General features: G+C 38.4%; 11 protein-coding genes across 23 annotated transcripts; 1 reads left to right on the forward strand and 10 right to left on the reverse strand.

The window, feature by feature from the left end:
* Nucleotides 1-36,467: 36,467 nt before the first annotated feature.
* On the reverse strand, nt 36,468-40,536 carry LOC107222545 (UDP-glycosyltransferase UGT5). 3 transcript variants are annotated; one of them, XM_046744627.1, is made up of 7 exons: nt 39,498-40,536; nt 38,918-39,288; nt 38,596-38,818; nt 37,813-38,032; nt 37,492-37,723; nt 37,076-37,157; nt 36,468-36,907 (listed from the first exon to the last, which is right to left on the reverse strand). In XM_046744627.1, exons 1-6 carry the CDS (start codon nt 39,970-39,972, stop codon nt 37,122-37,124), a joined length of 1,557 nt encoding a protein of 518 aa, XP_046600583.1. In that variant the 5' UTR covers nt 39,973-40,536; the 3' UTR covers nt 36,468-36,907; nt 37,076-37,121. The 3 variants fall into 3 exon arrangements, with proteins under 3 accessions (XP_046600583.1, XP_046600582.1, XP_015517446.2); XM_046744626.1 differs by having other exon boundaries at nt 36,468-37,157; nt 39,498-40,535; XM_015661960.2 differs by having other exon boundaries at nt 36,468-37,723; nt 39,498-40,531.
* Nucleotides 40,537-41,608: 1,072 nt separating this feature from the next.
* Nucleotides 41,609-46,340, reverse strand: LOC107222544 (UDP-glycosyltransferase UGT5). Its single transcript, XM_015661959.2, has 5 exons — nt 45,566-46,340; nt 44,505-44,875; nt 44,194-44,416; nt 42,307-42,526; nt 41,609-42,217 (listed from the first exon to the last, which is right to left on the reverse strand). The coding sequence occupies exons 1-5, from the start codon at nt 46,038-46,040 to the stop codon at nt 41,917-41,919; spliced, it is 1,590 nt and encodes a 529-aa protein (XP_015517445.1). The 5' UTR covers nt 46,041-46,340; the 3' UTR covers nt 41,609-41,916.
* Nucleotides 46,341-46,495: 155 nt separating this feature from the next.
* Nucleotides 46,496-49,067, reverse strand: LOC107222541 (UDP-glycosyltransferase UGT5). Of its 2 annotated transcripts, none has more exons than XM_015661957.2 (5): nt 48,524-49,057; nt 48,000-48,370; nt 47,693-47,915; nt 47,080-47,299; nt 46,496-46,990 (listed from the first exon to the last, which is right to left on the reverse strand). In XM_015661957.2, the coding sequence occupies exons 1-5, from the start codon at nt 48,999-49,001 to the stop codon at nt 46,687-46,689; spliced, it is 1,596 nt and encodes a 531-aa protein (XP_015517443.1). In that variant the 5' UTR covers nt 49,002-49,057; the 3' UTR covers nt 46,496-46,686. The 2 variants fall into 2 exon arrangements, with proteins under 2 accessions (XP_015517443.1, XP_046600581.1); XM_046744625.1 differs by having other exon boundaries at nt 46,861-46,990; nt 47,059-47,299; nt 48,524-49,067.
* Nucleotides 49,068-49,651: 584 nt separating this feature from the next.
* On the reverse strand, nt 49,652-52,371 carry LOC107222535 (UDP-glycosyltransferase UGT5). The gene is made up of 5 exons (XM_015661950.2): nt 51,858-52,371; nt 51,235-51,605; nt 50,910-51,129; nt 50,088-50,307; nt 49,652-49,998 (listed from the first exon to the last, which is right to left on the reverse strand). Exons 1-5 carry the CDS (start codon nt 52,324-52,326, stop codon nt 49,698-49,700), a joined length of 1,581 nt encoding a protein of 526 aa, XP_015517436.1. The 5' UTR covers nt 52,327-52,371; the 3' UTR covers nt 49,652-49,697.
* A 256-nt stretch (nt 52,372-52,627) lies between these two features.
* Nucleotides 52,628-62,902, reverse strand: LOC107222534. Its single transcript, XM_015661949.2, has 13 exons — nt 62,762-62,902; nt 62,173-62,544; nt 61,358-61,582; nt 59,278-60,578; nt 58,689-59,059; nt 57,404-57,626; nt 56,820-57,039; nt 56,437-56,731; nt 54,825-55,350; nt 54,170-54,540; nt 53,850-54,072; nt 53,254-53,473; nt 52,628-53,164 (listed from the first exon to the last, which is right to left on the reverse strand). Exons 4-13 carry the CDS (start codon nt 59,750-59,752, stop codon nt 52,861-52,863), a joined length of 3,228 nt encoding a protein of 1,075 aa, XP_015517435.2. The 5' UTR covers nt 59,753-60,578; nt 61,358-61,582; nt 62,173-62,544; nt 62,762-62,902; the 3' UTR covers nt 52,628-52,860.
* Nucleotides 60,500-62,533, reverse strand: LOC107222533 (UDP-glucuronosyltransferase 2A3-like). Its single transcript, XM_046746027.1, has 3 exons — nt 62,290-62,533; nt 60,712-60,931; nt 60,500-60,578 (listed from the first exon to the last, which is right to left on the reverse strand). The coding sequence occupies exons 1-3, from the start codon at nt 62,531-62,533 to the stop codon at nt 60,500-60,502; spliced, it is 543 nt and encodes a 180-aa protein (XP_046601983.1).
* A 1,413-nt stretch (nt 62,903-64,315) lies between the features above and the next one.
* On the reverse strand, nt 64,316-67,547 carry LOC107222540 (UDP-glycosyltransferase UGT5). The gene is made up of 5 exons (XM_015661956.2): nt 66,836-67,547; nt 65,961-66,331; nt 65,633-65,855; nt 64,833-65,052; nt 64,316-64,750 (listed from the first exon to the last, which is right to left on the reverse strand). Exons 1-5 carry the CDS (start codon nt 67,302-67,304, stop codon nt 64,450-64,452), a joined length of 1,584 nt encoding a protein of 527 aa, XP_015517442.2. The 5' UTR covers nt 67,305-67,547; the 3' UTR covers nt 64,316-64,449.
* A 1,468-nt stretch (nt 67,548-69,015) lies between these two features.
* On the reverse strand, nt 69,016-71,742 carry LOC107222539 (UDP-glycosyltransferase UGT5). The gene is made up of 5 exons (XM_015661955.2): nt 71,102-71,742; nt 70,417-70,787; nt 70,095-70,317; nt 69,495-69,714; nt 69,016-69,405 (listed from the first exon to the last, which is right to left on the reverse strand). The coding sequence occupies exons 1-5, from the start codon at nt 71,574-71,576 to the stop codon at nt 69,105-69,107; spliced, it is 1,590 nt and encodes a 529-aa protein (XP_015517441.2). The 5' UTR covers nt 71,577-71,742; the 3' UTR covers nt 69,016-69,104.
* Nucleotides 71,743-89,709: 17,967 nt separating this feature from the next.
* Nucleotides 89,710-101,289, reverse strand: LOC107222538 (DNA damage-regulated autophagy modulator protein 2). 8 transcript variants are annotated; one of them, XM_046744629.1, is made up of 8 exons: nt 99,980-100,580; nt 99,350-99,480; nt 95,999-96,301; nt 93,158-93,279; nt 90,897-91,144; nt 90,635-90,773; nt 90,103-90,254; nt 89,710-89,847 (listed from the first exon to the last, which is right to left on the reverse strand). In XM_046744629.1, the coding sequence occupies exons 3-8, from the start codon at nt 96,079-96,081 to the stop codon at nt 89,749-89,751; spliced, it is 843 nt and encodes a 280-aa protein (XP_046600585.1). In that variant the 5' UTR covers nt 96,082-96,301; nt 99,350-99,480; nt 99,980-100,580; the 3' UTR covers nt 89,710-89,748. The 8 variants fall into 8 exon arrangements, with proteins under 8 accessions (XP_046600585.1, XP_046600586.1, XP_046600587.1 ...); XM_046744630.1 differs by lacking the exon at nt 99,980-100,580 and adding an exon at nt 99,647-99,809; XM_046744631.1 differs by lacking the exons at nt 99,350-99,480; nt 99,980-100,580 and adding an exon at nt 101,177-101,289.
* Nucleotides 97,264-114,066, forward strand: LOC107222537 (hemolymph lipopolysaccharide-binding protein-like). 2 transcript variants are annotated; one of them, XM_046744638.1, is made up of 4 exons: nt 97,264-97,487; nt 107,505-107,536; nt 113,219-113,288; nt 113,360-114,066. In XM_046744638.1, the coding sequence occupies exons 1-4, from the start codon at nt 97,282-97,284 to the stop codon at nt 113,739-113,741; spliced, it is 690 nt and encodes a 229-aa protein (XP_046600594.1). In that variant the 5' UTR covers nt 97,264-97,281; the 3' UTR covers nt 113,742-114,066. The 2 variants fall into 2 exon arrangements, with proteins under 2 accessions (XP_046600594.1, XP_015517439.1); XM_015661953.2 differs by lacking the exons at nt 97,264-97,487; nt 107,505-107,536 and adding an exon at nt 110,345-113,112.
* On the reverse strand, nt 103,449-108,592 carry LOC107222536 (DNA damage-regulated autophagy modulator protein 2). 2 transcript variants are annotated; one of them, XM_046744636.1, is made up of 7 exons: nt 107,779-108,592; nt 105,943-106,542; nt 105,112-105,233; nt 104,763-104,989; nt 104,540-104,678; nt 104,135-104,292; nt 103,449-104,063 (listed from the first exon to the last, which is right to left on the reverse strand). In XM_046744636.1, the coding sequence occupies exons 2-7, from the start codon at nt 106,011-106,013 to the stop codon at nt 103,989-103,991; spliced, it is 792 nt and encodes a 263-aa protein (XP_046600592.1). In that variant the 5' UTR covers nt 106,014-106,542; nt 107,779-108,592; the 3' UTR covers nt 103,449-103,988. The 2 variants fall into 2 exon arrangements, with proteins under 2 accessions (XP_046600592.1, XP_015517438.1); XM_015661952.2 differs by lacking the exon at nt 107,779-108,592 and having other exon boundaries at nt 105,943-106,943.
* Nucleotides 114,067-141,955: the final 27,889 nt, after the last annotated feature.

A 141,955-nucleotide genomic window follows, 5' to 3' on the forward strand; every position in this document is an offset into this window, starting at 1 on the left:
ATATTGTTAGTAAATAATTTTATCAATTTGAAAATTCTATAAAATTATTTCACACAGTGGTGACGATAATTATAACTGAACTTCTCAAGCAATATTGTGTTAATGAAATAATTTAATGAATAACGGGATCTTACGAATGATATAGACAAATTCACTCAACAATATTTTGTTACATCTCATCGTTGGACATTAATTTTTTTTTTCAAATTCCTATATCTTATCTTCAACGCATCCGATGTTCTTTCCCCGCAATTTTTCCTTGTTTCTCGGCGTATCTTCGACCAAAAAAACCCAAAAAAAAAACCCAAGGAAAGAGAATATAAATCTGAAATAAATTATTCTCCTTTATTTTAAAAGTGATATAACAGGCAGAGTAAATCAAGGATGTGATCAATTTATCACACAAAGAAAAAAAAAACAAAAAAAAAGGGAAGAAGAAGAAGAAGAAGAAGAAGAAAAAGAAAAAGAAGAAAAATCATCCGACGTTGGGAAATATTATTTTCACAGAATTGCGATCAAACGAAATTCTTTTAACATGTGGTGTAATCGGGCAATGATTTAAAAAAAGAAAAAGAAAAACACGCCTTGGGCGAGCATCGGGAAATGTTTTAAAACTTTTTTTTTCCGTATATTACTATTGTTATTGTTATCGTCTTAACCTTATCGTTATTGTTCTTTGTAGTTCTTTGTTGTTCTTTTATCGAAGTTTACCCCTCAGCTATTATTCGGTATATTTTTTTTTTTTTTTTTTTACTCTTCGTATTTCATACTTCGCGTTGATTCGCTCTCATCGTTTCAACCTTAATATACATTCCAACGGCAGCTGTGTAATAGATATAGATTTAATACGAGTAAGAACTTGTATTACTTACTTTACTCTTCTTCTTCTTCTTCTTCTTCTTCTTCTACTACTTCTTTTTTTTTTTTTTATCGGTATACATTTTAAGCACGCATGGGCGATTATATCGAGGGAAGTTCGTTGTACATATATATATATATGTAATATACGGGGCTCTTTACGCCAACTCAGTCAACCGTGACATTTTTTTAACACATCAATGATTTTTCCCATGTTATTACGACCTCTGAAAACGTTGCAAAGAAATTGCATTTTTCTTTTGATCACTCGTATTTACCCTATGAATTTTTAAATCCATCTGAAAAACACGCTGAGAATAATTTCATTTGTTATAGTAATTCGAAAAATCCGGTAAAACAGGTATCGTTAAAAAAAACTGTTTGAATATTGCTGGAATTACTATGATCCAAGATTTTCGGCTTGGTGAAATTTTACCACTTCGATCTTTCTTTGTTTTGGACTTTCGATATTTTTAGGCTCAAGATTCTGGTCATTCTGATTTTCGGTTTATCTCATTTTTGACACCAATTCGTCGAGTAAACTACGCTGTGCGAGTATATTTTAACTTTCGGAATTTTACCATATCGAAACGTTTACTTTTCCTAATTTTGCTCAATCGTAACTTGAATTTTCGAAACCTTGAGCCCGTCGGGTTTCCGACCATTCGAAACTTTGTTGTTTGTTCAAAGTTTGATTCCCTTACTTCAAGTCTCGTCACCGCACAATCCCGGAATTAGGTGTTTTCGCAATTTTTCAAATTCGGAACTTCAATACCGCCCCGGGTGAACACAGTGACGTGGTTGAAGGGAGTACGACGAAAGAGAGAAGAGGAGGAGAGGAAAAGAATATTTAACAACCAACCCCAACCACACAAACATCAGAGACACAGATGCGGACGGACAGAGGAAGGAACGTAAAGATGCGGTGTGCAAAGGTAACACGCCCCCAATTGCTGCCAATGAATAATTCAAGGGCCCGAAGCTAACGCGAGGATCGTCAAAGTAAGTGGAAGACGTCCGTATCTAGTCAGGCAACAGATGGAGACGCCCACGAATCGATACGTCGTCCTGGAATAAAGGGAAAAAAGAGACGTGTACGAATTACACGCCGGTATTTAATGCGATGAATCGAAACATTCGTGCCGCAGAGTTTAGATTTTTACATTTATTGGAGTAGAATCGATTCTACGGGAAATATTTTATTCGCGGTATATATTCTACAGATATAATTTTTCTACGGAATATTGTCATGCGGCAAGGAATTCGTGATTCGCAACAGAAATTAATCCTGCATGATTTATTATGCGGGAAAATTGTTCTACAGAATAGTTTTCTAGTTTCACGTATTCGGAAAAATAACCGTTCGACAAAATGGACATTTTACACAAACATAAATTCAACACAAATAGTTTCGATGAAATTGGATTAAATTAAATTCAATTTTACTAAAAATGTGTGAAATTGGTAATTAAACGTATGATTTTAACGTCTCGATGTTTGTTTCGTCGAATGAAATGTATGGAAAAATTTATGCTGAAAATATTCTGTAGAACAATTCTCCTCTGCGATAATTCACGCAGGATTATTTTTGACGTAGATTTTGAATTTCTGTCTGTAGAAAAATATTTCTATAGAAACGAGTCTGTAGAACATATTCTTTAGAATATTTACTCTGTAGAACCGCTTCAACTTATGATATCATTTGAGGATTGGATGATTGTGTATTTATCAAATTATTATGAATAAGTAAATTAAAAAAAAAAAAAAAAAAAAACTAATAAGCAATCACAGAAATAAACTTTACAAGGTTTGTTTCTCAAAATATAATCGCATCGTCAAAAATCCTTGCACGTCGGGCGATTCGTGTATTGTAGAATTAATTTACGAACAATCGATTGAACTGTTATTCGTTGAAGTTAGAGAAACTATACGAATTTGGTAATAAGAAAATGGCGCTCGACAAAGGTTCTGAAATTTTTTTCACACCCAAGGGATTGTTCTTTAAACTGAAGAAACTTGTCTCGACTCAATTTAGTTTTCAATTTTTAACCACTGTCTCTCGATTTTTCCGTTTCGAAACTTTTTTAACCGAGCTGTGGACCTGATACGTCTTCAACAGGGATTTTGGTCATTCTTTGAATACTTTTATACGCTTTCGAATGATAATATCTTACATATTTCGTTTATTGGAATTCGCTGACTTGCGTACGGGGATTTTCTTTCAGTTATTAAATTTTTAGCTACAATTTTTCAAATTAAATATAGATCAATATTCATTTGAAGATAAGAATACTTATATTGCAAAGAACAAAAACTCCCTGAGCGTTCATTTTTTCATCGTGAGATTCGTTCCAACTGTTCGGAATATGTCTTAAAACAAATTGATCCATCTCTTCTTTTCGCGAGAGAAAAGGATAAGTATTAACTAAATCATGAAATTGTAAATCAGCAGTTTTACTATGACTTTTCTTTTACAATTAGTAAGTGTGATTATTCAACAAACTCTTATAAACTAACGATTTTATATTCAAACGGTTCATACAAAGTTTCAAGTATAAGGTAAGGTCGAAAAGAATATTTATAGGACTATTCAGAATAGTGTTTAATTGTTTTTTTTTCTTTTTTTTGTTGTTTAGAGTAAATAAGTGATTCAATTTATCGTTAAAAAAAAAAAAAAAAAAATGAATGCCTTAACACCGTATTACAAATATGGGAATAGAAACGAAGATGAAAAGTTATGTTACCATTTTAAAAACAAGGATAAGAAGAAAGGACAACGATCTAAATCCCAAAATCGTCAAAGTGCCATTACGTACGACAGGGACCGAAAGGATTTTCACACAATCCATACAACGGTTAGCCTCAAACCCAACGCATCGATTTCTCTCCCATAACACGTACCATTCAATGCTTGGAAACATTTTCCAAGCGTGCGTCGTTCGATTTTCTATGATTTTTTACGTATCTAAAAAAAATTACTGCATCGAAAATAGACAAGTAAAAAAGCAAAATTTCTCGACGACGCTGAATTTTTTTTGCAATACGGAGTTTTCAAATTGAAAGGAGAAGAAACCCGTATTTTTGCAAAAAAAAAAAACCAGTTTCTATTGGGAATAATTATTGACTTTCTCTGTTTCTCAATTCCACGTTGAAGATGTTAAAATGTTACATATACTTTCTATTTAATGTAGACCTGATTTCAAGATTACAAAAGTTTTGAAAGATTTCAGAGGATTTTAAAAGGTTACACAGACTTCAGGGATTTCATTGGATTTTGAAAGATTATGAAAAAATGTCAGAAGTTTTGAAAACAGTTCGGAAGGTTTCATATATTTCGAAGATTTCAAGAATTGCAAACGATTTCAAAGGATTGTAAAAGATTTCAGTGGATTTTAAGAGATTTTGATTGTTTTCAAAGATTTCAAGAGGTTACAAGTGATTTCAGACGATTTCAGGAGATTTCTAATCAATTTCAGGAGACTTGATAAGATCTTACCAATTGCAAAGGATTTCATATGATTTTAAGAAACTCCAGAAGATTTTTGAAGGATTTCAAGAGATTTCTAAGGATTTCAGGTGATTTCAGGAGATATCAATGATTACAAAAGATTTCAAGAGACTTTACAAGATTCACGGAAAGTTGTACACCATATTTCAGAAATGATTAACCTCTCGGTAAACACATTGATACATAATTATTAGCGCGCGATAAATTTGTTGCCAAAAAGTAAAGATAATTGTAAATTCCTGATAGATTATACACGGACGATATGAATTTGGAGAAGAATTGATATGAAAAAGGGTGGAAAATTATTTCATTAATTTCGTTCAACGTCCGTTTCGTTCAATTATCCGTTTTTCGAATTGGGTCCCACACGGTTTGCCCTAAATAGAATTAACACGCTAGTTAGATTATACCGATGATCTGAAAAGTTTGAATTTACGGGCGTGCGGATTGTGTTGAAGGTTAAATGTTTTCGCCACGTGCGGTTTCGGTTTATCGCTGCTGCGAAGTAACAGGCGTGGGTTAAACCGCCTTCGCTTGGAATTGTAATTATCGTCGAGGGTGTACATAGCGTATAATAACTCAAGGAAGATAATTATTGCCGTAGCTGCAGCTATATAACAGAGCCGAGCCGAGCGTAATCAAGCCAAATTACAAAGTAAAGTATATCGCCGGCTCAACCGCGCGCATTACTCACTCTGCTCCCTGCCGCTAACTAAGTAACCCCTGATATAGTTGACGAAAGGGCCGGCAGCTGGGCTCGTCGTCGGCCAACTAATTGCAAGCGGTCGAATAAACTAGGTGTCGATTTTTCGAAACGCGAATAATCGAGTTTCGTTGTTTGGAAATTTACGATGAGAGTATGGAAAAATTGCAGCCCCTTGTGACGTTTCTGCAACAAACCAAATAAGATCCTACAACATCCGTACCGAAGGTATCAACGACGAGTCCTTAAATCCTGTTTGTTTTAAAATTTATGGTTTGGGCTACAAGGGGTTAAACGAAAATCGGTTCTTGGCAATCTGATTTTGGCGGAATCGAAAGTTACGGTTGGGTAGAAATTCAGATTTTTCAAGATCCCGAGATCGAGCTTATTACGCCAGTTATTTAGTTTTTTCGATCTATATATCCTGATTTCGAGATCTTTTATCAGTTTCTACGTTTAAAGATGACAATTTGAGCTTTTGTATTCCAGTGTTTTAGTCACCGATGAATCCACCGATTGCATAAACAGTTTTAAACCTCCACTTTCGCTAAGTTTCAGTTCCGTCAATGTGCGAATTTATCAGTTTCGATTTTAGCGATTCCGAGTTTATCCGATTTTCATTTCCCGGTAAAAAAAAAAAAAAAATACCAGCAAAACGGACCCTCTCCCATCTCAGATGGGGGGATTCGCGTCAGCCTGAAAATTTCTTCCAGCATCTCGGATAACTCGTCGAGAGAGTTAAGCTTCAGCAGCGACTGCGGGTTCCTCGGTTGAATTCAAGGCGAGATTCAGCGTTGCTGATTGTGAGCGCAAACCTCGTTGTCAATTAGTCGGGCATTCACGATGCATGCGCCGCGTGAATCATTTTGGAGCACACTCTCCGACATATCATGCATATGCAGATCGATCCGTGCGGCTATGCACCGCCGGGATACAACAACGTGAATCCATCGACCGTCCGCCTCGTCGCTCGTAATTAGCTCCTATAATTAGAAAGCCAATCGTAGCTGTATGTACTACACGTAGATTCGTGCGCACGTATGTGTGTGTGTGTGTGTGTGTATACATATATAATAATATTTGCATGCACACGCGTACACGCTTCACTAACGCCCGTTCCAGGATTATACGGAAAATAATTTGATCGGCCTTCCATGCCTGCGTTCATTGAATTATCACCGATCAACCGTGTCGATTATTTACTCGTTGATCGGTGCCGAACGCTGGTTAGCGATAAACACGCGTGTTCGAATAAGCAAACGGAAAAATCTAGCGAAAATTGGCTCAATCGGAGACTGCTGCGTTCTCTGTGCTTGTTTCGCAAGTTTTTTTTTTTTTTTTTTTTTTTTCTATTTTGTACTATTTCCGACTGTGAACCGGGTACGCTCTGCGGAAAGTTATCGCTGAAATTCATATCTTTTTTACAGAGTTTCAGCGGAATAGATTATTTTAAAAAACGGGGAAAGAAAGACATGAATTTTACTTTAATAAAATTTGGATAGAATGATTTTTTTCAGAATTTTCAATTCGTTTGGAATATTGTGAAAATCGATTTTACCTAGGGGGCGTCTGATGTCGAGAGTATCTCAAATTTTTATCGATTATTGTGTCTTTGTATGATGTTTGTCAGATTTCGTAAACATGCAAATTGTAAGTTTTTTTTTTTTTTTTTCGTCAATATCACGCATCATAAAAAGTCTTGGATGACACGTTGATGTAGATCAACCGACAATTTGAAAAATTTTCGAATCATTGCGAATAAACTAGTACAAATAGTTCAGCATTTCTAATTATTATTGAAATTTATTGCTTTTGGAATGAATGTGCATTTCAAAATTTACTGGTGTTGTTTGTACGAAAGATTACTAAAATGCGACTTGAACGAATGACAACAACAACATCATCGATGAATTATTCTTAGAGAGTGTCTCGAGTTATTCTATACTACCAAACATCAAAATCAGCAACGTTGTTTCAGATTTCCACTCTCATTGTCGGTACGTCACGGCAAGTGAATACCGTCACATAATGTGGGATTTGTTGTGCTTCGTTAATTGAACGGGATCAGAGAGGTTTGACCTGCGTTATCGTAACAAGGTTTGCCGGTGCAGGCGTTCCGTATAAAACAGGGTCGACCGCGTCATCATTTCCCGTTCTGAATCTCCGAAGGATCAAATTTCGTATTAGCTCGTCGGTCTCTTCAAGCTCCGAGGGTCCGATTTATTTGCGAGAATAACTATCAGGCGCGTCTGGTGCTGCCCATCTAGCGGTGGACGGTTAAAACGCTGCCAATGTCACTCACAGTTTTACCGCCGCCACTAAACGCCCAGCGGAACACGCTGAATGCCCCTTCTCCGATTCGAGAGAGAGAGAGAGAGAGAAAGAGAGAGAGAGAGAGAGAGAGAGAGGGAACGCGTGTGTCTGGGATGCCTGTCATCGTCGCTCTCACGATTCAATGGCTTTGGTGTGCTCTAGTGATGATTTTTGTATGAAATTTGATAAAAAATGTTGGAATTTAAAAAATTTTTTTTCAAAATCAATTCGTGAAACGTTTACTCGATCGGCACTTTTTAGAATTGTGATTCTGAAAGCATAGTATAAATCGTCAGACTTGTAATAACTCTGAATAGACTGTTTCAGGCTAGAGAAATTGTTTTTTTATTTTTCTTGCTGGAACAAGGTCTGAAGGTATTCTTTCTCTGGAAGTTCAGGATTTTTAGGTTAAATCCGAGACGTGTCTCAGTACACGTTAAAAGTATACGTTAATCTCAGTTTTTATTTTGAAAATTTTAATTTTCATACGTCTTTGAAGATTGGCTTTGCCCGTATTTTTTCAAATAAAAACTTAAAAAGACGAAAACAAAAATGTCGAAAATTGACAAATCTTCCTAATTATCGGATTTTTAGTTACTTCGACGTAGAAATAAGGCTGATAATTCAATTATCTACACGATTACATCCACATAAATTTTCAGACCTTGTGACAATAGCAAGCTAAGAATGCTATTTTTTTTTAGATTTCGAGGCGCCGCAGAACGAGTAAAATAAGTAGAGAAACTATCCGAATGTTTAACATGGAATCCATAAAGTTTTTAAAAAAAAGTCATACCTAATTTGTATATTTGTGTTCATTCATGAATTTTTTTTTTTGCGTCCTGTTACACATCGTTTTTCGAAATTAACAAAGTGAAACTTTTCCGCGTCAAGTTGTAGAAAATTTCGATGCAGTTTCTATTTGGAGCAATTCGTTTTCGAATTATTGGAAGAATTAGATTTTTTTATTTGTGTATGATAATTTAAAGTGAAAATATTTTCTAGTTTTTATAGTAATTGATGTAGAATTTCGACATGATGAAAACTCGTTTGTTGATGAAATTTATTGAGCGCAAAAAAGGAGCAAACAATCAGTAATGAACTAACCTTAACTGCGAATAAATTAGTGAAATTTGTTTTGAAAATAATTCGTAAAATTTTTTATTCAAAATTACGTTATATTTATGAACTTATGCATAGGAGTGGTAGTTAATAATACTGATAATAAATATAATCATTGTTCTTATTCGCAGAACGAACGGAGGCGTGCAGATTTTGACGGAGAACGAGATGTTCGCAAATTTCGGTGAGTACAGAAAATTTACTCCATTTTGTGTGTTGCAGGAAATCTGAAAAATCAAACGAATGATTTCAATTCCTTGACATTGGCTTTGAGTACTTTTCGTCGATTTCCAATGTTGACAATAATTTGCGGTGCTCTGTTTCAAATTGTCAAACGTTCCAGAAAATTTCCTAAACGCTGTAATCGTGTGATTTAAAGTGATTCGCAACGATTTCCGTTATCGCGATTGTTTCCTCGTTATTTCCACCAATATTTAAGCATCCAAGTTCCCCTGAATTTCCATAAATTTCAAATTTATGACTTTATTGAGGAAATGGCTGCTCGTTCTATCGCAGTGTTAGACACTCTCGAAATATTGAAAATAGATTCTCCATATAGTTCAGTCAAAATAGGCCTGAATTAAAAATATTCGGGATATGGCTGCATTTTTGCGTATAGGGAATTCCGACAATCAGAAACTTGAATCTGAAGTCATTTTTGAAGTGCATAGCCGGCGTTTCGAGAAAACAGGAAAGTTATCATGAAAAACTGCATATCGATAGATGAAAAATGACTTGACCATCGTGTAGATTGGAAAATTCTGCACCGAATTATGTCCTTATACGTCGGAAACGGAGTCGATTAACAAATTGATAAGAAAGAAATTTTACTTATCGACGGAATCTAGGGAATTTGGTGAAATAGTTTCTTTTTTCTTAATTCGCTAATCCGACTTCATTTCCGACACGTGAAGACGTAATTCGATGTAGAATTTTTCGGTCTGCACGATGGTCAAGTAATTTTTCATCAATCGATAGCAGTTTTTTTAGGAAAACGCAAAAACCGTCAAATTTTACTGTTTTCTGGAAACGCCGGCTCTGCAGCGTCAAAAGTGACTTGAGATTTGAGTCCCTTAGGGTCGAAATTCCCTATACACAAAAATGCAGCCATATCTTGGATATTTTTAACTCGGACCTTTGTTCTGACTGGACTAAAATTTCGGCCAGAAAAAATGTCGGGAAAAATTTTGGACTTTACGGAGCGAAAGAACGGGGTAAACTTGCTGCATTCACCGGAGTTTTGCGAGTGCGACAAGGACGCAGGAACCTCGAAGTGTGCCAGATCCCTGGCGACCGGTGAACCGAGTGAAACCTGCATCAACCATGAATTACACACGGTCGAGGGCGTCGCTCTGAAAAGAGACTTTGCGCCTACATGCCCGTGGCTATGTGTGTATATAATATAATACATAGGCGGTTCTATGTAAAATGTAGACTCGGACAGAGACCCACTGCATTATTTTCCTTCGTCGAGGCTGCGGTAAACTTTGAACCCTAGAACGAGAAAACACACTCGTATATATGTATTGTGGTATAGGCTCTGCAGGACGAATCTTTTTCTCACTTACAGTGGGAAAAGTGAAAATTGAGACGCACTGGCGTGGGTGATATGTATTTTTTTTTTTTTTCACCTGTCGGATTTTTTCTTCTTTAACAACCTTTGGAGTTTAGCTTTGAGAGCGGTTCATATTTGCGGGGTTTGCACGAGCAGAGTTAACTCAGCCCACAAAAGCAGCCTCTGAGCTTTGCCCGATTCTCGTGAACACTCGAAAAACCTTTGAAAAATTTACGGTGGAAAAAATGAACGTAGAAGTCTCGAACTTGTTTTTTTTTCGGAGACCAATTATGAGATCGGTATAAATCATAATACATCCAATTAAGGATAAATTTAGACTGCCAAACTGTCAAGGGGACATTAATACCGAGTTAGGAGTCGATTTTTATTTATTTCGAATAGTTTCAGAATGATAAAAAAACGTCATTAATTCATTCAGAAGTCTGTTTTCTAGAATTTCACTTCGATAGATTTTTTTTTCTTCAATCAATCGTTATTGTTATTTATTTACTTTTCTAAACTATATTCAAGCCGAGGTGGAGTGAAACGAATTACATATTGATTAGTTGACTACAGAATTTTTACGATTTAAATTTATTCAAAATCAAACATCGATATCTAAGCGTTTATTTGTAATTTTAGTATTTGTTTTTATTGCTTTTTTGCAGAAAAATTTTCGTAGCTTTCGGGTATGATAATTTGATGTATACAATAACAAAAAGTATTTTTTCATTATAATCTATCACGTCTTTTTTTCTGCTTCGAATTCGTTATCGATAATTTTATGTTATACGCATTTACTCATGCATTACTTCGACTAACTAAGAAGATTAACAAATAACACGAAAGAGAAAACAACTCCCAATTTATTGCCGTGATGTGTTTAACCTCAAAAGTTTTGAAAATCGTGAATTGAGCACGATTGCCACCGAAAACTTCCAACATTTTTGAGGTTATGCTCATCGCGGCGAACTGTTGTCTAAATTTACGACAGTTGGTCACCCTGGGAACCACACAACCACACTTTTGAATCGTAGTGCGTGCGTGAAAAATTTAAGCAGACGACGGAACGTGCAGTCGTTAGGAATTCACTCTGTAAATATGTAATTTCAAGTGTTCGTTAAAATTAGCTCGCTTCGTAGGAAACTTATCAGTAAAAATTGAAAGCGTTCTTAATCGGTCTTTTTTGGTCTCCCGAGGCTAGAATCCCTAAGATGTAGGTTATGTTAAGTTAGGTTAGGTTAGTAAGTCTGATAACTTTCTTCAAGTGCGCGTCTAGCTTAGTTCTTACGTACACATACGGTGCACACATTACACGTGACGTAAATTCACGGTTAAATTATTCAATTATGGGTATCGTGAGCAGGCTCTTTAAAGGAGAAACTCCCCCCTGTAACACTCAAAAGTACCTTGTGACGTTATACCTGTCGTGGAATAAGTGTTATGGGGTAAAATACGACGCGTAAAAGGGAAGGTGTTTCGGGGGTTGTGGGAAAGGCGCACCCCACTTCCATTCTCCATTTCGCCCCCATGGGACTCGTTGTCAACTCGCATCTTTATTTTCCCTCGACTTGGTATACATGGGTAGAAAATACAGAAAATACTCTTCGCTAGGCTCGCCGTCTCTCTTTTGTCGGAGAATAAGTCGAGGCATGAAAAAAAGAGACAGTCGGAAGCGAAGGAGATGTGAAAAAAGGATACATTTGTTTTTTTTTTTTTCTTCCGCTCAGGATATCACGGGCCTTGCGAAGGATTTTTGAAATTACACGACGCTTCTCAGTGAGAAGAAAATGTAAAAAAGAAAACGAAAGTGTAAGAAATTGCGACGCGTCACGAAATATTAAAAGAAATTGCTTGTATAAGATGCCGTATAAGAAATTGCTAAAGTTTTAAACTTTACAATGACATTGAAGGCGACGAGTTTTTTTTTTTTTTTTTTTTTCATCCAACCGATGTGCGACCGATCGACTGATTTTAGATTTCGGGTGATAGATTGATCAAAAGTGGAGATTGATTGAAAAAGCAACGAATCAAAGGTGCTGATTAATCGATTATTCGAAAGAAAAGAGTCATTGAAAACTTCGTTTGATCGAAAAATGGGTGAAATTTAACGGCTTAACGAGTTTCGGGCCATCCGAAATTTGTATGGCACCCGGGGGGTTAATCACTTACGAGTTTAGTGCACGTCTGATTACAAAGATTACAAAGACTTTCAAAGATTTCAATGATGATTACAAATGATTTCAGACTATTTCAGGAGATTACTGAGGATCTCAATAGATGGCAATTGATTTCGAGAAATTTCTGTTGATTTTAGGATATTTCACAAAATTTTAACAATTTCGAAGGATTTCACAAGATTTCAAAAGATTTGAAAATAATTTCAAGTAATTTCTTAGAATTTCAAATATTAGACAAAAAAAATTTTTTTTCAAAAGATTTCAATGATTGCAAAATAATTTTAAATGATTTCAAATCATTACAAAAGATTTCGATGATGGCAAATCATTTTAAATGATTTCAAAAGATTACAAAAGATTTCAATGTTTGCAAAACTTTTTAAATGACTTCAAAGGATTTCAGTGGATTATAAGAGATATCAGAAAATTTCGGATCTTGAGAGATTTCATAGACTACTAAATATTACGGAAGATTTTTCAAAATTCCAAGATACTTCAAAATATTTACGGAAAGGCGTTCACCGTATTTCAGGAGTTATTAACCCCTCGGTTGTTTAGTTTACGATTATTTTCCGGAAAATACATTTTCACGATCAGGTTGCGAACAATTCAACTTTAATGTTCGTACCTGTGCCTAATATAAACGCCGTTCTTCTCAGCTCATATTTCGAGAGCCGGTTTTACAATTTTTTTGTGTAACCTGTATACGTAATAGGAAAAGGCGTGAAAATTCCTACATGCCTGTAATTCCGCGCACGCACATCCAGCGCCCTAAACTTTCCTTTCGTGATGTCACAGTTGGAAATTTTCAGTCGTTACAGATGCCTGTAAAAAACCAAACATGTATTCCCGCGTGATAATTTGGTCATTCAAAGTGCAAATATTGTGAAAGACATTTTCCAACGTCACTTTGCGCCTCGCGAAACGGTATTTCGACTTCAATAATTCATAAAATCATTTTTCTTTGTTGACATTTTGAGGCCGATTACGGAGTCCGAGGAAGATGAAGATGAAATTGCCATGTCATTTGTCGATTTTTAATTCACTATGCATGTATAATGTATATTTTACCGCTCGAGGAATGAGGAGTATAAAATTTAACGACTTTTCGAAATTTATTCCGTACCTTCAAACCGCAATTTAAAACGTACGGTATTTTTTATCACAGGGTTTTACCGTCGATGTGTTTTTGAGTAGCAAATAAGACTCCAAATTTTTGATGTGAAAAAAGTATTCAACGTTAGAAAATACTGATTTAAAAATGGTTATATCTTTTCGTAAATAAAAAATCATGACTTTCGAAAAGTTTTTTTTTGTCCTCATTGTTCATTCTTTCGATCGTGTCGTTGGTTTGAATAAAAACTTGGCAATTAAAATTGCGTTAATATATTCCGTTGACAGAGAACGAGGCCAAGAGAAGTATGGAAACAAAAAAAAGTCTGCATTGATAATTTGTAAAACAAGAATGATCGAAGTAAAAATTTCCATCCACGAGTTCACAGAATTAAATTAACACGTGACGGAATTTTCGTTGGTTCAGTTCGAAACTATTTCCGGTTTTGGTTTGCGTAAAATTGTAAAAAGTTTTATAAAAAGTCGGGCAACCAAGATTTTAAAACTTGTCGACGTCCAAACTTTGTTTACGCAAATTCAAAATTGAATTATCCACATTTCGGCTTCCGAAGTTTCAAAATTCAACAAAACAGATTGTCACGATTATTAAAAATTCTACATTACGTGGGTATTCTACTTTTTGAAGCTTATCCAAAGTATGACGTAAGTAATTAAAAAAAAAATATATATATACACATAATACCAGAAGCAGGCAAATAACAGAGCGTTAATTTAGTTCGTCGTGTTGAATTTCGAGACGGTCGATTTGACGCGTTTTTTGCGAGTGCAATTGAACACGCAACGCCCCTTTATTCGTGTTTTTGTACACACTGACAATAAGGGATGCTCGGGCTGTCACTTTCATTGTACCTTTTCAGTTGCTTGCAGCTGTTTTCCCACACAATCTGTACCATTCCGATGAACAATGGACAAAAGTGTTTGCGAAATTCGCGCAGTCGTACTAAACAGCAAATGGTACGTAGTTTTTTCGCGCTTTTGTGAAAAATGCCGCGTTTTACACTCCGTGAAAACTCACGTTTTTAACGGCACAAGAAAAAAAAAAGAAACTCTTTTCTTACCAGCTGAAAATATTTCTTATCGACAGAATACAATTGAAGAGCGCAGGCGTTCAGAAAATTTATTCCAACCGTCGAGATGGAAATTTTTTCAGGAATTAGGAAACAAAAATCTTTTCTGTATTTTCCCCCTGATTTTCGATCTTAAGGATTCTACTCCATTTATTCGTTATCTTTACATTCTCGCGGTTTCAAAAAATTTTAGAAAACTTTAACGTAACGACACAGCAGTGCAAGAATGTGAAGATAGATTGATAATAAATTCCCTAGTACGATATTTCCAGGCTTTTCGGTAGCGTGAAAAATATACAACAATTTATTTACCCATTTATTTTATCACACGTTCGGTAAAAATTCTTTCATACGTATTGGTATTATTCGGATAAAAAAAAAAAAAACACGTCATTTCTTACCGACCCACGAAGTTGCATTTGATTAACTTTTTCAATCCTTTTTTGCCCCCATTCCTCATTCCCCTAACACGTAGCTTCGCTGAATCGAGATTACTTTGCAATTCAACAACGGTTCATATTTCTACATCGAAGGGTTTCTGCTTTAGCGTCTTTCACCACGCGGACTATAAATCGTTGAATTATACGCCAAGTTTTTTTTTTTTTTTTTTGTAAAAGACATACATCACGTATACAGTGTAATATATCTACAATTTGCGCGAAGAAAATTAATCTCGGTATAATTTAATGTTGGAATAATCAAATGAAGTAAAAAAAAAAAAAAAAAAAAATGGAAAAATTTATACCCCACAAATTCTTCTATACAGCGTTAAGTTTATAGGCTTTGTATATGAAAATTCATAGAGTCACTGAAGAAAATAATTTTATTAAAAGCTTGTCGACGATAGTTTTATGTTAACGAAAAAAATTTCAAAAATGTTACCCTGCAAACCGCCGAATTGAAAAACTGTTATGAATTAAATTTTGAACTATCGCTAATTTCGGTTTGTTAACAGCTAAAACCGCCCCCTCGGAAAAGTAAACAAAATAAAACTAGGCGTAAAAGAAATAAACAAACAACGGTGATCTAGAAATGTGAAGTTATAAATATTGAGACAGAATTTGTATGATTGCATGTAGTTTTTTCGTTTTTTTTTTTTTTTTTTTTTTTTTTCTACGTACTCACCCAAAATTACTCCACGTTCATTTGTACAAATTGCAGAGTGCCGCTGATTGGCCTCATGCTTATAAGAGTCGGAAGAATACCAAGTTTTAACTGTAAGAACGTGACTTGAATCATAATCGAGCAATTAGCTGCGCTAGAACGAGGTTTATAATTAATTACAACGCTGAGGATAAGATTCTGTGCCCAGGGATAAAACCCCGCCATCCAATCTGGACGTCGTGAGTCGACTAACGCGAAAAGGGTGAAAGTGAGGATTTAAAAAACGACCGAAAAAAAAAAAAAAAAAATGAACAAATACAAAATGAGGATGGATCAAAAAGTGAAAAGGAATCGGCAAGAAACACCACGGGAAATTAAAGTCCGAAAGAGGAAATTGAAGAACGAAGGAAATGAAAAAAAAATGAAAAAAATGAAAGAAAAGAAGAAAATGACGAGAAACCGAATGATATTGCAAAAAACGCGAAAAGAAAGAGTCGAAAAAATGCAGAAAAAAAAACAAAAGAATTATCAAAAGGCGAACAGTGTTGCGAAAAAAAAAAAAAAAAAAAAACAGGAAATTGAAGCACGAAAAAAGGAATTGAAGATTGAAAGAAAGGTGATGGAACGTTGAAAGACGAGTTGCAAAAAAAAAAAAAAAGAAAAAAAACAGGAAATTGAAGCACGAAAAAAGGAATTGAAGATTGAAAGAAAGGTGATGGAACGTTGAAAGACAAGTTGCAAAAAAAAAAAAAAACATAAAAAAAGAAAAAAGAAAAACACCCCACGAAATTGAATACCGCGTATCTGTTGCGTTTATATTCCGAATCGTTGCAGCACAGGTGAAAGCCGCCGGTTCGCGGTTTCATCGATTTTCTCAGCCCGGATTTCGGGGCTGCCGTTGCTGCTGCTGCTTGCAGCACGGGAGGCGGATTTGCGAAATACATTTTCGCGGGAATTACAACGACAGAGGTGGACGGTGTTCGGAGTATATTTTTTCCTGCCTGCTTTGACAACTTCCGGTCAACTGCATCGCCGCTTTTTTTTTTTTCTCTTTTTCTTTTTTTCTTCCCTTATCGTGACTCACCCTGCATCGCGGCCATATCGTGTATGAATTTAACCCGGCCATTTTCACAACGCGCACCAATTCAGTGCGGCCTCGATTTTCAAACGAATGACGTTTTTTCTTTCTTTCTTTTTTTTTTGTTTTTTTTTTGTTTTTTTTGTTTTGCGTATTTTACTTTTGCTACGAAAGCGAGCCTTCTGGTTCAAGGATTTTTTTCGGACCGGGTAAATTTTCGTCAGGACAATTGTGTGATCGATTTTTTGTTTTTTTTTTTCTTTTTCTTTGAGGCGGTTAAATTTGCGCGCAGCGTTTATCGTTCATTGTTATATTTTGTGCAATTTTGGAAAATTCGTATAATTTTGTGGGTTCATTGAATTATCGATCGTGCAGAATATAATATGGAAAGGAAATTTATTTCAGTGAATTTTGTAGGGATAGATAGGCGGGTAATTTTATTTATACTCGTGCAATGTTAAGTAAGGCATGCAAAGGCTAAGGATATAATGAAGGAAAAAAAAAATAAGTAGGAGTACGGATATTTATTGAAGGGGAGATACAAAGAAAAGTAAGTAAAGTGTAGGTTTAGTTGAAATTAGGTAAGGAGAGAAAGATAACAGAATTAAATAAAGAGAGAGAGAGAGAGAGAGGAAACTAAGTATTTTCATATATTTTCCAAATTTTATTGTCACTTCATTTTACTTTAGTCTATTTCTTATTTTATACATAACAATAAATTGTGGAAAGTAGAATAATGTACGGTGTTTTTTAAAAGTCAAACACGCAGCGAAAGAGATAAAATTGTTTCTTAAATTTTCATTTCGTACCGGCAAAAATCTTACACGGCTTCGAAAGAGCAGTAAAATTATTATACTGGAAATACGTCGAAAGGGAGCTAAAAGGTCGTTTTTCAACTTGTTCTTTTTTTGCGGTCATTTACATTATTTTCCCATTAGACCCTCGGGCAATTTTAGTTTATCCTCTGCGGGAGATAAATAAATTCACCGATAATCTGTAAAATTTGTTACTAGGACCAAATACCCCAGAAATAATAATCTGAACAAAAATGATCCACAGAAAAGTAACCAATGACAAAAATAACATTGGAAATTTAATTTCATTTAATGTAATTCAATATTTTGTCAATTTTTGCTCATGGATTATTTTTCGTCATGGATTATTTTGCTTAGGTTATTTTTATTGTAGGTTATTCTTATCTTGACATATTTTTGTTACGAGGCTAAAGCTAGAAGTCAGAATCAGCACCCAAACTTTCTAATGTTCATCCGAATAAGGTGGCGAAGTTCGAAAGTCAAAATTTTGTGCAATACCTCGAATCCCCAATACTTTCGAAAAATTATGAGAATAACACGAACTGCATTTTTCTAATTTCAAAAACCTTAAAGAGTTTGGCTGCTAGCTTCGGCTTAAAATTTTTGTTTCGCTTATTCATGATAGGTTATTATTATCTTTAGTTATTTTTGGTCATGGATTATTTGTAAAAGTTGATTTTTGCATGGCTTATTTTCAAACGGGATATTAATTCGGCTATCGTAAAATTTACTTGCTGTTTCGAAAAAATGCTCGATATATGTTTTCTCCGATGTATTCCCACCCCCGAAATCGATGCAGGAAAAGCAGTTTTATCCCATTCGCTGTAAGGCGTGATAGATTTGAATTTCGATATAGTGTACAGTATATGTAAATATTATACGGGTGCTGCGGGTAGTCTGAAAATGACAGGTTGTATTTGGGAGGTCTCTCTTGTCATTTTCAACGTATATTATTCTGACAGTTGGAAGTACGTGGATCGACGTTACAAGTATATATATATGTATATATATATCATGCGCAGATTCAACGAATCGCTGTGTTTCTACGTGGTTTGGACATCGTTTGTACATTTGAACGTCGAATTTTCTCACCGAACAAGAATATCTGTAAGTTCTGTTTTCCGGATAATTTTCCAACAGATGCAAGATGAAAAATAAAAAAATATAATTAAGAATAAATGGTTAACGGAAATTGAGACTCTAAAATTTTATTACAATTGAACGATGAATATCGCAGGGATAAAAGTAAAAATATTTCGACAAGCATTTGAAAAATAAGATTTGTAACGTTGGAAAAAATACAGAAAATTGATGAAAAATTTATCCATTGATGGAAAAATTCAGAAAATTGACGGAAAACTTGTTGTTACTTGTTTGACTGTTGGAATTTTTTTTTATAGCTATTGGTGAAACAATAAAAAACAGAAAACACAACGGGCTTAATTTCTATAGTTTGTGTTTAGAGAATTGAAAAATCAAAATCGCTGCGAAGACGGATTGAGATTGTTTTTTAATCTGTGAAGAAAAAGGGATTGAATTTTATAATCATCCAACATTCTAACGAGAGATTAAAAATTTGAACATCGTGAATTTGTTATTGAAAATATTCTGCGGTAATTGTTTCACAAAAATATCGTAACTGGCCGATTAGTCGTCTGCGACAAATCAAACTCCAACGAGTATATAGATTTTGCTAATCCTCGTGTCTTCCGGGAATCGCGATTATATTGTCAGGAGTAAATGTTAGTTAAAATGATTAACGCGTGCGCGGCAAACGCTCGAGGCCGAAAATTGATTGCTTATAAGGTAGAGTGGCTAAGCCTGCAGTGATTACTATTTCTTCGTCGTCGACTTGCCGTCAGGGAATAATTACGGTTGATTATAAAACAGAGCGGCGAATCGGGAAAAAAATAATTTTTCAATATTAATTGTTGTTTCGGAAATTATATTCGATTTTTTCAGCAGTGGGGAAAAAAAAATTCTTGAATTATTATACGTTTTCTTCTCATCACGCCTCCCGTTTACAATAATAATCAGCATTTTTACGACTATTGTTATTATCGTTGTATAATTGTACCTGGAATTATTTTTTTTCTCGAAGGAGAGAATTTCTGGCGAGTTTTTAATAATCCTCATTTACGGCGCGAGGAAAATCGACAAAAAACGACGCTTGATCCAACTTCATATCACAACCTTAATTATCAAGAGTACTGTGCTAATATTTGAACTGCAGCTTTGTTAGAGGATTACCGTTCTTTTCTTGCGCTTCATTCGGGGAGTCGCACCCCGATGAGCTTAATTGTTAAGAAACGTGTATAATTATCTTTTCAATTCTCAATTAGATGGAAACGAATAAATATTCATCGTACAATGAAGTGGGATAAGTGGATCTGGAAAAAATTTTAATACAACAAGAAAGTCCAGACTTTGAATCAATTAATTAGCCAATATTATGTTAAATTGAATTTAAATTTCTGAAATAAGCAGCTGGAAGTTTGGTAAAAAAAGCAAGATTAATGAATAATTTCAGTGCGATATAATTGAACAATGTTTATTTTACAGGGTGTTTCCGAGTAAACCCCGCAGTTTGTTGGTTTGCCTACCACTGAGGGCAAAGAATATCGGTAAAATAGATCTACCGAGTCAGAATCGCTTTAGTCAAGTCATGTTAAACAATCGCTTTAACGTGACTACGGAACGCGATCGCTGAATGCTTCAGAAAAGGTTGTAAATAACGAAACAACTGCTTGACTAAGTCCACACAATTTGGCAACAGTGGCAGCTGCAAATCACTCGCAAGGACTTTAAAATAAAACGCTACCTACCGATCATTCGGTAAGTCTGTATTATCGATAACTCGGTAAATCTGCATTACCGATAACTCGGTAAATCTGCATTACCGATATCTCGGTAAATCTGCATTACCGATATTTGTTCCCCTGAGTGGTAGGCAATACTGCTGCGTATTTTCGGAAACAGTCTGTATACTGCAAACTCCGCAGTAGAGCAGTAATATGTACATGTATATGTAGTTTAATATATTCCTAGGAATTTGGGCACAGAAGGGCGTTCAAAACACGCGTAGGTACGTCGTCGTAACGGCAGCTCACAAGTTAACGGATAACTAATCTCTAATTGAATATCTAATGTCATTAACCACCCCGCAGACACGCTACCTGCCCATTGCATATTCAAATTCATATCGTTTACATTGAAACTATATCATCCCCCTTTCGTGTTCTTCAGATGCGCACATTGATTGACACGCTCCTATTTGGATTCCGGTTTACTTTCTGCCGAGAACGGTGTGTCTAGAGAATTAACGGTCCTTGCCGTCTAAAACTAAAATTAGGAGAGTGTAAAAAACTGTTCAACCCTTTCATTTACACATTTTTCAACTTAATATTTTTGCCAGAATTTTGTTATACGGAGGTTTTTTGGGTCGCTGATCACGAATCTGAAGACAGAATTTGATGATTTTTAAATCCAAGATGGCGGACCCAATATGATGGAAGCAAGACGCTTTCTTCTCACGATGAGGACTAAAAGATGTATGAATATCTTAGGATAATAACGGTACGAAAAAGTTCAAATCGAAGGTAATTATAAATGTGAAAATCATTTCGACCAAGTAAAAATGATTATCAAAACAGTATCGCAGATATTACGTATCATTTTAACATATTTTCGTGCCAATTATCAATTTCATTTGTGGAATTATACATCGTTTATCAACATCGACGTTCATGACGTTGAGATTTTTGTTTTTTTGTTTGTATCAGTGGAGTTTCATTCATGATAAATTATTTCCTTCGATTTGTCTCAATAACATTTTTTACGTTTCACACTAATTGCCAGTCACTTCACAGTGTTTTTATTCTTGAAATCTTGCATTGACCAGACTCAATCAAATTATATACCGTACGTAAACTTTAACGAAGTGGAAAATATGTTACAGAGGAATTTTTCGTTTCCGTCAATTACGTGAATAAACCGAGTATTGAATTTGAAGAGGCAAAAAAAAAAAAAACAAAAAGAGAACAAAGAAATAGAAAACGACGCGGCAAAAGAGAGAAATCGAACTTGACACAGCTCCAAAAGTTAGTGAACATTCATATCAAGGGGCCGCCACGGTTGGTTATAACTTTTTGACAAATTGGAAAAATTTAGATCTTGTCACGTTCGTCAATTATTTGATCTAAAAAAAAAAAGTTACTCTTATAATTTCTTCTCTAGTAACGAGTTTTTTTTTCAATGTGTATAACGATTCAAGCTTTCTGAAGCTCTTATACTATATTATTCTCATCAGTTCAATTCATGCGACGAAATGATAAAGAATTATTCTGAAAGATGTGCAATTTTTTTATTTTAATAATTCAAACAAACAAAAATCCTCCAAAAGTGAAAAAAAAAGTTTGAGATCAGAAGAATCGTCAATTCGGAATAATTTTCGAATAATAATAGTTTTGTGTACGGATGTATCATGTAAAGCTTACGACGATTTTTGATCGATGATTATTTAAGAAACTAACAAAGGATTCGAGTGTGATTACCTTCTTGTTTTACGGGAGACACAGCTGATGCTTAATATATTTGTTTTGAAAACCTCATTTATCGAGAATTCATAGGCACACAAAGGCTCGTTACGGTGAATGTGCGTAGTTGTAACAACATGTGTGAATTATTTATGGGGGCTAACTATAACCCTTCAAGGATCTTAGGTGATTATTTTAGACGTAACTTAGAGCCACCTGAGACCTCACAAGTATTTTGGCGTCAAGCCAAGCCTCAACTTCAACCCTTTCGGGCTTGAGGAAAACTGAGGAGACGAGCTTTCCCTGAGCGACGCGACGTAAGTCACGGAGTTTGCGGTCTTGTCCTTTGTTCAAAACTTGATAAAATCCGGTAACTTTATCGTACCTTTTATCATCCGACAATGAGAAGAGTTTCAGAAATTCACGAATGAATTTAGGGAACCGTTCAGGTTCTTGCGACTCCCGATTTAATCCAGGATGAATACATTTTTATCATTGGATCAGTGATGTAATTATTCATAGTTTTATATTACCTATAATCAGGTTCAAAAAAGTTCTGAAACAAAGGTTTGAATGTATAGATAATAAAAAATTAGCGATATCTGTCGATAACTCGGTAAGTCTGTAATACCGATAATTTTTCCCCTGAGTGGTAGGCAACCAAACGTACTGTTGCGTTTTCTCAAAAAGACTTTGTATATTCGAAAGTCTTTGATAAAAACTCGATTAGCGGAAAAAAATTTTTTAAAAGAGATAATCAGCATCAGAGAATCACATGTTATTGTTTTTTACCTGACTCTAAGTGTCATAAATTCTTAAATCGATATGGCATGAAAGAAAAAACCTATTTCCAAAATCGATTTCCGGAAAGAAATTACGGTTTTCTAAAACTATGACGCATAATTTCTATCAGCTCATGTAAGGTTCGATCCCCCGTATTACGTGAGTTAATTAATTAATGCTCTCAGTCGGTGGAAGCTCTGCAAGTTACGCTGTCGCCGAAGATGATTCATCGTTATTAGATAAGTGATAAGGCTAATGCCGTCGCTTATACGTATGGTTATACACGTGCGGAGATCAGAAATTGATATCCCTTCAATTATCTCCTAATGACTCAAGTAGCCGAACTCTGTCAGCTGTGGCGTCGTATCAATGTCACGTCAAAATTTCGGATTTGACGAAACGATCTCCGAACAAGAAGCACGATCACGAAACAAGAGAAAAGAAAATCCAACGGGGTAAAATATATTTACAAAATTTCGGTGATGCGGTTTTCTTTCTTTTTTTTCTTTTTTTTTTTCAATATTATACGAATGATCGTGGATAACGTTGACAGAATTTTGGTTGTGTTTTTGAGAAAACGATACTCTGTGTAAAACGAGATCGGGATTTCAATAATAAGAGGATCATCGTACAATCAACGATTTATTGACAAAACGTATGATTGAATATGGTTGATTTAAATTTGAAGAAATATTTTGATTTTAAAAAATTTGATTATTGATCCTTGACAAAAAAATTTCTCAAATCGTTTCGAAAAGCATATGAAAATTACATACGATCAAAAAGAACCATGAAACATTGAGCCGAAATTATTTCATCGCACGGATTTCGCGATTGATTTTCGGTTTCGAAATAAATTTGACGAGTGATTGTGCTTGGAAGAAGAATTCTTGGACATTATTTCATTCGGGTGGGTTAATTTTCACCTCAAGAAACGGGGCCGAGCGTCTCTATAATTTCTTGTAGAATTTCACCACGGAGGGAAATTTAATCAAAAATTGTGGGTATAATTTAGCACAGTCGTTTAAACTGGCTCGGGGCTAATTTTCCTCGAGCTTTAAATCTGAATTCGGGGTGATGAATAAGTGCCGAGAGTGAAAGCTTTTTTTTTTTTTTATTTTTTGAGAATATAAATATGCGCATAAAACGCAAATTACCTCGAGCCCTAAGTCAAATCGTAAATTATTCAATTCACGTATCGTGATTATAATAATAATAACAGTAATAATAATAATATCAGCGAGCAGAGATTATAAATTTCTAAAAATTCACACGCACGATGGAAAGCGAGATGCAACCGTGCTGTAGGAATTGAATTCCAAACAATCGCACGGTTGACATTTCAATTTTTTAACCACGGAATCGAAATGCAGAGAATTATTAGCGAGAACGATAAGCGTTCGAGAACAAAGAGAAAGGATATAAAAAAATCCACGGTTAAACGGATCACCCCTCAAACTGCTGACGAGTTTTGTATTTTGCATATGACAACAATCGGCTTATTATATATATATATATATGTATGTATAACACAAAACTGGTAAATATACATATATATAATATTTAATATCTTCGCTTTGAAACAATATTTTTTTTTGTCCGTAAAATTCCGCAAAAGTCACCGAACGGTCATTTCATATTAAAAATAACAAGAGTAAGGGAATTGAAAATTTAGGATGCATTGAAACGAATTCACGAACTTTTGAAAGCATGCTGAACTTTGAGTCGGTGAAAAGTTTTCGGCATTCTCGTCAAACCGCACGTATAAACGAAACGTAATAAGTGAAAAGGGTTTGTTTCGAAAATCGCAGTAGAAGGTTGAGTAAATAAACATGAAAGGTTGGATTTTTTTTTTTTGAGAGTGAATACTCAAGATTTTTTGTATTTGTATATTTAAAAAATCAAGTAACTTGTGAACTGACGACGATGCTTATAACGTAGAAAAATCAGGAAATCGGAGGGTCACGATCTTATCGATTTTTCAAATACGCAAAAATCTATTTCAATACAGAGATTTTCAAAATTTAGAAATATCAAATTGCATATAAAATACCCAAAATATACAATCGTCGGAACTAAGCAGAACATAGCGCACAAAGTAAACAAAGACATAAAATAAGATCGTCAAAATTCAATCGAGAACGGGAAAATTTATTTTCATATAATATCAAAATTCTGAATGTCGAAAAAAGAAAATTCGAAATGTAAAAAAGGTCAAGTCTACAGGAAAACAAAACGCAGAATATATTTTCTCACATACTCAACCCTTCTACGTTTTGACTATTTCTAATACTATAAACTTCCTGATTTCCCGTTCTTGCATAAAATTCGGTATCATTGCAGACTCTTCTATTTCTCAATCTTTTTAAATTTTTACCACCTTTCACCATCAGCAAAAACCATAACAATGCATCGACGGAATCAAAAGGAAGAAAAAAAAAAAAAAAAATTAGAAAACTTTTATTTCAAACTTGCGTCCATTTCTGTTGATTTATATTATACTTAAGATAAGCAACAAATTTCTAACCAATACCAATTTTTTTCAACTTTACGCAAATCTCTTTGAAAACATACGTATACACCACGTTCGCATGCGTACAGTTACTCGAAGGTATCAAAGTTTTCGTCGCTTAAATAACAACGACGAGAAAAAGAAAAGACGAAACTAGATTGTCGCCAAAGCAAGGTCCAGAAAGGAAATGACGGAAGAAAAAGGAGAAACAAAAAGTTGAATGAAAATAGAAGAAAAGTTTGAAACTGGGGCGAAAAAAGAAAAATAAAATATCAAACGAGAGGAATAGAGTGAGAGAGAGAGAGAGATAGAGAGAGAGAGAGAGAGAGAGAGAGAGAGAGAGAGAGAGAGAGAGAGAGAGAGAGAGAGAGAGAGAGAGAGAGAGAGAGAGTAACTTACGATTGTTGCAGGAAAAAATTCGAGACATGCTACAACTACGTTTTTACATATTCGCAAAAATGTGCACCGTTATTATTATTATTGTTGTGTTACCGTTATTTTTACAGTCATTCCCTCATCGTTTTTTTATTTTTTATTTTTTTACAACAGACTAATGTGTTGGTACATTATATCCAGCTCCATTGTCTTTAACAAAGAAGTTAAAGCTGATGTTCCGAGGAAAATTTGTCCATTAAAAATATACAGACACATCGGAATTTTGACAGTCGAATGAAAAATCGACGTTAAGAATAAAAATTTCAAAGACTTGAAGCGATTGCACGGATAAATTTTTTAATAATACTCAATGAAAATCTCATGATTGAAGAATTTATTACATTTCAGCGGTACTTTTAAAGCTTCTTTTTTTACATATTGTATAAAGTACTTGTATTGAACACTTTTTCTCGCTTAGGTAGAAAATCGTACTTTTTATTTTCACATGCATGCAACCTGAAGACATTAAGTAGCTCTACAGTTCGAATGAAAGGAAATAGAATTTCTTTTACGACGCGAAGAGTTTTTATTATCGCGTTTGGTTATATTCGCAGTAACGGGTGTGATGAAAATCACGGGAAATAAGGAAAGTTTTCAAGAGAAATAACATTGAAATTTCCTTGGCATTTATTTTCTCAAAATAAACGCAATTTTCACCACCTTTTAACTCGCAATATTTTTTCCACAACTTTCGAATCGTTTCTCGAATTTTGTACACGGACAGAAAATTACGTAGTTAAAAAGTATAAAGATCAAATGATGTTGAACATGGTTGTGTTTTTTTTTTTTTTCTTTTTCACTTCGTGCGTTTTTCCTGCAAAGTGAGAACACAAAACTTTTTCTACCGTTTTTTTTGTTTCTTTTTTTTTCCACAGGATTTTTCTCGATCTCGTAGAATGTACGGCGAAATTTTTTCTCAGTATCATCAGGTCAGAAAGAAGTAAAACTAAATGTGAAATAACATTTCGGTTTTAATGGGAGGTTTAGTTTTTCTTTTTTTTTTTTTTTGGCTTGATAATATCGAGAAAAATTAGTACAGATATTTTTTCCCTAGAAACTCAAAAAGCGCAAGATCGGGCTTCAATTTTTCTTGTTTTTCACATTTTATTGCGAGGTATTTTTATTTTTGCAACGTTATTTATACAGGTAGTTGAATTTTTTGTTCAATATTTGGAACACGCGTCGATAATACGAGAACCATTGAAGGGGTTTAAAGCAAGATGTTAGGGGTAATAAAAAATGGTTGATTTTTTTCTTATTTTGAATCTGTGGAAATGTTTTCGGGACATTTTTTTTTCGTGACTATAAAATATTTATTATACCTATAATGTTATTCTATAACCTGAAAAATTTAACCCTCGTTATAGATACATCGTGTTTTACCGTTTTATTTCATTGTATATATATTTGTAAACCATTACAGTCACGCGATTGTTTTTCCACGGTACGTTCAAACTCACGATCAGTTGGGTTCATCGCTTCGGGTGTGTTTATACGGTCAGGTTAAACCTCCGAGGGTTAACCATGAAAATAAATTTCCACCCCAACACGGGACTGGTTGTATGTCATATAGAAGTTGAGAGTCGCGCAATCGTGATTTTATCCTGCTTCTAAATTGTCTGTACAAATCGAAATTGTTTATTTCATATTTCCTGGCCAAAAATCGATACGTTTTAATGATCTCATTGTTGATGAATATTTTTCGCATTATCTATAAATCTTTTAAGATTTACAAAAACTGCAAACGACGCTGAGATTATGAACAAAAGCGAGGGGTTAATCACTGATGGATTCAATTTACTCCTCGTTACAATATTACAAGGGTTTCAAAAGATTTCAGAGATTTCAAAAGATTACAGAGATTTCAAGAATTTCAAAACATTTCTGAAGATCAAAAAAAATAAAAAAATTTTTTTCAATTCACAAGTTTTCAAATATTCGTTAAGATTTCAGAAGATTTACAAAGATTTTAGAAGACTTCAAAATATTACATGAGACTTCAAATGATTTCAAATATTTCAAAAGATTTCAAACGATTTCAAAGGATTGCCAAAGATTTCACATGATTTTAATGGATATCATAAGATTTTGACAAATTTCAAAGAATACAAAGACGTTAAAAGATTTGAAGCTATTACATAAGGCTCCAGAAGATTTCAGGGGATTTCTAAGAATCTCAAAGGATTGCAAGTCATTTCAAGAGATTTCCAATAATTTTAGGGGATTGCGAAAGATTTCAAAAGTTACAAAACATTTCGAGAATTTCAAAGGATTTCAAAAGCTCCGGAAGTTTTATAAGGATTTCAAAAGATTTCCAAGACTACAAAATATTTCAGAAGATTTCAAAGATTTCAAGAGATTTTACAAGATTCACGGAAAGGTGTACAACACATTTTAGGAATGATTAATTCCTCGAATAAAAGTTTAAATGTCCATGATTTGTTTCAAAACGCTGTAACATTGTTAAAAGTCTTGTATAGTTTCATTTGAATTCTCTTTACAATTAGTTATTTTATTCCAGACGTGTTTTTTTTTTTTTTTTCTTACTGATACGGTTTTTTTTTCCTTACTTCCAAATAATTAAATTTTTTTTTACAATTGTTTTCGTGCTATATTCCTTATCTACATTTTTCTTCAATAGTGGATTATAACCGATTATAATCGTTGAATAAAATATTCACGAGGCATAAAAAGATCATGTATATGTATATTGTGTGTGAATGGAAAATGAGTAAAATCACCGTGCGCAAATGTCCCTGCATTAAAATTTCAGGTCATGAATGTTATTAAAATTCTACAAGATAAATTGTTAGGTTACAAATTTCTCATCGCATAATTTTAATCGCTGCAAGTATCGTCGAATTCTTTTAATTACGAACTTCTGGTATAACAAATCAATCAATTGTCGATTTCTTGTGATCAAATTTTAATTATTGTGGTAACTTCAATAATGATGATCCAAATGAACTTTGTTAACGTTTGCTAATTAAAAAATATGTTTGTTATTTTCTAACTCGTAAGTTTATCGTCTGTACATTAAAACGGTTATGCATTTTTGATTTTTTTTTTTTTTTACCCACTCACGAATTCAAGAAAAAATATGTATCATGCGATTTGTCAGGTTTCCATTTCCGCGTGAAATTACCTGGTTTTATTCGAATCGTACGGATCATGTGAATTTTTCATAAGAAAAAAACACAATAAATAAATCAATAAATAATAGTCCAATGTGATTTTTATGCTGTTTGTAATTGCAAAATGTTTAAGGTTTGAAATCGAAATTCAGTGATTTCAAATTCATTTCTAAATCGGAGAGAATTTTTCTCAACTTGACGCGGTTCGTGATTGCAGGTGCAAATGGAACGCAAACTCGGAAGCCTGGGTATTAAAGTTATCTCGAGAAATTCGTTATCCAAAGTCTATTGAATCAAGCCGATTGCTGATCACGGAGTAAATCTAGCCAGAATAAAGAAACCCAGAGAATTGGAGAGTCGCTGGATTTGCACAATTGTTTTTTTTTTTTTTTTATTATAGCGAAATTGGAAACTTTAGCAATGTGGTGAAAATGAGATTTTCGCGACACTTTTGCCTGAAGAAAAAAAAAAATTTGATAGATTCATCCTATAATGTCCGTATTACGGTTTTTGATGTCACTGGATTTGAATCTGAATCTTAGATTAAAATCCAGCGTTTTCAAAAACCATCAGAAGCTAAAATTCGTGGGAATAAAACTATACTTCGAATTCACATCGGCCGTTTTGAATTTGATCCTCATTGGAATTGCGTTTTCATCACAACGGCTAATCAGCTCATATTCAATTCGTCCATTATCTCAGCTGCTCCACGTATGATATGAAAATGCATGTGTGCGTTATGAATATGTATATTTGCCCGATGTGATCCGTTTATTTGCCATCCCAGGCCGCGATTTAACGGTTAGAGCTCCAATTGTTTGTTCACACGAATTCTGTGCTTTTTTCTTTCCTTTTGAAAAACGTTCCTTACAGATACATTATACATCGAATTAATAATGCTTCTCGTTAATCTCTTTTCAATCTTTTTTTTTTTTCCTCCCTCTTACTATTTAGTTCCAGTTCACGGGATTTTGAGAAATTCGAAAACTGCAGTAATAACGTTTCAAATCCTTGGATACAAAAGTGCCGGAAATTGGATCGCTCTATACTTTGTTGGTCAAATTTTTTATGCAATCTCGAAAATTGGTTGCCCGATTTGAAACAAGAGCAAATATTATGTTCAATTTCGATTTTTAAGAATTATTTATTAAATTTTGAGTTTTGAAAAATACCGTGTAATATTTATTCGACCGGTTTTTTAAATATAGATCAGTTCCTGCAGATTTTTCGCCAATTTTCACCTCTTTTCAATATTTCCTAACCACTTTCCGGGTAACAAACTTACAATCGAACATAGTTTCAATTCAAATCTCAGCCACTCTAGGAATTTTTCTGCGCATTTTTTGACGTCAATTTAAGTTCTCTTGGCACGTTTTCGAATTCATTAAGCCGTTCCGTTAATTTCGTTACAATTTTACCAATCAATGGGGGATGTATAATTTTTACGCTTAAATAAAATTCGTTGATAAAAGCGAGAAAGGAAAGAGAAGGTAAAAGCTGGCTCACGTTTTCGGGGGCGATTGAATTGGCGATAAAAGGCCGCGTGTCGGAATTACGGTCAGAATTGAAGCTCGCTCGGCTATCCAGGAATTATGATAACGAACCGAATCGGCTTGAATATCGTCGAAAACCGGTCCCATCCCCCCGCTTTGATTTGTATGGGTCATTCCGCGCCAAATCGTTCAGGGTCGAACTCTCGACCTCTTGGATTTTGTCCAAGATTTTTTATACCGCTTTTCGAACTATTAAAAGCACTTAAATTTTGAATCATATTTTTTTTTATCAAAATTACTCATGATTTTCGAAAAATAATCTGAAAGAATTCTTAAAAATCTTACGTCAGATGTGATATTTTTTTTCAGATACTTGCTACGATCGAAAACATGTTGGCTTTAGAAAATCGTAAGAAAAACAAATTTACTCAAAAAAAAATCCGCCAAATTTTGGGTTCTTTTTAGAGTTGGAACAGCAGTATAAAAAATCACTGACCAAATTTAAGAGGTCGCGGGTCAGACCCTGATGGATTTGACGTGGAATGCCCCATGTATATAAATAATTCGTTGAATTCGGGGCGTTTCAATTGAAGGATTTTATCACTTGCTTATTCAAATTTCAGAGCTGCAAGAAAAAACGTAAATAAATTCATCCCGCATTAGGTTAAACCAAATTTCAATTCGCTCTGTAAGCTTGGTGATTTATTTCGAACGAATTTTTATGCTCTTCGCACAATTTACCAACATTCAAAAATCTCCACTTTGTCAGATGAATAGATCTAGCTTTTAGAAATTGAATTTTTCGTTGTAAAATTGACTTTTACCCAAATATAAAACTATTGCACCCACATACGTCAGATAATTTAAGTGATCTTCGGATTGAGTGGAAAAATTTTATTTCATCACATTCAAATTTATTCATTGTCTATTTGAATTTCGTTCGAATAATCCTGGGGGGGGGGGGGGGGGGGGGGAATTCACAGATCATACATAAATTAAATCCAAATATTGTTTCTATTCATTCTTTTCAAGCTGATTGTTGAAATGAAATTCAAAGCGACGATGAATAAATTTTAACCTGATGAAATAAAACTTTTTCACTCGTCGAACTGAATATATTGTAATTGATTGAAATCCGTCTGTTTGAAAAAAAAAAACCATCTTCCTTTCGTAATTGTGATTTCTTATTATTATTATTCTTATTATTTTGAAACTGAGTGAAAGATTGAAAAATATTTTACTCCGTAAATGGAATCTGTTAGAAAATATGTTTATTTTATAATTTATGTTAATAAGTTAGTAATATGTGGTAATTTTTTTTTTTTATCCAGGAATGAAACGTTAATTATTTTTTAGTACTTTTCTTATTTTCTTTACTTCAACTTCATTTAAATAATCATTCAACCGTTGATTTGAAGATCTATAAATTCGTTGGACGAATACGTTACAGATGAAGTTACAGATTAATGATTTTTTCAAAAACTTTGTAACGCGGGAATAAATTTGATGGGGGATGTAAAAATGTCGAGAGATTAGAAAACGAAAGAGTCACGATGTCGAATTTTAAAATATTCGAGAAACTATTTCATACATTATTTAAGTATTTAAAATATAGAATGTCGAAATCTGAGATAAGACGAATTGCAGAATCGTAAAGTGTAAAAAATTCTCCTATATTCCTAGTTGTTCCGACGTTTTAATGACTTGGCTTTCTACACTGACCTATGCATTGTATTGTATTTTGAAAATTCTATAAAACAGAACTTCATGGTCTGATAATTCGGTATTGTGACCCTTCTATTTGCTGCTGTTTTTCTAAATTTTTACCCCCGCCCAATAAATTGCGATTAACTTAAATATAAAACGACTCCCTGTCTTGTGTGAAAGCTGTTTTTTTTTTTTAAAGCAAACCATTTCTCATAATTTTCACGTTATATTTATCGATATTTAAACAAACTTTGTACATATTTTTAAACCGAAATAGTAAATATAACCTAATCTACACCGCCCGATAGAAACGTATGTAAAAAAAAAAGTGTAGACATGATATTTCAAAAAGCACCAGACCGATCCTGCTGAAATTTTTACAGCATCTTTGTTATACTTATACCTATTGCACGAACTAGAATAATCACGATTGATCACGATTGGTAGTTTTTGTTTTACGAGCTAAACAAATGGAAAAAAATCCAAAATTGATATTGTTTTTTTCGTAAAACAAAAACTACCGAAGCGATCATGATTATCCTAGTTCCAGGATCGCTCTAGTGCCTTTTAAGATATCACGTCGACACTTTTTTGCTAAACATGTTCATATCGGGCTGTAAAAATTAGGTTATATTCACTGTTTCGTGTCAAAAAAATTTACAAAGTTTGTTCATACGTCAATATGTGTAATGTGATAATTGTAAGAAATTTTATTTCAATGGTTTGTCTTGAAAAAATACCCAGACAAAACCTTTGAAGTAACAGCCTTCACACTCGACTACCACCCTTAACAAGTCACCTCCTGTGGTCGGTACCATGCATGCAAAGCGTGGAACCGAGTAATTCCCCCCCCCCCCCCCCCCCCCCCTCAGGAAATTGCGTACCCCAGAAATAGCATGCGATTTTCGAGATAACAGACTTGTTAACCACCCTTGTAAACGAAAATCCGGAGCTTTGCCTTGGCATCTGCTGCGACAAATCGAGGTGAAGTATAATTTTTAATCGCGTAACAAATTCCGGCCAAGTAAAATATTCACGTACATAACGTTGTTGCACACGAATACAAAATTTTTACACCAAATTCTCGTGTTATTTTCTCTCCCTATTTTTGTTTTTTTTTTTTTTTTTTTATTTCTTTCCGTGTCGTCTCACTCGAACCTTGCTGATCAACGATTAATTGAACGGATACAAATAGTGGCGGTAAATTTCATCGTAAGCTCAAGCTTAAAGTTTAGTTCAACTGTTCAGACCTTTGTTTTTATCTGCGAATTTTTTTAATTTTTTTTTTTTTCTGTTGCGCAAATCTTCCTTTCGTCTTGGTTATTACACATACAGCTTAGAATCGCGTTAACGCAACTGTAATAAATGTTTACGTCTTTAACTCGCCCAAATTGGAAAGAAATTATATCTTATTTTTTTACCGCATGTTGTTATTACCGTTATTTTATCATGTCCGGTAAATTTTTTGCCAGAGGTAATTGAGTTAATTAATTTCATAACATCCGAGGCTGAAATTATTTTTAAATACAATGTCAATGTTTACTCGTCGCGTGGAAGAATCGATTCATTTTCTCCAGCGGCAAATAAAGTTTCTAAAGTTTTTTTGTTTTTTTTCTTGCTTAGCTCTTTGCACGAATTGGTTTTACGACCCTAAAGAGCGTTGAATGATCTTAGCTAAGTGAAAAAAAAAAGAAAAAATCGCAAGGTTACGTTTCGCTCTCTCTCAAATTTTGCTAATGTACACGGTGTATATTTTTCTAACAAAAAATTAATCAAGTCTTATTCAACGCTGATGCAGACAATTGTCGAAATTGAATTTACTGCATAATTTTTATGGATCATAAATGTTCTTTTAAAAATTCGTAATTTACAGCTGCAGCGTGATTTGATTTAAAGTTATTGCAATTTTATATAAAAAAATTCTGTACTCCAGGAATGTAAGCAAGCAGATTTTTTTTTTTTTTTTTGTTTTCAATCATTAAACAACGAACGACGGTTAATATACATTTTGATCGTATAAATTATCACAAAGTAATCGAACAAAGATGTTAATCAACTGTCGAATTAAACAATACGCGAGTAGAGCTTTGTGGTTGTAAAAAAATAGATCGTAAAAAAATTGAAAATATTTCAATTTGTCTACGTGTTTTCATATTCAATGCGCAACGCGAGAAGATGCAATTATAAACTCGGTGGACAATAATTGTTACGTATACAGCAATTATCAACTTTTCCTTTGTACCTATGATAATAATACAGGAACTCGACCTGCAGTCTTTGTCTTTGCGATGCGAGCTTTCACAGTGACAATTTATGGTTACGCAATTTGAGCGGTAAATTCTGTGTATAAACAAGTTTTCAGTAATTTTAGAACGATAATAACAAACAACAAAATATTAATATGGAGAAAACTTTACTCGAATGAAAAAATTCACTCGCCCGTAGAAATATCAGCGATAACGATGTTTGTAGTTGAAAAGTTTTCACACGTTGTGCTGCAAATCAAATTCAATCTTGTGAAACTTGAGCATTTTCCGTATAGCACGATATTTCGCACATTTATTAGTTCCCTGGAAACAAAGTTTTGCTACTATTGAAATCAAAACATTCAGATTCTTTTTTTTTTTTTTTAAATAACAGAAATTTTATGATGGTTCGAATCGATAAATCGTAATTTACGCCGATTTTAATTTAAGTTGATGAAAGTATTAATGATCGTATAAAATTTTTTTCCTGTCACATCAAAGATGAAATTTTACGAAGACAATTTCAAAAAGAAAATGGTGCGTTTTTTTTTTTTTTTTTTTTTTTTTTGAGTTCACAACAATTCGTTTTCAATTCAAGGGAAATCATACAGATTTTCACAAATTTGCTAAAAATATCGTATCGGTAATTGGAAAATATGTATAATTGTTGTAATACATGAATATATCTGTAGACTCCAAGAAACGTTCGTTCAAATTCAATAAAATTTCTCAAAATCCAGAAAATTTTAGGTTGCTGCACTGTTGAGTCTCGAGTTTTTTTTTTTTGTTCGTTAAGAAAAACAAAAATTTCGAGGGTCAGACTTTGGTCGGGTTCGCATGGAATTCCCCATATATACATCGCAGTCAACAAATTGTACCGAACTGGATACGGTGAAACCGTTTTTGTGGGCACATCTGCGGATTTCGACTCTCACACAGCGTTTGCATGACCTTTTGCCTCGCGGCGTGGCTTCCGGGGGTTGGGAATATACGTATTTTGGTCGACGAGGGTAACATCCGAAGTCGTATTTCATCCTTGGAAATAAGATCACCGAAGGACACGCAATTCGTTTTCAGGGGATTTTTCTCCACTGGGATTTTTTTCCCAACGCTTGCGTATAAGAAGTGGGAAGAAGTATCAGTCTTGAATCGTGGAAGGGCTGAAAGAGACGCGTTGCTGTACGAAGAACCGAGTTTGAATGAGCTTTATGAGCTTTTAAGTAATTACGCCAAATGGACACGGAGCGAGACGTTTGCTTGGGGGGGGGGGTAAAAGCTCGGGTTTTTATCCTTGCTAAATGCTTGCTCCCCGTACAATCTTTCGGCTTTTCGAGCTAAAGTCAAGACGAGGCTTTATTGTTCAATTCACTGGGTTTCTCTCTTTGAACACGTGTTTCTGCAGCTGAGGAATAAAATGACAAAAAAAAAAAAAAAACAATAAAAAATTGTTCCAATTGCCCAAGTGATGTGATGTGAGATATTTTTTTTTGTTGATCTCACTCGACGTACGTGGAATAGAACGTTATTGAAAGCCTGAGTTGCGACTAGCCGTTAACTACTAAACCCTAAGCTCCTTTCGAAGCTTGAGGAAAGAAAGGGCTAATGGTAAAAGTTGATTGAATAGGTTATAATTAATGAACTTTATATGTGAGCCTTTACACAGATAGAAAATAACGTTGTAATAATCGTATTATATTACTGAAAAAATGATGCGTCCAATCTTGTCAAATCGTTATCAACTGTTGATAACAAAAGCTACTACTTGTCATTTCTTCGTAAGTTAATTTCATTAGGTTTTTACGGTTGAAGTTGCAACCCGTATCAATTGATATTAATAACGAGTCGTAAGCGCAGTTGATATTTCGTTACAAACCATTTGGAAAACCTCGACTGGGGCGAATGAACTGTATTCATGATTAAACCTTGTCACAATTACCTAAAATAGACTAATGTGGGGTCCGTTTCAAGATCATCACCTTTTTCCAGTCAGCTGGAAAAAATATCATCTTCGAATGTCGAAATAACGATGTAGGGTAGTTTTGAAAACGTTGCTAGAAATTCTCTTCGTGTTTCGTTGTTCAACGTGACACATTTGACATTTGATCCAAGGCTCATGGATATGAAACCTTGGGTCGCTTCGTACAAAATTTTCTGAAGGTTCTCTACACCAAATAATAGAATTAGGTTTCAGCAGGATTGCATTTCATTTATTAATATTTTGGTATAGGAATTATAGAATAACATGTAAAAAATATTCTTGACATTTCGTTTATCACAAAGGGGTGTGAAATTATCGTTGAACCTTTGCACGATTAGTATCAAAATTCGAAACATCAGCTTCACAATAAGTGCCGAAGTAATTATTAGATATTCTGTACATGCGATGATTCGTCGACATTAAGCTGGTCCGTATTTTCAGTGATTGCCACCAAACTGTGAGAATGAAATTGCAGATGAAAATAGATTAGATTACGATAAAAATTACATGACTATAACCGGAACGTCGAAACGTTTGGTCAGAGGTAACAAACCCGGTCAGGAAATCATCTCAATTATCATAAAGTCAAACTTTTCTCCGCTATTCGATGCAAATAGTGTCTTTAGTTCTGAATTGCTGAGGAGAGGTTCGGTCATCGACATTAACCAAGGCATCATGCTCCGGATCAATCGAAGCGTTTGTTTCACCTCATTCTGTTCTGCTATCCAATTCACATCTCTACTCACTTCCTCCGTCCGAAATCGAAACATTCGCGCTATTCGGCGAGAATGTTTTTTTCAATATTGTGAAAATATTTGCACAAGAATAATTCGGCATCGTGCTTGTGAAACGTTATTATTGTTAGCGAGGCATCAGGTCTACGTGATATTTTATTAACTGTAAAAATAAAACAGTAAACACAACAGTTCCCAAAAATACAAAGTCTTGAGTTACAGAAGAGGTCAAATAAACTGTGCTATTTGCATAAAGGTGATGTGGAATGTGAGCTGATATTTCGAATATCATTTATTTGATAGACATGTGATTCCTATTGGGCCCTTTAACGGGTTTGATTTATTTCGTGATGATTTTTTCATACGTCCATTTCATAAAAATGTTTTTCGTAAAATACCAACTGCAATAAAATCTCCAGCATAAACTAACATAATTTTTCTTTCTTGCCAACTGACAGCTGATCACAGTTTAGCAAACGAACAGTGTAAACCAATACCTTGTACAGTACAACTAGTGCTATGATCAAAGCTGTCCAAATCGTGGTAGAAATAATGAAAACCAAGTCCATGTCCTGACGCTGATACCAGGGATCGTCGGCTGTCGTCGAATGGAGATGCGAAGCACCTTTGTGACGTATCACGTGTTCCGTCCACCAAACCGCGTTCTCCAACGAATCGTACGGCTTGTCTTTCATGAAGTCCCGCAGTTCGAGCATCCGTTTCTTGTAGCTGGAAGAGATCAAGGTCATTGATATCCGTACAACTGGCACTGCAGTCACGTGACGAATTGTGATGACTACGAAAAGTGTTTTGCCCACCTGCTATCGACCACAATTGACTGAATCGCTTTCACCAGGTCCACCCTGTTAACACTGAGGATTTCTAACTTCTTTCCAACACCAAGGGAAGCCAGTTTGTTCACGTGTGTGTCCTGATCGCTGTAAACAGGTAAACCGATCACAGGAACAGCGTGAGAAATCGCCTCCTCTGTGCTCTGAAGTCCTCCTTGGTATATGAATACTTTCAGATTCGGATGCGCTAAATGGACATCAGTTTTGGTATTGAATACATGTTTCGATCGTCATTAATTTACGATTACCTCGTTTCTGAGATTAGACTTGAACCGTTTCGTCCATTAATGTTGTGATTTAATGATTGTTGTACAAAACGAACAGGCGGAAGTTTTCCGAAAGGACACGGAAGTAAAAAATGGTTGGTTGAGTGTTGAATAACAATTTAGTCAAGGTAGTTACAAAAAAAAAAAAAAACGAAAACATTGAAGCAAGTTGTACTTTGTTCAAAGCAATTAATTTTCCACAAAACTTAGTTATAAAATACCCTTCTTTCAGTTAACGGGGTCACCTTTTTTGTGGGTTTACTCAGACTTTAACCACAACCAGCCAGAACTCGAATTTCTTCATTTCCCTTATTTCTTCAGTTCAATATTTTGGTTTTTGAAGAAAGTATTTGCAATTTGACTGACACGTTAAACAACACAAACACGAGCGATGTTTAGCGATTTGTTGATCTTGGTCACGCCAGTCAGGATCTTAAACTTCTACGGATGAGTAAAATCGGTAACGGGTTTCAGGCTTGGATACCTAGAATGGACTGTTGCGGGGCCCATTTCATGATTATCACGTTGTCCGGCCGGCCAGGAAGAACATCATCTTCGAATTTCCAAATAACGGTGTAGGGTAGCGACGAAAATGCGGCTATAAATTCTTCCCGCATTTCGTTACTCAACATGACGCTCTTGACGTTCGTTCCGAGGCTCATGTATATGAAGCCTTGCCTCGCGTCATCCAAAGTCTTCTGAAGGTTCTGCGCTCAAAAACCGTGTAACGTTATGATCTGATTGCGTTAGATTTATTGATATCTCATTGAAATCATTAAACGGTTCAAATATTTTTAAAACGATACCTGTGACAGCGGCTTGACTTTATCTGAGATGTGAAATCCACCGATGTCTATTATTTTAGGAATATTCGGTCTAACAAACGAAATTGGTGCTTGCTGATTGACGAAAATCAAACTAACGTTCTTTTCGATATCGGCAATGTCAGGAACGTCGCTTCCAAAATGTTCCTTCGCTATATACTGTTGCCTCGACAAATAATCCGTCCTGTAATAGTGTAAAAATCTCCAACTGTCCACGAAGTTCTGTAGCCTTTCCCAAAGTGAAGATTTTCCAAGGTCTTTTATTTTGGCGTCCCAATGCGCGGGATGAGAAGTTATTATGGGATTGCCAATTGCATATTGCGAATGAATCGGCAAACCAAAAGATGCTACACCTTTACAACAAATGACAGACAGTATCATAATAGGATCTACCACAAGACCTCGAGAATCGTTGTTGAATCGTTCCAAGTACAGCAGTTGCGATCTATTTCCGAAGTCTTGAAGTGAGTTCTACAATTGTTGCCGTAGTATTTACTAGAATTGCTGTATCTGTGACGATTCTAAGATAAGCAGCTGAACAAATGTAATGAAAATTACTTACCCACAACTGGAACGTCAAGTCGTTTGGCGAGAGGTAAAATAGCGGGCCAATACAGCATCTCGATTATCAGCAAGTCAAACTTTTCGCCACTGTTAGGTGAACAAAACTTTTTCACCTCCGGAATACTGAGAACGCGTTCGGTCATCGAAATGAACCTTGACATTACGCCTTGGAGCAATTCAAGCCATGACCCCTTTTTTCTAATCGTTATCCAATCTATATCCTCATTAAAACCGTCGTAGAGAAAATGTATGTCTATCTCCGTGTAGTTCTTCAGGTCTGGATCGTCGATCGGGTCCGTAGTGATAACGACGAGTTCATGACCTCGCTCTCTCAGCCCCAGAGTCAGTCCACGATATACGATTTGATGACTGATAGAAGGAAACGGAAATATTCCAAGTATTCTCGATGCAAATACGTGGTGAAAATCACTCGTGGATAGAATCAATACAGCCGATATCAAGATACGCGACATTTTCTTCACTTGAAATAACAACGGCTAAGCGTGTAGACTGGCGTTACGAAGTACGGAGACAACTATTATTATATCATGGTATCCAACAACACGACATCGTGTGACTTGCGCGAGATTGTGGTGTGGGTAAAACGAGTGACGACTATTTGTGTGTTTACTGAGTAGATTAAACGATGCATGTCTGCGGCTTGTCAGCCAACTCAAGATTGATTGTGAATCAAAACATAAATACCGGGTACTTTACCCAGTTGGTTCGGTGCTCCGTGGATCCCAGAGTTAGATACACAGGGAATCTCTGGTGAAAGAACCAACTCCGAGTTAACACATGCGCAAATTTTCATTAACAACATTTGTTGCTGCTGTTTTTGAAATTGTGCATGCGCACTGCGTGGCTCGGAGTTGGCTCCATGGAGATTACATAAGGAGACCGAACTCCATGTGAACAAATAACTGTCTGAAGGCAGTGGACAGTGGAAGAGGCTTGAAGTGGCAGTGAAAATTTTCTACGAATCACATTGCAAGATCATCGATTAGTCGATTTTGGACATTCCTGCAACCAATGAAACCTCGGTTCAAAAGGAACACTGGTGGCGCTAGTGGTACTAAAAGTTAACCTCATGTGTACGATTACTGTGACAAGTTTTTTCAATTCACCCATTTGAGTTCAGTCTCCTTATGTAGTTTTCATGCGCCTATCCTTTATTATCGATACACAATCATTTGCACTTAAATTTGCCTCACAAGAGCCTATGAGACAATGTGAGACAGCATTCGTATGGTATTACGTTATCTAATCCAATGGTCGAAAATACTAAGTTCGAGTGTAGATAACACTTGCAGAAGAAACGTTATTTAGTCCAGTTACCGGGGCCGTATAGGTCTACTTTACAAAGATTGCGGACATAACGAATCTTGATCAAAATGGTTCATTTGGGGGTGTAAACGAGAGTCTATTTGAAGTCCTAAAAATTTTACGCCGCGCCGTTTCGAAATTCCAGTTTTCGCGCGATAAGTGTAGAACGGTGATTGAAAAGACGAATTTGTTTAAAATTTCGTAAGCTTCCTAACTGACACACGTATCTTTTTCTCCAACAAACAATAACAATTTACCGTAAAATAATGAACATCTTTTTCAGCTCATTCGTGTTTCACTTCTACAAATTCGTCGCTAGGGTGACGACAGATTTATACCATACCGTTTCTTAATGCGCTCGTTAATGCACATTATTTCGCTGATAACTATCGAAAACTTACTCGCCTTTCTATGCCACAATTCGTCATATCAGTGTGAAAGACACTACTAATAAAGTATAACTGGAGGTTGCGGATAAATGGTGTTACCGAAAAGAGTGACCTGAATCTGGATATTGATGAAGATGAGCCAAAGACTTATAAAATAGAGAAGAGCAAACGGTTTCTCAAGTGTTGTCGCAAGTGCGTAGCGACGGGTAAGACTAGAGTCGAAGCATCCAGTAGTCTTGAATTGTCTCCTTATTTTTGTAGGCTGGACGAACTCACTTCCGATGACTTTTGCAACGTATACAATATGCCGCAGAATGGAAATCAATACCACATTCTCCTGGAATGCCATTATCTCTTGATTTTCCACATTCGATTAATGAAAACTTCTCCGCAATATTGTAAATATCATTTTACAATTGTATTTGTTCAGCGTAAGCCGCATGATCGTGATGTCACATGTTAAACTCATTTGTACAGGACATGATGGCCATAACGAGTTATTAACAAGTAAAAACAATTTAGTATTGACGTTTCTTGAACTCCTGAATATACCGAATCTATTAGCAAGCATGAAATTTGAAAGAAAAATGAGAACCTATTCATAACAAGAATAACATCTCGGACGATTTTAGTAGATATAGACGGAACACAAACCCATGGTACAAATTTCCACCGGTGTGTTCAGTGTGGCTCATCAAACTTTTAACATACCTTTTCCTTTTTGCTGACGAGCAGCTTATACTTTAGTACGTGAATACTGTAAAGTAATAACTTATATAGTACAATTAGTGATATGGTCAAAGTTGTCAAAATCGCAGCAGAAATTAAAAAAATCAAGTCCATATCTTGCCGCTGGTACCAGGGATCGTTGGCTGTCGTCGAATGGAGATGAGGAGCACCTTTGTGACGTATCACGTGTTCCGTCCACCAAACCGCATTCTCCAACGAATCGTACGGTTTGTCTCTCATCAAATCCCGCAGTTTCAACATTCGTTGCTTGTAGCTGGAAACGATATACAGGATTGAAATCCATACGACTATTTCCGCAGTTAAATGACAAATTTTAACGACTATGAAACACGTTGTGCTCACCTGCCGTCGAGCACAATGGTGTTAATCGCATCCACTAAATCCATCCTGTTGAGAGTAAGGATTTCCAACTTCTTTCCAACACCCAGAGACACCATTTTATTGACTTGTGTATCCTGATCGGCAAATACTGGCAACCCGATCACAGGAACAACGTGAGAAATCGCCTCTTCTGTACTCTGAAGTCCTCCTTGGTATATGAAGGCTTTTATATTGGGATGCGCTAAAGGGACATTCGTAGAGAACAATGAATGAAAATTTTGCAAGTTACTCTTGCCCATTGCTCTGTTCAGATTAAATTTATGATTTTAGCATCTATCGCAGTGGAATTTTAAGTTGTTCCTAGTATTCGTAGTAATTTGGGGCTTGGTAATACGTGAGCCAGTTAGTTGGAGAAACTCAGTATCAGTTACTTGTAACAGTCGAGTATATAATCCAAGGAATCATATACATTGAATTAGCACACCCACTTTCAAGATATTGAATTTCGTTTGATTGAGATTTAATCGCTCTTTGATTGCTGTTTCTTGCTTTATTCTCACTTTATTTTTTTTTTGTTCAACAATCACAATAGGCCACGCATGGTCGGGAACTCATCCTAACGGCTCCAGAGGGCTTTGAATCGCCTCAGACCCAACGTTTTATTCGGCCGTAGACAACATTACAGAGTTACTGTGTAATATAAACAAAAGGATAAACTTTGCAGTGGAAATAATAACAAGACAATTTCGAGTACCTGTAAACAGATTTAAAAAAAAGTGATGGAAAACTAAAACCTCGTGTGTACATGTCCGCAGTAATGGGGTGTAAATGATTTGTTTGAAGACATGAAATTCTGTTCAAGATTACAGAAAATTGATTGAAAATTGATGGAAAAGTTGATTTCACAAAAGAACTTTGTTTTGTAACGTTGTGATATTGTTTACTGCTGAAGAAAACGTTGGATCAAAAACGATCGCATCTGATTTGTAACACTACGAACAAATTCGTGGAACCAAATCCTTCACAGCCCTCCAGAACCGTTAGAATAAGTTTCCGACCGTGGGTGTCCTATCTCAAAATGCTAGCCGAGGCAGCCTCTACATACCTTAGAAATTTGTGCGGAAATGAAATATACACCCTGTATATACTTAAATTTACAACAGAGTCTCTCACTTAGATTCTCACAATGGACAGTAGAGTAATTTCTTTCTCTTTTAGATAAGCGATTATTGCACATACAAGGAAACATCCCTAGCGTATTGAGCGAAAAAAATCGGGTCCAGTTCGTTTTTCAAACATCATCGAATTACTTAAATTCTTGTCTCTGACCGTAGCAGGAGTGAGTTTTTTGAGTAGGAGTGTGAATAGAAAAATCAAACGGGTGTTATACGAAGGTGAATTGCCGAGAAATAAAATCCCGTGCATTGTGCATTTCCAAAATCACAATTCGAGGTTACGAGGGTGGATTTTTTTAAGATCGATTTGCGGCTGGTCATTGTTTTCTCGTCGGGGATGGATTTTACAAAGCAAGGGGGTAAACAAAAAAATTAGGATTGCCGGATTACTTGAGGAAATAAAAAAGAAAAATAATATGGTGTCTTTTTCTTATCGGTACCCGTTCTCAATTTATCACTGCGGCGCTGTTCACGTTTTTGATTGCTAGCAGCACCACAAATTAATATTTTGACAATGGGTGTACTAATTTAGTGGACCTCGAAGAATTTTGCAATTTTCGTCTTTCCGGGAATATATAATTATGACGTTGTTCGTGAACCTAAGTATTCCATTACGTGAAATATATATGCTAAGTCATAGAAATTTTGAAAAAGAATGAGAAATCAAGTGTTGGCTGGCCGAATTGACAAGCATTGATAAAACGAAATGTCAATGAGATCCAGACGTACTTACCTAAGATGGACTGTTGCGGAGCCCACTTCATGATTATCACGTTGTCTGGTCGGCCAGGAAGAACCTCATTTTCAAATTTCCAAATAACGATGTAGGGCAGTTTTGAAAACGCGGCAAGAAATTCTTCCCTGGTTTCGTTACTCAACATGACGCTCTTGACGTTCGTTCCAAGGCTCATGTATACGAAGCCTTGCGTCGCAGCGTCCAAAGTCTTCTGAAGGTTCTGTGCCCAAAAACGGGGTGATATTACGATCGATCAATTGATGTTTTATAAAAATGACGAAGCGTTTGAAATGTATTGAGAATTATACCTTTGACAGCGGTTCAATTTTCTTCGAGATATGAAATCCACCGATGTCTATGATTTTAGGAATGTTTGGCCTGACGAACGAAATCGCTGCCTGCTGATTGATAAAAATCAAACTAACATTTCTCTCAATATCAGCAATATCAGGAAGTTCAGTTCCAAAATATTTTCTAGAAATTTCCTGATGTCCCCGCAAATAAACGGTTCTGTAATAATACAAAAATCTCCAAGCGTACACGAAGTTTTGTAACCGTTGCCAAAGCGACAATTTTCCCAGCGCTTTTATCTCAGTGTCCCAATGCGCCGGATCAGATGGCATTATGGGGTTGCCGATGCCGTAATGCATTTGAAGAGGCAGCCCGAACGATGTCATACCTTCGTAACACGTGAAAAATAGTTTTACAATTTCATCTATCGTAACGGGTGTGTAATGATCGTTAAACCGTTGCATGTACCGTAATTCAAGAAATCGTTCCAACTCGCAAAGAAGGTATGCCAGGTCGATATCTCCGATTTGATTTCTTTCCTAATATGTCATAGTAGACTGAAAACTGAGCAACATGTATTTTTTTCTATCTTTCACTAAACGCCTTAAGGGGATCAAACCACCCTCCACAGTAAGGCATGTCAAGGGACGATTTGGCCGTTTTTTTTTGTTTTTTTTTGTTTTTATTGAGAAAATGACATTCTTTACTTCTAATTATGAGAAAACTTTTCCAGTTGGATTGGTTAAAAAATGTTATGTTCTTGTGGGTGAAACTGCCGAATCGCTCCTTGACATGTTTTACGTTGGAGGGTAGTTTCACTCCCTCAAAGTGTTCAATGGAAGATAAAAAAAATATATATATATATGTATCGCTCAGTTTTTAGTCCACTATAACATATTATAAAAGAAATGAAATCGGAGAGATCTACCCGTGATAACTTCCTTGTCAGAAAGTAAGTTTTACTTTAATCAGTGCGTAAATATTCACTAAAATCGTTGTACCTGCGCTGATTTGACAATAAGAAATTGACTTCGCTTTATCGCAGATGATAACCATTAACTTGATAGAAATCGCTCACCTATAACTGGAACATCGAAATATTTGGCGAAAGATAAAAAGCTTGGCCAATACAGCATCTCGATTATCAACAAGTCAAACTTCTCCCCACTGTTTGGTGAATACAACTTTTTCACATCCGGATGTTTGAGAACCCGTTCGGACATCGGTATAAACCTTGGCGCGACGGATTGGAACAATTCGTTCCAAGTCACCTTGTGCCGAGTGGCAATCCAATCAACATCCTTGGTAAAGTCAGCGTACAGAAAGTTTATATCTATCTCCGTGTAATTCTTGAGGGTTGGATCGTTGATTGGGTCCGTGGTGATAACGACCAGCTCGTGGCCTCGCTCCCTCAGAGCCATGGTAAGCCCTCGAAATACGACTTGATGACTTAACGACGGCATTGGAAATATGCAGAGTATTCTTGAGGCACGTCCCTGATGCAAAACACCCGCGACCAGGATCAGTGCAGCGAAAATTGAACAACGCGACATGCTCGTTGATTCGAAATATATTCAGCTTGGTTGTTTAACTTGTGGTTCGGAGTCAGATGTTCGCTATGTTCTATCGTGTCGACCACTATTGAGTTGGTTATAATCACTTTTATTTCCTACTCCAGTTTCCGAAGCATGAGACGTCATTATAAATTTACCGTCTGGCGTTTTATTCTGATAAGTATAATAATTTCACAATTATATACCAGACTACGTTTGCACAGATAGATAACAGGCAATTTGCAATGAACATGTCATTACTTACCATGAATCAGCATGATTAAATACAACCAAGATGATTACATAATTCAAGTAAGTATCGTATAACTGTGAGCTTTTTCAAATGATCAGCTCATTTCGGACAATTTTTTAAAGCTTGCACACAATAACTATTCGTTCGGTAATTGAAAAACTCGAAAAATTATTACTCACAGGTATTTGATAACTATTCCATCTTTCGACTTAAATCCTTTTATTAATGTAATTCTGAAGTTATGCGTATTGCAAATTACATTTCATCCTGACAATGATGAAAAATCACAACGCTTATTTACATAATAATCAACGTCGGTATTAGGAATTTCAATGGTCCATGATGAAAAATTTCGTCACAAACCTACTGCAGTGATACATTGCGATGAAGAAATCAACACGTCTTTTCTTTTTTGCTGATCATCTGCCAATTGTGGTTAAGCAAATGAATACAGTAAGCCATTAACTTATATACTACAACTGCTGATATACTTAGAGCCGTCAGAATCGCTGTGGTGATAATAAAAATTATATCCATATCTTGTCGCTGATACCAGGGATCGTCGGCTGTCGTAGAGTGCAGATGAGGGGCACCCTTGTGACGTATCACGTGTTCCGTCCACCAAACCGCGTTCTCCAACGAATCGTACGGCTTGTCTTCCATCAAATCCCGCAATTTCAACATTCGCTGCTTGTAGCTGAAAACGATTGACGGGATTAAAATCCGTACGACTACTTCCGCAGTTGAATGACAAATTTTACCGACTATGAAACACGTTGTGCTCACCTGCCGTCGAGCACAACGGATTGAATCGCTTCTAGTAAACCCGTCCTGTTCACAGTGAGGATTTCTAACTTTGTTCCAACGCCAAGGGACACCATTTTATTGACATGTGTATCCTGATCGGCAAATACTGGCAACCCGATCACAGGAACAACGTGAGAAATTGCCTCTTCTGTACTCTGAAGTCCTCCTTGGTATATGAAGGCTTTGATATTGGGATGCGCTGAACAGAGGTTCATAAAGACATTAAATGAAATTCATATCGAATTTATAAGAGATTTGGGCGTCTATTAGTAGTAAAATTGGAAGTCGCTTCTTTTTGAATTTTTTGACGGGAAAAGTCAGGGAATTTGATTGAAATTGTCGCTATCCTGGTATAGGAATACTGAATTCTGACGTTAGTCGTTATCCTACGTATTTTGTTATGTGGAATGAGACAGGTTTCTGTTTTTTTTTTGTTTTTTTTCTTCTTCAATATTTCCCAACGTCTTTTGTAGTCCATCTAAAATATTTTTCAAATCACAGAAATATTGAGAAAGAATTAGAAGTCAAGTTTGTTGTAAGAATTAATATGCGTGAAGAGAACAAAATGCCAATTAGATCCAGTCATCCTTACCTAAGATGGATTGCTGCGGAGCCCACTTCATGATTATTACGTTATCTGGCTGGCCGATGAGGATATCATCTTCGAATTTCCAAATGACGGTGTAGGGTAGTTTCGAAAAGGCTGCCAGAAATTCTTCCCTTGTTTCATCACTCAACATGACGCTCTTGACGTTCGTTCCAAGGCTCATGTATATGAAGCCTTGCGTCGCTTCATCCAATATTCTCTGAAGGTGCTACGCCGAAAAAATAGAATAAAGTTCCACTTGTCAATATTCTATTGGAATTATAGACCGGTTGAAATATCTTTGCAACGATACCTTCGACAGCGGCTCAATCTGCTTTGAGACGTGAAATCCACCGATGTCTATGATCTTGGGTATATTTGGTTTCACAAACGAAATCGGTGCTTGCTGATTGACGAAAACCAAACTAACGTTATTTTCCATGTCTGCAACATCAGGGATGCCACGTCCAAAATGTTTCTCCGCGATTGCCTGCTGCCTTGGCAAATAATCGGTTCTGTAAAAGTGCACGAATCTCCACGCGTGCACAAAGTTCTGCAGCCGTTGCCAAAACGATAATCTCCCGAGCTCTTTTATCTCGGCATCCCAATGAGCTGGATGAGATGGCATGATAGGATTGCCGATGCCATACTGCATTTGAAGAGGCAAACCTAAAGATGTCATGCCTGCAAAATATAATACAGACGGTTTTATTGTCGAATAGGTTAACCAGAAATCGTAGACAAGTATCGTTGAACCTTTTCGGGAACATCGATTACGGCGAATATCGGTAATTAGGACACGTTAAATTCAGTCAAATCTTAATAAAAATTACTTGCCTATGATCGGAACATCAAATTGTTTGGCGAGAGGTAGAAAGGCGGGCCATACAAGCATCTCAATTATTAACAAGTCAAACTTTTCCCCGCTTTCTGGTGAATATAACCTTTTAACTTCAGGGTGGTTAAGAACTCGTTCAGTCATTTGTATAAGTCTTGGAAATATGTCGTGGCACAATCCAAGCCATGTCCTCTTTTTTCGGGTTGCAATCCAGTCTACATCTTCATTAAAGTCCTCGTATAGAAAGTTCACATTAATCTCCGTGTAGTTCTTCAGGGTTGGATCGTTGATCGGGTCGGTAGTGATGACAACGAGTTCGTGACCTCGCTCTCTGAGAGCCACGGTCAGCCCTCGAAATACGATTTGATGACTGATCGAAGGGAACGGAAAGATTCCAAGTATTCTCGATGCATATCCCTGCTGCAAAACACCAGCGACTAGGATCAGCGTAACGGATATTAAACAACCCGACGTCATTGCCAATTCGAAATACCCAACAGAGTGGTTCACTGACTAAGCTTTCGGAGTAATAAGCTCGCTATTATATCGTGTTAACCAGCAAAACAATTTCCAATCACTGGAATTTCTTAACCAAGAAATTATGTGAAAGCATGAGACGGCATTTTCATCGTTTTATGTATCATCGTGTTACAGACATGTACGCGTTGTTATTCACAGCCGTTCCAAGGACCACGTTCTGGTCTAGATAACGTCGAGAAAAGAGGCGTTAGTGTAAGATGATTAAATGCCGTTGCATACTCATGACAACCTCGTACGAACACGCCATTTGCGAAGTTTGAATACATTTTCCCTAGTCACGTATTATGTTACTTCTTGCACTTTGAGATTGCTGGACATTCACAATGAGCGTGAAACTGTATACAAATTCGCATAATTTACTGAAATACAGTCGAATATATGACTTCGCATCGCACATTAAGTGGGGATATGACTTCAGTTACGGGTATTTGCACCTTTCGATATCCGAAGTTTAGATAATTGCGTAAACTTTTCGAGTGAACTAAATAGCAAAGTACGTGATATGATAATAACTATTGAAAACTTATAACCATTATTTATTGTATGTCAATGTATGTAGCTACTACGAGTTTTTATTTCAGAATAACAATTCACATGATCTTCTTAGCGCGACAATATCCGTAGAAGAATTTATCATGCTCTTTTTTTTTTGCTCATCAACTGCCGATTATCCTTGCTGCAGTTAATACTGTAGACCAATAACTTATACAAGACAAATAGTGTTATACTGAAGGCTATCCAAATCACGGTAGAAATAATGAAAATCAAGTCCATGTCCTGACGCTGATACCAGGGATCGTCGGCTGTCGTCGAATGGAGATGCGGAGCGCCCTTGTGACGTATCACGTGTTCCGTCCACCAAACCGCGTTCTTCAACGAATCGTACGGCTTGTCTTCCATCAAATCTCGTAATTTCAGCATTCGTTCCTTGTAGCTGCAAATGATGAAAATAACTGAAATTCGTACGACTGCCTCTGCAGTCACGTGATGAATTTTAACGACCGTTAAACATGTTGTGCATACTTGACGTCCGTTGTGACGGATCGAATCGCTTCCACCAAATCCATTCTGTTAAAAGTGAGAATCCCCAACTTTTTCCCAACACCTAGGGACACCATTTTGTTTACGTGAGTGTACTGATCTCCCAAAATTGGTAACCCGATTACTGGAACAGCGTAAGAAACTGCTTCCTCTGTGCTTTGGAGTCCTCCTTGGTATATGAAAGCTTTTATGTTCGGATGCGCTGAACAGACAGTAATAAAGATATCAAATCCAATGCCCGGACGTCATTCTTCTTCCTGCTTCATTCTAGTTATCGGTAATATGATGCGTAAAAAAATTTCTCACGGTATAATAGTTGGTAGATGTACCAGTTACAGTGTTATTAATATTTGTTAGTATAACCTGGAACCCAGTGTTATGGGAGTTGATGGGAGTAAGATACTTGAACAAGAAGGAAAATATGTGCATTGATCATGTGGTAATTATTTCTTGAAAAGGTTCAGTTGTCAACAATATTGAGAAGCAAAATTGGCACTATTAAAAATTAACGGCGTCATCATTGAGGATTTGAAATAAATTGACGCTTAACAATCGTGTCATGCTGCTGAAAGAGGTTGTCTCGTGACCTTTATTGTACCATTATCAGTTGCCGGTGACAAAAGCCAGAACCTGCATCGACGTCTTCACCATCCATTCAATTCGACAGTTTTCAAAGCAACAGTTGCAACGCGTCAACTAATACTAATAACGTATCTTGAGTTCAGTTGCGTTTCTAAGCATCTAGTTGGAACCATCGAGTTCTCCAAATGAAATCAAACAGCACTGGAACCTTGTCATAGTTACCCAAAATAGTCTGCTGTGGGGCCCACTTCATGGTTATCACGTTGTCCGGTCGGCCAGGAAGAATATCCTCAAATTTCCAAATTACGATGTAGGGCAGTTGTGAAAACGCGGCAAGAAACTCTCCTCGCGTTTTATTACTCAACATGGTGCTTTTAAAGTTCGATCCAAGGCTCATGTATATAAAGCCGTGCGTCGCTTCGTCCAAAGTCTTTTGAAGGTCCTAAGCCCAAGACAGAAAGGTTGAGCTTTTGCGATGATTACATTTTATTTTGTGATATCTTAGTATACGAATCGTTGGAAGGTTGAAATATCTCTACAACGATACCTGTGACAGAGTCTCAATATGCTTCGAGACATGAAATCCACCGATATTGATGATCTTGGGAACGTTTGGACTCACAAACGAAATCGGTGCTTGCTGATTGACGAAAACGAGGCTAATATTTTTTTCCATATCAGCAATATCAGGAATGTCATTTCCAAAATATTTCCTCGCAATCATTTGTTGCCTGGGCAAACAATCTGTTTCGATAAAATGCACTAATCTCCACGCGTACACAAGGTTCCACAACCTTTGCCAAAGAGACAATTTTCCCAGCACTTTTATCTCAGCGTCCCAGTGCACCGGATGAGAAGGCATTACTGGATTTCCAATTCGATGTTGTAAGTGAAGAGATAGACCGAAAGATGATACACCTTTGTGACATGTAATAGGTAAGTTTACATTTGGATCTATCACAAGCCATGGATAATTATCGCTAAACCGTTGCACGTACAGCAATTGCACCGTGTGTCAAGACTCGAAACATGAGTTTTGCAATTAGTGCAAACACAACTACTCGAATGGCTGTACGCACAATAATTCGACGACACTTGCTTTATTCGTTATTGTTTGACAATGATCTCCAGGTAACTATGAGAATGGAATTGCAGGTGAAAATTACTTACCAATAACTGGAACGTCGAATCGTTTGGCTAGAGGTAAAAGGGCTTGCCAAAAAAGCATCTCAATTATCAACAAATCAAACTTTTCTCCACTGTTCGGTGCATACACTTTTTTCACAACTGAATGACTTAGGATGCGTTGGCTCATCAGCATGAACTTCTCTGCTAAGTCCTGCACTTTTTCGAGCCACGTTGTCTTATTTGGAGGTGAAACGCAATTCACAATTTTATTTGCATCCTCATAAAGAAAATGTACATCTATTTCCGTGTAATTCTTAAGGGTTGGATCGTTGATTGGGTCCGGGGTGATAACGACGAGCTCGTGGCCTCGCTCCCTCAGAGCCAGAGTCAGTTGACGATATACGAATTGATGACTGATCGAAGTGGCAGGAAACACACCTAATATTCTCGACGCGAATCCTTGTTGACAAATTATTACGACTAGAATCACCGTAATTAAATGACGCGACATCTTTGTTCACTGTTAATTATACGAACGGTATGGCGCGGCGTACCGTTTGCACAACTCATCAGGTTCTAAGCAGCTTGTCGCTCATTTCAACTTTTTGTAGTGACAGAAACATTCGCACCACCTGACGAAAATATTTTCGAAATGTTGTAAAAATATTTGCACAAGAACACTTTGGCACTGTGCTTGTGAAACATTATTATCACTATCAAGGGATCAGGTCTACGTGATATTTTATTAGCTGCAAAAATAAAACAGAAAATACAACGCTTACAAAAACACAACTTCTTGCAGTACAGGAATGGTCAAATAAACTGTGTATTTCCATAAAGCCGGTGTCGAATGTGTGTTGATATTTCCAAAACCATTTATTTGGCAACTCTTTGAATTACGCGTATGTTCAATTATCGGATAGACATGAGATCCCTGTTAGACCCTTTCGAGTATTTGATTCACTTCGTGGTCGTCAGTTTTAATATCTATTTTATACAAATGTCTTTCGTCAACTACCTGCTGCAACAAAATCTTAGAAGTAATCTAACATACTTTGTCTTTTTGGTCAAACGGTAGATGATTGCGGTTTAGCAAACGGACACTGTGAACCAATACTTTGTACAGTACAACTAGTGCTGTAATCAGAGCTATCGAAATCACAGATGAAATGATAAAAATCAAGTCCATGTCTTGCTGCTGATACCAGGGATCGTCGGCTGTCGTCGAATGGAGATGCGGAGCGCCTTTGTGACGTATCACGTGTTCCGTCCACCAAACCGCGTTCTCCAACGAATCGTACGGCTTGTCTTCCATCAAATCTCGTAATTTCAACATTCGTTCCTTGTAACTGGAAATCATTAACGTAATTGAAATCCGTAAGACTGATTCTGCAGTTGTCTAATAAATTTTAACGACCGTAAAACAAATTTTAAATACCTGCTGTCGGTTACGACGGATTCAATTGTTTCCACCAGATTCACCCTGTTTACGGTGAGAATTTCTAACTGCTTTCCAACACCGAGGGACACCATTTTATCGACTTGTGTGTCCTGATCGGCAAACACTGGTAGCCCAATCACCGGAACAGCGTAAGAAACTGCTTCCTCTGTACTCTGAAGTCCTCCTTGGTATATGAAAGCTTTTATATTAGGATGCGCTAAAATGAAAATGAGATGCGTGTTCTCGAAAAAGTGATCCGACCCTCGTACTATCACAAGTTGAGTAAATTTTTAGTCTTTTATCGATTTTTAACGTGTTTCATCTCGTTCGGCAGGAAGGCTGTTGTTGTTAGGTGGCGGAAGTTGTGGTGGAAAATTGTCCAGAAAAGCCTTTCAAATTATAGCGAAAAATAGGCTATCCTCGAAGTGGTCGCAGTTCCTGAGGACTTGTGGCGTCGGAAAATATTTTGTCTGTCTTTTATCGCGGTCAAAATGAAAAAATTAATTCATTTCCAAAAATTCACAGTATCTGCAGATTGAAATTAGGCCATCAGTCAGCTCATGTTCTAGTTAATAAACGGATTGTGAAATCACCTAGAATAGATTGCTGCGGTGCCCACTTTACGGTAAAAACATTGTCCGGTTTGTCCGGGAGAAAGTCATTCTCAAATTTCCAAATAACGATGTACGGGAGTTTTGAAAACGCGGCTATGAATTCGCCCCGCGTTTCTTTACTCAACGTTGCGCTCTTGACGTTCGATCCAAGGCTCATGTATATGAAGCCTTGCGTTGCTTCGTCCAAGGTCCTCTGAAGGTCCTGCAATAAAAAAGAATACGGTAACAATAGAAGTTTATAAACACGTGCCGATAATTTGCTTGATCCTCTAATGATTCAAACATTCCGAAAACCATACCTTCGATAAAGGCTCGCTCTGATTTGACACGTGAAACCCACCGATACCTACAATATTGGGAATGTTTGGTCTCACGAATGTAATCGGTGTCTGTTGATTCACGAAAACTAGGCTGATGTTTTTTTCAACGTCACCGATATCAGGAATATCATTTCCAAAGTATTTCCTCGCAATCTCTTGCTGTTTCTGCATGTAATCTGTTCTATACCAGTATAGAAATCTCCACGTTCGTACGAAGTTTTTCAACCTTTGCCAAAATGTTAGGTCTCCCAAAACCGCCGCACCGCAATCCCAATTTGATGGATGAGAAGCCATTATGGGATTCCCGATTCCGTATTGCATATAAACTGAGAGACTCAGAGACGCCATACCTTCATGAAATATAATCGATTGTTTGAGATTATATTTATAAATAATCGCAAGTCGTAAATAAGCGTTTTCACATTGTTGCAGGTACATTAAATTGCAATACAATAAATGTCGTGACAAATTGTAACATAGTCATTATAATTTGAGTCCGTGACGTATTCAAGCTAGAATCATCGTACCTGAAATGATTTGATCATAAACTGACAAACCATACTGATTTCTAAATATTCCTACAGAATCTTGAAAGTAGGTCTAGTTAAAAATTATTTTTATAATCATCACTTGCCCACCACTGGAACGTCGAATCGTTTTGCTAGGGGTAAATAGGCTGGCCAGTAAAGCATCTCAATTAACATCAAGTCAAAATTTTCCCTACTGTTCGGCGCATGAAGCTTTTGTACTTCCGAATGGCCAAGAGCGCCTTCGGTCATCATCATGAAGATTGGTGTGATTCTCCTTAGGACCCCAAGCCACGTGTCTTCATTCCGACCAGCGATCCAATCCGTCTCTTTATTGAAGATATCATACAGAAAGCTCACATCCACCTCCGTGTAGTTCTTCAGGGTCGGATCATTGATCGGGTTCGGAGTGACTACAACGAGTTCGTGACCTCGCTCCCTTAGCGCCAAAGTCAATCCCCTAAATACGACCTGATGACTCAACGAGGGCATCGGAAATATGCCGAGAATTCTCGCTGCGTATACTTGATGCAGATCACCGATCGCCAGGATCAGTGTAACCGATATTAAATACCGCGACATTATCGTCCGCCCGAAATAATCACACCGTGATTTTCCAACTACTGTCTTGGACTGCGAACGTAACTCTGAAAGCAATTCGTTATTTGCGGCTCGTACGCCACTTTGCATTGATCAATAAGTACTTGTCCCTTGACCCCTTGATGAGCCCTTGCCACACAAGTAACCATTTTACTTCACAGATTAGGTTAGGTTATCGCATTTGCGTTCAGATATTTCCAGGGCAAGCTGATTGTTTAGAGTGTGATTGCGATTGGTCCAAATGTTACTCCGTATCAATGATGATAAATACGTGTTCAGAAACGTTCGTGAAATATTCGATATTAAAAAAAAAAATTCGTAAACATCGTTAATGGATCTACTCGTATCGTGCATACGTGTGAGACACTGATGGTCCATACGGCTGATAAATAATGAATATACAATTTATAAATCGAGAATAATTATGAATAATCTCAGTTGTATATTTCACCTACAAGCTACAAGTCGTATGCTATCTCTTTTGCAAGTGTTTGCATTCCATTTTACTGTATTGGTTGCATTTGACACAAAGTTTCAACGTTTGTGAAGCTGCTTCAAACTTGATATGCACACGTATACAGTTCATACAATACCAGTAATGCAAATCATACATTTTGTATAATCGGTGTCGAAAATTTGGATAATTCGACGCTTATCTATCGAAAAATGTCACGTTTCCATTGCGTGATGAAAATACCAAATTTGAAACGGCAGGTTACCAGATGTCACTGAGTGCTCAGCGTTATGCCAACACAAGAAATCATGAACTTGAATAAGTCCTAATTCCTCCCAACACCATTTCCGAATTGAATACTTTGCTATGTCAGGCACACCAGCATCAAATCAATCTTGTCTAACATAGTCTCGTTTTGATTCGAGGCGAAGTATCATTAGAACGAAGCACACATCAACGCCGAAATTATTTGCTTATAGTTCGATTGAACAACAATTCCACGATGCACTTTAATTTCGCTGAATTTTTATCGGAGTACTAACAGATATTTTCAGTGTCATATTGCAAAGGGTCGCCTACATAGTTTCGTAATAAAAATTCACCGAAACATTGTTTATTTACATAAAACATACAGGTGACAATATGCACAGATTGAATTATCGTACTTTTTTCTGCTTGCTAATGAACTGCCGATCGTGATTGAGCAAATGAATACTGTAAACCAAGAACTTGTATGAAACACATAGTGTTATAATCAAAGCTATGAAAGTCGCCGATGAAATAATGAAAATTAAGTCCATGTCTTGCCGCTGATACCATGGATCGTCGGCTATCGTCGAATGGAGATGCGGAGCGCCCTTGTGACGTATCACGTGTTCCGTCCACCAAACCGCATTCTCCAAAGAATCGTACGGCTTGTCTCTTATCAGATCCCGCAAGTTTATCATCCGTTGCTTGTAGCTAAAAAAGATCAATGTAACTGAAATCCATCCCACTGCCACACTGCAGTTACGTAACGAATTTTTACGACTATGAAACATATGCCTACCCGATATCTAGCACAACGGAGCGAATTGCTTCCAGTAGATCCTCCCTATTAACGCTCAAAATATTCAAATTTCGACCAACACCAAGAGACACCATTTTATTTACAAGTGTATCCTGATCGGCCAATACTGGTAAACCAATCACGGGAACAGCGTGAGAAATCGCTTCTTCTGTACTCTGAAGTCCTCCTTGGTATACGAAAGCCTTTATATTCGGGTGCGCTGATAAAACAGTGTTAATAAATAAATAAATAATCCAGATATCATTCATTGAAACTCGATTCCTACACTTGGAGCACGTACAGGGTCTATCGGACGAGGTCTGATTCTACAATGTTTGAAGAATATCGGAGAATTTTTTCAACTTGATCCGATGAGTAGTTTCGAAATGGTAAACCGTGACCGTGAGCCACAGTGTGATTCGTGATTGAAAAAATAAGTGTATGCCCCGAGGGTTAGGAAAGAAGATACAGGCAATATCACACACTGTGCATCGAAGTGTCAACGAAGATTCAAAGCAAAGTGAAGTGGGTAACCACCAATTTTTTACCAGATTAAAAAATGATTAAAACCTAGTTACAATTACCTAAAATAGACTGCTGCGGGGCCCACTTCATGATTATCACGTTGTCCGGCTGTCCGGGAAGAACGTCACCCTCAAATTTCCAAATAACGATGTAGGGCAGTTGTGAAAATGCGGCTATAAACTCTCCACGTGTTTCGTTACTCAACATGATGCTTTTCACGTTTGTTCCAAGGCTCATGTATATGAAGCCCTGCGTTGCTTTGTCCAAAATCTTTTGAAGGTCCTATGTCCAAAAAGTAACAGATTATAACCGAGTGAATATGTTTCATAGATTGAGGGGGTTCCCCAAGTAAGAGTAGTTGAAAATAATTATTTTATTTAATGTTTTATTATGACTAGACTAATGGTGAAACAGATTGAACTAAAACGCATTTGACAGCTGCGGATTTTTGCTTTAAAATACAAGAAAGTTTTTCAAACAATCTTAAAAATTCACTACTGTATGTCGGTTTAAGTAGAGCTTTGCAGAAAAGGATTGGCAAAACGCTACCTACGTTTATAGGCGAACGGAATATCCGAATTACAAAAACCAAGAGATTATAGATTCGTCAATATATCCTCTAAGCTCCTGTGGAACGGATGTGTGATAAATTGAAATTAGGCCTAATAACAACTTTTTTCATCAGATATCGCGTTTCTTTTTTTTTTTTTGTTTTTTTTGTCAGACTTTCGTGAACGTTTTCATTAAAAAGCAACACCATTGTGAAAACCTAAGAAATGAACAATTTTTTTTTTTTTTGTAGTGTATTTTGTTGATAATTTTTTGTATTATACCTAAATATACTTCTAATAACTTCCTTAAATATTACAATCTTATTTTCTGTTCTTCCATCTCAAAGAAAAAAAAATAATTAGAAAAGCGTTTTTCTTGTTTTTACAGTGGTGTTACCTCTTAATTTCTCAAAAACAAAAGGTCGAATCAAAAAACCGTTCCACGAAAGCACAGAGAATATATTAATGATACTACAGCGTTTTAGTTTTGGTATTTCGGATATTTCGTTCGCCTGTAAACGTGGTTACCGTTCGCCAATCGTTTTCTACAGAACTTCATTTGAAGCGAGGCGAAGTAGAGCAGTTAAGTTTTAACGCAATGAAGGGAAAAAAATTTCTAGCTTCAAAACGGAAATTTATAGCTTTTGAATGCATTTTGTTTCAGTATATACCGTCCATTAGTCTAACCACAATAAAAGAATCGAATGACCATTTTCTATTGCTCTTACTTAGGAAATCCTGTTGAATCATCTACTGAAATTACTCGATGGCTCTAATGTTTCAATAACGCTACCTCCGACAGAGGCTTCGTCTCTTTCGACATGTGGAATCCACCGATGTCTATGACTCGAGGAATGTTCGGCCTGACGAATGAAATCGACGATTGCTGATTGACGAAAACCAGACTGACGTTCTTTTCCAATTCACCAATATCGGAAATATCCTTTCCAAGGTATTTCCGTGCAGTAGCCTGCTGCGCTTGGAGGTAATCTGTTCTGTACCAGTACAGATATGTCCACAACTGCACAAAGTTCTGCAATCTCTGCCAGAATGTCAGCTTTCCAATCACTTGTATTTTGGCATCCCAATGCGAAGGATGAGAAGGCATTATGGGATTTCCAATTCCATAATGCATTTGAACATTAAGACCCAACGACGACATACCTTCACAGAACGCAGAAAATAGTTTTGAACTAATTCAAGCTTGATAAAACGTTCGCAAAGAATCTTCGCACCTCGCAGCTTGAATTTTGCAGTAAGAACTATTCTGTTCATGCAATTTATCTGTCGTTTGCATTCATTCGTAAGTAATCGCGTTTAGTCGGTAAAAGGAAAAGCGTATTTCAAGCTTCCAGTTTCTCAAAGAAAATCATTACGCTTACCGATGACTGGAACATCGAGTCGCTCACCAAGAGCGAACAACGCTGGCCAAACAAGCATCTCAATCAATAACAAGTCGAACTTTTCCCCTCTGTTTGTAGAGTAAAGCTTTTTCAATTCCGGATGGCCCAGCACGGTTTCGGTAACCTGTATAAACTTCGGCGCCAGTGTCTGTATCGACTCAAGCCACGTGTTGGTCTCTCGATGAGCAACCCAGTCCAAATTCTTGTTGAATTCTCCATAAAGAATGCTAACATCTATCTCCGTGTAGTTGGTCAGGGTTGGATCGTTGACCGGGTCCGTGGTAACGATGACAAGTTCGTGACCTCGCTCTCTCAGCGCCAACGTCAGTCCACGATATACGACTTGATGACTGATCGAAGGTAGGGGAAATACACCGAGAATCCTCGAGGTGAATCCCTGATGTAAAACACACGTGGCCAGGATAAGTGCAACGATCATTGAGTGTCGCGACATATTTTTGACCGTTCGAAGTAACGCGGTAACTCTAAGTACTGAAGATTTTCGCGATTTACACTGTTGCCAGTACTCGTATCATTTCCTACTCATAACGACCTTATCTGGTCGATGGTTAACTCGATGCTGATACGTTTTGGTATTCGAGTGAGACGTATGCATGCGTACCAATGCTGGAAGGTTAACAATCTGAGTGAGAGAGACGTTACGTTTTTATGTCGCAATATTGCTTAATGCTTTCGATAAGGATATAGGTGCGTGCCTTTTCGTGAATCGTGTACGATCCGTCCTCCTTGAACATTTAGCAGTACCGTTGTGAACTTGAGAGGCTCAACATCATGTCCACGTATAAATGACAAATTCTCAGTTTATTTTATTGCATTATTAGAAAATGGTTGTGACTTTCAGATAGTGTTAGAATATGTATCCGAGTACACGGTGATTCATTAGAAATTATGAACATATTATTCGTATGGTGAATAGACGAAAGGGGGGACATGTGTGAAAATTATTAGTATTTCGATAAAGAATAATTCGAGATTTTGTCCTGGCTGACAGCTGATGGTTAAATACGTGAAGACCATGAATCAATAATTTGTACGTCACAAGTAGTGTTGTACTGAAAACTGCCAGAATCCCCGTAGCAATGCAGAATATCAAGTCCATGTTTTTTCACTGATACCAGGGATCGTCGGCTGTCGTCGAATGGAGATGCGGGAGCGCCTTTATGACGTATCACGTGTTTCGTCACCGAACCGCGTTCTCCAACGAATCGTACGGCTTGTCTTCCATCAAATCTCGTAATTTCAGCAATCGTTGCTTGTAGCTGCAAATGATGAAAATAATTGAAATTCGTTGCTTGTAGCTGGAAACAATCAGTGTTATTAAAGTTCATGCTCCTGTTGTAGTCAGATGAAGGATATTAGATTTCGCTATAAAATGTCTTTTGTTCCAACTACCTGCCGTCACCGGCGACGGACTGTATCGCTTTCACTAAATCAAATCTATCGATGTTGAAAATGTTCAACTTCTTCCCCACGCCAAGCGACACCATCTTTTGAACATCTGTTTGCTGATCGGAGAATACTGGTAGACCAATTAAGGGAACAGCGTGAAAGATTGCCTCTTCAGTACTCTGAAGTCCTACTTGGTATATGAAGGCTTTTATATTGGGATGCGCTAAACGGACATACATCGAAGCATTGAATGGACTTTTTTTAAGTCATTCTTGCCCTTTCTTTTTTTCAGGTTCAATTCATGACAGGTTTGAAAGTTGTGCCTGGTATTCGTAGTATCGATATTTATAATTGGGAACTGGAGAACTGAAGTGAACTGAAAAGCCCAGTATCGGTTACTTGTAACGAACGATTATACGAGGGATGCTGCAATTACCGTGGTTTCAAAAATACATAACAATGGGGTTATTCGTCTTCCAGAGTATTCTACATTTTACTGTTTCTTGGTATATTCAAACGTCTTCCGTAGTGCAAGTGAAGAGTTTTTCGAATCACAGAAATGTTGAGACGGAATTAAAAATCAAGTGTCGATGGAAGAATTGATGGGCATCGATAAAACAAACTGTCAATGAGATCCAATCATACTCACCTAAGATGGACTGCTGCGGGGAGCCCACTTCATTGTTATCACGTTGTCTGGCCGGCCCGAAAGAATCTCGTTCTCGAATTTCCAAATCACGATGTAAGGCAGTTTCGAAAACGCTGCCAGAAATTCTTCCCTTGTTTCGTTACTCAACATGACGCTCTTGACGTTCGTTCCAAGGCTCATGTATATGAAGCCTTGCGTCGCTTTGTCCAAGATTTCCCGAAGGTCCTACAATTCAAGTAATTCTAGAGTGTGGATTAATTTCGTTTCGTCGAAATAGTAATCTACGAAGTGTGCCAAGTAATCCTAATATTTTGTTGACGCTACTATTAAACACGATAAAAATAAGTAAATAAATAAAAATAGTCAGTGGGGAGGAGAGGAGACGATTCAAACAAAAAAGGACGTCGAAGTACCGGCAATATTAATAACAGATGTGTTAAGAAAATAACCATATCCAATTAGACAACAATCGAACGGTTTTGAAATGAACAATTAAACTAACCACACTAACAATAATAATACTATTAAAAATTTTAATGATAATCGTGCCTTACAATTAATTGTTATATTTCGGGTATTATCGGACGTCCTCACTCTTTTGGGTTTATGTACGTACTTCTCTTTCGTTTTGAACCTTTTCGTTTCATACCTTTCGTTTACGCTCATACGGTTTGCTAATCTAATTTTCTCTTTTTCGGGTTATCCGCAAATACACATAACTTGGCGCACACGCACATTATACACAAAGGTAAACATACATACACATGTACAAATTCAATTTCGTTGTATATAAAGTGACCTTTACACAACAATACCTTCGGTAGGGGTGGGATTTGATCAGGGATGTGAATCCCACCAATGTTAACGATCTTGGGAACATTTGGTGTGACGCATAAAGTCGATGCTCCCTGGTTGACGAAAACCAAACTAACATTTTTTTTCCAACTCTCCAAGATCCGGAATATCGTTTCCAAAATATTTTCTCGCAATTTCCTGTTGCTTTTGCATGTAGGTCGTCTTATACCAGTACAGATATCTCCACGTCTTTATCAAGTTGCATAGTATTTGCCAAAATGTCGGGTTGTCAAGAGCATCTATTCCACTTTCCCAATGCGATGGATCCGAATGAATTATGGGGTTGCCAGTTCCGTATTGCTGTTGGGTAGTCAAGGCCATAGAGGCTAGACCTTTGACAAGTAACTTTATCACGTATGATGCGAACGATGGTTCTTTGATTTATTGTTCAAGGTACAGACATCGTAACGAGTGTTATAACTCGGATATAAACGCTCTGTCTTCGATCTGTTGCAGTAGAGTTATGTTCGTCCGTAAAAATAATTGTCAAGAATCCGTAAACGCGAATTTAGATAAACATTGCTTGTATACATTATGAGAATCACTTACCTATTGCTGGAATTCCAAATCGCTCGGCAAGAGGCAGCAAAGCAGGTCAACGAGTCATCTCAAGTAATAACAAATCTAATTTTCTTCCAGAAGCTCGTACAGATAGTTTATATATATCTCCGTGAAACTCTCGAGGGCCGGATCGTTGATCGGGTTCACGTTACAAAATGCATCGGGAGAACAGCCAGTGGTGACGAACACTGTATCGCCGCGTCGTACACCTCGGTTTTTGTGTTTTCAACTGTGTTTTGTGCTCAAACGACACTTCCAATCTCCAAATACTGTCCTCCAGCTGTGCAAATAGCCAGAGGGTAGTTCAAGACTCAAAATAACACCATGCCTGTATGTATAGCTTGGTAAAATATTGTTCGGATGATTCGCTGACGTAATCATGCGATGCATAAATGTTTCACGACCTTGATGTGTTCATGCTGATATTTTTTTACGCACGTTTTGACATTTTGGATATGAAATACGAATAATACCGTAGCAAAAATCCACAACGATTTTCAAAGAATTTTATACGAATTATACCTACTTAGTAATCCATTTGTTTTCCAACCCTCACGTATATGAAGCCTTGCGTTGCTTTGTCCAAAATCCTCTGAAGTTCCTACACCCGAGAAAAAAAGAGAAATTTGATATTTAATTCTGTCTCGTTTAACCCTAAAACGGTAAAGCTATTTTTGTTGGTTTTTTTTTTTTTTTTTCCCTTACCCATTCCCAAGAACGGGGGGTGAAAAAACGGCTCCATTTTGTAAATTTCATCTCTCGGGTACATCATATCGTTAAGGGTCCCATGGGGTCTCATTTTTTTTGTTTTTTAATGAAGAATCACGTGGCCCGAGAAACTTTTTACGTCAGGTCCAAAAAGGTAGTGAAGAATTGATGTGTTTCGTTTCGAAAACGTAAGCTGTTCTCTTGCGGTGAGAAATTTCAATTCGTGTGGGGCGTTTTTTTTTTCAAACCCCGTTATCGTTCTGGGGTTAATAATGATGTAGGAAAATTACCGTACCGATTTGAAGTTTTCGAATACCGCAACTTCGAAAGTGGCTCAATCTGCTTTGAAATATGAAATCCGTCGATTTCTATCATCTTAGGAACATTTGGCCTTGCGAATGCAATCCGTGCTTGTTGGTTGATAAAAAACTAAACGTTTTTAAAAACTTGACGTTTTTCTCAAGCTCACAAAGGTCGGCAATGTCATCTCCAAAATGTTTTCTCGCAAGTTCCTGTTGCTTTAGCATGTGATTCGATCAATACAAGTACAGATAGTGCCAAAACTGTATAACCTCGTTCGAACTCTGCCACAGTGAAAATTCTCCGAGTTCTCTTATTTCCATGTCCCAATGTGACGGTTAGGAAAACATTGTATGATTGTCAAATGGGTATTGCATTTCAACAGTTAGACCCATGAAAGGTATACTTTCTCAAAGTATAAAACATAGTTTTACGATTAAATTTGATAACCGTTGTTCAAATAATTGGAGAACAAAATTCGTGATAGGGTTACGGACTCGGAACAAGAATTTCGCTATTTAATCTATTGCACCCACTATACAATTTATACTTTCATATGTTATTAGCGAAAATGAATGCAGGAAATCAGGTATCAAAAATACACATGTAATTTAATTGCGAAAATCACTAAATCACTTACGTATAATTCACATATAATTCGTAACGACTTAATACACTTTTTCTTTTTTCCTAATCAAGTGCTGATGTTTGAGGAAATAAATGCTGTAAGCTAACAGCTTGTATAAAACTCGTAGTGCTATAGTACAAGCTGTCAAAATCGCGGTATAAATGATGAAAATTAAGTCGATGTCTTGTCGTTGATACCAGGGATCGTCGGCTGTCGTCGAATGAAGATGAGGAGCACCTTTGTGACGTATCACGTATTCCGTCCACCAAACCGCGTTTTCCAACGAATCGTACGGCTTGTCTCTCACCAAGTCCCGCAATTTCAGCATGCTTCGTTTGTAGCTGAAAAGAATCGGTATAATTAAAGTCACAGTTCGATTGCGAATTTCGATTTTGGATGCAAAGTGTGTTTTGTTTCACGCACCTGTCATCGCGCACGATGGATTGTATCGCTTCGACTAGGTCGAATCTGTCGACACTGGAGATGTCCAGCTTCTTACCAACTCCAAGAGAGACAATCTTGTCGATATTTGATGTTTGATCACCGAGAACTGGTAATCCGATCACAGGAACAGCATGAGAAATCGCCTCCTCTGTGCTCTGAAGTCCTCCTTGGTATATGAAAACTTTGATATTGGGATGCGCTGAAAAGACATCGTGTTCGGATATTAAACGAATGTTTTAGATATCGTGAAGTCGCGTCGTCTCATTGAAATGAGGAATTCCAGTAGCACTTGCACCCTTTGTCTTCTCTCGTGCACTGCATTTACAGAAAGCAATGAAGATTAAGGGGATCACTGTGAGTCAGTTCCGATTAGTGACAAAAAGTATATTTCGTCTCGTCGTAATAACTCGATGAAAGCTAAACCTGTCCGGTTGAATGTCTTTTTTCTTCTTCGCTTTATACAACCCGACATTATACAAAATCCAACTAACGATCAAGCTGTATTATTCTGACTAACAATCAGTTACGAATTTTGGGGAATGATGATAATTCATGCATGCATTTTACAATTAGTGACTGACCAGAAATGAATTTCTCAAACCACAACCACAACAACTCAAACAAACCACTGGTATGTGTGTCCTGTTACGTGGGACGTGAGATTCAGTTTGTTCGAGGAATAATCGGAGAATTCGATCATTTTTTGTTCCTCGGAATATTTTTCAAAGTTAACTGACACTGGTATCCTAAGAAAGAAATTTTAAATAATGCACAAGTACCCAGGACTGACTGTTGTGGAATCCATTTCACGGTATGGACGTTGTCCGGCTGACCCGGAAGAAGGTCGTCTTCATATTTCCAAATAACGGTATAGGGCATTTCCGAAAACGCAGCAATAAATTCGCCCCGCATTTCGTTACTTAACGAAGCACTTTTGGTGTTTGTTCCAAGGCTCATGTATACGAAGCCTTGGGTTGCTTCGTCCAAAATCATCCGAAGGTCCTGCGTACAAAATGAGCCAAGATTGCGTGACTATGCTTCGCCAAATCGCCAACTTCGCCAATCAACGGAAAATGCCTAACGATGGAAATATTTCGGCCACAATACCTTTGATAGAGGCTCGTGCCGATCCGAAATGTGGAATCCACCAATATCGATTATCTTAGGAACACTCGGACGTACGAATGTAATCGGTGCCTGCTGGTTGGTGAAAACCAAACTGACATTTTTTTCCAAGTCACGAAGATCCGGAATATCGTTTCCAAAATATTTTCTTGCAATTTCCTGCTGCGTCTGCATGTACGTTGTTCTGTAGTAAAACAGAAATCTCCACGTCTGTACGAAGTTGCATAGTCTTTGCCAAAATGTCAACTTTTCGAAGCCTATTCCTCTGCTATTCCAATATGGCGGCTGAGAAGGCATTATAGGATTGCCAAACTGATAGTGCACTTGGTTAGTCGGACTCAGTGACGTAATTCCTTCATGAATGGTAAGATACAGTTTGTCAATTGAAATTATTAGAGCCCGTGGACAATTATTATTGTATTGTAGAAAGTACACTCGCAGGAAAAAATTGTCTTATGGTTCATTACCTTACGGTTCAATTATGATGCCAATAATAACTTGATAATATAACTCGAGATTAGCATGAATTCTATTAACTACGGAACTTGTATGCATTTCATAATAAGATAAACCATTCTCGTCGGGTCAACTGTAGCTTTATCATAGTATGAGAACATGTATAGTGTTTTCAGAGCGCCGGGTTGACGTACCAATCACTCAATTTTACAGTTAAAATGCGGAGAATTCGATTGTATTTTTTAAAATTGTACAAAAATCATCACGATGGAATACAATGCAGTGGCAATAATTGAACGATATATGGTCGAGATATTATCATTCATAAACAATCATCGAGAATCTGTAAAAGTATGAATGCCGACAAAATTTGTTTGTATGATAATACGAATATCATTTACCTATGGCTGGAATTTCGTATCGCTTAGCGAAAAGCAGAACAGCAGGCCAACGAAGTGCTTCAAATAGTAACAAATCAAACGTTTCTCGACTTTCCGGTTCGTACAATTTCTGCAATTTTGGATGGCTGAGGATGCCTTCAGTTATCGTCGAAAATGTCGGTGTTGATTGCATGATAAAGTCATAGTACGTGTACTTTTTTGCAACAGATATCCAATCCAATCTCCAGTGTTCGTACATGAAGCTCACGTCTATCTCCGTGTAGTTCTTCAGGGTTGGGTCGTTGATCGGGTTAGGAGTGACTACAACGAGCTCGTGACCTCGCTCCCTCAACGCCAGCGTCAATCCTCGAAATACAATTTGATGACTGAACGAAGGAAACGGAAATATGCCGAGTATCCTTGCGGCGCATCCCGGATGTAAAACACCCACGATCGCAATCAGAGTAGCCGTTATAAAATGCCGCGACATCTCAGTCCACTCGCAATATTATCGGCCCGGCAATGTACTAGTTCGATTCGAATCACGAAGCCCGTTATTGCAGCTATTGCTTCGGAAGTTCCTAGTCCCGGTTACAAGGTGCATCGGAACGACAGGCCGATTGAAAAAAACGGTATCCTCTCGTACACCGCAGTTTATATGTGGAATACTAACCGTCGCGCTTTATATACGATACTTTTGTGGCCGAGCATATCAAGACGTCACCTTTGCCATCCAAATACTCTTCGCCAGCTGTGCAAGTAGCAAGCGTGCAGTCCAACAGTGAAGACGATGGAGTCGAAGGAAATTTTTGGCACAATACGTAATACGGGTTATTCGCGGAACATAAACTTCATCCGAGTCCAAACAACTGAAAAAACATGCATTACTGTGTGATGCGTAAATGTTGTTTCATGCTTTCGACAAGTATGTACATCCACACAAGTTCTCACGTAAATTCCGGTACTACAAAAATGAACAGAAAAATCTTGCTTTAGAAAAATTGTGAAACATTTTTGGAAAGGTCGGTCGAGAAACATGATTAGTGATTTCGTGAGAAACATGATTTGTTCAAGATAACAAAATGATGCTGTTCATCGCTTACTGCTTAGGCTGCTGTCGTTATTTGGTAATAAAATCGAAATCGCATCCTACTGATCACTGACATTCAGGGACATTGATGCGTTAAGTAATACTGCCACAAAATATTACTCCCAACGAATTCCTTGTTGTTACATCTACGCTGTGTAAATCAATACGCTTTTTGCTTTCTGCTGACCAACACCTGTGAACACTTGAGTAATCGCATATTGTGGACTAAAAAGTTATATAATACAGCTAGTATTGTATACAAAGTCGTAAAAAATTCAGCAGAAATGGAGAAAATCAAGTCCATGTCTTGTCGCTGATACCAAGGATCATCGGCGGTATCACGTGTTCCGTCGACGAAACCGCGTTCTACAACAAATCGTACCGCTTGTCTCTTACCAAATCCCGTAACTTCATCATTCATTGTTCATAGTTGGAAATATAGTGTAATCAATATACACACGATTATTTGGTTACCTCATAAACGACCAATTTTCAATAGCCTAAAATGTATGTCATACAATACCTGCCATCATGGACAACGGAGTATAACGCGTAAAGTAAATCGTCGTTGTTAAAAGTGAGAATTTTCAACTTTTTCCAACGCCTAAGGACACCATTTTATCGATTATTGTATCCTGATTATGAAAAAACCGCTAAGCTGATCAAAGGAACAACGTAAGAAATCGCCTCTTGTTACATTTCTTTAGACTCATTGCTGATAGGCACGGGTGTGATTCACGCGTGAGACATCGAATGCTGTGGAACTGTGGTTCCTCGGTACTCTACATTATCAATTCCACGCTTCGTTGGTACGCAGAGTCAGATTGTGAGATTATTTTGGTAACATGAGGGTTAAATACAATTTGTAATTCTGAAAAATTGTAATCAATTCCAGAAAAACCGTTCAAGTTGTGAAATCGAGATTTAACGCACAAACGCACGCACGTCTCGAAAAACTTTCAAAAGCTTTGATTTTTCAAATTGCTGAGCCAAGTTCACATACACGCATTTTAGTGTGAAATATGATTATTTGTCAGGCAAATTAAATTCTTCAAGTATGTTGCATATAATAGTACAGTTCAGGTATCAAAGGTCATAAAAAATTTGCAAAAATGATGGATCAATTATATTCAATCATCCATTACGCATACACATTATCACCGTTGAAATACATCTGTTGTAACATTTACATGGAACGAGTCAATATACTTTGTGCTTTTTGCTGTCGGGCAACCAATGTTTAAGCACACGAATACTGTGAACCATCAACTTATGTAATACAACTAACGTTATACTGAAAGCTATCAAAATCACAGTTGAAATAATGAAAATCAAGTCCATGTCTTGCCGCTGATACCAGGGATCGTCGGCTGTCGTCGAGTGCAGATGAGGGGCACCCTTGTGACGTATCACGTGTTCCGTCCACCAAACCGCGTTCTCCAACGAATCGTACGGCTTATCTTTCAGCAAGTCACGCAAATTCAGCATACGTTGCTTGTAGCTGAAAATGATGAGCGTTATCAGAATTGATGCAACTATTTGGCAACTTGACGAATTTGTAATTTCTAACCGAGAATGTGTCATACATACCTGCTGTCCTGTACAACTGAGTGTATCGCTTCGAGTAAATCTGCCCTGTTCAGAGTAAGGATTTCCAACTTTTTCCCAACTCCTAAAGAAACCATTTTCTCCACCATCATGTCCTGGTCAGCAAATACTGGTAACCCGATAACGGGAACGATGTGAGAAATCGCTTCCTCTGTACTTTGTAGACCTCCTTGGTATATGAAAGCTTTTATATTCGGATGCGCTAAACAGGAAATGTAACCAGGTGTTGTACTAATTTTTACGATGGTATGGATCGCATAGTATGATAATTACAGTGACACGTTTTTTTTTAATGCAATGGGATTGCGCTTCGTAATGAAAATGGAGTTCACTGGGACTCATTTGAGTTCCGTCTCACAAGCATAAAAAATAACGGTGTCATTACGTAGGAAGTTGATTGTAAGATCGTTTAATCATTATGCTATAAAAAAAAAAATAAAAATTGCAATTCAAATGAGGGATTATAGTCGAAGTGGGGTTGAATCAGGAATAGTGGCGATATACGATACATTCAAACGTTGAAAAAATGTAAGAAATGTTTTCAATGAAATCGAATATTGAGCAAAACCTTGTCGTCGTCACCTAAAATAGACTGCTGCGGGGTCCACTTCATGATTATCACGTTCTCTGGCAGGCCGGGAAGAAACTCATCCTCGTATTTCCAGATAACGGTGTAGGGCAATTTTGAAAATGTTGCGATGAATTCATCTCGTATTTCATTACTCAACATGGAACTTTTGACATTTGATCCAAGGCTCATGTATATGAAGCCTTGCGTGGCTTTGTCTAAGGTCCTCTGAAGATCCTACGTCAAAAAATAAATCAAGATTCTAGTACATTTTCTTTCTATGCATCAAGCATCTACTAAAGTTTGCTAAAACTGTGAATGTCTTGTTATTCATACCTTCGAGAGAGGTTTCACCTGCTTCGAGACGTGGAATCCACCAATTTCGATAATCCTGGGAGTATTAGGTCTGAGGTATGAAATGGGCGCTTGCTGATTAACGAAAATCAAGCTGATGTTTTTTTCAAGATCTCGGAGATCAGGTACATCATTTCCAAAATATTTCCATGCTACCTCCTGTTGCGTCGAAATGATATCGCTTTGGTAACAGTACAGATATCTCCATATCCTCACGAAATTCTTTAGTCTTTGCCACAGCGTCAACTCTCCCAGCACAGCCTTCCCAGCGTCCCAGTGTGACGGATGAGAGGACAGTACTGGATTACCAATTGCGTAATGAATATTGGTAGTCAACCCCAGAGACGTTAGACCTTAACAACATGTTAAAGACTGTCTTAAAATGCAATTTAATTACCGTAATAATACATGATAGACAAATATTGTTGAAACGTTGCAGGTACATCAGTAACATCAGTTACAAGATATTGTACAACCAGAGATATCGTGCATAAGGTTCAACTGCTTTATGAGGTTCACCATAGGGAGCATTTCGTGCTATGCTAACATTTTTTATTGCAAAACATTTTCAGCCTGAAATTGTCACCTCTCTCAAGTTAATCCCTCTATCAAATCATCAATTGCGAAGTGCTTGAATAATTTCTGTTCGGAATAAAAAATAACTTGCCTATAACTGGAACGTCAAATCGTTTACCGAGTGGTAAAAATACAGGCCAATAAAGCGCCTCGATAATTAGTAGGTCAAACTTTTCCCCACTATCCGGTGCGTAGAGGTTCCTGAGTTCTGGTAGGTTGAGGATGCGATCAGCCTGCGACTTGAACGCGGGAGCCCAATTGGCAACTACGTCGAACCAGGTTTCGTGTTGCCGGTTAGTAACCCAATCCACATGTTGAATAAAATCCTTGTATAGAAAGTTGATGCTTATCTCGGTGTAGTTTTTCAAGGCCGGATCGTCGACTGGGTCCGTCGTTACGACAACAAGCTCGTGGCCTCGCTCCCTCAGAGCCATTGTCAGCCCACGAAACACGATTTGATGGCTGATCGAACTCGATGGACATATAGCCAGGATCCTTGACGCCCATACATGATGTAAAACAGCCACGACCAGCACCGACGCGACTAATATCAAATGTTTCGTCATAGTGTTCGTACTTCCGAGACATCACCAGCACCTCGCACCACAGACTGAGTTCCGAAGAACGAAGCTCACTATTAATGTACTACATGCTACCGGGGATACGGCATCTTGCACTTGAATCCGCTATTCCTGAGCCTGCAAGACGGCATATATTTAAGATATTTCCGTGTGACTGTATGCGAGTGGAACGAGCGTTTCTTATACTTTGCTAAACACAACACAGTCGTACGGACAAAGAGGCAAATCGAATTTCCCACACAATTTTTTATACCAATTGCTGCTGGGCACGTGTGATCTACGCGTCAGACAGCGTATCCGGAAAAAACTGGTATTCCTCAGTAATGAATAGAATAATTCATTGGCATTCACTGTCAGATTGTTAGAGTATAACTATACGATTACCAATCTAAGTTTTTTTCCCTTTCTATTCCATAGCCTTACCCTGACCACGGATTCCTATTAGCATTATGACTTACATCATCGATAATGCGTCTAATATTAATAGTTGAATTATAATTTCAATGTCAACACCGTCCAGGTGGTTGTGGAAAAAAAATAGGGAAAATCCTGTGCCACAACACAGTTTCATTTTTTTTTCCTATCACGTGTATCGTTCTAAATTCGACAGTGAGTGAAATAAAATTGTTCTCCTTTCCGTGCCAGTGCTTTGACGTGATTTGTGGCTATCATTTACCACATCCATGACTTAAAGCATTGCGTTTTTTACCGTCGGTTTTATTTCCTCAATCTCTTACATAATATGTCAAGGGTATTGAAAGGCGCGCATGATACACACGTGTGACGGTACCAGAATCAAACTAATCAGTTGATGCTAAATATTGAACAACGTTATATTTTGAACCAGTCTAGTTTGATGGCTCCACACTGATATGATTTCAGTTACATAATGAACGGAGTCTTCAGACTCCAGTACTTGAGGATCCTTCGCCACGTCGGAAAAATATTCGACGCTCAGAAATCGACGGAATTTTTGCGATAATAAGGTGGGGCTCAAAATCCCGAAAGACCAAAAAGTGAACTGGTCGACAAAGAAAAAATTTTCGTGATACGAATTTCAAAACAACGAACGATCAGCGTACCCAAGTAACTGTTTTCCCAAAAGTTCATTTAACCAAACGCTCTCTTATCCGAAAAAGTATTTTCAGAACAGTCGGCATTCCGAATGACCAAGGCCCAGAATGTGGATAAAGAGAAATATGAAAGTTCCGGAATCAAAAATTGAGACCGGCTGACGCTTCGAATAGCCGCAAAACCCAAAAAATTAGCTGTCGACAATCAAAGTTCCGACCTTTCGACTCTTTGGTCAGTCGTTATTGATAAACTCGGATTCGTAGATTTTCGACAAAGGCATTCTTCGGTATTTTCGTTATTCAATATTTAGCCCTTCGTAATCTTGGCCATTCTCGAAAAAAATTATGGTCCAAATTTATTTATACATTTTTACGTTCGAAATTTTTATTTTTCTACAAGTCGTCTTTTCGTATTTATAGTCTTTCTACGTTTTTAACTGTCGGTAGTTTGACTTTCGGGATTTTGTCCCGTCGACTTTTCGAGCTTTCGCATTTTTTTATCCCACCCGCGGTAATAGATTGCCGAAAAATGAATCGTTCTTTCATTTTCTATCCTGGGTCTTCACTGTGAATCGATGAGCGTGTGGATGAAAAATATTATTTAAAATATTGCGAAGAGCAATACTATAGCAAAGAAGTGTACAAGGCCATCGCGATTTCTTGTCGCATCTATAATTGGAATCGTATTGTGTGTTATAAAAACTTCCTCATTCGGTCATTATTATTTTTTACAACTGGTTACGAACGGTCCAAAATCTCACGGTCTTTCACACTAAATGAAGAATTTTTCGGCCTTGTCCATTCCATAGTTTTCCAGTACCTTAGCCACCAACACGGATGAAAAAAATCCTACATTCATCTCTCGGTACTCATTCTTCAAGTGGAGAACAAAGAGATGATTTGAATTTCTGCTCAGAAAACTACCCAAGTGAAGCTTTTCGATTGACTCCAATTGCAGCAAGAGAAAAAAAAAGTGTTTGCTCGTGAAATTCATTCCATGGAAAAACGAACGTCTCGTTTGCGGAAACACCGTTCGTCGATTATTTGACTGACATTGATTTGATACACCGGAACATTAGCAATTGTAGAAATGACCAGAAATAGCCCAAGAACTCAGCTGGTGTTCCATTATACTGAAATCACGTGAGTTAATGTAGTTGGGTAATAATTTCGGAAATTTTTCATTCACGTGAGTGTTAATTGTACAATTCTTTTAGTAATTTCAAATGATTTACCGTTTAGTTACCGAGTTTTATTTTTTTTTTATTTCAAAGCTGAGCTGTTTTATATTGTGTAGATAGGAAGTGGGATATAAAAACTGATTGTTTCGAGTTGGCTGTCTTATAATAAAATGTTTATAGGATGGTAAGAAATATTGAATAAGGTATAATGGATATTTATGAACAATGCAACAAATTTTTGCGAATTTTCTCAGTCATTTAATAATTAAAAACGTGATATAAAAAAAGAGAAATCCGATTCTACATTTGGCAACGTCGCAAGTATGCAAATTACGCGCTGTACTAAAATTATTACTTTTCTGCTGTTTAGATATGATATCGTTAAAACACTTTATTTATTTTTTTTTTTTTTTTTCTTTTCATTGCGAATTTCCCCTTAAATGGTAACTAATCTGACACTTTGATTTACAAAAATATGGATTACAGCGAGGTAAACGTCGAAGGTTCGACCAGACTGCAAAAAAAAGAAAATCATGCGACGTTGCCAAATTTATTTTCCGATTATACGTGAAATGTAGTTCTCACGATTACCCGTCTGATGGCGCTACCGTCGCTAACCAACTACCTTGAAGAATGAGAAGTATGGAGAACTCGAGGTATTCAGAGTATATAGATAGAATATGTATCCACCTTGCGGTGTGTTTATAATTCACTTTGTCTACCGGGGGCAAAGTTTGCATAAGTAAGCCGAGGAGCCCCGAGAAAAAAGAAACACGTTGACGAATTGCTACACCGGCAATTTGTCCGGTTAAACCCTGCAGGTTTCTGGTTTCTCGCTAAACTTTTTACCCCCGTCAGATGCTGTCGAGTTAATGAAGGACCTTGTATGCGCGACTTGTAATTTACCTTTTTTTTCTTTTTATTCAACTGTATTTTTATTCATCTTATTTTGCTTTTACCGTATAATATCGATCGTATTATAAAACAGGGAAACCTTTCTCTGCACGCTGCTCTGCGGCGGAGAAAATGAAGAGCGTTGAATCATCGTCAACCATTTTTTCGAACGGTACCCAATCGAATACTATTTGCAAATTTTGATTTTTTCGACATTTTGCCTTCTCCCTTCAATTGTTTCAACAGTTCATTTCAGACCCGAGGCAAATTTGTTTAACCTTTTTTATCTTGTTTTTTTTCTAGGTTCTACCTCGACACGGAATTTTCAGACCATCCAAAACCAGGCCCGTGGGAAAAAATCCTGAGGATTTTCCGAGGTCGAAAATGAGGTTTGTAAGATTTGATCAAGGATTACGCGTTCCGAATAAGTTCGTTTCAATTTCGTACAGGTACCAACGCACTATGCCGTCTCTCCTCTACCTTTCTTCTCCGTCCTTCGTTTTTTCTTTTTCTTTCCTTGAATTTTTTTTTTTTTTTTCCCCTCGTCTCCTCCCTTTTCACCCTTGATTTCCAGCATCGCCTTCTATCTCGTACTCGCATTTTCGGATCTAAACCCAAATACGTCCAACTTCTTTCCCTCGGGGTTACCTAGCGTCTAACCGGCATCCGTTCGATAGATGAAAAAGCGTTTTATCCCATCCGCGGAAAAAGTAAAACGACGCCGGTGCCTTAACCTTGTGTGCTAATATAAGAACGCGACTTAAGATTAATATCAGATATTCATTTTCGCGCGAAAAAAATTTTAGCACAGGTTTGCTTCTCTGAATTTAATTTCTTCACGTACGTCGTATCTTCGTAACGCCTTGTTTTTTTTTTTTTCCCCCGTTTTTCATCCCGCTGCTGCAGAGTGCGTAAATTGCTGCGTACCCAAGTTTAGAGAATTTATGAGGATCTTTGCGAATTCCGCAAAATCGCAAAACCGAATTTCTTGGCGACGTTGTATTGCGAGGTTTCATGTACCGAGAATTTGCGTAGTTCGAGAGAACAGGACGGAAGAGTAATCAAGCTGGGTCTTCTGACATTTATTCTCCTCGGCTATACAGGGCATTCCATGCCAAATTGTCCAATTTTTGATACTGAAAATCATTTCGTTTTTGATCTATCTTTTTCTTACAAATTTTCCGTGTCATTTACCCAATTATAAAATTGAGTTTATTTCTCACAGAATTACGTAATTAAATTCTAGCTATTCGACAGTTATTTACAGAGAAAAAAATGAAACGTTCGCTTATGTTGTAAAATCGAAGTAATTTTTGATCGACGTTTTTAAATATTTTCAAACCGCATTTTTCCAGATCAATGTATGCTGTGTTTCGAAGCGGTCGGTTTCAAGTTTTATACGATAGTTTAAAATTCGGTATACGGTAAATCCAAAACGATGATAAGAGAAGGCGAAAAATACATGTAATTTGCATGAGAATTGACGTACCTGTAGAAGGTTTTCGAAGGTTGAAATTCATATATTTCAGGTGAAATAAAATTAATCGAATTTTGGAGAAACTTGATTTTACTTCAACAACGTTAATTTCGAAATACTCGTATGCGTACATTTTTAAGCTCAAACACTGTTTACAAACAAATGACTATAATGTCTGGATACAAAAATCTTGGATAAGCGTTGATCGTTGGTACACTTGGCAAGGAATGCGCCATAGGTTACTCAGGCGCTAATACAGCTGGCTGAGAATGGAGGAGGGAAACTCGTCGAGGCTTGAAGCTGGTCCCCGAATACGGGTGACATGGATTTTCATCACTTTCCGAAGTTCCAGGGTCGCCAAAAGTTTTGCTGGTGTAGTGGTGGACCCTCCTCCTGACTTGAGACGTTGCCCTGACGATAAGAGCCTACAGCGAACTCCAAAATAAGCCGAAAGCGAGGGATGAAAATGTTGAAATCGGCAGTGTGGAGAAAAAAAAAAAAAATTAAGAAAAACCTTCCCCGTCGCATACGGTTAATTACTCGAGGCTGCAGGGGCGTAATTTTCCTATGTACGCAAAACTGAAATTATCAGAGCGTGATGTAAATTAACCCGAATCGCAGAGCGTTGGTTTTCGCAAAATGGCGTCCATAACTCGTGTTTCACGGTAGAACGAATCGTCGCCGAGAGAAGTTTGACGAGTGTTTAAAGCCTCAAAGATCTCCCGTCAGGCGGCAAGGTTTTTGACAAATCACGCAAAACAACAACAACAAGGGTTGGGTTTTGTCATGAAACTTCACCCTCGACTCGCTCGCGTGTTTCGCGTTTTATTTTGTAAGGTACATGTATATGCGATGCATTTGCCACGGATTGCACGGGCGGAACCCGCTCGGTTTCCTAATACATAAATGTCGCCCTTGGTAATTTATCAAGACCTCGTATTTATGCGCGAAAACCTTGCCGTCGCGATGTGTATACTTTCATCGTTTTACGACCGTGCTGCATAGTTTGGAAGGGGCGTGGTTGAAATTCCGATTTTGAAAACTTCCGAAAGCGAAACTTGAGGTAAAATATTCAAACCTTGAGGAAACATCAGAGGTTCGAATGCTGGTCCGAAACTCTAGAGGTTCAAAGTTTCGAAAGGACAACATTTTTAAAGGGCGTAGCTCCGATAAGTTAAAGTTCCGAATGTGCGGGAATGAGAAAATTTCAAAATCTGAAACATCGAAATTCCGCATGATCCAAGATTTTCAGTCCTGTGAATTTCTGGCTTGGTGATATTTCTCCACTTTGAACTTTCTTAGTTTTGGATTTTCGATATTTTCACATTCGGAATCCTGGAACCATTCTCATTTTCGGTTTTTCTCATTTTTTGCACCCGCTCGTTGAGTAAACTACGCTGTGCGAGTAGATATTGATTTTTGAAATTTTACTCTGTCAAACCTTCATTTTTCGGAACTTTGCTCTATCCTAACTTGAATTTTCAAAATCTATCACTTCGGAACTTTGAGCCGTCAGCTTTCCGATCACTCGAAACTTTGTTGTTTCTTCAAAGTTAGATTTCTTTAAGTTTCACCAGAAAATAAATCGTAATTAGGCGCTTTCGAAACTTTTAACAATCGAAACTTCAACTCCGCCCCGTTTGGAAAAGCCGAATTCACGTCGCGGAACTAAAACAGAGTGACAAAAACTTACTTCAGTTAAAATCTGTGATTTGATCGTAACTTTACCTGGAGTTTTTTTCTTTTTATTATCAAACTCGTCATCACGCAGCTAATGCTACATTTCGAATTTGTAATTTCACAGAAACGAACTACACAGTTTTGTGATCAAACGATTCACCGTGGATTTGGATTAAATGTTTTTTTCCATCAACTTCATTAATCAAGATTTTGATTCGCTACTAATTTTTTCTACTAATCCATCAACTGGTCCAGGTGATTTTTTATTCTTGTTTCAATAATCGATCAATCGTGATAGACTTTGATTAATTGTTTTACCAATGAATCTGCAACAAGCCGAAATTGGTTTCACTGAGCCAGAAAATTTTTTCATATCGTTGATTGCTTTTTATCTGTCAAAAAAGTCAAACTTCTTTAAAAACGTAATACCTACAAAAAACGATAATTTCCCGAATTGTAAAAATTATAAACTCAAGCTAATGACATACAACAGGTGCTAAAAAAACGTTTTAGCTTGCGTATAAATGATTCGAAATTTTGTGAATTTAAGAAATTCTCAAAGTAATAACGCAAAACAAAAATTTCATGCTAAGAAAGCGGAAGCATGAATTTGAATACGGGGCTTGTTTAACGTTTAAAAAATAATAAATGAGAAACTGAGCAATGTATGATATACTTTAACCTAAAGCTACGATATAGGAATATATAATCTCTGGTAGATGTATGTGCCACACGTTTTACATATGCATATAAATCGCAGAGGCAGTCAGACGTGCCTGGGCAAAGGGTGAAAAGAAAATACTCTGGGAAACGTCGTGTCGAACAAGCTGTACCGTTGCTTTCCCCGTCCGACGATACATTTTTGACGTTGTAGAGACGTCGGAACGATGTTTCGCCCGACGAAAACCCGAGGGAATAATATTTTAGGTTTTACTTTCGAGCCACACACCTGCGAGATTTCGGATGTGGCGGTTGATGCTAATTACTTTCCCGATATGAGCGTAGCTTCTGGGGTTACGTACCTAAAAAGGTAATAAAAAAAAAAAAAAAAAAAAAAAACGGAACCCCGGTAGAATCACTTTGTTTTCCGCAGTTTGTCAAGAACCTTTTTCTCAGAAACGGGTTCAGGCATCAAGTTCAAATTAATAATACTAAAGTCTACGGTCCCTTGGAGGTGTAAAAAATTCGAGCTTTCAAGTCAACGCAATGAAAAGATACAGCCGTATTCATGTGACAAACTAACTCGTTAAAACCATCCCGTTTACCTAGAATCGTGAAATTTGGAGAGAAGCAGAGTCTCGCAGCACAAGTGAAAGAAAAGTCCGGGAATTCGTTAATTTTTAGTAATATTACAAAAAATTATGAAAAAAAAAAAAGATAATCAAGTTCTTACGGAACCCCCCGGTTTTTTATATACTGCTTTACTTTCTCCGTATATTTTTTGCGGTATATTCGATCGGACTAGGAAAACCTGCGAAGTGATCATCGTGTCAAGTTTTCCAACGTCAGGATGAAATGAGACTCCGAATGGGATCGCATACAGCGAAGTCCGCTAAAGGTACGTAAGCCGAGTCTGCAAAAGGACCACCCATCAAAGTCCGAAAGAATTTGGCGAACTCGAGAAAGACTCCACGTTCAATCTCCCGCTGACCTTTGACCTGAGAAATAATAAATCCTCGGCCGATGCTGGACGGTCTTACGTTCCTTTGCAGCTGTTCATTTCCCGGCTTTCATCTTTTGCAGGTTCGTTTCAGCTACCTTCTTTTATGAGGTGGGATTTGACTTCTGTTTGACTCGCGTTGCCGGTGCAATATCACTGCCAATTTCAATTACCCTCGCGTTGGAACGAAATTAATAACGAACCGAGAATGAAGGCGAAAGACTGGGCGAGGTTATCGCGACTCGTTTCAAAAACGTGGATTTATTTTTATCCTGGACGTGCAATTCGGGGGTCAGAGCTGTACTTCAATATAGGGGGAATTGAAAACTCCCTTTGTGGTTTAAGGTGGACGCTGACTAAGACGGCGAATTTACGACGAGTTTTTGTCCGGACGTGAGAAAAGCGAGATGAGAGAACCAAGGTAGAAAACTCGACTGACATGAATCTTTCATCAGTCCTCGCCTCCGGCCTTCCACACCACCTTTCATACCTCCTAGTCCCTGCGCTTCTTTTCCGATCTTTTGGCACCGTCTTTTCCCGCGTTGAGAGCTAGGTTAGGTAGCGTTAAAGAGGCACTCGTTGTCCCCTTAACCGTATGACAATGTAACGCTTATAAATAAATTTTGCGCGTACCTCTTCATTCCTCCCAAACTCCTCGTTAAAGTTCCAAGTAAAATCTTTATATCCGAAGACTCGATTCGTTATAATCACGGAGAATCTTCATCCTTTCACTCCTGATCAACCACCGTGATTACAAAAGAACTGTGATCGACTGATTCCGGATGGTTTGAATCTCCGTTAAATCGACTTGAGAAAGCCTGGAACGAAGTTTGGGACTGAGGAGCTTCCCTCCGAGTGCTTTCTTAGGTCCTTGTAATGGGCGTCTCGTTCATATTCGGGCACAACTCATAAACTGCTGACGCAGGTATTATTTCGTTGGGATCGAGTCTGCAGAAATAAGAAATAATCCATCACCCTACATCCCATGCTGTTAAGGTATCAGAGCGATGGAAAACACCGATAAGATACAAGTTGATGCTGTCGTGTACTGTTTTATTTATGAGTTATCGATCAGGAATTCATATCGGCTGAGGAATAATTTAAGGGTTTTTTTTATTCCCTCTCTTTCTCTCTCTCTCTCTCTCTCTCTCTTTCTCTCTCTCTCTCTCTCTCTCTCTCTCTCTGCTCATTCACCTCTGTGATGCATGATGACAGACAAAGCTGCGTGCGTGAGAACCGAATGACACTGCGTACGAAGTGACCCAGAACACGGTTAAAAGGTATAGGAGACGTTGCGGAAGCGTGAGAGTTTCTCTATTTTTCTCCCTCTTTCTCTGCTGTTTGCGTTCCTCCTATCCAGAGGCAATCCCAATCGCTGACGCTTTGCTTCCGGCTGACTTGCGCCCAGGCTCATATCCTCGCTACATTAACGGAAGCTCGACGTATGCGCCACTCACACTAGGAAAAGCCAACCGCCAATCCCTGTCAATAGGAGTGAATTTCCGATTTCATCCGCCTCACTATTCCTATCAGTTTCCCGCCACTACCTTGGTAAACCTAAACCTCTGCCAGCATAACTCCCGGCTTGTATGCCCTATTGAAATGCTTCTCGATATTCAGATCCGATGGAAATATCATCGTAGAAAGAGACGCAAACGTTGAATCAAAGAAACGGGAAATGCTTTTCATTACGCTACTCTTCTCGTCTTTCAAAACGAGTTCCCCTAATGCATCCGTGACGTCATAGACACTTCTATTTTATTCAAAGCCCGCGCTCGCTCTACGGTTGATTAAAAATAGAGGTTGTGAACATTTTCCACTCGTGCCAGGCGAGAAAAACTTACTTCAATACTCACTCTTGCGGTATTCGTTCGTCGACTGTCAAACGAGTTGACCAAAGTCGCGAGGTGGTGTAAATAGATCGAAATATGACCGCCATTGTTTCCGGAACTCCGCAACGCGTTGATATAAATCGCACATGAATTCTTTACCAAAACATTCCTGTTTTCAGATTCGTTGTCAAGAATGTCTGGGAACGAGTCAAAAGTTATCAGCTCCGCGTAATCGTGACAAGACGAAAGGCTTCTTCGGGAATTTCCGCCTTGCGAAGAATCGGTAAATACTAACGAGACGAGAAACGAAGTTTCGGTCAGTCGATCGCCGAACGTTGTAACGATAACATCGGATACTCGGTTTCTCGTTTACGTCTAAAATCGGCAGTTTTCGTAGTTTGCATTTGAAAATGTTAATTAACGCGATAAGAATCATTCGCGCAGCATGCAATTTGTGAGATTGAATATCTCTAAAAAATCAATGAAGCGCGAATAAATTAAATGTGATTGAGGTGAAAATAAAGCTGATTCGTTCTGATCAACAGTGATACAGGATTACACGTGACCAGGATAACACACAAGATTAACCTGTGAGTTGGATAAATGTGGCTGGATTCGTAATCCTCAAGGTAATTAAATATGTAGATTCTTTTGTGACGAGTTTTACGAAGAAACTTTTATCCGGGTTTGATTAAAATTTTTGTCTACAGACTTTTAAATGAAGGGGTCTTTTGAAGTACTCCTGTTTTATCTACGTCTCAAAGGAATTTTTTCATCCCAAAGGATTATTACAAGCATAACTTTTCAGCGTATATACATATATACGATATTCGTAATCTCTTTGAATGTTATAATAATCTCGTGTAAATATGTAGATCCGTAGAAGAAATTTCGTTGTATATTCCTGTAGCAGTAATAATCTGAACGACAATCTCTGGATATTATTCACAATCCTAGAATCCTTGAGATTATCTACAGTTGTAATGCTTGGTCGTAAAAGCGATGTAAATGATATTAATTCGAATTGTCTGTATCGAGAAAAATCATCCCGAATGAATCGAAGGAAAACTCGCAACACAAATTTAACAGAATTTTCGTAATATTAAAGTCTCGATAAGATAAAAATGTCACACAAATTCACGAGAAGAAATTCTTGAATAATTCCATGAAAAAAAATAAAATAAATAAATAAAAAAATTGGAGAAATATTCATCAGATTTTTTCAACGAATTGAATACAGCCGAGTGGTAGAGGGTAAAATGGCGAGTCGAAATGTACAATATTTTACCCCGTCTAAGGGCGCCGCCCAGCGCGGACATGAGGAGTATAAATGCGATCATAAACTGGCAGCGAGTGACACCATTAAACGATTAATATCCGCGGCGCAGACCGAGGCGAGGGCGTAAACTGTTTGACGTAAAATTTTAACGGTTATTGTATATATTAATAACGCGAAATACCGAAGGGTACGTAGCGCTTTAATGCGGGAGCACGGATCGAACCTGCTGTCGCAGAGAGTGTCTCTTCATGGCTCATTGAATTACGGTAATGGAGTATTTACTCGTAAAAGTTTGAAGGAATTCACTCACCCCCTTTCGTCCCTTGCCCCAAGCAAACATCGGCTCACATACGATACCTCTGTACGTGTTGTACGTAAATTACGTTTTTGCGGATACCGAATATCGCTGTACGGGACTCTGTTCTTTCCCAACGAAAATCAACCGAGCCGTTAACTTTATCAGGGTTTCTTTCTTCGTCGTCGTATTACACCCTCGGCGATCGTAAGCTGGCCTCTTCCAACATTCACTTCGCAACTTTCAAGCCAAGGGAATCGTCCTCTGTACAGTAGCGATGGTAAAAAACGTGATCGAAAATCAAACCCTCGTATTCTTAAGTACCGTAACGTAAACCTGAATACTTTGCAAATTTAAAACGAATATTTATTTCAATGTGTGAGAAACTGTCGATTTCTTTGTGGTAATCTTACACTCAAAACTGTGCAGAGTTTGTAGTTATTTCAGTCTCATTGCGAGGTCAGTATTCGGTGTTTAAAAACTGATCGTAATCCTGGAATTCTGTAGGTAGTTGAAAGTTTCAAATCATTCAAGGGGGTGATAACCCTTTTCCCATTGATTTTCGAATTGATTTTAAATCGCTGCTGTTGATACGCTAAAGTTTTCCAAATAACTAACGAATACACAACTGAAAGTTGCTAATTTTATTTTTAATTTCAGATTTTCACATTTAAAAAAAGATTTAGTATAGTTTGAGTTTCGACATGTTCAGCAGGTAACAAAATTCGCGACGATCATTTACTTTTCACTTCATTATGATGTTGTTCGTTATGCCAGATTTCGTAAAAATCTAGCAAACCGTTTCAAAATCATCGTGTAAAAAAAGTTGAGGAACGTTGCGTCGAGTGAAACGAGTGTAAAGCTAAAGAAATATAGACGATTTTTGAAAATCGAATTTAAAGGCTAAGAATAAAAATAAAACTACAGTATTTTTTTCAGCTGCTTGTATAAATCGTCGGTTATTCGTCAACCTTCCCCAATCAATCGCACAACAGCATTTCAGAGTTGACCTAAAACCGAAATTTTGTCAAAAAAAAAATAAAATAAATAAATTAAAAAAACAAAAAATTTCGTATATATAATTAAAAACGTTTTTCCTTTTAAACCCGAATTTTCTGAATGAGTTTTAACGCGTAGAAGTTTAAACGTGGAATCAAGCCGATGATAATTATGATGATGATGATGATGATGATGATGATGATGGCGGCGATGAAACTAATTGGTACCCAGCGTGCAGCCGAACTTATTCTTGCTAATAAAAAGGCTCTTAATATACGCGCAATCGTTTGAACGAAGTGATGAAATTCACAACCCCCGAACAAAGGGTGAGGAGGAGGGACGGAACGCGCGCTTGCTCCTCTTAACAAATAGCCTCGTTAGGAGGACAAAGATCTTTGTAATTTTCCGTACCTCGAGCTAAAAGTAGGCCATGAAATTCTGCCGTTCCGGCACGCCAACGGTCTTTTCAATTTTACCTGAAATAAAAATAAAGGGGAGCTAGACAAACGAAGTGGCGTAAGAATGCTGGAATAAATAACAAATTATGAAAAAACAATGAAATCGGAGTTTGAAAAGTGAAACTGAAGTTTAATTATTATACCGATAAATTTTGGTATAAGAATCTCTTCTTTCTTTGTGTGGAAAAACATTGTCAACCAGAAATACTATTGGTAAAGAAAATTTAAGTCTTCCATATGTTTTTGCCGAGTAGTTTTGTTTCCCTTATTTTTTGTAAAAATGATCTCAACATCTTTTTTACAGCTATGTAAAACAAATTTCAAATAATGAACCAATTTGCATCGCAATTAATGACAATCGGACCTTTCTAGGAAAAAAATGTATGGTATGAAATTTTCTTTAACGTTGAAGTGTTGATTGCTTGAATTGAATTCAACGTCGAAACTTTCGAACCTTTGATACACAGATTTGTCATCCTTAAAGTGTCTTCAAAAAATTTCAAACCTCACTTTTTATTAATCTTATTCCAAGATCGTCATGCATCGAGTATTTATCAAATCGATGAATTCTCAATGTACGGCCATGTGGCAATAAAATAAATGAAAGGTATCGATTTTTGGTCAACCAACTCCCTTGAGCATAAATCCTGCGAACGAAGTTTTCACGTTGCTTCATCAAACGAATCGGAACAATAAATAAAGAAATGAAATATTCACAAAACATTCGAACGCCTCGTCCGAGTTTATTTATCCATATCGATATTTGACTGATTGTGAATTTGAATGGAATCGGGCCGAATGGCGGTTGGATAGCAAACCGGATTGTCTGGCTGTCAATCTAGAAAATTAACGGCCTAATAAAATCCGATTTTTTTTCCAGCCAAATGTTTGAACGGAGATAAAAATAACACTCGATATAGACGTATATTTTATTCTTTATTCTCTCTCTCTCTCTCTCTCTCTCTCTCTCTCTCTCTCTCTCTCTCTCTCTCTCTCTCTCTCTCTCTCTCTCTCTCTCTCTCTTTCTATCTACCCTCAATGAGTTCACATACCTCCATATACGACTGAAATTAGGACTCTAACAATAAACGTTCTCGGCAAGGGGGTTAATAAAAGTCGTATAAAGCTTCGTGTGAATTTAAAAATGCGAGGATATAAATTCACGCACATTATAGTATATGAAGGGGTAAGGCTACGATCATCGCACCTTGAAAATCACACACGATCTTTATTTCATTATAACACTTTTGATATCGATAATTTTATTTTAGTTTTAGGCACTTTCGAAAATATTTATATATATATATATATATATATATATATATATAAATATATACATATATATATACCTACATACGTATATATATATATATATATATAAATATATACATATATATATACCTACATACGTATATATATTAGTATTATTTTTAATTGTAATATTCAATAACATACTCTTGTTTCTCACGTATCCAATGCACTTCTCACAATACTGATAATGTTTCAAAATTATCGTAAAGTGACGTCGTACAATTACGTTACATTATGCAGACTTTTTTTTTTTTTTATCTTTACGTATAACACAAAAAAGAAAACGACGTCAAAGTTTGTAACGTCCTAACGCAACGAATCATTGGGCAAAAATCACTCATACGCGATGTGAGGATGACATTGCAGTAATTAAGTTTCCAAAATGGTTTAGTGAATTTCTGATAATTCTGAAATTACGAAGAATGAAGATTTTTTTTTTTTTAGATGTGTCGTTACTTTGAAATTGCAGTCTTCAATATCATAAAAACAAGGATGTTTTAAAAAATTAGTAATCATTTGCTTTTTACCTAACTTTTACACATTGCGTTTTATACATTCTATGGCAATAATTTACATGGTGGAACGAGAACCTGAATTACTACTACTGTTATAATAATAATAATAATAATAATAATAATAATAATAATGATAATAATAATAATAATAATAATAATAATAATAATAATATGTCTCATGCACGATTTATGCGTAAAATTGCCGGAATCATCGCAAAATATAGTAATGATTAAACGAGCTCCGAACTCTCTTGATTCTTATTTCTTATTCTGTTTTACAATTGTACAATGACGTTATTCTGATCTTTATACAAAAACTATGCGGAAGCTTATCGTACGATATAAACTACTTTTTTTCTTAGGCCATTATAATTTCAATCCTTAACTAATCCATTTCTTCGCAAAATTTGATAAAATCAAATTAGATTTTCCTAATTGATTTTCTATCAATTCGCATAGTTTATTACAAGCATTATAATTGTTACGTTTGATAAGATAATTTTAGAATATTTCCAGTCGAATTCCCGATTTCGTCGAATTTAGCGCTAACTATTCAATTTATCACACACGATATTCTCATTCATTCATAGCCATGCAATGTCATCGTCCATATTTTATTCCGTATATAATAGGAGAGTGATAAAATTGGAATCGTCGATGTGACTCGACGATACGATGGACAATTTAACTTGTTGGCTCTTATATATATAGAATAATTGGTTTTTATACCTTTTGTTAAAAATTACGCGGGTGTCGGAATACGTTATTCAAGCTTGAGAAAATGCGTGTCTAAATGATAGTGCGATGTATATAAGCGATCGTCATACTTATGTCTAGTCGATAATTGTACGTGTATTAATGAAACTAGGACGAGGTATATTATAGACCTAATTATTTTACTCTCACGATATATTTGGTTTGACTAGTCTTCGACTTACGATAAGTCTCAAGCGCTGGGGTAATATTATTACTTTTAGCTGAAAAAATAGGGTATTCGCAACTACTCGACGTCGATCACTAATTTTTCCTAAAAAAAATTCCGGACCTACCTGGCTTTGTCTTAAGAAAATAAGTCCAAATAAAAATTACCATTTGTTCCTTTTTTTTTCAAACTACGACGAAGAGGCATTTGGTTAAAATAAATAAGTTGCCGAAAATCTGTAACAAAAGAATTGCCTTTTCACCCCATAAAATATCGAACTGATCGAAAATTATTAGTTCATAATGCATAGCTTCTGTGTTGCGGAAGTGAAAAATCGATAAGAGACTGAATTATAATAAAATCACATTCACTGACATTACGCATGTCCGTAATAACATAATTATCATACAGGTATAACAGACTTAGACTTTCCTGAACGCAATTATCAAATTTATCAAAGCTCGATAACGTCACGATGCAAAGTCGAACCGTAAATGGTCGACACGTGAAATGTGCGAAAAAATGAAAGTCCAAAAGGGCGAACAGTGATGATGAAAAATGAAGTGAAAGAGTGAAAAAACATGAGCGATGAACTTCACTCCATTAGTCCATTTCTGTCGTAGCTTACGGACCTGAAGGCGTCGTCGACGAGATCAGTGAGGCACCTGACAGCCTGTAATAGCGCTGCGAGAAGAAGAGACAACGACAAAGATATCAGCTTGCTTGGAACGAGGGCGGCGTTGTCAGAGCTTTGAATGCGGCCCGTTTTTTTCCGCTTCCGTTTCTCGAAGCTGTTTGACTTGAACGGTTTTGCATTCGGAGAGTTTCCTCTTCCGGCGGTGATTTTGTCCAGGGAGCTTTTTCTCATTCTGGGTGATCTCTCCTGGGAGTTTTTCCGCGTCTCGGTCACATTACCGACGCCAATATTCGACCTTGAATTCTTCCTAGCCTTCTCACCGCTCGGCAATGCCGACTGTCGACTTGATATTATGCTCTCGATTTTTCGCCGGAACTCGTCGGTCTTCGCCTCGACTTCGGCCAGCCGATTCTCCTTCGACTTCCGACTCGACCTTCGACTCGATTGCTCGCTTCGCTTTCTCCCGTACAGCGACTTGTTGTCCAGCGTATCGTCCGACTTCGCCTTGACGTTGATCTCTAGATATCCGTCACCGCATTCGTTTTCACCCTTGAACTGAAGGCTTTCGAAAGAGGACTTGCCCCTCCAGCAAGGGTCACCCGTTACCTGGAACATCATCTCGTTCTCGTCCAGCGAGTTGGTCCTACTGTGGCACTTCTTACTCTCCACTAACTTCTTGTCGTCGATCCTGCTGTTCAAATTGTCATTTATCTCACCGTAATTCGACGATAAGTCCCCGCTGTTCATCGAGTAGGATTTAATGTTCTTCCCTGCCTCCTTCAAACGCCCCTTCGTCGGTGTCTTGCTCAGACTGTTCGGTATGAAGTTAACATTCTTGTCGTTTGATCCGCAGAACGTTGAGTTGCAAGTCCCGACGAGTTCCCCGAGATTCGGAGGAGCGCTTGCAAAGGGCTTTTCATCGTTAAACTGCAAGAGATTGTCGTCGTTTGTAAAGGTGTCGTGATCGGAATCTGGCGTCACGTCCTTCCCCGAGATTTTGACGAGTTCGTCGCGCTCCTCGTTGAATGTGAATGAGAACAGCTGCCCGCGCTTAACGGACTCTATGTTCTCCGTGCAAAGTAGGTCCTGGACTTCGAACAAGCTACGCTCGATGCTTGGACTCTTGTACAGCAGGTTCTTCAGCTCCGGAATATCAAGGTCCTGGACCTGGAGCAAGTTCTGCTCAATGTTGAGCAGGCTTTCCTCAATCTGTACAAGGCACTCCTCGATGTCGCATGTGGTGCTGGTCTCCTCGGTGGACCTTGAGGTGCGACTGGAGTCGCTGCGCGTCGGACTAGATGCGAGGTCGAATCGATTTTGGCTGTTGTAGAAGACCTGGTAGTTGCTGTGGCTGTTGGCAATCTCGTAGTTGGCCTCGTCCCGCGGGATAAGGTTCTCAACCGAAATTTCCTCGGCCTCTGGCCCGGTCCGACAGTCGCTACAGCTCTCGGAGAGCACACGGTACGTCTCGTGGCTGTTGGCTATGGACACGCAATGGCTATTCGCCTCGGAACTGTGCGACGCCCGAATTCTCCTGGTCCATGAATCGAAGCTGTGAGTGTCCTCGGTTAGCAGGTTGTAGTTGCTGTGGCTATTCGCGTCCGGGTAGGTAGCGCGCTCCGGGGTGTTGTCCGAGCTCTGGGAACCCCCAAGGAACATGCAACTGCTCCCGAGGATGTTCTCGTCGTCGCTGTCCAGGTTCAGAAGGTTCCTCCGGGACCCATCTGCTCCTTCCGCGTTCTCAACACTCGCGTCGACGTGGATCTCCACCGGGCATAACACCCGGGAACGTCCTATCATCGAGTTGTAGTTGTCCCGGTGATCGACCGACGTCCTCTCGTCCAGGAAGTCGTAGGCTTGGGCTCTGTAGCTCGGGCAAGGTGTGTTCACCGGCGAATGTGCCATACCGTTCGCCAACTGACCGCCGCCCCATCTTCTGCCCGATCAAATGATCGTCGTTGGCGGTTTCGGCTGTGGCACCTCATCCTGGCTCTCGTTCAATACCTCGTTGCTGGTCCTTAGGCGACACGGTTTAAACAGTATCTGCGGAAGATATTTCCGTGGTTACTAGAATCATCGTTAATACTCTTCGGTGATTCAACCTTCCTCATAATCATCATCATCAACTGTTATATACGTGCGTAGCGTGCATCAGAGTATATTTATCGTTCCTGATCGAAGAATCCGATCATAGCTTCGGGATTCTGCTCACGTGTCTCCGGCTACCTGGCCATTGTCACCGCGGTTTCTATTGCGATAAAACTTAATGAATAAGTAATGAGGATCCAGTGGGCTCACCTTCGGTCGTTTCAGCTGAACGCCTCGAAACTCGTCGGTGAAGGTAAGGATGTAGACGCAGAAGCATCCGGCACACAGCCATTCGGCAACCGTGCTTGCCATGTGCAGTTCCCAACCGCCATCTGCCTTGTACCACTTCCTGGGATTGTTACCTGAAAACATCATGCTGAATTATCAACTGTGAAGTTTGGTATCTCGTTTCTGTCCGGCATCGCCCATTGCAGCGTGACCGTAAGGTTAAACGGTGCGCAAAACTGGCCACAAGTTCGTCTCCTGCATATACATAATTGCATAATGCATGTTGGTTTCAAAGACCCGAACATCCAATATCGGTTATTCGACTCATTCAAGGAGCTGATAAAAAATCAACCCACTGAATTATTTATCAACCTTCCACTACGTTCTCGCATACAAACCGGCGCAGATTTATGCGAGAAGGTTGAGTTCGCGCGAGGAATTTATGATCAAAAAAAAAAAAATGCTTGCAAAACGGCTCGTCTGGATATTTTCCAACACCTTGCTCTCGACTAACCGTGATAGTTCAGACGGGCCAACACCGCAGTAACGGTGCCGATGATGAACAGGATTGTACATGAGACTACCAGGGACAAACGAAGATGCGCAATCTTGATCGAGCACCCCAGTGGATGTAGATAGTAGGAGCAGACTACCTGAAAAAAGCGAATCACCCAAAGCTTTAGAATCAAACTTGAAAGTAAGTGGCACAAAGGGAGACGAAAAAACCTATGGTCGGAAGCTTCTGGTTATTTTTGCAAGAGCACGCTGATCCTGACCTTGATCAAGTCGAGGCTCACCTGGGTCCAAAAGTAGGCCGTTCCACATCCGAAGCAGACTAGCGCTCCGATCAGATGAACGACAATGACATTGGTCTCCTGGAAGTTTGCGACCATGGACAATCCCAGGCACGTCAGGAGGCCGAGGATCAGAGCAGCCCTGTTCCACTTTGGCAGCGAAGCGTTGAACTGGTAGGAGCTGGAGAGTTCCTTGGTGTGAGAATACCGTATGTAGATAACGACGCACACTGTAATACAAACGAAGCAGAGATCAGCGAGGAGCTTGTTTACTCTCTTACACACTAGGAATAGACAACGATACATCGAAGTCGTAGAAATGTCAAGGATAGTGAGAATGCGGTGCTCGATTCAAGGACTCTCATACTTTTCGACATTATTATGAGTCGGAATCGGTTTGTGTGGATTATTCATCGGTGGTCAAAGTTTAAAGTCTTGAATTCAGAATAAATTCATGGAACTTCTGAGTGAGCCCATGATATAGCTTACCACGGAATTTTAGCAACAATTTACCTCATCCACTTGCGGATCGATTCTACCGATAAACACCTTATCATCTCATCGAGTTTACTACACCAGCGGTGATGAGTGAAATTTTCGCCAAGTCATTTTCTCGCAAGTAAACAATGTGAGTACCAATAAATTGCGGTCATTGAATAATCCGATAAACCACTTGAATACGGAGATAATACACTCGAAGAATGTAACGTTATACCCACTCATTGCGTAATCATCCGATGACTGTTAGAATCATTAAGAAAACGGGTAATGGGAGCAATAATATAATTGTAAAGATACAATAACAATAAAAAATCTACCTAACAGTTGTTCAACTGCAGTAAGCAGTACCGATGCTGACGAACAATGAATCGTTTAACTGTCCACACCTTCTCGGGAACGGATACACATCGACAGATATTTTTAGAATTTTTATGCCAATTCGACGCGTCACCCTCGTACCGTTGCCGAGAAAAATGATCCGGTAGCGAGTTAGACGTAATCAAGTCTATTTCTGGTGTGAAAGTAGCAAACTGAGGAAGACCATGTTGACGTTAGTAACATTAAGGTAACCAAATGTCATGGAATAAATCTTTCTACAATCTTATACGAACTTCCAAGAAGTTTCCTTTCCAAAATATGAACACATTTTCTTCGTTACGATTGACTTGCTGGATTTCAGACAATCCCAAGGTTGCGAAGTAACGATTTTCCGAAACATGCATCGTTAAAGTAACGTTACCAGCTTCAACCTCATTGTGTAAGTCAGTCGACACTTGAGGTCCGTTTAAAGTTCTTACTTCGTGATCATTAAGTGAAGTGACAAATTCGCTTGACTTTGTACATGGCACTCCTTCCCTAGTTTCGGAGATGACTTTGGTACCGTTCCAGCATTGGCGCTTCCTCATTTTTCCCACTATGTCACGTATCGGAATCGCTCATCGTCTGTGACAATCGGCAATTTATGTTCGTCTATACACGCTTGTGTACCGTTTCATCGATACTTTATAGCCAGTTAGAAACGGACGTTAACTACTTCCTAATCGGTAATACGGCTGGTTCAAAGACCCCGCGGTTACGTCAAGCCGAGCCTCACTGTCGGATCAGTGAATGGATCGACTGAAGGCTGCATTCTCTCTCTCTCTCTCTTTCTCTCTCTCGCTCTCTCTTTAAGTCTTGACCTTGCATCGCAGTGTCATCTCACTTCCAAGGCTTCCGTGAACCAGTAAACATATCGGCAAATAATTATCATCATTGTGATTTAAGGTCATAAAACCTTCTCCATGATTACTGTCAAGTTGTGATTGCGAGATTTATGCACGTAAAAATTAAGCAACATCTTGTAGAACTACGTTATGCTTAGAAGATGCTTCGTGGATAAGATATAGACTGTGGGAGGATCTTTAACTGCCCAAGTACGCGCATATCAAGATGTTACACAATATTTAAATCGCATGTGTGGTAGTCGGATCACGTATGCGACTTGGACCGTGTTTATCAAATATCAATGTTTTTACGTACTTGAATAATTACCGAGCGCATTAATTAGCGTACAATATTGTTCAAGGTGAATAATTCGGCGGTGATCGCGTAATATATTGCACTGAGAGAAATTTTTATTTCCGGTTACCGCTCAGTGTGCCCATGAGATTCTTTCGAAATGTCAATTTGATCCTACCTAATATAGAACGAGTCTTAATGATGTTTACACAAAGTAAACGGCTATCCAATATTTCTCTACTCACTTGTCGCAGCTGCCATGTTTATTATTTGAGCGAAGATGCAACTTTCCGGCGGGTAAGTCGCCGTGTCTGAAATATAAGGGAATCCCGCCTCCACGTGTCCCAACGTAACGGCAATGATGTATCTGCAACAAAACAAGAGCATGTATTATCGAAATTATCATTCTCACAACAAAAAGTTGTTGTCTTACAAATCTTGACGTGTACGAATTCGAAACACCAAAAACACAAGTTTCAAGCCGTAAAGAAGCTGCCTAATGAATATTCGACACCAGGTGGCATATTTTATTATTATTTTTTTTTTATTTTTTTTTCTCACTTCTTTCAACCCGAATTAGAATGAATTTATATCCATTTAATCAAGGTGTCGTAAGTTGTGAGCTTAGGTATAACGTGCGATGAGTTTGTACGTAATTTCATATCTTTGATCACTTTTCATCGATACTAATGCGATTATAGTGTTTTTATAAGCGATACGATATCAATTGTTGAAAATTTATTTATACAAATGATGAATTCGCAAATATGTACTTTATTGAATCATTATCAGACACAGCAAACATCGCGTCAAGTTGGGGTAAAAATTCTGGCAATCTTAGGTTGTGTTTATCGTTGCTGTTACGTAGGTGCGAAAGATGCCGATAATAATATAAAGAATAAAACATTGTCGGCGAATATTATCGTATCGACGGATTTAAAACCGAGAGTAACAATCCCAGGTAAGCCTTGAATAGCCCGAAGTGTATGATAAATCATTTCTTTTTTTTTCTTTTTTTTTCCTTCAAGTATCTCGTTTTTCTTATTCGCGTAACTCCGCGTCACTTTTTCCTTTTGGTTTCTCTGCTTGTTGGTGTTTTTGTTTTTTTATGTTTTTTTTTTATTTTTTATTTTTTTATAATTCCTTCAGTCCAACTCCAACGACTTTAATGGGGGCGAAAAAAACAAGAAAAAAGATTCGCGACTCGTTTAATACCGCGCATAGATTTTCATCCTTTGAGATTCCGCGTAATTTTTCAGACATAATAATAACAATGACGATGAGAAATAAGTGCCAGGGTATTCAACCGTTGCCAAAAATATCTTTTATATCTACTGCGGGATGTACAAAATCGCGTAGTATCCGTGAATCTATCCTGTGGTGGATTTTCAAACCTTTCAACAATCGAAAACCGTTGCAGCACTGCGAATAATTGAACAATCCTATTACACGTTGTGTAATCAAATTTCATCTAATTTAACTGACGACGTATACGATATGCATGTATGTATAAACACGTATGCGTGTTTATACGTGTGTCGAGGATTGGTAAGTAGGTATTGCATCACGTCTTGGTAAAACGTGCCGTGGTGTTAATGAAATTCTTACGAGTATAAACACAGCGAATAATTTTCATTTACGTCTGCAAGTGTGTATTTAGGCACGTTAAACAAAGTGCAAACGGTCACGTATTTAAACGGTTAGAAAAGGGTAAAAGTATACGCTAACGATTACGATGACAATAAAGAAGCAATTCGGCACCGTCTGGTTCTATTGACCTGAATTCTCTGTGGTCCGAGAAAAAAAAAAAAAAAAAAAAAAAAAGAAGGTACGTTTGTCAGCCTCTTTATTGCTGTTATTTATTACTCGGCGCATCTGAGTAATTAGTAGATTTTATCGTGTCACGGGAGTTTTATCGCTGAAACTTTTTCTAATCCGTAATTAAACGCCTGCTTGATTCGTGTGCAGCAGCAGCTCAAGCTGCATGAAAAAGACCTTGACGAAACCCTGAGATTTAATAAGAACCTTAGAGTCATTAAACGAGAGGCGAACGGTTGGGCAACTCGACTTATACTTCGACTAATCACACACGCACTTTGATTACCTTCAATGGATATGTATACGTATGCATTTGAAGCAATGTGCAGTGTTTGCCCTCGAATCACAAAGTAGGCACCCATAATAATATGACTCGTGGATATCTGTTTTATAACAGCTGTGAGAATTCGTTGAGAAACTCGCGTGAAGTTGTTCTTTGGTAGTAAAAAAGTTGCCTTATCGGAAGTATTTCGCAAGTTCGAGTTAATCGGTCAAGATTGAAAAACGCAGTGAGAAATCATTACTCGATCGCACGTTGTAGTTGACTATTGTTTTTTGATAAACTTTACTTCTCCTTCTTCTTCTTCTTTGGTCGAGTTGAGAAATTGCAATAGATTTTTTTAGACTCCAAGTCGAGCTGAAAGTCTTAAGTCGATCCACACATTCTTTAGATATTTGCAGAAGAAGACTGCGGCGGTGTTTATGATAAAAAAAATTCCCAGTCACGTTTTATACCTGTCTCTGTCGATCTGATATGCAATTACATCCCGTGTTGCGACAATTTATTTTTTTCAAATGGAAAAGAAAATCGTCGAATCACTTCTACGTCAAAAATTAAAATTATACACCGTAATATAAATTAGAAATTTTGAAGAAAACTTCAAGTATGCAGTTTGTGAGACATCTTAAGTTTGGCGTCATTTTTACTTCGATGGATCCGCGTTAAGTCGTTTTAAAGCATTTGTGAATCTGCTCGATTGTTCCGAGTTGAAAAACACTTGTATTGAAACAGCGTACACTGAGAGAAATTTTTAATTCCGGTACCGTCCAGTCCTTGAAATTAATAAATTGACGTTAAAGCCTTGTTTAGCTAAAAAAGTAGAGTAAACCTCAGAAACTGATTTTGCGTTGCAATAACCAAAAAAGGATCGACGATAGCACAAAATGTTGTCACTGAATTTTTCTAATTACCGTAACGAATGAAATTTTTCTTGGTGTAAATTTCCAAAGATTCTTCGAAAGGTGCCGATTTGAAAGGTAAAACTTACGTGGCGATGAAGGTCGTCGGTATGAGGATGAACAAGAATATCGGAACGTAGTGAAGATTCTCGAGGGTCTTTTCGATCTCCATGGCTGCGGAAGGGCCCGAAACAGGGTCCGGTGATACTCGTCGCGTTTCGACCGCGTGTCTAAATCGTTCTTCACGACTCAAGCTCCGAAGCTACTCTGTCAGAGGCACCGAACACTCATGTGCTATTGCGGCAAAATCTCCAGGAAGCGTTATCGAACCTTGCCATGGCTCGTGTTGAACTTTCAATCCGAACCGCAGACTTGCCTGCCCGTGGATCCTTCTGCGAAGTAAAATACACGCGGTTATAATTCCGCTCACTCAACCACCACCGGTCGTTGTCACGCCGGAGATTATTGAATTGATAATCGGTACAACTTCTTCTTTATTTCACTTAGAAATCTTCGCACGTTTCGTCATTTTTCAGATTAACACGCGATATTGAGAAATGTGTAAGAAAATTTTGTGGTTTCGTTAAATGCAATTCCAGGATAGCCTTTTTTTTTGAGGATACTATTTTTTCTACAAACATACACTGAAATTTTTTCTTTATACTCAATTTAGTTAATTGTTTCCTTTTTCTTTGATCGAAATCACTACATCGATATCAACATCGCCTTAAGAAATTAAATATTGAACGTGTCAGTAATTGGAGTGCGAAATCGAATCATCGTAGCTTACGAATGTATAAATATTACGAATGCTATATTATATGCGAATATCTCGTAATGAAATGCACACAATAATGCTGATTCTTCCATCAAGTTCCGGAAAATGAATTCACTGGATAGTTATTCGCAAATTCTCACGGTCAAATGCTGTTCCCAATTATCATAAACACGATCATAACCTTCGTACACGCCAGACGATATAAATGTGCAGTTTCCTTCTTTTTTTTTTTTACTATGACGAGTTCATCGATTCGCACAGTTTCTTTTTTTTTTTTTTTTTGTTTTTTTGTTTTATTAGTGTAAAATTCTGCGCCGCTTCTTTCGTCACGTGTTTATTACTTTATCTGGTGTCTAAAAATACGATTCTGTTTTATGTTTGCAGGTGTCACCTTCCTTGAATCGATCCAGAAGAACTCATGGATTCACGGAAATATTCGCGGAAAATAAAGACTATTCACGGCATACGAAAAATTTACCTTTTTTTAAAAGATTGTCAAGTTTTCATCTACGTTGATGTTAATCTTCGTAAAAATTTCATATGACTGGAATTTAATTGCACTTTAAATGAACATCCGTATCAGTTTCCTTAAAGATGAATGAAATTATTTATAACAATATAACACTTTTTAATCTCCTGCTTTTCAAATTGAGAAAGGAAAAAATTTCGGAGGTTCTAGATCTGGAAAAAAATTTCACAGCGTACAAAACCGTGCTCACGAATAGTTATATAATAATAATAGGGGAACGAGAAATTGATATCAACGGTTGCAAAATTGTCACCAGACTACCGAGGCAAAAGTAAGTAAACTTATCGCGTGCAGTCACCACTTCCACATACGATGTGTTAACGTGCGTTGGGAAAACCGCGAATATTCAGCGCTCTGTTACGCGACGCAAAGTCTCCGGTCATTGTCTAAATTCCGGAAACGGAAACGGCAATGAATGAATTCTTAATACTTGAAACGCCCCGGAAACTTTGTCTCGAGTCGAAAATTTATTTTCTTGAAATGCAACTTCGAGCGTGAATCGTTAATGATATTTGTCATATCCTCGAAGATACTGGAAGGTATTCATTCGATATTCGAAAAAATATTTAAAATACAAGGCGGCTTATCCAGATTATCATTAAGACTACTTCGTTTACAGTGGAGGAAGGAAAGACGACGTAACCAGATAAAATCCCAGAAGCGGATGAAGAAAATGAAACATTGCGCGAAGAGGAGAAAAATATGAAACAATTTATGATAAACTAACGCAACAGATTACTAAATTTAATCTGAATCAAACAATAGAAACTTTGAAACGAAAATCCTGAAATTGATTTTCTTGGATACCCTGATGACGAGAATATTTCAGTTTCCAGTAAGTGTAAAGTATCAGCGAAGGCGTAATAAGAATGGATGAAATTAGGCAGGTTAATGACTTTAAGCTAATTGTAACGCGTTACATAATTTGCTGTATTCACAATCAGATTCGAAAAGGTGAATATAAGATTTCCAAGTAAATTCGTGAGTTGAGTAAATACGCAAATATATCGAGTATCGCGATCAGGGCCAATAAACTCTTTCGATGAATCGCACAACGATCGACATTTTTTTTCACCCTTGCAACCGAATATTTTCAGCGGATAATGAAACAACGCTGCGACTTCGTTTCAATTAATCTACAATAAATTGTCAGCTGATAATCAGCGTACACGGAAAGTGTAATAATAAGTATGAGATAAGGAAAATTACTGTTACGGAGTACGAACGTTGTAGTGTAATTAATATCCAATCACGCGCAACGATGAAATATTATACACGCGTATCAAGATTACAGAGGAAAAAAAAAAAGAAAGAAAGTCTATCCGCGACGTAAACCGCATAATGGCTGCGTTGTATATGACAAGTTTCCAAGGCTGTAAAAATTCAAGTCATCAGTCATGCGTACCAGGTTCTATCATTCAAATATACTTTTCCTATGAAATTCATTTCCCGTTTTCAAAATTCTCTCGACCGAGTCGATAAAAAGTGGAAACGAGCGATTAACCGACGAAACTAAACGCAAACGAGACTTTCCTGATAATAACTATCGGTATGAAACTGAGAAACTCATCATCCTTCACATCCGGGAAGTTATTTTCGCTCCATACTACGCTGCGAGAGAATCTATCTTATCGTAGCTTCCTACAATTAAACATTAGGCAACTCGAAAGTTTAACTCCAACTACACGTCTCCGACCTCTTTTCTAACAATAACAATGATGCGTGTGTAGCTAAGCGCGAACTCGCTTCTTTGTCTCCGATCAAAAATAGCCACTTCCCGTTGCCAAACGTCGAATGTACGTTAACAAATTGCGATTGTCAAAGGATCGACTATCTTCTTGTCAATAATAGTGCGCGTACTTCGATCCGGCAAAAATTAATTCTATTTTCAACGACCCTCTCATGTCAGTTGGCACGAAATTAAGTGCTTAACGCCACTGTAAAAACAAAAGAAAAGCGCTTATATGACGATTTTTATTTATTTATTTATTTTTTTTTTTGTTTCTTTGTTAGGCATACGTTTAACTCATATCTTACCCCCCCCCCCCCCCCCCATGCCTTCTTATCTCGGTGATGCTTCGATCCTTAAAATGATCTGTCGCAGTATAGTCTCCTTATCGTTTGTAAACTGACCTCTCCTTCCCACGGGTTTCAATTAATCCGCTATTTCACGTGTACGCCCACACAGTTCATCTCACTCTTTTCTTCTCATCATCATTTCCACCATTCCGCTGATGGATCAAACATAAAGTAGAGGCACTCCCCTACCGAAAATAAGCCACGTCTTAAATCATACAACGTTATGACGTAAAGCAACGTAAAAACATTGACTTTGTAATTTATTGGGTAATTTTTTATTTTTTTTTAAATACATTTTTCTCGAATTTACAAGACAAATGACACGTCGCGACGTCGGTCATAACATCTTACGATTTATCACGTCAACATATTCGACAGGGTCTGTATCAATTCCGAAACGAACAATTCTAAAACTATTCCATTCTACGCACGTAAACTGACTTGTCACAAAGTCTCGCGCGCTTAGATAAGATAATACGAGACGACGTTGACTCGAAGTGGTAAAAAAATGCAGCGCAGCTGATCTGACGTTCTTGAAAAATGAAACAGACGTACGTACGTACGTCGAGTAGCTCGAATTACGCAGACCAAATGGCGCAACGATGTTGCGCAGCTTTGGATTAGGATGACACACTACACTGCACTTGTGAGTGATCGAGATATCAAACACCTGTCTATATTCACCTGTTGTAACTAATCAAAAACGTTGCAGAGAACGAGGCACTGATCTGGATTCGAAGCGTCGCGTCGCAGCGAAGCCGATGACTCGAATATCACGGCTTCGGACCGGGAAGACACTGATCACTGACTGACTGAACCCGATATCTTTTTTTTGGGCGGTGGTCTTTGTCGCCTAGTTTTATTATTCGAAAACTTCACGGCACTTGGATACCTCGAGGTGTCGACTGGCGGACGGTTGTTCCGTAGTGTTTTGCAACGCCGTGGGAAGTTGTTATAGACCGAATAATACGGTCCTCGGTTTTTCTCCGGAGGACGATCGATGTCGGAACCGCGGCGCTGCGAACTTGGCATCGCACCAAACACCGCGAGTTCTACTGCGGACGCGCGACAAATGCGAATTGCATAGCGAAATTTCGAACGCCACGGTCTGACTTAGCACCTCTTATCTCGCCGTTTTCGCTCGGACTTTGGGGAGGTTTTACGATAAACCGGTTCAAAAAACCCGCGCTTTTCATACTTTCGATGTTTGACAGGGTGAAAAATAATCCGAGATGTCGATTTACCGACGGAACTCGAAAACGGGAAATGAAAACGACGACTGCATCCGCACGAGGTAAAAATAACATCGTGAATAGCGATTGCGCCTCGGTTGTTTATCGCTCGGCTAGATTTATAAATTGATTGTGACGGTTTGACATCGCACCGGCATCTCTTCGTCGACTTTTGTAACAAAGATTCGTTCTACTCGGTCGATAAAAACTCTCGCAAGATGCAGCGAGGTTTCAACCGTGGCCTGGAACTTCAACGAATCTCAAACACATAATCGCGATTACCCAGGAGTTGGAAAAGAAAATAGGCTACCATTTTTTGATCAGAGATTTTTTCAAACGAGGTTGCAAGTTCAATCGATATCCGAAATCTACAAACGTGTGTGTAAGATCTGTTTCAGTTTGAGACTTATCTACCGACGGTAAGATAGAACTTTGCCGGTGATTCCGCAGCTAGTCTCTGCATTGCAATAATCGCCTGAGGATAAAACCAAATGACAGCTACGTGCGGTTGAAAACGTTCTGTACGGTACATCAATTCTGCATCAGAATTTATTTTACTGAATTCCCCACATCGACTTCGGGTGACGAAGTTCTTGGGGTAAGCTAACTTTTTTGTCGTGGGTTGTAAAAATGGTGTACATGAACATACATGTTATATAATCCCGCCCTTTGAAATCGCGTGGAAACATTGTTTAAAAATCTATGAAAACTATGATTTTAACGTTTTTCACGTATATTTTTTATTTTTTTTCCTTTCTATTGCACAGAACAAAAGTTCGATACTTTTCTTCTTTCGTCTTTCGGTCTACAAAACTAGACGTAGCGAATTGAAAAAATATTGATTAGATCAAAAGTTATTGGTGAAAAACCATTAATTACGTCGTTTTAAATGTATAATAAGAAAGTGAGTATTTATCAGAATAACGTCTTCGCGTCACATTTAATCATTTTTTACCACTGATAAATAATTCGCGCGGAAGCTGGTTTCTGTTGGTTGAATAGTTTACAACTTATGGCCTTATAAACAAATTAGCCAAACATCGGCCTCTACAATTCTAAGAGTTATCCGACGTCACAATTTCACAGCAAAATATCGGAATCCATATTTATTTTTTTTTTTTAAATTCAATTTTGCAACGAAGGGAATTTTTTTTCATACGCTCTTAGCTGCAAAATTGAACTGACCATTTATTCGACTGTTTTTGTAACATTTAATTACGGATATGAAAAGAGCATGAAAAAAACTTTAACTTGAAAAAAGTTTACGACCTGTTGTTTGGCATGCGAGTGAAAAAAAATTTGCAACACGGGCGTTCAATTTACACGGCGCGACTTGAGTCGTACTTTTCTCGCTAACTATTTGCTATAAATGAGTTATTTTTGTTGGAAGTTTGATACTCATGCGAAAATTTTTAGTCACAGATTTATTTATAGCACTCAGCTACGGCGAAGCAAACTGTTTGAAAGCCAAACCACGACTGCATCGGCATCTGTTCTTTCGAACCCGAGGCCCAAAATTCCCGATCCTATTTAAAATTCGTATACCTGCGTCCTTCCTTCGACTTCGCTAGCTGACAAAGAAAGTGGCTGCTACGTTCTTTCCTAGAAAACTTGGTATTTTCAATTCCAACGCAAACACGCAGTAACCAGAAATAAATTTCTTAAATAATCGTTTTTTTTTTTTTTTTTTCCATAGCAATTGTCAATTACGAACAATCAACGTATGATACGACAATTGATGTAATATTTTTTATTACAATCGTCAACGTAACTGGAAACATTGAAAAACAATCTCTTCTGTTTATTCAAAAAGTAGATTAAACTTATTTTTTATTTAAAAAAAAAAATATTGTTCTTTTGAAAGAAAAACATGACTGAATATGTATATTTAATCAATGCGCTAACGACGACTTTGCTTTATAAATTTTACAATTTTGGTTCACGGAATTCGATTCGCCTCGTTGCATAGTATCAAATTAGAAGATAAAAAAAAAAAATGACTCACTTATCGGAAACAGTTTCCGAGAAAAGTGCGACTGAAGTCGAGCCGTTCTATTGAACGCCAGTGAACTCGCTAAATTGCCGAACAGTAGGCCATCGACTCCATTATTTTCTAACGAATCACAAAAAACTTTTTTCAAATTAACGCTTTTTTCACGCTCCTTTCATATCCATATTAAATGTTACAAAAACAGTCGAATAAACCGTCAGTTTAATTGCGCAGCTAAGGGCGTATAAAAAGAAATCCCTTGGTTGCAAAATGCATTTTTTTTTCTTTAATTATTATGGATGCCCACCGTTTTCACTACCCGCACCAAAAACATCGGCTTGCCCCAAAAAAATAACGCTCATGTCCCTATATCTCCTGAACTATAGTTTCCGGAATGGGAGGAGCAAATCGATGCACCTTTAGCTATCCGTCGATAACCTTAATTTTAGTGTCATTTGTGTGGACCTATCAGTACCGGTGTTGATCATAGATTAGTCAAGATGTGTCCGGAACATACCTACGTATTAACCGAAGCCTATTCTTAAAAAAGGTCAAAGGCCAAAGGCCAAGATTGTGATAAAAAAATAATCGAGTCGGTCGATTAATCGGGTTTGAACAATAATTAATCGATTATACTCGATTAATCGAACATGTTATTCAAACAACAGCTTCCGCGTTTGCGAATTGAAATCTATCCAGAATGACGTACGAGTATCGGAATCGAGTAATGAATGCAGTGATGAATCGGTACTAATCATTATTATGTTAATATTTACGAAGTAATTAAAACTATAATCAGGTGTAGCAATAAATTGTAGCAAGAATTCGTCATCTCGGTATTTTCAGCTGCACCATTTACCGAACCGCAATTGAACCGTGTTTCAGAATCGAAACAACAAGCTGAGTAGGAACCGTTTGATCACCAGGGATATTCCGCTTCGGGATTACAGCTTGCAATGTTTTATTGAACAATACTTGATAGTTGCTGCAATGTTTCATATTGACATTGGTTACAGTGCAGTGCTAGTGTATAAATAACTATAATTCACTAATTCTTGCAGTATATAACGAATCCAGTTCGTCTTAAGTAAGAATTTCGTTTCGTGTATAGATAAAAATCATTCGGTATTTATTCTACCTTTCACGATCACTGGCTCGGTCAATTGACCAACATCACATTGACGAATGACCAAGTCTTTCACTTGCTTATCGTAGTGACTTTGAGAATATCGATCATTAAGTACTATAGAGTCCATCTCGCGTCAGCATGGACTATTCGCAAAAGACGACAACGATTCAGTGACTTATCTTCGACCCTCAGATCAGTGATTACCAAAAGTTTCGCCACACTTTAGCGAAACCTGTAGCAGATGTTCCGAATATGTGAGAGTCATGGTCAGAGTTCCCGTCCTTGCTAAGAGGGTGAATTTACGGTGGTTGACAAAATTTCGGAAGCTACACTTGTCATATTTTATACTTCTTGTATCGTAGTTTCCTGCGTCTCGGACAGTTTCGAGTTTCGTCTTTCATTGTCCAGGTAAGTCACCTGCAATTAATAACAATCTTTCGATGACTCGTTACCGTAAACTCAATGAGCTCCGGGTGACGTTCACTTACAGTGACTTCGGGTGCCTCAAAATTTATCAACCGAAACTCTGGAACGAAGGTGACCAAAAATGCGCAGAATACGATGGCCAGCATCCATTCGGCAGCCACGCTGGTCACGTGCCATTCCCACCCGCCATTCTCAGGCTGCCACTTCTTGTAGTCGGATCCTAGGAGAATTGATCAGCTCGTTATCGATCAACCATCAGAAAACACCACAATCACACACAGTGATGGAATGCCCGCAAGAAGAGGTTGCGAAAGGTTGGGATTAGGACAAGCCGATTAAAAAAAAAACTTTTAACGCACACTCTCGGGCCAAAGTAAAGATACTCCTGCTTCCACATTCACTGGATAAGGGGGATTGTTGGAATCAATCTGTATTCGCCAAATGCGCTCAGGGTAGAACTCGCTCACCTTTGAACTCCAGCGTCGATATATAGCCAGGAATGACGACTACGATTGTGAGAATTACTGTGAGAGCCGAGAGTGCACCGCGAACCCAGACAATGGTCTGACCATTCAATGCGTTGACCATCTTCTGGCTCAAGTAAGTCTGAAATGTGGAATCGGCCGTGTCTAGAATCCTTGGACATCCATATTGTAAGAAGCAAACAAATCTATGCAGTTTCACTCTCACCTGGAGAACGAAGTAAAGGGTCCCAGCCGTGAAGCATGTCATCGCGCCGGTCATGTGGGCCGCAACAACTCGGGCCTCCTGGAAGTTCGCCAGGATGTCGAGGCCCAAGCACGACAGAAAACCACTCCATGCCGTCAGCAGAACCGTCGAGCGATTCACGGAGTTGTCGCCCCGTTCAATTCGCCACTGTTCTACCTGTCGATGCCTGATGTAGACGAAGCAGGCAACTGCAATTCAAACCGTTAATTCGTTCGGTGTTATCCTACTTGTTATTACTTGCCGATCGTCGGCTTCAAGTCCATAAAAAAAATGAGGGGTGCCGGGTGGACATCCTTCGGTTATAACTTACGCAGGAACGCCGCTATGTTCAGGAGCTGCGCGAATATGCAGGACTCGGGTGACAATGTACCGGTTTCTGATATGTAAGGGAAACCGGGCACCACGTGACCCCATTGTACTGATATTGTATAACTGAAATACAACACCGTTTAATGTGTCATTGATTGTGAAAGTGTGAAACACAAGGCAAGGTGAAGAACATGAACGCGATGCTCCTATATCGTCAATTCACTATCGGACCGATATCGCCATGTGTTTGATAGTTATACGCGGTGTCTTGAAAATCTATTTGAAATTGCATGGATCGTTTTTCGTTATTCCATTATTATAACAGATTTTTCATCCGTCAAATCCCATTCAACCGATCTTAAAACGATCGTGCAACAACGCCTGCTTTACGTCTTCCAAATGGATCGTGGATTCAAGATCATACCCGATAGCATGTACGCAGTTTACCTTTCAGCTGACCATAACATCTATTGTTCAACCGAACACCCAGTCATATGAAATTCCACGCTATTGTTCGCCGGCGATAATCAATCGAGGTGACACAAATGTTTAAAAATTAATAATTGCATTAGAATTGCGAGGCGATGACGCCATGAATATGGTACAGCAAGAGTTCGAAACAAAAGGAAAGCGTCCGATTACTTATCGCTGGCTGGTTGACATTCGAGCTGAATTTACTATTCTGCAGAATTTCTTCACGCATTTTAACTGGACTGAATTATTCTTGAGACGAGAAACATTCATTTTTTTTTTTTTTTTTTTCAATACATTTCGAGTAAATCTTATAAAAACGAGAGAATCAGTTACATTTAAAGTCTCGGTGGATACTTACGTGATCATGAACGTGACCGGGATCAGGATGAAGAGACTCAAAGGCAGCACATGCAAGGATTCGTACGGCATTTTTGGAGAAGCTGTTGAAAACTTTTGTCGGTAGCAAAATTAATTCCGGCGAGTCAGTTTGCGGATAACGAAATATCTTGTCCAAAGTCGAATAATATATGCCCTCGACTACGTCGCACAGCGATAAGGTGAATGGGCCAGGAATGCACGAGCTTCCTCGATTCGGACGTCGACAAAAATTCTATCCAATTCTTTGGTTATAATAATACCAATATTATCGTCTTTTCAGTCCCGGCAATTCCGTTATTGCAGCGATAAATCGATCAATTAATCCAACTATTTCACAAAGCCACTGTTTAGAATCGGTGCAGCAACTGCTTCTCGAACATCTTAGTGGAATCGGAAGGTGAAACTTTTCTTTTCCCCAAAAGATGAAGTAACTACGAAGTTCGACGCTTATGGTTTTACTTCCTTTTCCAGACTTATGATGAGAATTGGCAGATTTTTTTCGATTTGCTTTACCTCTTCCGAGGTTTTGGTTTCTTTTCCTCTTTATCACGGCAAGTTGTCACAGCCACGGTACATTTTCCTGTAGGCAGAGAAATCGCGTCCTTTATCCATCGCAACAAGCGGACTAATAACTGAGCAATTAATTAGTCTTCCCAGTTCATTACGTAGCGGTTGTTGTAAATTACAAAGACACGAGTCTCGGTTAGCCCGTCTGGCTTGCGCAGATAGCTCTCGTTCTACTGACCGCACGCTTAACTCGGTGGAGTCGCAGAACGATCAGGTTCGAATACCACCGATTACGTACCAACACAATTATGAATTAATTAAAGCACCTGCCCAGGTACAATCAAATGCGTCGTTGAGCTTATCCAGAGCTTATTAGTATCCCTTAAATTAACAACGTATTACGCAACGCGTGCAGAAGCTAACGATAAACGATTTATGGGCTGCTTGAATGATTCCAGTTGAAATCGTCGAATTGATTCAAGCGCAAAATTTCTTGTTGGAGTTATTCCAACTTTCGGAATAATAACAATATAGTGACGCGTAAAAATGAAATTGGCGTTGGGAAAGATCGATTTCTAGTCATTTTCAAATATGTATATGCTCTAAATTTTTTTCATAGCAAATAATTTAAGCTTACCAATAGTATGAAACAATTAATCGTTTGGTGATGGTAAAAGTGTACTAAAAGTGACGCGCAATTAGCTGTGGAGAAAAAGATTATTCAAGGAAACGACGGAATTAATTGCAAGCTAATTCATGCATGAACAGCGGAACATAAATGCCTTCGCCCCAACTTGCGACGCGTGCTTGCGGCTTTCTTTGTCACGATTTTATGTCCGGACGTTTAGATATAAATGCATTCTTCGTTTAATGTTATTATGGAATGAATTTGCCGGATGCTAATTACTATGGACACGCATTCTCTATGGTTATTATAACTTTTACCAGGAATAATATTTTTTTATCGTAAGACAAATCACATCCATAATTAGTTTCACTTATCGCGGACCTGACTTCGTGTTATTTCTGTTTCAGTCGTGAAATCGCAGCCATCATCGAATTACGTAGTATGAATTATTGGGATTTTCGTATTGTTAGGAAAGGAATGAGAATGAAGAATTCGCAAGTCTATTTCTGATAAATGAACTCGTACGTCGTACACATTTTCCTGGTTAGTGAGTTTTCCTGTTTGCGTCCGAATGCAAGATAGTGACGAGGATCATATCTGAGAGGTTACCAGCGGTTATGGCACTAAGAACGTTTGCATTTCTTCTTGTCTTGCGCAAACCCATATCAAAATGATACTTACGCGTAGACGAAGAAAAAAATAAAATACAATCCTCGTTATCTTGGTGTTGATCCAATATTCACATTTTCAAAATTGCCACTTGGGTCTCGAATTATTTCTTACGCATTCACTTATGGTTTAATCGCGCTGCAGTTTTCGATTTATGGTACGCATTGATTACCGATCAGCGAGTAAATTTCACGAAACAGTTAAATGCGGTTTTGCAGCGCTGTCGAAGGCAGCAGCGGTATTGAGAAACTGGCAGTTTAATTGGTTTGTTGTTTCGGAAGATTGACCACATGCGTACATTGACACGTATCTACATTATTTATCATGTCGTCTCCAGAACCAAATGACCCAAGACTCTGATCGTTTTTTCCGATTCAGTGTCACTGTTTCTACATCAAGTAAAGTCCAAACTTCTTTCTTCCAACGCTGTGTGTAATTTTGGCGAACACATTTTCCATTTTTTCGCAACGGACCTCGAAGAACAAGTGATTTTATTCGAAAAGATTTGCGAAACCAGTCTCTTTTATTCGAGTTCAAAGGTCAAAAATTTTGTTCTCAACCACACGACTTGTTCACGATAAGACGTACAGGTTTCGCGGCATTTCGATGACCCTTTGAACAGAAGTCCCGATTCGGTTTCGAATCTTGTTCCACATACGTAGCAAAAAATTTTTGCGTTGATAAAGTTTACGCATCGTATAATGTTAACGTCGTTTGACTGTTTATGTTGAATCAATCACTTAAAAAGGTCCCGAATTAATTTCAAGTATCGATCCGTTGATGCAGTTTCCAATTAATCACAGGTAACGATTTTTATGACTGAGGATTGCGCGGCGTTGAAAAATACTCGAAAATTCTGACTAACGCTAGAATATTTCTGTAGGACCAGTTGTCGAAATTATTATATTGCGGATTAGGGGAAAATGACGCGTGAATCTTGTGAGTGATAAGAAGAATCTTTACATGTTTCATAAGTTATATACAACCTCGTGTTCGCAGTAATACATATACTTGATAAAAATTGTTAGAAACGTGGGTAATTCGTATTTAAGAAACGAGAATAGATAACGGATACGATATGCTCTTATCGCATACAGTTGGTCACATGAAAACGACATGTTAAAAAGAAGGAGCTCAAAATAATTAGAAGGAAAAAAGGAATGAACCAGAACTTTACGTAAGTGACTCTTATCAGCTCGAGAGTCAGAATAACGTGGATCAAGGGAAAGAAAATTCCCGAAAGACGCGGGTTTGGGAGGTAAAGTAACTCGGGCTAAAAAAATACTTAAGGAACATTCACTTTAACAGGCGAGTTTATTATCACACTATTGTACAACTTTTCATATTCGCAGAATGTCTTGTTCTTCCAATTCAATCTACGATAAATCCTAACTTGATTAGTTGATGTAATTCAGACCTGAGTATCGTTGTCTCGTGTGAGAATAAGATACTTATTATGCAGATGAAAATGTATTGTACTTTATGAAACCATAGAATATCATATTATTATGTAAAAAAAAAGGAAAAAAAAATAATTAGGTAGACACAAATTCATTATAATTGTGCCGTAAATTATCTCTAGAACAGCGAAGGTATTACATCGTTCCATATTTGTGCTGTTTCCAAATGACTGTACTTCCTGTACTCCACTGTAGTTGACCACTTTTTTAATCAACTTTAACTCAAGTTGAGACTATCACGAAAGTTCAAGTTTTCGATGAGAAACGATAGTCTTGGTCTGTTCGTGTGATTGCTTGACACGAACTTGAACCCAGGCTTTGACGTGCAAAGATTGCAAAAATCACATTTAACAATAAAAAGTCGCGTGACTAACATTTAGAAATAAGGAAAGGTTTGATTGGCATTTTAGCTGTGATATTGTGTGTGCTTGGACAACGTGACCTGAAACCTGAAGAAATCGACTTCTATCGGAAAATAACAGAGCAGATTGTTACCAGACTGTTGAAATTCTCGAAATTTGTCGTTAATATTGATGAGAGTTGACGTTGCTGTTGAAAATATACCTTTAGAACTAACACATTTTGTCGGGAAATGAATTTCAAGAAGCGATTTCTGACTAACTTCAATTTCAGGAATGCAGTAAGGACATTAAGAAAGATTGTGAAGAAGTAACACAGGATTAAATTTAAGAGGGTTTCACCGTTGAATGCTGCAAACTTTTGATCGTTTAATTATGCTGACATAGTGCCTCGGAAAATCAATTCCAGTATGATTGAGAGTCGTCAGAGTTTTAATCCATTTACAAAAAATTCAGGGGGGTTAGCCTTACTTTCTCACGATTATGTGAGCGAATAACTTTACATCAAAGGATCAATTTGTACCACCTTGACGAATTGAAACCTCAGGGAAGTGAAAGACAGATCAAGAATAACGACGACTAACAGTTAAAACAATGCAAAGAAAATGAGGTAAAAGTTGATTTTTTATTTATTTTTATCCAGGTTACATACAGTAGAGACAATCAGACGACACAATATCATATATCGTATCCTGCAGGTATGTGCCGCACCTGTACGCAGGCCGAAACAAAGGCCATATCTCATAAATAAGGATATAACTATCCGATACAGTATTTTTGCTATTTTACTTCATCATATGATAAATGAATTTCTTTCGCAGTGTAGAATTATATTTTAAAATTCCTCTTTGTCTTTCACTATAATTGAATTTGTCAGCTTGTATAATTATTCCATACTAAAACCTGATCACTTGAGGTAGGATTAAGGCACAACGAATGACTGAAACTTTCAGCTATGAATTTGTATTTTGTCTTCCCCACCTTCTTGAAAACCGTTCACAACTTTCATGTACTATGGCCATCAGTTTTGTTTTATTGTTCGACAGACGATCCTTGCTTTTTTGCGTCGTTTCGTCCTATCAATTTTCCCTCCATTGATCGAATTCAATGACGATTAAAGGACTGATTATACCGTCGAACATATGAGTGAGACATCTACAAATGCGAAGAACAAACAGCTCGGAAAATAGTCAGAAAATTTCGACGTTTTTCAGCGATGAATCTTGATCGGTCGCTCGCAGCGTGTTAAGACTGCGAGCAATCTGATTCTCTCGCAAAATTACGTTGGATTAGTGCACAAAAGAATTTATTCCAGCACTTTTCAGAATCGCGAAAATTTTCGCAAAAATGGAATGGCCTTACTTTTTTGCCGATTTTCGACCAAAAACTGTTGGTCTCAGATTCGAATTGTATAACCCGTTCCTCACCAATTGGACCCCCATGAACTCAAAAAACGCCGCGAAAAAAGCGTAGGATCGACAGGAGAGAAATCACGGAGGAAGGAGCACCTGCTGAAAAATGTCGAAAACATAGGTTCTCATTTATTGGCTGTAACTGTTCGCGCCTTGATAGCAGACGATTGGGACTGTGTCCAATCGATTTCTCTCGCAAAATAACGTCGCAATAGTGCATGAAAGAATGTTTCGCAGCATTTCCCAAAGACGATGAAATTTCCGTCAAAAATTCAAGGCGTCTCGTGTGATTCAATTTAGTTTATTGTCGACCCTCTTATGTTCATGATTACATTCTCATGCATGTCTGAGCAATGTATGGAGACAATAAATTTTTTTTTCTTGAACATTGTTACCCGTCTTAGTTTTTACGTATTTATTCACAAATAAATACACTCGAATCTAAAGCCGTAATATACTCTCACATGTATAGTACTTTGTTCTCTTCACATAAGTTTGGAAACTTATCCGTAGGCCATGCAGTACTCAGCAGTCGATTCGCGCATTATCGTTTCGTGTTGTCCATCCTCCGTTTTGACTTCTAGTTCCGATCAGTTTTATTCTAGGTTCGTAATAATGTCGAAGTCTTTTCTTCCACGGTCCAAGATCTATTATTTCACGTATTTCCAAACTTCAGTATCGACTGTTTTCTTACCTCATCAGCTTGTTCTTCTTAGACTTGTCTGCCCATGTAGTCAGCTTGATGCTTTCCTGCTGCGTTTGTGTTTGAAAGTTTGTACACCTTTATCGATCTTTAGCATTGTGTTATGCGTGTGTTCGATCTTGTATGCTTCGTCCGTTAAATTTATTCATGTATTTTCATTGCCGCAGCCTTATGTAGGTTTGTCGAGTTTCTAGCAGTCCGTGTCCTCAAAGAGATTTTCTGTAGTATAAATTTCATCCTTCGATAATGCGATCCGTAGGATGAGATTCTGAGTCTGATCTAGCAGTTCTATTTCTTAGAGTAGTATTTTTGGATTTTTTCCGAGATTTTGTTCTATTTTGTAATTGATTGACTCGTATGAGACAGATTATTCCAATGTTGTCCAACATTGTTATGAACATTAATAAATACGATTACTAATAATACTAATACAATGTTTAATCGATTTGCAAACGCATTCAGTAACGAAATTCAGTAAATTTCCGGAACCTGTCTGCAAATTCACGGTGTGATTGTCACAAATTGAAAATTTTATCACTAATTTCGAAATTTACATAGTAGTTCTCTGGGCTTTGCTGAAATCTGATATACTGTCAAGGATTTCGCATGAAGTTTTCACCTACACATGTTACGTAGATCCACAAGAAAATCCCACAATTTCCGAGCACTGTTGAAAACTTTTATAAGTACAGTACATTTAACATACTATCAAGTAATTTCCGAATCATAGTTATGGGTTATTTGAAATTATGGATATTAAATCCTTTCGTCACAATACATTTTTCATTCCAACAGACCATTCGTATCTCTTTGTAAATGTCTCACGTAAATTCGGTAGTACGTTTAGTAAATTCCAAATGCCGTACAGTAAATGTGCATTAAATTTATAAATATAATACATTAACTCGAAAAATGTAATAAATTCAAAATAGGTTTTTGTGTTTCGCCAGCCAATTTAAGGAAACATACAAGAATTGATTGCAAATTTAATCAGAGTGCTTGGTAATTCCCTTCGAAACAACAGATTTTTTCCTTAACCAGGTTTTTATCTGGAAAAACAAATGTCTGAGAAACTTCGACAATGAGATTTATCGCTGGTCAGAATGAAAGGATAACCTTTGGGTTACTCAAAGCAAGTTGGTATGAAATCGAACAGGGTGTGTAGGGATGCTGGAAATCGCATCAAGCGAACAGTCGTTCCTAAGTCGTAGCTGCAGAAACTCGGCAGTTTTTTCTCCATTCGCGAGGATTGATCAAGTCGTTGAGCCTGCAACGGAAATAGTACATCCACACGTTAGCTATGGCGATCAGAATAATCGCGATTCAAACGCTGCTGTGCCTCGTATCATATACTTTGGGGCAACAAGCATGCTTCGATTCCTTCGTCGTCGTGCCCACTCGTACAGCAACCGGTGAGTATTTCCCAAACAAGTTCACAGTGTGATTCTTGCATGCGACACGGAAAGCGCGTATTTCCATTATATCTGTGATAACGGCCTTCCGACGTCTCGGTTCCAGGAGCAACCGGAAACGCAGATCCGAACTGCCTTCTTCGAAATCCACCGGTTGCCAGAAGAAACGACTACACGTAAGTATCACCGTCGATGGTTGGTCAAAGAGAGTTTGAACTTTGATGAAATTTGGTGTCATGTGATGCAGGTACTTTCCGGGCATCGGTGGCTACAAGCTGCACTCGGAAAATCTTTTGTGGAACCAAGCTCGAATCACCTGCGAAAAGGAAGGCGGGCACCTAGCCATCATCAATTCTTTGGCCGAGAGGGATGCAGTGGTGACGGTGCTCAAGGCAGTAAACCCACATCCGGTTTGTGTCATGCTGGGATTCCACGATCTTTACGCGGCGGGCCATCACGTCACTATCCACGGGCAAACTCTGGCCAGGGCTGGGTTCGACGAATGGGCGAATGGACAACCCAATAAGGATGGCTCTGAAAGTTGTGGATCTTTGCACTTGAGTGGCGAGCTCCACGACCACAGATGCGATGAATCACGTCCTTTCGTATGCGAGCACCCGATCCATTGATTCGCTTATAACAGTACACAATATGTTACACCAATCCGATCGTCACCCTTGGTCTGTAATTACAAGTGAAATGGTTAAATACAATATGAAGTAAATTTTGAACCAATCATACCGGATTTACAATCAATCGTTATTCATGTATAGTAATGAATTATGTACAATAAATAGATAGCATGCACTATTGCGACGTCTCCAAACAATCCCTCTAAAATTCTTATAACAGCTGCACCGGCCGCGCTGATTGTAATTATACCACCGGATGATAATGTCTACTTAATTAAAACTAGCGCCTGTACTACGAGGAATGCAAAAAAATAAAAAAAATAAAAAGTATCGTATTACATAAAATAAAAATTCACTCTTCAAAGATGACGCCTCGACATTTTTCGGAAAATTGTCATAATCAGAAAAAAATTCATAAGAACTAACGAAAAGATGAAGAGTTTATTTATCATATTAGTTACAATCAGCGATACGTAGAAAAACTTTCTTCTACAATATCAATACAATGCCTCTTCATAATTATATATATTCATGTGCGGTCGGATAACAATTAGTACATAAAACTAAAAGCGTTGAGCCTGGAGTAAGCTGGAAACCCATACAAGCATATAAATAAATAAAAATCGAATTTCGAGGTACGTGCTTTCGTTGCAATTTATAGCATCTATGAGCGAGTAACGTCCCTTCCTCTCCTCTGATTTTCACGAGTTAAAGTATTAACATTAACATTAACACCGATTGTCACATCGAGCTGAAGCTCTTCCAGCGACCAACTGTTTGCCTGTGCGATGCACTGGCGTGTCGCAGTGATGTACGCTTCTGGGTTTAGTAGACCACCGAGCCAGACTGGGAAGGTCTGCAAAAATAATTACCCAAAATGACAATAACATTTTTCTGCGAGAAGTTCTCGTGCCGTTCTCTTTAGGAAATTTCTCGTACAATTCAGGAATTGCTGGAAGAGAAATTGACAGATGTTACAAATTTCCCGGATTATGATTAGTTTCAGTCCACTTAAGAAATCTTCATCGGAATAGTTGCGAGCTGTAAAAAAATCCTTTCCTATTTCATCATTTTATTTTGACTCTGTGATTAAAATCTGTAATCCATTGAATGACTGTGCAGCCTCTAGGAACGATGTAGCGTCCCCATTCGCCCGGTAAAATTCCTTTTACTTACTCGGATAGCATTGTTCGGTGATAATTTGTCTGCTTCTTTTCACCCTGTAACATTCCAATCGCTGGTGAAATTTCTTTCACTCTGTATTATCCATTGCTGAAATACGAAAATTATTCGCAATAGTGTATTGCGTAAATATCTATATTATTCAATGTTACCCCGCGTACCTGGCAAATCAGTACAACGTCTACAAGATCGTGAATGACATCTTGCATTGATTTAGCTCCGCTATTAAGGGATCGTCTCAGTGTGAAATTTTCAAAAAAATTTTTTTTTTTTTTTTGCATTATCGTATAGTATACACTGTTCTAAACATTCTCTCAAATTTTTAAATCGGAATTCAAATTATTACGGTCGCTACAGCGTTTCTTGTAGAAAGGGAACGGGTTTTCTACCTGCGCGAGTACTAAGGTGCTTAGGTTCTATAACCTTGCAGAATAAACTGTCCAAGCATTTCAGTTCGTTTTTGACATCCACCACGGATAGACGTACGAGAGAAACCCCCAAGAAAAAAATCAAGACCTGGCATCGCCGATTGATCGTAAGTAAACGATTTATATAAACTTTCCCAACTTCAATCTTTAAACGCGTTTTTCTCAGAATGGTGTTTTTCAAAACGGTTTCCACTCTCAAAGGAAGAGTTTTAATGATATCTAGTTCCAATTTCGGGAGAACATTTTAAACGTCATTCTTTATCGCGCTATGGAAGCTTTTTTTTTTTTTTTTGAAAACTTCCTATTTTTTTTACGAAAAACTGTCGAAAAAAAGGGCCACATTCGACACTTTTTGTTCAAACCGCCGCCATTTTGTCAAATTTGAAAAAAAAAAACACTCCATAGCGCGATAGCGACTTTCCTACAGATCAATAATCTTTTTGAAATTTTTTTTTCAGATCAAAATTGCGGCCGTCATCGTGGAAACCGTGCAGCACCTTTTTTTTCACGTGAAATTACAACAATTTATACAACAATGATGCACTCAATAAATAAACTTTAAAAAAATCATTTTATATTCTTCATAAACGTATTTATTTATGAAAAAAAAACCGGACCGATTAGTTTATGTGAACATTAAAAAAAAAATTCGCGGAAATCAGTGATTTTTCGGAGTGTCACACTGAGACGATCCCTTAACTTCCCTCTCAAAGTATCTGTACAGTGGATCCTCGATATTTTCGACGGCACGTTGAAGCGTTGGTAAATTTTTGGGCGGTGATTGTAGCCACGTAGAAGCAGAGAACTCAGAAAACGCAGCAAAAAGAGCGTGGGATCAACGGGAGAGAAATTACGAAGGACAAAGCACCTGCTGAAAAATGTCGAAAACACAGGTTCTCGTTTTTCGGCTGTAACTTTTTGTGCGTTGATCGCAGAGGATTGAGACTGCGCCCAATCGATTTCTCCTGCTAAATAACGTCCGAATAGTGCCGCAATCATCTTATTCCGGCACTTTTCAAAGTCGCGAAAATTTTCGCCAAAAATGCGAAGGGGTGAGCCTTACTTTTTCTCCATTTTTCGACCGAAAATTTTGGGTCTCAGATTCGTTTTGAACGATCCTTTCCTGACTAATTAGACCCCCAGGAACTCAGAAAACGCAGCGAAAAGAGCGTGGGATCAACAGGAGAGAAATTACGAAGGACAAAGCACCTGCTGAAAAATGTCATAAACACAGGTTCTCGTTTTTTGGCTGTAACCTTTTGTGCGTTGATCGCAGACGATTGAGACTGCGCCCGATCGATTTCTCCTGCAAAATTACGTCCGAATAGTGCCGCAATTATCTTCTTCCGGCGCTTTTCAAAATCGCGAAAATTTTCGCCAAAAATGCAAAGAGGTTAGCCTTGCTTTTTTTTTGGGCGAAAAATTTTAGGTCTGAGATTTGATTCATACGACCGGTTTCTGATCAATTGGACACCCAGGAACTCAGAAAACGCAGCAGAAAGAGCGTGGGATCAACAGGAGAGAAATGGCGAAGGAAAAAGCACCTGCTAAAAAATGTCGAAAACACAGGTTTCCGTTTTTTGGCTGTTACTTCTTATACAATAATCGCAGCGTATTGGGAATGCGCCCAATCGATTTCTCTCGCTAAATTACGTCGGAATAGTGCCATAATGAATTTATTCCGGCACTTTTGAAAATCGCGAAAATTTTCGCAAAAAATGCTAAGGGGTGAGCCTTGCTTCTTTTTTAGCCGAAAAATTTTAGGTCTAAGATTTGATTCATGCGACCGTTTTCTGATCAATTGGACACCCAGGAACTCAGAAAACGCAGCAAAAAGAGCGTGGGATCAACAGGAGAGAAATGGCGAAGGAAAAAGCACCTGCTGAAAAATGTGGAAAACACAGGTTTCCGTTTTTTGGCTGTAACATCTTATAGATTCATCGCAGCGTATTGGGACTGCGTCCAATCGTTTTCTCTCGCTAAATTACGTCGGAATAGTGCCACAATGAATTCATTCCGGCACTTTTGAAAATCGCGAAAATTTTCGCAAAAAATGCAAAGGGGTTAGCCTTGCTTTTTTTTTGAACGAAAAATTTTAGGTCCTAGATTTGATCCAAACGACCGTTTTCTGATCAATTGGACACCCAGGAACGCAGAAAACGCAGCAAAAAGAGCGTGGGATCAACAGGAGAGAAATGGCGAAGGAAAAAGCACCTGCTGGAAAATGTCGAAAACACAGGTTTCCGTTTTTTGGCTGTAACTTTTTATACAATAATCGCAGCGTATTGGGACTGCGCCCAATCGATTTCTCTCGCTAAATTACGTCGGAATAGTGCCACAATGAATTTATTCCGGCACTTTTAAAAATCGCGAAAATTTTCGCGAAAAATGCAAAGGGGTTAGCCTTGCTTTTTTTTTGGCCGAAAAATTTTAGGTCTGAGATTTGATTCGTACGACCGTTTTCTGATCAATTAGACACCCAGGAACTGAGAAAACGCAGCAAAAAGAGCGTGGGATCAACAGGAGAGAAATGGCGAAGGAAAAAGCACCTGCTGAAAAATGTCGAAAACACGGGTTTCCGTTTTTTGGCTGTAACTTTTTATACAATAATCGCAGCGTATTGGGACTGCGCCCAATCGATTTCTCTCGCTAAATTACGTCGGAATAGTGCCACAATGAATTTATTCCAAAACTTTTAAAAATCGCGAAAATTTTCGCAAAAAATGCAAAGGGGTTAGCCTTGCTTTTTTTTGACCGAAAAATTTCGGGTCCTAGATTTGATCCAAACGACAGTTTTCTGATCAATTGGACACCCAGGAACTCAGAAGACGCAGCGAAAAGAGCGTGGGATCAACAGGAGAGAAATGGCGAAGGAAAAAGCACCTGCTGGAAAATGTCGAAAACACAGGTTTCCGTTTTTTGGCTGTAACTTGTTATACAATAATCGCAGCGTATTGGGACTGCGCCCAAACGACTTCTCGCGCTAAATTACGTCGGAATAGTGCCACAATGAATTTATCCCGGCACTTTTGAAAATCGCGAAAATTTTCGCAAAAAATGCAAAGGGGTTAGCCTTGCTTTTTTTTTGACCGAAAAATTTTAGGTCCTCGATTTGATCCAAACGACCGTTTTCTGATCAATTGGACACCCAGGAACGCAGAAAACGCAGCAAAAAGAGCGTGGGATCAACAGGAGAGAAATGGCGAAGGAAAAAGCACCTGCTGAAAAATGTCGAAAACACAGGTTTCCGTTTTTTGGCTGTGACTTTTTATACAATAATCGCAGCGTATTGGGACTGCGCCCAATCGATTTCTCTCGCTAAATTACGTCGGAATGGTGCCACAATGAATTTATTCCGGCACTTTTAAAAATCGCGAAAATTTTCGCAAAAAATGCAAAGGGGTTAGCCTTGCTTTTTTTTTGGCCGAAAAATTTTAGGTCTAAGATTTGATTCATACGACCGTTTTCTGATCAATTGGACACCCAGGAACTCAGAAAACGCAGCAAAAAGAGCGTGGGATCAACAGGAGAGAAATGGCGAAGGAAAAAGCACCTGCTGAAAAATGTCGAAAACGCAGGTTTCCGTTTTTTGGCTGTAACTTTTTATACAATAATCGCAGCGTATTGGGACTGCGCCCAATCGATGTCTCTCGCTAAATTACGTCGAAATAGTGCCACAATGAATTTATTCCGGCACTTTTGAAAATCGCGAAAATTTTCGCAAAAAATGCAAAGGGGTTAGCCTTGCTTTTTTTTGACCGAAAAATTTCAGGTCCTAGATTTGATCCAAACGATAGTTTTCTGATCAATTGGACACCCAGGAACTCAGAAGACGCAGCGAAAAGAGCGTGGGATCAACAGGAGAGAAATGGCGAAGGAAAAAGCACCTGCTGAAAAATGTCGAAAACACAGGTTTCCGTTTTTTGGCTGTAACTTGTTATACAATAATCGCAGCGTATTGGGACTGCGCCCAAACGACTTCTCGCGCTAAATTACGTCGGAATAGTGCCACAATGAATTTATCCCGGCACTTTTGAAAATCGCGAAAATTTTCGCAAAAAATGCGAAGGGTTAGCCTTGCTTTTTTTTTGACCGAAAAATTTCAGGTCCTCGATTTGATCCAAACGACCGTTTTCTGATCAATTGGACACCCAGGAACGCAGAAAACGCAGCAAGAAGAGCGTGGGATCAACAGGAGAGAAATGGCGAAGGAAAAAGCACCTGCTGAAAAATGTCGGAAACACAGGTTTCCGTTTTTTGGCTGTAACTTTTTATACAATAATCGCAGCGTATTGGGACTGCGCCCAATCGATTTCTCTCGCTAAATTACGTCGGAATAGTGCCACAATGAATTTATTCCGGCACTTTTGAAAATCGCGAAAATTTTCGCAAAAAATGCAAAGGGGTTAGCCTTGCTTTTTTTTTGACCGAAAAATTTCAGGTCCTCGATTTGATCCAAACGACCGTTTTCTGATCAATTGGACACCCAGGAACTCAGAAAACGGAGCGGAAAGATCGTGGGATCAACAAGAGAGAAATGGCGAAGGAAAAAGCACCTGCTGAAAAATGTCGAAAACACGGGTTTCCGTTTTTTGGCTGTAACTTTTTATACAATAATCGCAGCGTATTGGGACTGCGCCCAATCGATTTCTCTCGCTAAATTACGTCGGAATAGTGCCACAATGAATTTATTCCGGCACTTTTGAAAATCGCGAAAATTTTCGCAAAAAATGCAAAGGGGTTAGCCTTGCTTTTTTTTGACCGAAAAATTTCAGGTCCTAGATTTGATCCAAACGACAGTCTTCTGATCAATTGGACACCCAGGAACTCGGAAGACGCAGCGAAAAGAGCGTGGGATCAACAGGAGAGAAATGGCGAAGGAAAAAGCACCTGCTGAAAAATGTCGAGAACACAGGTTTCCGTTTTTTGGCTGTAACTTGTTATACAATAATCGCAGCGTATTGGGACTGCGCCCAATCGATTTCTCTCGCTAAATTACGTCGGAATAGTGCCACAATGAATTTATTCCGGCACTTTTAAAAATCGCGAAAATTTTCGCAAAAAATGCAAAGGGGTTAGCCTTGCTTTTTTTTTGACCGAAAAATTTTAGGTCCTCGATTTGATCCAAACGACCGTTTTCTGATCAATTGGACACCCAGGAACGCAGAAAACGCAGCAAAAAGAGCGTGGGATCAACAGGAGAGAAATGGCGAAGGAAAAAGCACTTGCTGAAAAATGTCGAAAACACAGGTTTCCGTTTTTTGGCTGTGACTTTTTATACAATAATCGCAGCGTATTGGGACTGCGCCCAATCGATTTCTCTCGCTAAATTACGTCGGAATAGTGCCACAATGAATTTATTCCGGCACTTTTAAAAATCGCGAAAATTTTCGCAAAAAATGCAAAGGGGTTAGCCTTGCTTTTTTTTTGACCGAAAAATTGTAGGTCTAAGATTTGATTCATACGACCGTTTTCTGATCAATTGGACACCCAGGAACTCAGAAAACGCAGCAAAAAGAGCGTGGGATCAACAGGAGAGAAATGGCGAAGGAAAAAGCACCTGCTGAAAAATGTCGAAAACGCAGGTTTCCGTTTTTTGGCTGTAACTTTTTATACAATAATCGCAGCGTATTGGGACTGCGCCCAATCGATTTCTCTCGCTAAATTACGTCGGAATAGTGCCACAATGAATTTATTCCGGCACTTTTAAAAATCGCGAAAATTTTCGCAAAAAATGCAAAGGGGTTAGCCTTGCTTTTTTTTTGGCCGAAAAATTTTAGGTCGAAGATTTGATTCATACGACCGTTTTCTGATCAATTGGACACCCAGGAACTCAGAAAACGCAGCAAAAAGAGCGTGGGATCAACAGGAGAGAAATGGCGAAGGAAAAAGCACCTGCTGAAAAATGTCGAAAACGCAGGTTTCCGTTTTTTGGCTGTAACTTTTTATACAATAATCGCAGCGTATTGGGACTGCGCCCAATCGATGTCTCTCGCTAAATTACGTCGAAATAGTGCCACAATGAATTTATTCCGGCACTTTTGAAAATCGCGAAAATTTTCGCAAAAAATGCAAAGGGGTTAGCCTTGCTTTTTTTTGACCGAAAAATTTCAGGTCCTAGATTTGATCCAAACGACAGTTTTCTGATCAATTGGACACCCAGGAACTCAGAAGACGCGGCGAAAAGAGCGTGGGATCAACAGGAGAGTAATGGCGAAGGAAAAAGCACCTGCTGAAAAATGTCGAAAACACAGGTTTCCGTTTTTTGGCTGTAACTTGTTATACAATAATCGCAGCGTATTGGGACTGCGCCCAAACGACTTCTCGCGCTAAATTACGTCGGAATAGTGCCACAATGAATTTATCCCGGCACTTTTGAAAATCGCGAAAATTTTCGCAAAAAATGCAAAGGGGTTAGCCTTGCTTTTTTTTTGACCGAAAAATTTTGGGTCCTCGATTTGATCCAAACGACCGTTTTCTGATCAATTGGACACCCAGGAACGCAGAAAACGCAGCAAGAAGAGCGTGGGATCAACAGGAGAGAAATGGCGAAGGAAAAAGCACCTGCTGAAAAATGTCGAAAACGCAGGTTTCCGTTTTTTGGCTGTAACTTTTTATACAATGATCGCAGCGTATTGGGACTGCGCCCAATCGATTTCTCTCGCTAAATTACGTCGGAATAGTGCCACAATGAATTTATTCCGGCACTTTTAAAAATCGCGAAAATTTTCGCAAAAAATGCAAAAAATGCTTTTTTTTTGACCGAAAAATTTTACGTCCTAGATTTGATCCAAACGACCGTTTTCTGATCAATTGGACACCCAGGAACTCAGAAAACGGAGCGGAAAGATCGTGGGATCAACAAGAGAGAAATGGCGAAGGAAAAAGCACCTGCTGAAAAATGTCGGAAACACAGGTTTCCGTTTTTTGGCTGTAACTTGTTATACAATAATCGCAGCGTATTGGGACTGCGCCCAATCGATTTCTCTCGCTAAATTACGTCGGAATAGTGCCACAATGAATTTATTCCGGCACTTTTAAAAATCGCGAAAATTTTCGCAAAAAATGCAAAGGGGTTAGCCTTGCTTTTTTTTTGACCGAAAAATTTTAGGTCCTCGATTTGATCCAAACGACCGTTTTCTGATCAATTGGACACCCAGGAACGCAGAAAACGCAGCAAAAAGAGCGTGGGATCAACAGGAGAGAAATGGCGAAGGAAAAAGCACCTGCTGAAAAATGTCGAAAACGCAGGTTTCCGTTTTTTGGCTGTAACTTTTTATACAATAATCGCAGCGTATTGGGACTGCGCCCAATCGATTTCTCTCGCTAAATTACGTCGGAATAGTGCCACAATGAATTTATTCCGGCACTTTTGAAAATCGCGAAAATTTTCGCAAAAAATGCAAAGGGGTTAGCCTTGCTTTTTTTTTGGCCGAAAAATTTTAGGTCCAAGATTTGATTCATACGACCGTTTTCTGATCAATTGGACACCCAGGAACTCAGAAAACGCAGCAAAAAGAGCGTGGGATCAACAGGAGAGAAATGGCGAAGGAAAAAGCACCTGCTGAAAAATGTCGAAAACGCAGGTTTCCGTTTTTTGGCTGTAACTTTTTATACAATAATCGCAGCGTATTGGGACTGCGCCCAATCGATTTCTCTCGCTAAATTACGTCGGAATAGTGCCACAATGAATTTATTCCGGCACTTTTGAAAATCGCGAAAATTTTCGCAAAAAATGCAAAGGGGTTAGCCTTGCTTTTTTTTGACCGAAAAATTTCAGGTCCTAGATTTGATCCAAACGACAGTTTTCTGATCAATTGGACACCCAGGAACTCAGAAGACGCAGCGAAAAGAGCGTGGGATTAACAGGAGAGAAATGGCGAAGGAAAAAGCACCTGCTGAAGAATGTCGAAAACACAGGTTTCCGTTTTTTGGCTGTAACTTGTTATACAATAATCGCAGCGTATTGGGACTGCGCATAAACGACTTCTCGCGCTAAATTACGTCGGAATAGTGCCACAATGAATTTATCCCGGCACTTTTGAAAATCGCGAAAATTTCCGCAAAAAATGCAAAGGGGTTAGCGTTGCTTTTTTTTTGACCGAAAAATTTTAGGTCCTCGATTTGATTCATACGACCGTTTTCTGATCAATTGGACACCCAGGAACTCAGAAAACGCAGCAAAAAGAGCGTGGGATCAACAGGAGAGAAATGGCGAAGGAAAAAGCACCTGCTGAAAAATGTCGAAAACGCAGGTTTCCGTTTTTTGGCTGTAACTTTTTATACAATAATCGCAGCGTATTGGGACTGCGCCCAATCGATTTCTCTCGCTAAATTACGTCGGAATAGTGCCACAATGAATTTATTCCGGCACTTTTGAAAATCGCGAAAATTTTCGCAAAAAATGCAAAGGGGTTAGCCTTGCTTTTTTTTTGGCCGAAAAAGTTTAGGTCTAAGATTTGATTCATACGACCGTTTTCTGATCAATTGGACACCCAGGAACTCAGAAAACGCAGCAAAAAGAGCGTGGGATCAACAGGAGAGAAATGGCGAAGGAAAAAGCACCTGCTGAAAAATGTCGAAAACGCAGGTTTCCGTTTTTTGGCTGTAACTTTTTATACAATAATCGCAGCGTATTGGGACTGCGCCCAATCGATTTCTCTCGCTAAATTACGTCGGAATAGTGCCACAATGAATTTATTCCGGCACTTTTAAAAATCGCGAAAATTTTCGCAAAAAATGCAAAGGGGTTAGCCTTGCTTTTTTTTTGGCCGAAAAATTTTAGGTCGAAGATTTGATTCATACGACCGTTTTCTGATCAATTGGACACCCAGGAACTCAGAAAACGCAGCAAAAAGAGCGTGGGATCAACAGGAGAGAAATGGCGAAGGAAAAAGCACCTGCTGAAAAATGTCGAAAACGCAGGTTTCCGTTTTTTGGCTGTAACTTTTTATACAATAATCGCAGCGTATTGGGACTGCGCCCAATCGATGTCTCTCGCTAAATTACGTCGAAATAGTGCCACAATGAATTTATCCCGGCACTTTTGAAAATCGCGAAAATTTTCGCAAAAAATGCAAAGGGGTTAGCCTTGCTTTTTTTTGACCGAAAAATTTCAGGTCCTAGATTTGATCCAAACGACAGTTTTCTGATCAATTGGACACCCAGGAACTCAGAAGACGCAGCGAAAAGAGCGTGGGATCAACAGGAGAGAAATGGCGAAGGAAAAAGCACCTGCTGAAAAATGTCGAAAACACAGGTTTCCGTTTTTTGGCTGTAACTTGTTATACAATAATCGCAGCGTATTGGGACTGCGCCCAATCGATTTCTCTCGCTAAATTACGTCGGAATAGTGCCACAATGAATTTATTCCGGCACTTTTAAAAATCGCGAAAATTTTCCCAAAAAATGCAAAGGGGTTAGCCTTGCTTTTTTTTTGACCGAAAAATTTTAGGTCTAAGATTTGATTCATACGACCGTTTTCTGATCAATTGGACACCCAGGAACTCAGAAAACGCAGCAAAAAGAGCGTGGGATCAACAGGAGAGAAATGGCGAAGGAAAAAGCACCTGCTGAAAAATGTCGAAAACGCAGGTTTCCGTTTTTTGGCTGTAACTTTTTATACAATAATCGCAGCGTATTGGGACTGCGCCCAATCGATGTCTCTCGCTAAATTACGTCGGAATAGTGCCACAATGAATTTATTCCGGCACTTTTGAAAATCGCGAAAATTTTCGCAAAAAATGCAAAGGGGTTAGCCTTGCTTTTTTTTGACCGAAAAATTTCAGGTCCTAGATTTGATCCAAACGACAGTTTTCTGATCAATTGGACACCCAGGAACTCAGAAGACGCAGCGCAAAGAGCGTGGGATCAACAGGAGAGAAATGGCGAAGGAAAAAGCACCTGCTGAAGAATGTCGAAAACACAGGTTTCCGTTTTTTGGCTGTAACTTGTTATACAATAATCGCAGCGTATTGGGACTGCGCATAAACGACTTCTCGCGCTAAATTACGTCGGAATAGTGCCACAATGAATTTATCCCGGCACTTTTGAAAATCGCGAAAATTTCCGCAAAAAATGCAAAGGGGTTAGCGTTGCTTTTTTTTTGACCGAAAAATTTTAGGTCCTCGATTTGATTCATACGACCGTTTTCTGATCAATTGGACACCCAGGAACTCAGAAAACGCAGCAAAAAGAGCGTGGGATCAACAGGAGAGAAATGGCGAAGGAAAAAGCACCTGCTGAAAAATGTCGAAAACGCAGGTTTCCGTTTTTTGGCTGTAACTTTTTATACAATAATCGCAGCGTATTGGGACTGCGCCCAATCGATTTCTCTCGCTAAATTACGTCGGAATAGTGCCACAATGAATTTATTCCGGCACTTTTGAAAATCGCGAAAATTTTCGCAAAAAATGCAAAGGGGTTAGCCTTGCTTTTTTTTTGGCCGAAAAAGTTTAGGTCTAAGATTTGATTCATACGACCGTTTTCTGATCAATTGGACACCCAGGAACTCAGAAAACGCAGCAAAAAGAGCGTGGGATCAACAGGAGAGAAATGGCGAAGGAAAAAGCACCTGCTGAAAAATGTCGAAAACGCAGGTTTCCGTTTTTTGGCTGTAACTTTTTATACAATAATCGCAGCGTATTGGGACTGCGCCCAATCGATTTCTCTCGCTAAATTACGTCGGAATAGTGCCACAATGAATTTATTCCGGCACTTTTAAAAATCGCGAAAATTTTCGCAAAAAATGCAAAGGGGTTAGCCTTGCTTTTTTTTTGGCCGAAAAATTTTAGGTCGAAGATTTGATTCATACGACCGTTTTCTGATCAATTGGACACCCAGGAACTCAGAAAACGCAGCAAAAAGAGCGTGGGATCAACAGGAGAGAAATGGCGAAGGAAAAAGCACCTGCTGAAAAATGTCGAAAACGCAGGTTTCCGTTTTTTGGCTGTAACTTTTTATACAATAATCGCAGCGTATTGGGACTGCGCCCAATCGATGTCTCTCGCTAAATTACGTCGAAATAGTGCCACAATGAATTTATCCCGGCACTTTTGAAAATCGCGAAAATTTTCGCAAAAAATGCAAAGGGGTTAGCCTTGCTTTTTTTTGACCGAAAAATTTCAGGTCCTAGATTTGATCCAAACGACAGTTTTCTGATCAATTGGACACCCAGGAACTCAGAAGACGCAGCGAAAAGAGCGTGGGATCAACAGGAGAGAAATGGCGAAGGAAAAAGCACCTGCTGAAAAATGTCGAAAACACAGGTTTCCGTTTTTTGGCTGTAACTTGTTATACAATAATCGCAGCGTATTGGGACTGCGCCCAAACGACTTCTCGCGCTAAATTACGTCGGAATAGTGCCACAATGAATTTATCCCGGCACTTTTGAAAATCGCGAAAATTTTCGCAAAAAATGCAAAGGGGTTAGCCTTGCTTTTTTTTTGACCGAAAAATTTTGGGTCCTCGATTTGATCCAAACGACCGTTTTCTGATCAATTGGACACCCAGGAACGCAGAAAACGCAGCAAGAAGAGCGTGGGATCAACAGGAGAGAAATGGCGAAGGAAAAAGCACCTGCTGAAAAATGTCGAAAACGCAGGTTTCCGTTTTTTGGCTGTAACTTTTTATACAATGATCGCAGCGTATTGGGACTGCGCCCAATCGATTTCTCTCGCTAGATTACGTCGGAATAGTGCCACAATGAATTTATTCCGGCACTTTTAAAAATCGCGAAAATTTTCGCAAAAAATGCAAAGGGGTTAGCCTTGCTTTTTTTTTGACCGAAAAATTTTACGTCCTAGATTTGATCCAAACGACCGTTTTCTGATCAATTGGACACCCAGGAACTCAGAAAACGGAGCGGAAAGATCGTGGGATCAACAAGAGAGAAATGGCGAAGGAAAAAGCACCTGCTGAAAAATGTCGAAAACACAGGTTTCCGTTTTTTGGCTGTAACTTGTTATACAATAATCGCAGCGTATTGGGACTGCGCCCAATCGATTTCTCTCGCTAAATTACGTCGGAATAGTGCCACAATGAATTTATTCCGGCACTTTTAAAAATCGCGAAAATTTTCGCAAAAAATGCAAAGGGGTTAGCCTTGCTTTTTTTTTGACCGAAAAATTTTAGGTCCTCGATTTGATCCAAACGACCGTTTTCTGATCAATTGGACACCCAGGAACGCAGAAAACGCAGCAAAAAGAGCGTGGGATCAACAGGAGAGAAATGGCGAAGGAAAAAGCACCTGCTGAAAAATGTCGAAAACACAGGTTTCCGTTTTTTGGCTGTGACTTTTTATACAATAATCGCAGCGTATTGGGACTGCGCCCAATCGATTTCTCTCGCTAAATTACGTCGGAATAGTGCCACAATGAATTTATTCCGGCACTTTTAAAAATCGCGAAAATTTTCCCAAAAAATGCAAAGGGGTTAGCCTTGCTTTTTTTTTGACCGAAAAATTTTAGGTCTAAGATTTGATTCATACGACCGTTTTCTGATCAATTGGACACCCAGGAACTCAGAAAACGCAGCAAAAAGAGCGTGGGATCAACAGGAGAGAAATGGCGAAGGAAAAAGCACCTGCTGAAAAATGTCGAAAACGCAGGTTTCCGTTTTTTGGCTGTAACTTTTTATACAATAATCGCAGCGTATTGGGATTGCGCCCAATCGATTTCTCTCGCTAAATTACGTCGGAATAGTGCCACAATGAATTTATTCCGGCACTTTTGAAAATCGCGAAAATTTTCGCAAAAAATGCAAAGGGGTTAGCCTTGCTTTTTTTTGACCGAAAAATTTCAGGTCCTAGATTTGATCCAAACGACAGTTTTCTGATCAATTGGACACCCAGGAACTCAGAAGACGCAGCGAAAAGAGCGTGGGATCAACAGGAGAGAAATGGCGAAGGAAAAAGCACCTGCTGAAAAATGTCGAAAACGCAGGTTTCCGTTTTTTGGCTGTAACTTTTTATACAATAATCGCAGCGTATTGGGACTGCGCCCAAACGACTTCTCGCGCTAAATTACGTCGGAATAGTGCCACAATGAATTTATCCCGGCACTTTTGAAAATCGCGAAAATTTTCGCAAAAAATGCAAAGGGGTTAGCCTTGCTTTTTTTTTGACCGAAAAATTTTAGGTCCTCGATTTGATCCAAACGACCGTTTTCTGATCAATTGGACACCCAGGAACGCAGAAAACGCAGCAAAAAGAGCGTGGGATCAACAGGAGAGAAATGGCGAAGGAAAAAGCACCTGCTGAAAAATGTCGAAAACACAGGTTTCCGTTTTTTGGCTGTGACTTTTTATACAATAATCGCAGCGTATTGGGACTGCGCCCAATCGATTTCTCTCGCTAAATTACGTCGGAATAGTGCCACAATGAATTTATTCCGGCACTTTTGAAAATCGCGAAAATTTTCGCAAAAAATGCAAAGGGGTTAGCCTTGCTTTTTTTTGACCGAAAAATTTCAGGTCCTAGATTTGATCCAAACGACAGTTTTCTGATCAATTGGACACTTAGGAACTCGGAAGACGCAGCGAAAAGAGCGTGGGATCAACAGGAGAGAAATGGCGAAGGAAAAAGCACCTGCTGAAAAATGTCGAAAACACAGGTTTCCGTTTTTTGGCTGTAACTTGTTATACAATAATCGCAGCGTATTGGGACTGCGCCCAAACGACTTCTCGCGCTAAATTACGTCGGAATAGTGCCACAATGAATTTATCCCGGCACTTTTGAAAATCGCGAAAATTTTCGCAAAAAATGCAAAGGGGTCAGCCTTGCTTTTTTTTTGACCGAAAAATTTTAGGTCCTCGATTTGATCCAAACGACCGTTTTCTGATCAATTGGACACCCAGGAACGCAGAAAACGCAGCAAAAAGAGCGTAAGATCAACAGGAGAGAAATGGCGAAGGAAAAAGCACCTGCTGAAAAATGTCGAAAACGCAGGTTTCCGTTTTTTGGCTGTAACTTTTTATACAATAATCGCAGCGTATTGGGACTGCGCCCAATCGATTTCTCTCGCTAAATTACGTCGGAATAGTGCCACAATGATTTTATTCCGGCACTTTTGAAAATCGCGAGAATTTTCGCAAAAAATGCAAAGGGGTTAGCCTTGCTTTTTTTTTGGCCGAAAAATTTTAGGTCTAAGATTTGATTCGTACGACCGTTTTCTGATCAATTAGACACCCAGGAACTAAGAAAACGCAGCAAAAAGAGCGTGGGATCAACAGGAGAGAAATGGCGAAGGAAAAAGCACCTGCTGAAAAATGTCGAAAACGCAGGTTTCCGTTTTTTGGCTGTAACTTTTTATACAATAATCGCAGCGTATTGGGACTGCGCCCAATCGATTTCTCTCGCTAAATTACGTCGGAATAGTGCCACAATGAATTTATTCCGGCACTTTTAAAAATCGCGAAAATTTTCGCAAAAAATGCAAAGGGGTTAGCCTTGCTTTTTTTTTGACCGAAAAATTTTACGTCCTAGATTTGATCCAAACGACCGTTTTCTGATCAATTGGACACCCAGGAACTCAGAAAACGCAGCGGAAAGATCGTGGGATCAACAAGAGAGAAATGGCGAAGGAAAAAGCACCTGCTGAAAAATGTCGAAAACACAGGTTTCCGTTTTTTGGCTGTAACTTTTTATACAATAATCGCAGCGTATTGGGACTGCGCCCAATCGATTTCTCTCGCTAAATTACGTCGGAATAGTGCCACAATGAATTTATTCCGGCACTTTTGAAAATCGCGAAAATTTTCGCAAAAAATGCAAAGGGGTTAGCCTTGCTTTTTTTTGACCGAAAAATTTCAGGTCCTAGATTTGATCCAAACGACAGTTTTCTGATCAATTGGACACCCAGGAACTCGGAAGACGCAGCGAAAAGAGCGTGGGATCAACAGGAGAGAAATGGCGAAGGAAAAAGCACCTGCTGAAAAATGTCGAAAACACAGGTTTCCGTTTTTTGGCTGTAACTTGTTATACAATAATCGCAGCGTATTGGGACTGCGCCCAAACGACTTCTCGCGCTAAATTACGTCGGAATAGTGCCACAATGAATTTATTCCGGCACTTTTGAAAATCGCGAAAATTTTCGCAAAAAATGCAAAGGGGTTAGCCTTGCTTTTTTTTGACCGAGAAATTTCAGGTCCCAGATTTGATCCAAACGACAGTTTTCTGATCAATTGGACACCCAGGAACTCGGAAGACGCAGCGAAAAGAGCGTGGGATCAACAGGAGAGAAATGGCGAAGGAAAAGGCACCTGCTGAAAAATGTCGAAAACACGGGTTTCCGTTTTTTGGCTGTAACTTTTTATACAATAATCGCAGCGTATTGGGACTGCGCCCAATCGATTTCTCTCGCTAAATTACGTCGGAATAGTGCCACAATGAATTTATTCCGGCACTTTTAAAAATCGCGAAAATTTTCGCAAAAAATGCAAAGAGGTTAGCCTTGCTTTTTTTTTGGCCGAAAAATTTTAGGTCTAAGATTTGATTCACACGACCGTTTTCTGATCAATTGGACACCCAGGAACTCAGAAAACGCAGCAAAAAGAGCGTGGGATCAACAGGAGAGAAATGGCGAAGGAAAAAGCACCTGCTGAAAAATGTCGAAAACGCAGGTTTCCGTTTTTTGGCTGTAACTTTTTATACAATAATCGCAGCGTATTGGGACTGCGCCCAATCGATTTCTCTCGCTAAATTACGTCGGAATAGTGCCACAATGAATTTATTCCGGCACTTTTAAAAATCGCGAAAATTTTCGCAAAAAATGCAAAGGGGTTAGCCTTGCTTTTTTTTTGACCGAAAAATTTTACGTCCTAGATTTGATCCAAACGACCGTTTTCTGATCAATTGGACACCCAGGAACTCAGAAAACGCAGCGGAAAGATCGTGGGATCAACAAGAGAGAAATGGCGAAGGAAAAAGCACCTGCTGAAAAATGTCGAAAACACGGGTTTCCGTTTTTTGGCTGTAACTTTTTATACAATAATCGCAGCGTATTGGGACTGCGCCCAATCGATTTCTCTCGCTAAATTACGTCGGAATAGTGCCACAATGAATTTATTCCGGCACTTTTAAAAATCGCGAAAATTTTCGCAAAAAATGCAAAGGGGTTAGCCTTGCTTTTTTTTTGACCGAAAAATTTTACGTCCTAGATTTGATCCAAACGACCGTTTTCTGATCAATTGGACACCCAGGAACTCAGAAAACGCAGCGGAAAGATCGTGGGATCAACAAGAGAGAAATGGCGAAGGAAAAAGCACCTGCTGAAAAATGTCGAAAACACAGGTTTCCGTTTTTTGGCTGTAACTTTTTATACAATAATCGCAGCGTATTGGGACTGCGCCCAATCGATTTCTCTCGCTAAATTACGTCGGAATAGTGCCACAATGAATTTATTCCGGCACTTTTGAAAATCGCGAAAATTTTCGCAAAAAATGCAAAGGGGTTAGCCTTGCTTTTTTTTGACCGAAAAATTTCAGGTCCTAGATTTGATCCAAACGACAGTTTTCTGATCAATTGGACACCCAGGAACTCGGAAGACGCAGCGAAAAGAGCGTGGGATCAACAGGAGAGAAATGGCGAAGGAAAAAGCACCTGCTGAAAAATGTCGAAAACACAGGTTTCCGTTTTTTGGCTGTAACTTGTTATACAATAATCGCAGCGTATTGGGACTGCGCCCAAACGACTTCTCGCGCTAAATTACGTCGGAATAGTGCCACAATGAATTTATTCCGGCACTTTTGAAAATCGCGAAAATTTTCGCAAAAAATGCAAAGGGGTTAGCCTTGCTTTTTTTTGACCGAGAAATTTCAGGTCCCAGATTTGATCCAAACGACAGTTTTCTGATCAATTGGACACCCAGGAACTCGGAAGACGCAGCGAAAAGAGCGTGGGATCAACAGGAGAGAAATGGCGAAGGAAAAAGCACCTGCTGAAAAATGTCGAAAACACAGGTTTCCGTTTTTTGGCTGTAACTTGTTATACAATAATCGCAGCGTATTGGGACTGCGCCCAATCGATTTCTCTCGCTAAATTACGTCGGAATAGTGCCACAATGAATTTATTCCGGCACTTTTAAAAATCGCGAAAATTTTCGCAAAAAATGCAAAGAGGTTAGCCTTGCTTTTTTTTTGGCCGAAAAATTTTAGGTCTAAGATTTGATTCACACGACCGTTTTCTGATCAATTGGACACCCAGGAACTCAGAAAACGCAGCAAAAAGAGCGTGGGATCAACAGGAGAGAAATGGCGAAGGAAAAAGCACCTGCTGAAAAATGTCGAAAACGCAGGTTTCCGTTTTTTGGCTGTAACTTTTTATACAATAATCGCAGCGTATTGGGACTGCGCCCAATCGATTTCTCTCGCTAAATTACGTCGGAATAGTGCCACAATGAATTTATTCCGGCACTTTTAAAAATCGCGAAAATTTTCGCAAAAAATGCAAAGGGGTTAGCCTTGCTTTTTTTTTGACCGAAAAATTTTACGTCCTAGATTTGATCCAAACGACCGTTTTCTGATCAATTGGACACCCAGGAACTCAGAAAACGCAGCGGAAAGATCGTGGGATCAACAAGAGAGAAATGGCGAAGGAAAAAGCACCTGCTGAAAAATGTCGAAAACACGGGTTTCCGTTTTTTGGCTGTAACTTTTTATACAATAATCGCAGCGTATTGGGACTGCGCCCAATCGATTTCTCTCGCTAAATTACGTCGGAATAGTGCCACAATGAATTTATTCCGGCACTTTTAAAAATCGCGAAAATTTTCGCAAAAAATGCAAAGGGGTTAGCCTTGCTTTTTTTTTGACCGAAAAATTTTACGTCCTAGATTTGATCCAAACGACCGTTTTCTGATCAATTGGACACCCAGGAACTCAGAAAACGCAGCGGAAAGATCGTGGGATCAACAAGAGAGAAATGGCGAAGGAAAAAGCACCTGCTGAAAAATGTCGAAAACACAGGTTTCCGTTTTTTGGCTGTAACTTTTTATACAATAATCGCAGCGTATTGGGACTGCGCCCAATCGATTTCTCTCGCTAAATTACGTCGGAATAGTGCCACAATGAATTTATTCCGGCACTTTTGAAAATCGCGAAAATTTTCGCAAAAAATGCAAAGGGGTTAGCCTTGCTTTTTTTTGACCGAAAAATTTCAGGTCCTAGATTTGATCCAAACGACAGTTTTCTGATCAATTGGACACCCAGGAACTCGGAAGACGCAGCGAAAAGAGCGTGGGATCAACAGGAGAGAAATGGCGAAGGAAAAAGCACCTGCTGAAAAATGTCGAAAACACGGGTTTCCGTTTTTTGGCTGTAACTTTTTATACAATAATCGCAGCGTATTGGGACTGCGCCCAATCGATTTCTCTCGCTAAATTACGTCGGAATAGTGCCACAATGAATTTATTTCGGCACTTTTAAAAATCGCGAAAATTTTCGCAAAAAATGCAAAGGGGTTAGCCTTGCTTTTTTTTTGACCGAAAAATTTTACGTCCTAGATTTGATCCAAACGACCGTTTTCTGATCAATTGGACACCCAGGAACTCAGAAAACGCAGCGGAAAGATCGTGGGATCAACAAGAGAGAAATGGCGAAGGAAAAAGCACCTGCTGAAAAATGTCGAAAACACAGGTTTCCGTTTTTTGGCTGTAACTTTTTATACAATAATCGCAGCGTATTGGGACTGCGCCCAATCGATTTCTCTCGCTAAATTACGTCGGAATAGTGCCACAATGAATTTATTCCGGCACTTTTGAAAATCGCGAAAATTTTCGCAAAAAATGCAAAGGGGTTAGCCTTGCTTTTTTTTGACCGAAAAATTTCAGGTCCTAGATTTGATCCAAACGACAGTTTTCTGATCAATTGGACACCCAGGAACTCGGAAGACGCAGCGAAAAGAGCGTGGGATCAACAGGAGAGAAATGGCGAAGGAAAAAGCACCTGCTGAAAAATGTCGAAAACACAGGTTTCCGTTTTTTGGCTGTAACTTGTTATACAATAATCGCAGCGTATTGGGACTGCGCCCAAACGACTTCTCGCGCTAAATTACGTCGGAATAGTGCCACAATGAATTTATTCCGGCACTTTTGAAAATCGCGAAAATTTTCGCAAAAAATGCAAAGGGGTTAGCCTTGCTTTTTTTTGACCGAGAAATTTCAGGTCCCAGATTTGATCCAAACGACAGTTTTCTGATCAATTGGACACCCAGGAACTCGGAAGACGCAGCGAAAAGAGCGTGGGATCAACAGGAGAGAAATGGCGAAGGAAAAAGCACCTGCTGAAAAATGTCGAAAACACAGGTTTCCGTTTTTTGGCTGTAACTTGTTATACAATAATCGCAGCGTATTGGGACTGCGCCCAATCGATTTCTCTCGCTAAATTACGTCGGAATAGTGCCACAATGAATTTATTCCGGCACTTTTGAAAATCGCGAAAATTTTCGCAAAAAATGCAAAGGGGTTAGCCTTGCTTTTCTTTGACCGAGAAATTTCAGGTCCCAGATTTGATCCAAACGACAGTTTTCTGATCAATTGGACACCCAGGAACTCGGAAGACGCAGCGAAAAGAGCGTGGGATCAACAGGAGAGAAATGGCGAAGGAAAAAGCACCTGCTGAAAAATGTCGAAAACACAGGTTTCCGTTTTTTGGCTGTAACTTGTTATACAATAATCGCAGCGTATTGGGACTGCGCCCAATCGATTTCTCTCGCTAAATTACGTCGGAATAGTGCCACAATGAATTTATTCCGGCACTTTTAAAAATCGCGAAAATTTTCGCAAAAAATGCAAAGGGGTTAGCCTTGCTTTTTTTTGGCCGAAAAATTTTAGGTCTAAGATTTGATTCATACGACCGGTTTCTGATCAATTGGACACCCAGGAACTCAGAAAACGCAGCAGAAAGAGCGTGGGATCAACAGGAGAGAAATGGCAAAGGAAAAAGCACCTGCTGAAAAATGTCGAAAACACGGGTTTCCGTTTTTTGGCTGTAACTTTTTATACAATAATCGCAGCGTATTGGGACTGCGCCCAACCGATTTCTCTCGCTAAATTACGTCGGAATAGTGCCACAATGAATTTGATCCGGCACTTTTGAAAATCGCGAAAATTTTCGCAAAAAATGCAAAGGGGTTAGCCTTGCTTTTTTTTGGCCGAAAAATTTTAGGTCTAAGATTTGATTCATACGACCGTTTTCTGATCAATTGGACACCCAGGAACTCAGAAAACGCAGCAAAAAGAGCGTGGGATCAACAGGAGAGATATGGCGAAGGAAAAAGCACCTGCTGAAAAATGTCGAAAAGACGGGTTTCCGTTTTTTGGCTGTAACTTTTTATACAATGATCGCAGCGTATTGGGACTGCGCCCAATCGATTTCTCTCGCTGAATTACGTCGGAATAGTGCCACAATGAATTTATTCCGGCACTTTTAAAAATCGCGAAAATTTTCGCAAAAAATGCAAAGGGGCTAGTGTTACGCCCCGACGTACCGCCTTGGCGTAACTTTTTCAAAATTCCATTTCATTTCATTGCTAATTTCTTCAATGCACAGATATCATTTCATCAAAATCTCATATTCTAATAACGGCGAGTTCCACCCCTCCTGGCAAAAGTCACGTAGAGACCAACGATGATCCCTAGTATAAGGTTCAACTTTATTCCATTTATCTGGTACCAAGAACTGAGATGAGAGACTGCTGAGTTAGTATCAGTAGCGCTCAGCCTGGAAATATTCCTCTTTTCAAATTAAAATTATAATCAATAACTAGGATAAACCACTACCTTCAGAACCATCAAATTAAAATAGATTACTCATTGGAATGTATGAATGAATGTGTGAACATTGCATGCAAATATATTTTGTTCATATCTTCAATGTGTCACCGACGAGATTGAGAATCGTCGGAACACCGTCGAAGAGCGAGAAGTAACGCTGACCACGTGGATTTGGGCGCCAGGAGGACGCCCTCGCACCTCATTGGCTAATTACCGTTGTAACTAATTACAACTGCAGCTCCTTGGACCCTCGGGCCCAAGAAGCCGCGTCTTTCGTCTGTCAAGTCGCGAAGTGCGTGGACGTAAACCCGGATTAGCCCTCTCGAGCAAGAGTAGCGTTTGGAAAATCTTAGTTGTGACCGACCTAAAGTCTCGCGCTAATTCGTTAAATTCGAGCATTCAGTTATTCTGTTAGCTGCAAAAGACTCACTATCTTCTACATTTCCATCTTTTCTGTTCTTTACTAAATATCGTCATTTCGTGAATAGACATTTTTATGATATTCCATTTTCCTTAGTTAAAATTGAGTTCGGCCCTGATTCAAGCGAATCAGGTAATCTTAAGTAATAATAATAATAATTACACTATCATTTTTAATAAATAATCGTTCCAATCAATTTTAACTTATCATCAAAATCACAAACAGACACTTTCAAACTTTCGATAACAAGATATCATTCTAAATTCACAAAGACTAAGTGACCAACGTTCAACATCATTCGATTCATCAACTCTTCCAAATTTGAGGTGAGGCCCCTGGTCCAGCATTCTACCGACGCAGACCGACACGATCCGACGGCTCTCAATCTCGTCGACCGATTCACCCAAAAGCTAAGTCAATCCGAGTGTTAACCCTCAAAAAATTAGACGAATTCTTGTTCACCTTGATAGTCAAAACTACTTCAGTAAATTCACAAAAACCAAGCATAGAATTGGTGGCTAGCTTCACTACCCCCAATTAAATTCCACTTATTGTTTCCAAGAATTAACAAATAAGACTAAACGATTAAATATATATATTAAATATATATACATAATATTAAACGATTTAAGATAATCTAAAAGAGAGATACAATACAATTATCACGACCAGCTAGTTATAACCATCGTTCAGAGTAGATGTTCCTGGTACCAAATAATATTATCTTCTAGAATAGTATAACACACGATTTTTATAAACTTGAAAACTTTATGAATTGTTATTTTCGGCTCATATATATATTTATCACCATCGATTGTTACCAGATATTTCAATAACTAAATTGAACCAGAATATACTTCATCTTTTACCAGTTAAATCTTTTTGAACATTTATTTTGAGCGACCTTCTTCCCATTTTCTTTATTATAAAATAGCCTCAACTATTTAAACAAACCTCACAGACCTGTACAGGTCTATAGCGACACGATCCTACAAATTACCGGCTTACCGAAAGGTAAGTCTTTTCTTAGATTTAATTATTATTCATTGTCGTTACGTGGGAGTTAGATTATTCAATTAATCATAAACTACCACCGCTCAGTACACCCTCACCCCCACGTAACACAAGAATTGGTGGCAGCGGTGGGATATTGTTGCTAAAAGTGAGATTTGTTTAAATAAAAAAAAAAAAGAAAAAAAAATATTTTTTTTAGTTTTTGTGTTAAAATTGAAAAACTGGTCAAAAGCATGAAAAAACAAAGTATCTTTCTTTCTAGATAATAATTATATAATTAACGACAAATTGTGCATGAAACTCTGCGAATTATTATTTGTGTATTTGTTTGTACATGTCATAATATCCTGATTTCGTATATTGCCGAATTTTCCACTGGTCATTTGTGTATTATCTGTGTTCCCAATATTTGCCTAAAAATTGTCCTGAATTATTTCGTGTGCATAAACAACCTTTTTCGATTTTGAAATGCCTAACGAAACGGGAAACCAGAGCGCGGACCGAACCAATGTATCCGCTCTAGACGCGAGTAATGCGATGATGACGTCGATGGCGGAGTGCTTTGCGTTGCAGCATAGTACATTAAATATTCCATACTTTGACGGGAAAAACATTCGTTTGAAAGATTTCTTACAAGACGTGCAAAACGGTTCAGTGTATATTCCGCCGAATTCGGAAGGCGCATATGTAAAGTGCGTTCTAGGAAAATTGCAAGGAGCAGCTCGCGACAGTACATATGGCGAAACTTTCAATACGGTCAACGAATTGATAAAACATCTGAAAAGTCGATTTGCAGCTGAAAAGACTTATCCGTATTATCAACAAGAGATCGCGAATATACGGATGAAACGTGATGAAAACGTGAGCGATTTCTACGATCGATTAAAAATCTTGGTCAGTGCAGCTCGCGTAGCTTTAGAAGACGAGTACGGAAAAACCGAAGTCGACGCGGTAATGAAAGTTCTACAAGTGAACGCGTTGGATGCTTATATTCGAGGACTACCTGAAGCTATCGAAAGATATGTTGAAGGACGTGTAAAGACATTGGAAGAAGCGTTTAAGTTAGCGCGAAAAACAGAAAATCGTATGCGCCAGGGAATAATATCTTCCGGAGAAACGCAGAGAGTACAAATTCCGCGACCGAACTCTCCAATGATCTATAATCAAAATAACGCGCCGCGATTGTATTCGAATTATGGCATCTCAGACGGAGCGGAGACACGCGCGAGAAGCCCGTCACCGAACGCGGCGATGTACAAACACCCGACGGCAAACGTCGCCGATCGACGATCACCCGAACCGAGGGGTTATTACCCATACGGCATGCCCGCTCACTCACAGCTTCAGTACCAGCAACCGCGTGGTTATCAATATCCGCCTTATTTTCCACAACACCCGTATTATTATCCGCCGATGACATATCCGTATTTACCACCTTATGGATATCCGCCCACAATAAATCCAGCATCGATTCCACAGAGATCGGGATCGCCGGGAGCAAATTTAAATACGAGCAGATCGAATTCGCCAAATTCAAACACCCGTTCATACGACCCGAATCAGCAGTCCAGTTTTAATCAAGCGAGGTTTGATAATTCGAACGTCAGAACACGGTCACCATCTCCGCGTAGAACGTCCGAAACAGCTGAATCTTTAAACTCGAACGCGACTCGTCGTCCGGACGCAACGGCGAGGTACGCGACGCCCGAGCGTCAACCGACGGTCCGTTTCGCGGAACCGCCGGCCGGTGCATTGATACGTGCGGACCAGATCGAGAATCGCCGCTGATCAGGATGACAGCTCCTGAATTAAAAGAACACTCAGCTATTTTTCTAATAGACACCGGCGCAGATATCAGTCTAATTAAAGCTAATGTTTTACATCCTGACGTTTTAATCAGTGTAGACGAAATTTCTACGATTACGGGAATAACAACCGATAAAGTAAAAACTTTGGGAATAACAAATTTGACTTTACAAAACGAACCAAGTAAATTTCACGTCGTACGATCAACCTTTTTGCTAAATTGCGACGGTATATTAGGTAAAGATTATTTGCGCGAGCGTAAGGCTGAGATCTCTTTCACACATAACACCTTGGTAACGAAAACTGACCCGATTAGACCGATACGATTTATCGGATACGAAGAACATTCCGATACCGAAACAAAACCGCAAAAACGATTCTTTAAAATTCGTGCGCGCACAAAGCAAGCCATTGGCATCGACGTAATCAGTTGTGGCACAAAAGAAGCATATTTGCCACGCGTAGAAACCATAGACGGCGTATACATTGGTGAGGCTGCAGTCTCGGTACAAGATGGCGTATGCCATGTTCTTGCAATTAATACCTTGGATAGAGATATTGAGATAGAGATTCCACCACAGGAAGTGATACCTTTTGAATATCACAACTTTCCGGAGGAGCATGAATATCACGATTCAAGTTCAGAAGACTTAAATTTAGAACCTGTAGTGACTGATCGGTTTACAGAAATTCAATCAAAATTGCATTTGGATCATTTGAATTTAGAGGAACGCGACCACGTATTAGATATCATTGAGGAATATCCAGAATTATTTCATTTACCCGGAGACAAATTAAAATCTACACCCGGAATTCAGCATCGTATACCAACCGAGGATGATATACCGATTAATACGCGACAATACCGGTTCCCTCCAATCCACAAAACCGAGATTGAAAACCAAATCAAAATTAAAATTGACAACGGAATAATAGTTCCTTCAAATTCACCGTATAATTCACCCGTGTGGATTGTACCCAAAAAACCCGATTCTGCGGGTAGAAAACGATGGCGCATGGTAATAGATTTTCGGAAATTGAATGAAAAGACAATTGGGGACGCGTATCCATTACCTAATATTACAGACATTCTTGATCATCTCGGTGAAGCGCGATATTTTTCAACTTTCGATCTTGCCAGCGGTTTCCAACAAATTGAAATGGACCCCCAAGATAGAGCAAAAACCGCATTCACAACACCAAACGGTCATTACGAATATCTCAGAATGCCTGAAGGGCTTAAAAACGCGCCCGCTACATTTCAAAGATTAATGGATCAAACATTACGCGGACTACAAGGTGTCGAAGTTTTCGTTTATTTAGACGACATCGTAGTTTATGCAAAGAATTTAGAAGAACACGGGAAGAAAATCCGCCGGTTATTTAACAAATTAAAGGACGCTAAATTAACGTTACAACCAGATAAATGTGAATTCCTAAAAACAGAAGTGGCTTATTTAGGCCACATTATTGGCAGATCAGGAGTTAGACCGGACCCGAAGAAAATTACCGCGGTTCGACATTTTCCACAACCTAAAAATCCTAAGAACATTAGACAATTTCTGGGACTCGCCGGTTACTACAGGCGTTTTATTAAAGATTTTGCGGGAAAGGCTAGGCCTCTCACAGACTTATTAAAGAAGGAATCACCATTTATTTGGGGTAAAGATCAAAAGAAAAGTTTCAAAATTTTAAGGAAGTGTCTATGCCAATATCCTATCTTGCAGTACCCAAATTTTAAGAAGCAATTCACGTTAACTACCGACGCATCCGACTATGCAATCGGAGCCGTTTTGAGCCAGGAAGTGGACGGTTATGACATGCCCGTCGCCTACCTGTCTCGTGCTCTGAGCAAAGCGGAACAAAATTATTTTACAACTGAAAAGGAGTGTTTAGCAGCTCTATATGCCGTACTACATTTTCGACCTTACCTTTATGGCCGAAAATTCACACTGGTTAGTGATCATGAGCCATTACGCTGGATCGACTCGATTAAAGATCCCGGGCAGCGACTAATACGATGGAGGCTCAAGTTACGAGATTACGAGTATGAATTCAAACACAAGGCTGGACGACTTAACAGTAACGCAGATGCATTGTCGCGCAACCCAGTCCCTATTACCGACGGCATTAACCAATCGTCGGAGTCATCTGATAGCGGAAACGATAGTGACAACCTAATAATTAAATCTGTAGATTCATTTCCAAAGTATTCAGACTATTTGAAAATAATTAGAACAGCTGATATTGAAAATCCAAACATTATTGAAGTACACGAAAGCGTTTTCGATAGACTTGACAATTATGCGCATACCGTTTCTGTAGATCTTGAAATGAGTTCCGGTATAGCAAGCGATTTTAGGAAAAAGTATGGGGTACCGGAACACCTTCGCAGTCAAGCTGATATGCATTCAGTAGCTAAATTAGAACTGCCAGATCAGAAAATTTATTACATTATGACAAAATTAAACTTTTGGGACAAACCAGAATATGAAGACATGTACCTCAGTCTGATCAATTTTCGGAAAATTTTAGAGGATGACTCTGTTAAAACAGTTAGAATACCTAGAATGGAATGCGGTCTAGATAAAC

The sequence above is a fragment of the Neodiprion lecontei genome, chromosome 7 (assembly GCF_021901455.1).
Source record: "Neodiprion lecontei isolate iyNeoLeco1 chromosome 7, iyNeoLeco1.1, whole genome shotgun sequence".
Classification (NCBI taxonomy): Eukaryota; Metazoa; Arthropoda; class Insecta; order Hymenoptera; family Diprionidae; genus Neodiprion; species Neodiprion lecontei.

Excerpts from the sequence above, each read along its gene's own strand:
- LOC107222545 (XM_015661960.2), bottom strand. The coding sequence starts at position 39,972 with ATGTCGCGTATCTTGATATCGGCTGTATTGATTCTATCCACGAGTGAT. Across the intron at positions 38,819-38,917 it reads AAGTCAAGCCGCTGTCACAG|AACCTTCAGAAGACTTTGGA; the intron begins GTATCGTTTTAA and ends TTTTGAGCGCAG. Across the intron at positions 37,724-37,812 it reads TCAATTGTGGTCGATAGCAG|CTACAAGAAACGGATGCTCG; the intron begins GTGGGCAAAACA and ends GATCTCTTCCAG.
- LOC107222540 (XM_015661956.2), bottom strand. The coding sequence starts at position 67,304 with ATGTCGCGGCATTTTATAACGGCTACTCTGATTGCGATCGTGGGTGTT. Across the intron at positions 66,332-66,835 it reads ATACGAAATTCCAGCCATAG|GAATTACGTCACTGAGTCCG; the intron begins GTAAATGATATT and ends CCATTCATGAAG. Across the intron at positions 65,856-65,960 it reads GGCACGAGCCTCTATCAAAG|GACCTTCGGATGATTTTGGA; the intron begins GTATTGTGGCCG and ends TTTTGTACGCAG.
- LOC107222536 (XM_046744636.1), bottom strand. The coding sequence starts at position 106,013 with ATGCCGTACGAATCCTTGCATGTGCTGCCTTTGAGTCTCTTCATCCTG. Across the intron at positions 105,234-105,942 it reads CCGGTCACGTTCATGATCAC|TTATACAATATCAGTACAAT; the intron begins GTAAGTATCCAC and ends GTTGTATTTCAG. Across the intron at positions 104,679-104,762 it reads CCCTTTACTTCGTTCTCCAG|ACTTACTTGAGCCAGAAGAT; the intron begins GTGAGAGTGAAA and ends TCCACATTTCAG.
- LOC107222537 (XM_046744638.1), top strand. The coding sequence starts at position 97,282 with ATGAATGAAATTATTTATAACAATATAACACTTTTTAATCTCCTGCTT. Across the intron at positions 107,537-113,218 it reads AGCCATCATCGAATTACGTA|GAGCAACCGGAAACGCAGAT; the intron begins GTATGAATTATT and ends TCTCGGTTCCAG. Across the intron at positions 113,289-113,359 it reads GCCAGAAGAAACGACTACAC|GTACTTTCCGGGCATCGGTG; the intron begins GTAAGTATCACC and ends CATGTGATGCAG.
- LOC107222544 (XM_015661959.2), bottom strand. The coding sequence starts at position 46,040 with ATGTCGCGTTGTTCAATTTTCGCTGCACTGATCCTGGTCGCGGGTGTT. Across the intron at positions 42,527-44,193 it reads TCCGCAACAGTCCATCTTAG|CGCATCCCAATATAAAAGCC; the intron begins GTAAGTACGTCT and ends ATGTCCCTTTAG. Across the intron at positions 42,218-42,306 it reads ACCATTGTGCTCGACGGCAG|CTACAAGCAACGAATGTTGA; the intron begins GTGAGCACAACG and ends TATCGTTTCCAG.
- LOC107222533 (XM_046746027.1), bottom strand. The coding sequence starts at position 62,533 with ATGGCCTTGACTACCCAACAGCAATACGGAACTGGCAACCCCATAATT. Across the intron at positions 60,932-62,289 it reads TGGAGAGTTGGAAAAAAAAT|CGCATCCCAATATAAAAGCC; the intron begins GTTAGTTTGGTT and ends ATGTCCGTTTAG. Across the intron at positions 60,579-60,711 it reads TCCGTCGCCGGTGACGGCAG|CTACAAGCAACGATTGCTGA; the intron begins GTAGTTGGAACA and ends CATCATTTGCAG.
- LOC107222541 (XM_015661957.2), bottom strand. The coding sequence starts at position 49,001 with ATGACGTCGGGTTGTTTAATATCCGTTACGCTGATCCTAGTCGCTGGT. Across the intron at positions 48,371-48,523 it reads ATTTGATGTTCCGATCATAG|GCATGACATCTTTAGGTTTG; the intron begins GCAAGTAATTTT and ends TATATTTTGCAG. Across the intron at positions 47,916-47,999 it reads AGATTGAGCCGCTGTCGAAG|CACCTTCAGAGAATATTGGA; the intron begins GTATCGTTGCAA and ends TTTTCGGCGTAG.
- LOC107222538 (XM_046744631.1), bottom strand. The coding sequence starts at position 96,081 with ATGGAGATCGAAAAGACCCTCGAGAATCTTCACTACGTTCCGATATTC. Across the intron at positions 93,280-95,998 it reads CCGACGACCTTCATCGCCAC|ATACATCATTGCCGTTACGT; the intron begins GTAAGTTTTACC and ends GTTTTGTTGCAG. Across the intron at positions 90,255-90,634 it reads GGCCCGTCTGAACTATCACG|GTAACAATCCCAGGAAGTGG; the intron begins GTTAGTCGAGAG and ends TGATGTTTTCAG.
- LOC107222539 (XM_015661955.2), bottom strand. The coding sequence starts at position 71,576 with ATGACGAAACATTTGATATTAGTCGCGTCGGTGCTGGTCGTGGCTGTT. Across the intron at positions 70,318-70,416 it reads AGGTGAAACCTCTCTCGAAG|GATCTTCAGAGGACCTTAGA; the intron begins GTATGAATAACA and ends TTTTTGACGTAG. Across the intron at positions 69,715-70,094 it reads CCCGCAGCAGTCTATTTTAG|CGCATCCGAATATAAAAGCT; the intron begins GTGACGACGACA and ends TTTCCTGTTTAG.
- LOC107222534 (XM_015661949.2), bottom strand. The coding sequence starts at position 59,752 with ATGTCGCGACACTCAATGATCGTTGCACTTATCCTGGCCACGTGTGTT. Across the intron at positions 53,474-53,849 it reads ACCGCAGCAATCTATTCTAG|CGCATCCTAATATAAAAGCT; the intron begins GTGATTTCACAA and ends TTTTCATTTTAG. Across the intron at positions 53,165-53,253 it reads TCCGTCGTAACCGACAGCAG|TTACAAGGAACGAATGTTGA; the intron begins GTATTTAAAATT and ends AATGATTTCCAG.
- LOC107222535 (XM_015661950.2), bottom strand. The coding sequence starts at position 52,326 with ATGTCGCGTCATTTAATTACGGTGATTCTAGTCGTAATAATTTGTCAA. Across the intron at positions 51,606-51,857 it reads ATTCGACGTTCCAGTTATTG|GTGTATCATCTTTCGGTCTA; the intron begins GTAAGTAATTTT and ends CATGTCACAAAG. Across the intron at positions 50,308-50,909 it reads CCCACAGCAGACTATTTTGG|CGCATCCGAACATAAAAGCT; the intron begins GTAACTATGACA and ends CTGTCTGTTCAG.